The sequence below is a fragment of the Serinus canaria genome, chromosome 4 (assembly GCF_022539315.1).
Source record: "Serinus canaria isolate serCan28SL12 chromosome 4, serCan2020, whole genome shotgun sequence".
Lineage (NCBI taxonomy): Eukaryota > Metazoa > Chordata > Aves > Passeriformes > Fringillidae > Serinus > Serinus canaria.
In genome coordinates, this window is record NC_066317.1 from 69919190 (window position 1) to 70043214 (window position 124025).

The following is a 124025-nucleotide window of genomic DNA, read 5'->3' on the forward strand; positions in this document are numbered from 1 at the left end:
ATGGGGACAGTGTGGGGACATCGTGGGGACACCACACACAGCGTCCCTGCGCTGTGACAGGGCTGTGACAGGGGAGGGGACACCGCTGGGACACTACAGGGACACCACACCCAGTGCCCCTGCAGTGTCCCCAGCCAGGCCAGGGGACCCGGCGGGGTGACAATGTCCCTTGTCCCCACAGGTGGTGGTGTCCACCACGATGGCCACGTCCTGGCTGTGGCAATGTCCCTTGTCCCCGCAGGTGGTGGTGTCCACCACGATGGCCATGTCCTGGCTGTGACCGTGTCTCTTGTCCCCACAGGTGGTGGTGTCCACCACGATGGCCACGTCCTGGCTGTGGCAATGTCCCTTGTCCCCGCAGGTGGTGGTGTCCACCACGGTGCACGTGGACGGCCACGTCCTGGCCGTGTCCGACAACATGTTCGTCCACAACAACTCCAAGCACGGCCGGCGCGCCCGGCGCCTCGACCCCTCCGAAGGTCAGGGGACACCTGGGGACATCTTGGGGACATCTTGGGGACATGTGTTGGGACCCTGCCAGCCTGGCCTGGCACAGCCCTGGTTATTCTGTGTCCCCACCCTGCTGTCCCCAATGTTGGCGCTCGTTCTTGGTTGGGTGTCTGTGGGTGCCGCCCCATCTGTGTCACCGTGGTCACCTTGGGGACATCTTGGGGACATCGTGGGGACATGTTTTGGGATCCTGCCAGCATGGCCTGGCATGCCCCTAGTGATTCCTGTGTCCCCACCCTGCTGTCCCCAATGTCTGGTGGGCCCATCCATGGGTGTCTGTCCCCATCCATGTCACCGTGGCCACATGGGGACATCTTGGGGACATCTTGGGGACATGCCATGGGACCCTGCCAGCGTGGCCTGGCACCCCTGGGTGATCCCTGGTGTCCCCAATGGTTGTGCTCGTTCGTGGTTGGGTGTCCATGGGTTCCTCCCCATCTGTGTCACTGTGGCCACCTTGGGGACATCTTGGGGACATGTTTTGGGACCCTGCCAGTGTGGCCTGGCACCCCGTGGGTGATCTCTGTGTCCCCACCCTGCTGTCCCCAATGTCTGGTGGGCCCATCCATGAGTGTCTCTGTTTGTCCCCACCTGTGTCACCATGGCCACCTTGGGGACATCTTGGGGACATGTTTTGGGAGCCCCCAGCCTGGCCTGGCACCCCTGGGGTGATCCCTCTGTCCCCACCCTGCTGTCCCCAAGTGTCCTCACCCATCCATGTTGGGCGTCCTTGGGTGCCTCTGTTTGTCCCCACCCGTGTCACCGTGGTCACATGTGCGTGTCCCCCAGCCACATCCATGTGGCCACCTGTGATTGTCCCCATCTGTGTCCCTACGTCTGTCCCCAGTCATGTCCCTGTGGCCACCTCAGTCCCTCCCCAGCCATGTCCATGTCCCTGTGTCCCCATATCTGTCCCAGTCCATGTCCCTGTGGCCACCTGTGTCTGTCCCAATCCACATCCGTGTCTGTCCCAGTCCATGCCCTCGTGTCCCCATCAATGTCCATGTCCCCATGCCTGTCCCCATCCATGTCCCCATCCATGTCCATGTGCCCATGTCCCCATGCCTGTCCCCACATCTGTCCCACTCCATGTCCATGTCCCCATGCCTGTCCCAGTCCATGTCCCCATGCCTGTCCCCTCTTCCCTGTCCCCCCCTCACTGTCCCTGTCCCTGTGTCCCCATGCCTGTCCATGTCTGTCCCACTCCATGTCCATGTCCCTATGGCTGTCCCCACGTCCCCATGCCTGTCCCAGTCCATGTCCCCATGCCTGTCCCCTCTTCCCTGTCCCCATGTTCCCATGCTTGTCCCCATGTCTGTCCCACTCCATGTCTCTATGCCTGTCCCTGTGTCCCCATGCCTGTCCCAGTCCATGTCCCCATGCCTGTCCCCTCTTCCCTGTCCCCCTCCACCTCTCTGTCCCTGCCATCACTGTCCCTGTCCCCTTCACCAATCTGTCCCTGTCCCACCCCTCTGTCCCTGCCATCGTTGTCCTCGCCATTGCTGTCCCTGTTCTGCCACCTCTCTGTCCCCACCATCTCCGTCCCTGTCCTTTCCACCCCTCTGTCCCTGTCCCTCCCAGTCGCTGTTGCTGTCCCCTCCACCCCATGGCTGTCACTGTCCCCTCCACCCCTCTGTCCCCACTCCTCTGTCCCTGTCTCCCCCCCACCCTTCTGTCCCCATCCCTCTGTCCCTGTCCCATCCCTCTGTCCCTGTCCCCCTCGATCGCTGTCCCTGTCCCCTCCACCCCATTTCTGTCGCTGTCCCCGCCACCCCTCTGTCCCCACCCCTCTGTCCCTGTCCCCACCCCTCTGTCCCTGTCCCCCCCCACACTTCTGTCCCCACTCCTCTGTCCCTGTCCCCCCCCACCCTTCTGTCCCCACCCCTCTGTCTCTGTCCCCACCCCTCTGTCCCTGTCCCCCTGCCACGTCTGTCGCTGTCCCCTCCAGCAGCCACCCCCTGCATCAAGGCCATCAGCCCCAGCGAGGGCTGGACCACGGGCGGTGCCACCGTCATCGTCATCGGGGACAACTTCTTCGATGGCCTCCAGGTGCTCTTCGGCACCGTGCTGGTGTGGAGCGAGGTACGGCCGGGGGTGGCGCGGGGACACCTCGGGGACACCGTGGGGACGCCGCGGGCCGGGCTGAGGCCGTGTCCCCCCCGCAGCTCATCACCCCCCACGCCATCCGCGTGCAGACCCCCCCCCGCCACATCCCGGGGGTCGTGGAGGTGACATTGTCCTACAAGGCCAAGCACTTCTGCAAGGGCGCCCCGGGACGCTTCGTCTACACCGGTGAGCGACGGGGACAGCGGGGCTGCATGGGGACAGCGGGGCTGCATGGGGACAGCGGGGCTGGGGACAGCGGGGCTGGGGACAGCGGGGCTGGGTGGGGACAGCGGGGCTGGGTGGGGACAGCGGGGCTGGGACAGTGGGGCTGGGATGGGGACAGCGGGGCTGCGTGGGGACAGCGGGGCTGGGACGGGGACAGCAGGGCTGCATGGGGACAGCGGGGCTGGGACAGTGGGGCTGGGATGGGGACAGCGGGGCTGGGTGGGGACAGCGGGGCTGGCTACAGCGGGGCTGGGACGGGGACAGCGGGGCTGGGGACAGCGGGGCTGCATGGGGACAGCGGGGCTGGGGACAGCGGGGCTGGGTGGGGACAGCGGGGCTGCATGGGGACAGCGGGGCTGGGGACAGCGGGGGTGGGACGGGGACAGCGGGGCTGGGTGGGGACAGCGGGGCTGGGGACAGTGGGACTGGGACGGGGACAGCGGGGCTGAGGACAGTGGGACTGGGGACAGCAGGGTTGGGGACAGCGGGGCTGGGGACAGTGGGACTGGGATGGGGACAGCGGGGCTGGGTGAGGCCAGTGGCACTGGGGACAGTGGGACTGGACAGGGGATGTTGGGACTGGGGACAAGGGGGCTGGGTGGGGACACTGGGACTGGGATGGGGACATCGGGACTGTGGACATCAGGACTGGGTGGGGACACCGAGGCTGGACTGGGGATGTTGAGACTGGGTGGGGACATCATGGTTGGGATGGGCGCATTGGGACTGGGGACATCAGGGGTGGGGAGGGGACATCGGGACTGGGGTGGGGACATTGGGACTGGGGACATCGGGATTGAGGTGGGGACATTGGGACCGGGGTGCAGACATCAGGACTGGGGACATCGGGATTGGGATGAAAACATCGGGACTGGGGTGGGGACACCTGGGATTGAGATGGGGACACCCAGGAAAGGGATAGAGGCTGCTGGGATTGGGATAGAGATGACTGGGAATGGGGTGGGGACCCTGGGATTGGGGTGGGGACATTAGGATTGGGCTGGGGACACCTGGGAATGGGATGGGAACACCCAGGAATGGGATAGAGTGCACTGGGATTGGGATGGGAACACCCAGGATTGAGATGGGGACGCCTGGAAATGGGGTGGGAACACATGGGAATGGGGTGGGGACATTGGGATTGAAATGGTGACACCTGGGATTGGGATAGGGATATCCTGGAATTGGGATGCAGACATTGGGATTGGGATGGGGACATCGGGAATGGGATGGGGACACCCAGGACTGGGATGGCGACACCTGGGATTGAGATAGGGATACCCAGGAATGGGATAGAGATCACTGGGATTGGGGTGGGGACACCTGGAAAAAGGGATGGTGACACCAAGACTGGGATGGGGAGATGTGGGAATGGGATAGAGTGTCCTGGGATTGAGACCTGGGAAGGGGACACATAACCCCATAAAGGGGTGGAGACCCCCAGGATTGGGATTGGGCTGGAATATCCTGGATTGGGGACACCTGGGATTGGGATGGGGACACCTGGGACTGTGACATGCACCCGTGGGGTGGGGACACAGAGCCTGGGAAGGGGACAGAGCCCCTGTGACAGTGACACAGACAGCCAGGACAGTCCCCAGCCCCTTGGGACAGTGTCCTAGCCCGCGGGACATTGTGACAGTGACAGTGACAGCGGTGTCCCCTGTCCCCAGCCCTGAACGAGCCCACCATCGATTACGGGTTCCAGCGGCTGCAGAAGGTGATCCCGCGGCACCCCGGGGACCCCGAGCGCCTGCCCAAGGTAGGGGACAGCCACACCCCGGGGGACAGCCACACCCCGGGGGACAGGAGGGACACCCCGGGGACACGGGGATTCCCTGGCAGCCCCCCAGGGGCAAAGGGCAGGGAGGGGGTGGCAGTTCTTGTGTCCCCTGGGTATGGCAGGGCTTGGGGCAGGGGGGGATGGGGGGGGTTGGGGACACAGCGGGGACATGGGGGGGTCATTGGGGACACAGAATGGGGACAGGCGGGGGTCATTGGGGACACAGTGGGGGGGTCATTGGGGACACAGAATGGGGACATGGGGGGGTGTCATTGGGGACACAGAATGGGGACACAGGGCGGGGGTCATTGGGGACACAGAATGGGGACACAGGGGGGTCATTGGGGACACAGAATGGGGACACGGGAGGGGTCATTGGGGACACAGAGTGGGGACATGGGGGGGTCACTGGGGACACAGAATGGGGACACGGGAGGGGTCACTGGGGACACAGAATGGGGGGTCAGGAGAGGTGACCAGGGGGAACACAGTGGGGTCATTGGGGACACAGAATGGGGACACAGGGGGACCATGGTGGGGGACAAGGGGGTGGTGATTGGGGGTACAGAACGAGGGGACACAGAGGGAGTCACTGGGGACACAGAGTGGGGACATGGTGGGGGGTCATTGGGGACACAGAATGGGGACACAGGGGGACCATAGGGAGTGGGCTGGGGGTGCAGCACCCCCTGACCCCCCTATCCCCTCGCTGTCCCCTCGCTGTCCCCTCGCTGTCCCCAGGAGGTGCTGCTGAAGCGCGCGGCCGACCTGGTGGAGGCGCTTTATGGGGTCCCCCACAGCAACCAGGTGTGTGGGGACACACCTGGGACACCCCTGGGACACTCCTGGGACCTCCCTCCCTGGGACCCCCCGCCATGGGACAACCCCAGAGACCCCCCCAGTGTCCCCTGGGGACCCCCTAGGGGACACCCCTGGGACTCCCCACCCCAGGACACCCTGAATTCCCCCCCTGCCACACCTGGAGGGTCCCGGTCCCACCAGCTGGGACAGTCCCAGTCACTCCTGGCCCATCCCAGGGTGACCCTGTGGGTGATGGGGTGACACCAAGGGGTGGCTCTGTGGGGTGGCTCTGCTGGGTGACATCAAGGGGTGGCACTGCGCGGTGACACCGAGAGGTGACACTGCAGGGCACCATCGAGGGTGACACTTGAGGGTGATGCTGTGCTGGAGGGTGACACTGTGGGGTGGCACAGAGAGAGGTGATGCTGAAGGTGACACCAAGGGTGGTGTCACACGCCTCTGTGTGGTGACACTGTGGGGTGGCACTGCAGGGTGACATCGAGGGGTGACACTGCGGGCTGACACCTCTGTGAGGTGGCACTATGCTGGAGGGTGACACTGTGAGGTGACACTACGAGGTGGCACTGCAGGGTGCCACCCAGAGGTGCCACCAAGCAGTGCCACCCTCACTCGGTGGTGACACCACTGCCGTGTCCCCAGGACGTGCTGCTGAAGCGGGCGGCCGACGTGGCCGAGGCGCTCTACAGTGTCCCCAGGGCCCCCGCGCATGTCACTGTCCCCTCCTTCGGCGGGGGACAGCTCGGCCTCGCCATGGGCGACTCCCCGCAGGGCTCCGAGCAAGGTGCGAGGTGGCCTCGGGGTGGCGGGAGGGCTTTTGTCCCGTCCCTGGGCGGGTGCCACCTGTCGCTGTCCCCTCAGGGCTCTGACCAAGGTGTGCGGTGACCTCGGGTGGCCTCGGGGTGGCGGGAGGGTTTTTGTCACCTCCCCAGTTTTTTGTCACCTCCCCTGGTGGTACCACCTGTCGCTGTCCCCTCAGGGCTCTGACCAAGGTGCGAGGTGACCTCGAGGTGGCGGGAGAGATTTGTCCCCTCTCCAGGAGGTGCCACCACTCCCTGTCCCCTCAGTGCACTCTGTAACGTGCGCGGTGGCCTCAGGGGGGTTATGTCCCCTGGGGAGGCGGTGGCACCGTGTCGCTGTCCCCTCAGGGCTCTGACCAAGGTGCGAGGTGGCCTCGGGGTAACCTCGGGTGGCGGGAAGGCTTTTGTCCCCTCCCCGGCGAGTGCCACCGTGTCGCTGTCCCCTCAGGGCTCTGACCAAACTGCGCGGTGTCCCTGGAGTTAGGGGGGGTGTCCGGAGAGTCCTTGTCCCCTCGGCGGGCGGTGCCACCGTGTCGCTGTCCCCGCAGGGTTCTCGCGCAGCCCCGGGACGCCCCCGGCGCGGGGGTTCGGCCCCCCGGGCTCGGCCCCCCAGCAGGGCTTTGCCGGGGCCACCGGGGGCTTTGGCGGGGCCACCATGGCCGGGCTGGGGGTCCCCGGGTCCCCTCCGAGCTTCCTGAACGGCTCCACCGCCACCTCCCCGTACGCCAGTGAGTGACACAGCTGGGGACACCCCTGGAGGGCGGGGACGCGGGTTCGGGGGGTCCCCAAAGTCGTGTGACAGCCCTGGGGGGGTTCATGAAGTCATGGCCCCAAAGTCATTGTGGGGTCCCTGGGGGTCCCCAGAGTCATGGGCCAGCCCTGTGGGGTCCCTTAAAGTCGTGTGACAACTCTGGAGTGTCCCCAAAGCCATCACTGAGGGCGGGAGAGGGAGTGGGGACATGGCCAGCTGAGGTGGGACAGACCTGTCCCTGTCCCCATCCTGGCCCGTCGTTGTCATTGTCCCTGTCCCTGCCTCTATCCCTCTCCCTGTGCCTGTCCCTATCTTTGTCCCCTTCCCTGATGTGTCCCCATTCCTGGCCCTGTCCTTGTCCCTGTCTCTGCCTCTCTCCCTGTCCCCATCCCTGTCCCCATTCCTGTCCCTGTCCCCATCCCTGTCCCTGTCCCCATCCCTGTTCTGGCCCGTCCCTGTCCCCATCCCTGTCTCAGCTCTGTCCCTGGCCCCATCCCTGTCTCAGCTCCGTCCTTGTCCCCATTCCTGTCCCTGTCCCCATCCCTGTTCTGGCCCCATCCCTGTCTCAGCTCTGTCCCTGTCCCCATCCCTGTCCCTGTCTCTCTCCCTGTCCCTGTCCCCATCCCCATCCCTGTCCCTGTCCCGCCCTCTTCTGTCCCCTCGCGGTGTCCCCTGTCCCCATCCGAGCCGTGTGTGACTGTCCCCTCAGTCCTGCCCGCCAGTCCCCCGCTGGGCGCCTCGTCCGTCGCTGTCACCTCGGGCCCGGGCACGGCCACCTCTCCCGGTGGCTTCTCCTTCTCTCCGGTGACGATGATCTCGGCCGTGAAGCAGAAGAGCGCCTTCGCGCCCGTGCTGCGGCCACAGGGGTCCCCCCCGCCCGCCTGCGCCAGCGCCCTGCAAGGTCAGCTGTCCCCAAGGCCACCAAGGCCACCAAGGTCTCTGACACCCAGCCCCGGGTGGCCCCTGCCCCATGGAGGGTCCCCGGTGTCACCACACTGCTGATGTCCCGTGCCTGGGCGTGGTTGGGTCTGCTCTGTGCCACCAGTGTCCCTCTCTGTCCCCAGTGTCCCCACTGTCCCCAGGGTCCCTGACATCTGTCCTCATGGCTGGGTCTGCCCTGTGCCACCCTTGTCCCTCCCTGTTCCCCATGTCCCCAGGGTCCCTGACATATGTCCCCATGGTTGGGTCTGCCCTGTGCCACCCTTGTCCCTCTCTGTCCCCAGGGTCCCCAGTGTCCCCACTGTCCCCAGGGTCCCTGACATCTGTCCCCATGGCTGGGTCTGCTCTGTGCCACCCTTGTCCCTCCCTGTACCCCATGTCCCCAGTGTCCCCAGTGTCCCCAGGGTCCCTGACATCTGTCCCCAGGTGGCCTCTACCCCATGGAGGGTCCCCGGTGTCACCACACTGCTGATGTCCTGTGTCTGGGCATGGTTGGGGCTGCCCTGTGCCACCCTTGTCCCTCCCTGTTCCCCATGTCACCAGTGTCCCTGACATCTGTCCCCATGACTGGGTCTGCCCTGTGCCACCCTTGTCCCTCTCTGTTCCCCATGTCCCCAGTGTCCCCACTGTCCCCAGGGTCCCTGACATCTGTCCCCATGGCTGGGTCTGCTCTGTGCCACCTGTGTCCCTCTCTGTCCCCAGTGTCCCCACTGTCCCCAGGGACTCTGACATCTGTCCCCAGGGTCCCTGACATCTGTCCCCAGCCCCATGGAGGGTACCCGGTGTCACCACACTGCCGATGTCCTGTACCTGGGCATGGTTGGGCTGCCCTGTGCCACCCGTGTCCCTCTCTGTCCCCAGGGTCCCTGACATCTGTCCCCAGATGTCCCCAGCCCCATGGAGGGTCCCTGGTGTCACCATGCCCCTTGCACCTTTCTACCTCTCTGGCCAGGGCTCTGCCCTGTGCCACCCTTGTCCCTCTCTGTCCCCATTGTCCCCAAGGTCCATGACATCTGTCCCTGGTGGCCCTGTCCCGCAGAGGGACCTCGGTGTCACTGTAATCCTTGGACCTGCCCAATGTCCTGCCCATGGGTGTGGCTGGGGCTGCCCTGTGCCACCCTGGGGGCTGTCCCGCTGTGTCCCCAGTGTCCCCAAGGTCCCCAGTGTCCCCAACACCCACCCTGAGTGAGTCCCTCTGCCCCACGGAGGGTCCCCAGTGTCACCGCACTCCCTCCCTGATGTCCCTGCCCCTGTGACGCCCATACCTGAGGTTGTCTCATGCCACCCGCATCCCTGTCCTGCTGTGTCCCCAATATCCCCAAGGTCCCCAGTGTCCCCAACGCCCACCCTGAGTGAGTCCCCCTGCCCCACAGAGGGTCCCCAATGTCACCACACTCCCTCCCTGGTGTCCCTGACCTGTGACGCCCATACCTGGGGTTGTCCAATGCCATCCGCGTCCCTGTCCTGCTCTGTCCCCAGTGTCCCCAAGGTCCCCAGTGTCCCCAACACCCACTCTGAGTCCCCCTGCCCCACAGAGGGTCCCCAATGTCACCGCACTCCCTCCCTGGTGTCCCTGCCCTGTGACGCCCATACCTGGGGTTGTCCAATGCCACCTGCATCCCTGTCCTGCTGTGTCCCCAGTGTCCCCAAGGTCCCCAGTGTCCCCAACACCCACCCTGAGTCCCTCTGCCCCACAGAGGGTCCCCAGTGTCACCACACTCCCTCCCTGATGTCCCTGCCCCTGTGACACCCATACCTGGGGTTGTCCAATGCCACCCGCGTCCCTGTCCTGCTGTGTCCCCAGTGTCCCCAACGCCCACCCTGAGTGAGTCTCCTTGCCCCACGGAGGGTCCCTGATGTCACCGCACTCCTTTCCTGATGTCCCTGCCCTGTGCCACCCACATCCCTGTCCCGCTATGTCCCCAAGGTCCCCAGTGTCCCCAATGTCCCCAGTGTCCCCAGGCTGACGCTGTCCCTGCCCTGCCCAGACCCAGCTTTCGAGGACTCGGACAAATTCCACGCTCCGGCGCGGCCGCTCCAGGGATTGGCCTATTCCTAAGGACGGCATCTCCGGAGGGGCTCCGGACCCCCCATCCCACCGGGACAAGGACTGGGGACGTCCCTGTCCCCCGTGCCCTCCCCTCAGAGCTGGGCGGAGCCGCCACGCCGAGCGGGATGAGGGGACCCGGCCCCCCGATGTCCCCACCCCGGGTGGCCCCGGCCTGGCCCGGCTGAGGGGGGACTTGGGGAAGTCCTGGAATGAGCCAAAATTCCTGGGGTTGGCCTTGGGAAGAGGCGGAGAGAGCCGGGAATGGGGCGGAGGAGGGAGCGGGGTGGAGGCGCCGGGATGGGCGGGAGGGGTGGTCCAGGATGGGGTGGAAGCTCCAGAAAAGGATGGATGATCCAAGGTGGGATGGATGATCCAAGGTAGGATGGATGATCCCAGTTGGGATGGATGCTCTGGAAAAGGATGGATGATCCAAGGTGGGATGGATAATCCAAGGTGGGATGGATGCTCTGGAAAAGGATGGATGATCCCAAGTTGGGATGGATGCTCTGGGATGAGATGGATCATCCAAGGTGGGATAGATGCTTCAAGTGGGATGGATGATCCATGTGGGATGGAAGCTCCAAGGTGGGATGGGTGATCCAAGGTGGGATGGATGCTTCAGGTGGGATGGATGATCCAAGGTGGAATTGGAGCTCTGGAAAAGGATGGATGATCCAAGGTAGGATGGATGATCCAAGGTAGGATGGATGATCCAAGGTAGGATGGATGCTCCAGGTCAGGATGGATGTTCCAAGGTGGGATGAATGTTCCAAGGTGGAATGGAAGCTCTGGGATGAGATGGATGATTCAAGGTGGAATGGATGATCCAAGGTGGGATAGATGATCCATGTGGGATGGACGTTCCAAGGTGGGATGGAAGCTCTGGAAAAGGATGGATGATCCAGGTTGGGATGGGTGATCCTGGTTGGGATGGATGCTCTGGGATGAGATGGATCATCCACGGTGGGATGGATGCTTCAGGTGTGGGATGGATGTTCCAAGGTGGGATGGAAGCTCTGGAAAATGATGGATGATCCAGGTGGGATGGATGATCCATGTGGGATGGATGCTCCAGGTCAGGATGGATGATCCAAGGTGGGATGGATGATCCAGGTGGGATGGATGCTCCAAGGTGGGATGGAAGCTCTGGAAAAGGATGGATGATCCAAGGTGGGATGGATGATCCAGGTTGGGATGGATGCTCCAAGGTGGGATGGAAGTTCCAGGATGGGTTGGATGGTCCAGGTGGGATGGATGCTCTGGGATGAGATGGATAATCCCAGGTTGGGATGCATGATCCAGGATGGGCTGGATGCTCCAGGGTGGGATGGATGTTCCAAGGTGGGATGGAAGTTCTGGAAAAGGATGATCCAAGGTGGGATGGATGATCCAGGATGGGATGGATGATCCAAGGTGGGATGGAAACTCCAGGTGGGATGGATGATCCAAAATGGGATGGATCTTCCAAGGTGGGGTGGATGATTCAGGAGGGGTGAAAGCTCTGGAATGGGATGGATGATCCAAGATGGAAGGGATGATCCAAGATGGGATGGATGCTCTGGAAAACGAAGGATGATCCAAGGTGAGATGAATGATCCAAGGTGGGATGGGTACTCCGGGATGGAAGGGATGTTCTAGGTGGGATGGAAGCTCTGGAAAAGGATGGATGATCCAGATGGGAGGGATGATCCAATGGATCATGGATGCCCTGGAATAGGGTGGATATTGAGGATTAGAGGGATGCGCCAGGAGAAGATGGATGCTCCTGGGCAGGGGGGATGATCTGGAGTGGGATGGGTGGATGGATGGATGGATGGATGGATGGATGGATGGACGGATGGATGGATGGATGGATGGATGGATGGATGGATGGATGGATGGATGGATGAATGATGGATGGATGGATGAATGATGGAGGGATGCAGGGATGGATGGATGAGGGATGGATGATGGAGGGATGGATGAATGATGGATTGATGGATGGATGGATGGATGGATGGATGATGGATGGATGGATGGATGGATGGATGGATGGATGGATGGATGGATGGATGGATGGATGGATGGATGGATGGATGGATACTCCAAGGCAGGAGGGCTGATCTGGGACAGGATGGATGCTCCCAGGAGAGATGGATGCTCCAAGGTGGGACGGATGCTCCGGGTGGGAATATCCTGGATCCCCCAGGACGGGATGGATGCTCTGGTGGCACCCGGCTCCCCCCACCTTTCCCGGCTCTCTCCCTGCTCCAATCCAGAGCCTCACCCACAATTCCAGAACCCGATCCCAGAATCCCAGATCCCGGATCTCCGCCTGTCCGGGATCAGGATCCTGATGCCACCTGAGGCGTGGGGACACCGCGGTCCCTGTCCCCTGCCACTAATTATCGCCATTATTAATGATATTAATTATCAGAATTATTGTGACCACAGGGAGGGGGGAGGTCCCTGGGTGTCCCTGGGTGTCCCTGTCCCCTCCCCCAGCCGGGAATTTTGTACATAAAACGGGAAAATTTCCCAGCATTCCCCCTTTTCCCCCGCTCGGGGGGGGCTCGTGTCCCTCCCCTCCGTGTCTGTCCCCTCTCGGTGTCACAGCGTGTCCCCCCCACCCCGGGCTGGGGGGTGACCCTTGGGGACAATGTCCCCCCCCCGCCTCGCGGAGGTGGCGCAGGGCGTGGCCGGGGGCCCGAATGGGAATTAAAGACCTCGTGGAAAAGCTGCGACTCCCGGGATTTTTCCCCCCCGGGATGGTGGCACCGGTGTCACCCGGCTGTCCCCACCCCTTGGGGACACAGCGGGGATGTCCCCACGCCCAGCCCCGGCTCATTCCCCACGCTGGAGTGCCGGGAATTCTCCAGGCGCGGCTCCCGGGAGCTGCCCCAGCCCCGTGTCCCCTCCCCCGCCCCCCAGGCCACCCCCGGTCCCCTCCAGCTGCGGTGTCACCTCTTGTCACCTCCCCCCGCCCCCGCGCGCCGGGATGAGCGCAGGAGGAGCTGGAATTAATTGCGTTAATCAAGAAAGGTTAATGAGGAGGTGGCGGTGCCAGCGCGGGGGGGGTGGCACAGCTGGCAGCGGCACGGGGATGGCGACACGGGGCGGGGACACCGACACGGGGCGACACGGGGCTGGCAGCGCGGCTGGGGACACCGCGTGACCCCCGTGGGGACAGCTGGTGACCCCCCTGGGGGCGGGCCACGCGTGCTGGGGACGGGGGTGGCACCGTGAGCGAGCATGTGTGGCACGGGCGGTGGGGACAGTCACGGGTGTGGGGGACACACGCAGGTGTTGGGGACAGTCACAGGTGATGGGGACACACGCAGGTGGCGCCATGGGGACACTCCCAGGTGTTGGGGACATGCACAGGTGGTGGGGACATACAAGTGGCACATGTTGGGGACACTCCCAGGTGTTGGGGACATGCACAGGTGGTGGGGACATACACGTGGCACATGTTGGGGACACACACAGGTGTTGGGGACAGTCACAGATGATGGGGACATGCAGGTGGCATAGATGGCGGGGACATGCTCAGGTATTGGGGACATGCAGAGGTGTTGGTGACACACGTGTGGCACTTCCCATGGGGACAGTGACAGGCGGTGAGTTCATGCCCAGGTGTTGGGGACATGTGGAGGGGACAGGCAGGTGGCACCGGTGGTAGGGACACACGCAGGTGTAGGGGACATGCACGTGGCACGTGCCATGGGGACACTCAGAGGTGTTGGGGACACGCACAGGTGTTGGGGACATCTGATGGGGACACGCATGTGGCGCAGGCGGTGTGGAGATGTGGCACACCCTGTGGGGACAGTCACGGGTGTTGGGGACATGCACGTGGCACAGGTGTTGGGGACACACAGATGGCACACGGGGACACGCATGTGGCACGTGCTGTGAGGACACTCACAGGTGTTGTGGACAGGTGGTGGGGACACACGTGGCACGTGTCATGGGGACACTCAAAGAGTGGGAACTTGTCCGGGTGTTGGGGACACACATGTGACATGCGGTGGGGACACTCCCAGGTGTTGGGGACACGCAGAAGGGACACGCACGTGGCACAGGTGGTGGGGACAGGCTCAGGTGTTGGGGACACTCACGGGTGTTGGGGACACGCAGTGGGGACACGCACGTGGCACAGGCGGTGGGGACAGGCTCAGGTGTCGGGGACACTCGCAGGTGTTGGGGACACGCAGAGGGGACACGCACGTGGCACAGGCGGTGGGGACACGCTCAGGTGTTGGGGATGCTTGCGGGTGTTGGGGACACGCAGAGGGGACACCCACGTGGCACAGGTGGTGTGGACACGCTCAGGTGTTGGGGATGCTCACAGGTGTTGGGGACACACAGAAGGGACACGCACGTGGCACAGGCGGTGGGGACACTCACAGGTGTTGGGGACACTCCCAGGTGTTGGGGACACTCCCAGGTGTTGGGGACATGCGGTGGGGGCACGCACGTGGCACAAGTGGTGGGGACACGCTCAGGTGTTGGGGACGCTTGCGGGTGTTGGGGACATGTGGTGGGGACACACACGTGGCACAGGTCGTGGGGACACGCTCAGGTGTTGGGGACACTCCCAGGTGTTGGGGACACACACGTGGCACAGGTGGTGGGGACACGCTCAGGTGTTGGGGACACTCACAGGTGTTGGGGACACGCAGAAGGGACACACATGTGGCACAGGTGGGGACACGCTCAGGTGTTGGGGACACTCGCAGGTGTTGGGGACACGCAGTGGGGACACGCATGTGGCACAGGTGGGGACAGGCTCAGGTTTTGGGGACACTCGCAGGTGTTGGGGACACTCCCAGGTTTGGGGACATGCAGAGGGGACACGCACATGGCACAAGTGGTGGGGACAGGCTCAGGCCACTGGTTATGGGGACAATCCTGTGGTGGCACCGGTGGTGGGGACACTCACAGGGCTTGGGGACATGGACATGGCACAGGGGTTGGGGACATGCACTGGTGGCCCTTCCCATTCCCATGGGTGCCCTCTCCCAAATCCCAAATTTGGCTTTGACCTCTCCCAAATCCCGAATTTCCCCAAATCCCCAGGTCCCAATCCCGGCTCTGCCATGTTTGGGGTCATGGCTGATCCCAGGATTTGGGGCCAGGAAAAATGGGAAGGGATAAAGCCAAGAGGGAAAAATGGGAATGGGATAAACCCAAAGGGGGAAAAACGGGAATGAGGGGATGGGATCGGGAGGGATATCACGGAAAAGGGGGATCCCAAATTCTGGATCCCATCCCAGTTTGGGGCAGGATCGGATATCCCAGATCCCATCTCGGTTTGGGGTGAGATTGGAGATCCCAGATCCCATCCCGGTTTGGGGTGAGATTGGAGATCCCAGATCCCATCCTGGTTTGGGGTAGGATCAGGGATCCCAGATTCCGGATCCCATCCCAGTTTGGGGCGGGATCGGGGATCCCAGATCCCAGATCCTATCTGAGTTTGGGGTAGGATTGAGGATCTCATATCCTGGATCCCATCCCAATTTGGGGCAGGATCAGGGATCCCAGATCCCATCCCGGTTTGGGGCGGGATCTCCCGGAGCCACTTTCTGGGCAAGGCCGAGGCTGGAAAGAATTCCCAAAAATAGCCGGGGGCGGGGCCATTCCCAGCTGTTCCCGCCGGGAATGCAAATCCCATAATGGGGGTGGGGACCCCAAAATCCCCCTGGGGACACAAAAAGGGAGGTTGGGAACCCCAAATTCTCATCCAAGGGAAAACTGAGGGGATGGGGATCCCCAAATTCCCTCCTTAGGGATAAGGGGCGTTGAGGAACCCAAAATCACTCCCAGTGTCCCCAAAGCGGGGGTGGGGACCCCAAAATTCCCTCTTGGGGACAATTGGGGCAGTGGGGACCCCAAAATCCCCCCGATGTACCCAAAATTACCGCACTGGGGACAATGGGAAAGTGGGGACCCCAAAATTCCCTCCTGGGGACAGTGGGGAGGATTTAGGACCCCAAAATTCCCCTCGGGACACAAAAGGGGCAGAGGGGACCCCAAAATTCCCTCCTGGGGACAATTGGGGGGGATTTGGGATCCCAGAATTCCCCTCAGGACACAAAAGAAGGGTTGGAGACCCCAAAATTCCCTCTTGGGGACACTGGGGGAGTGGGGACCCCAAAATTCCTTTTTGGGGACAACTTGTGGCTGCAGTGTCCCCAAATTCCCCACGATGTCCCCAAGGAGGGGGTGGGGACCCCAAAATTCCCGTTCTGGGGACACTGAGGCAGTGGGGACACCAAAATTCCCTCTTGGGGACAATTGGGGCAGTAGGGACCCCAAAATCCCCCTCGGGACACAAAAAGGGCATTGGGGACCCCAAAATCCCCCCGATGTCCCCAAAGGAGGAGGGAGAACCCCAAAATTCCCCCGTTGGGGACAGTGGGAAAGTGGGGACACCAAAATTCCCTCTTGGCGACAACTGGGGCAGTGGGGACCCCAAAATTCCCGCCGATGTCCCCAAGGGGGGGGGTGGCGGTGCAGCCCCGCCCCTCCCCCACCCCCGGGGCCGGGTCCCTTTAAGGGAGGCGGAGCCTCGGAGGGGGGAGGGGGGGAAAATCCCGGGATTTTTTTTTTTTTTTTGGGGAAGGGGGGGGATGCAGAGGGGTGGGGGAGGGGACGATGCTCCGCGTCTTCGTCCTGCGGGCCGAAAATGTCTTCACAGGCGACAGCGACATCAGCGACACCTACTGCTCCTCCACATTCCAAGGTGGGAAGCTCCAGAGGGAAAAAAACCCTGGGGATTTGGGGTGGTTTTGGGGGATTTGGGGGGAATTTCGGGGAGGTTCGGCCACGCCCGGCTCGGTCCTAAAAGTTGGGATGGGGCTGGAAGAACCGCGGGTCCCCCCCCGTCCCCGTTGTCGCCGCCACCCCTTTGGTGTCCCCTCCCCATTCCAGCGTGGGAAGCTCCAGAGAGGGAAAAAAATCGGGATTTTGGGAGGATTTTGGGGGGATTTTGGCCGCCCTGAAGGTTGGGATGGGGTTGGAGGCGCCGCCGGTCCCCGCTGTCCCCGTTGTCGCCGCCACCCCTTTGGTGTCCCCTCCCCGTGAGAAGCTCCAGAGGAGAAAAAAAAAAAAATAAAATCGGGATTTAGGGGAATTTTGGGGTTTTTCTTGGGAAGCACTTGAGGGAATTTTGTCCCGAGAAGTTGGGATGGGGTTGGAAGAGCCGCGGGTCCCCGCTGTCCCCCCCGTGGTGTCGCCACCCCGCTGGTGGCACTTGGGGCCCCCCCTAAAGCCCCCCCCGGTCCCCGCGCGGTGCCGGCGCCGCGGTTATTTTGGGATTTTCAGGGGGGGGGAGGAGGCGACGATCCCAAATTTGGGAATTGTCCCTTCCCGGGGTCCCTTCCCGGGGTCCTTTCCCACCGGGGGCAAAAGTGACATTGAGGGGACAAAGGACAAAGTGACGTCACGGGTTGGTTGGGAATTTTTTTTTTTTTAAATGGGAAAAAGCGGCTTTTTGGGATTTCCCGGCTGTTCCTGGATGAGGGAGCGCCCCCGGTTTTCCATGGAATTCTCCCGGTGTGGGTGTGGCATTCCCGGTGTTCAGCTCATCCCGAATTCCCAGGATTTGGGGTTTTGGTGGTCCCGGGATTGCGGCATTCCCAAATCCCAGCATCCTCAGGCCTTGTAGGATCCCAAAATTCCCGGGAATCCATTCCCCATCCCTGGGTTTCCCAGCATTCCCAAATCCCGGTGCTGGGTCATGCTCAGGTCTTGTAGGATCCCAAAATTCCCAGGGATTTATTAACCCCTGTCCCTGGGGTTCCCAGCATTCCCAAATCCTGAGGTTTCCAGAATTTCTGGATCCTCATGTTTGTATTTCCCATCCCTGGGAATTGTGGAATCCCTAAATCCCAGGGATCCATTCCCCATCCCTGGAGTTCCCAGAATTCCCAGATCCCAGGGTTTGGGGGATTCTTGGGCTTTCCATAATTCTTGGGATCCAATGATTTCATTCCCCATCCCTGGGTATTACAGCATTCCCTGGATCCTGGTGCTGGGTCATCCTCAGGCCTTGGAGCATCCCAAATTCCCAGGGGTTCATTCCCCATTTTTGAGGTTCCTGGAATTCCCAAATCCCAGTGCCAGCTTATCCCTGGGGTTTCCAAAATTCCTGAATTTCCAGTGATTAAATTCCTAAATTTCCAATGATTAAACTCCCCATCCCTGGGAATTGCAGGATCTCCAAATCCCAGGATTTTATTCCCCATCCCTGGGAATTGCAGCATTCCCAAATCCCCGTGTCTGGGTATCCCTGGGATTCCCAGCATTCCCAGATCCCGAGGTTTTGCCATCCTGGATGTTCCCAGCATTCCTGGCTCCCAAGGATTTCATTTCCCACCTCTGTTTCCCTGGATCCCGGTGATTTGCAGATTCCCTGGATCCCGGTGCTGGGGTATCCTCGGAACTTGGAGCATCCCTGAATCCCAGGGATTTATTCCCCACCCCTGGTGTTCCCAGCATTCCCAAATCCCCGTGTTTGGCCATCCCTGGGAGCTGCAGCCTCCCCGAATCCCGGGATTTATTCCCAACTCCCGCCCTCCCCATCTCCCCCCAATCCCAGCTCTCTTCCCACGATCCCGGTTTTTTCCCAGCCCCTCCAGGGGCGTTCCCGTGCCGGGATGGGCCGGACCGGGAGAAGGGGGTGGGAATGGGATAAGGGAGAGCGGATCCCGATCCCGGCTTTCCCGATCCCGGCTTTCCCGATCCCGGCCATGCTCCGCTGCCTGCTCCAAAGGGCTTCCCAACTTCCCAACCTGGAAAAGCGGGATAAACAAAGCGATCCCGTGGCCAGCCTGACATTCCGAGGTGAGGGAATCCCGAGTTTTATTTTTTGGGAAGGAAGGAGGGTTTGGAATACTTTTCGCTGCTTTGGAAGCGGCTCCCAGGAAAATCTGGGATCTGGGAAGCTCCGAAATCCTTGGAATATCCTTTGCTTTGCACCTTTTATCCCCCCTGATCCCGGAGTTTTTAAATCCACGCTGGAATGTCCCTGGGAATTCCATCCCTTTAAATCCTTGAGTTCTGCACTGGGATGGATGTGAATATTCCCACATGGAGCAGGGCTTATCCCATTCCCGAGGGATGGATTTCCCGGGAAAACGGAGGGGTTTGCGCTCCCAAAATTCCTCCTGGAGGACGGCGCTGCCCTGGCATTTTCCTGGAGTTCGAAAAAATGGGAAAAATTCCAGTTTTTAACAAAAATTAGGGAGAAGGACGAGCGGCTCCCGGTCCAGGTTTCCCATCTGGAATGGGGGTGCTGCTGATCCCATTCCCACCGGGATCCCTCCGGAGAATCCCGGGAGCTCCATCTCCTACCAAACTCCCATCCAGGGCGATTCCAGGGCTCTGAATCCCGGGAAAAATCAGGAACGAGATGGGAATGAATCTCTGGATGGGGAAAAACAGCGGGATGAGTTTTCCATATTCCCAGGGCTGGGAAGTTCGGCTCTTCCCCAATCCCAAATAGGGAAGGAGTCGCTGAACGGTGCGAAAAGAGCGGAAAACCGGGAATATTTGGAATATCCCGGAGTCTCCCGGGATCTGAGTCACCTCCATTGTTTGGCCTTTTCCTTTTCCTCTTCCCGCGGGGGTCCCTCCCTAGGGACGCGGTGACATTCCAGGAGGGATGAGGGGGGCGTGGCTTTGGGAAGGGGGTGGGTGCATTCCTGGGATTAGGAATGTTGGATTTGGGGGAATCCCGGGATTCCCACCCGCGGCTTTTGGGGGATCCTGGGGAAACTGAGGCACGATCCTGGAGTTTGGGAATGGAGGGAATGGAATGTTTGGGATCACCTGTGGCTCTTCCCACCCTGAATTCCCAGTCCTCGGGAGCCTTTGGATGCTCCTGGGGAAACTGAGGCAGAGCAAGGAGGGGGTTCCATGGGATTTTCCAGCCTGGAAGGGTTGGGGATCCAAGTGGGATCCTGGATCCAATCCCTGCATTCCCAGCCCTTCTTGGGAAGAGGGAATGGGGCCGGATCCTGATCCCGGGGATTGTGGGAATTTCTGGAAGCTCAGCCCTAGCTGGGAGGGGAGAATAGGATCCAGTCCTGGTCCTGGGAATTTCTGGAAGCCCAGCTCCACCTGGGATCAGGGATTGGGATCCAGTCCTCATCCTGGGAATTTTTGGAAGCCCAGTTCCAGCTGGGAGGAGGGAAAGGGCCCTAATCCTGCTCCTGGGAATTCTGGGAATAATCACTGGAAGCTCAGCCCCAGCCTGGATCAGGGAATGGGATCTGATCCTGCTCCTGGGAATTCTGGGAATTTCTGGAGGTTCAGCTCCAGCTGGGATCTGGGAATGGAGCCTGATCCTGGTCCTGGGAATTCTGGGAATCCCTGGAAGCTCAGCCCCAGGGATCAGAGTTTTATTCCAGGATCCTGATCTTTGGGAAGCTCCCGAACCCCAGGAAGCTCCCAAACCCTGGGAAGATCCCAATCCCGGTTTTTCTCCTTCCAGGTGTCAAGAAGAGGACAAAGGTCATCAAGAACAATGTGAATCCTGTCTGGAATGAGGTGAGAATTCCCAGTCCCTGGATTTATCCCTGTTCCCAGAAAATGCCCGAGTCCAGGTGATTCCCTGGGGCTTCTGCCCCATAGAAAGTTTGGGATCGTTCCCTTTCTGTTCCAGAATTCCAGGCAGAATTCCAATCTCTTCCCCTTCCATCAGAGTCTTATCCAGACTTGGCATGAATGTTTCAAGGAATTTCCATGGAATGGGAATTTTTCCAGCACCTTTTCCCTTCCAGCACTGTCCGTGTGCTCCAGTGGGCCAAAATTCCAGAAAAAGAGGGAATTTGATGGGAAAACGGGCACAGATTTGGGACTGGAGCAGCTCCTGGGGTTTGCTTCTTCCCGGTAATCCATGGCCCAGGAAAACTTTTTCCCAAGACAATTTTCCTGGTGGATTTGCTGGGAAATTTGGCTTTGGGAATGCTGTGATTCCGAGGGGGTTTGCGATTTGGGTTCTCCACTTCCAGGCGCTGATCTTGGCCTCTTCCTCCTCTTTTTTTCCAGGGATTTGAGTGGGATCTGAAGGGAATCCCTCTGGATCCCGATGCTGAGCTCACCGTGGTGGTCAAGGACCATGAAACCGTGGGAAGAAACAGGTGGGAAAAATTCCGGAGCCGGACATGGCCCCTTCTCCCTTTTCCCATTCCCGGGATTCATCCGGCTCTTCCCAGGCTCCGCGGGTTCCCGCTGTGGGATGGCCGTGGGAGGCCGGAGCTGCATTTTTGGGCTGCTTCGCTCAGAATCCGGGGGAAATTCCGGCGTTGGAAGGTCGGGAATACACTGGGGGTGGTTGTTTGGGGACAGACACTTCGGACACTTGGCCGGGATTTGGGAAGGGCTGCCAAGATCATTCCCAAGGCACCGGCAGTGCCGGGAACGGCGGCGGGAGCGGAGCCTCCGGTTTCCTTCCTCCTGCTGATCCCGGTGCCCCCCCCCCCCCCCCCCCCATTCCAGGGGTTCCCCATGGACCGGGGGCTCCTGCTGGGTGAGGAATGAGGGGATTCCGGTGATTCCCGGACTTTCCCGGCTCTGTGGGGTGGCAGAGCTGCTTGGAAAAGGGAAAAAATAGAGGAAGGGATTTATTTTTAGGGGTAAGAGTTTGGGAATGCGGCCCGGGGCAGGAAGGATCCTGATTCTAGGGCTGGAGCCGAGGATGGAATTGCTGCTGGGCTGAAATCCAAGGGGGCTGGAATTTGGGGCCGCTCCAACTGCTGGGTGCCCATAAATAGCCACGGGAAAATGGGAGGAGGGTCCTGGATCCTGGAGCAGGAAGATTCCGGCTGGCACCTCCCAGGCTGCTCCAAACCCCATCCCAACCTGGCCTGGGGCATTCCCAGGGATCCAGGGCAGCCACAGCAAATCTGGGAATTCCAGCCCAGCCCCTGCCCACCCTCCCAGACAGCAATTCCTTGCCCAGATCCCAGCCCAATCTCCCCTTTCCCAGTGGCAGCCATTCCCTGGCTCCTGTCCCTCTGTCCCTTGTCCCCAGTCCCTCTCCAGCTCTCCTGGAGCCCCTTCAGGGACTCTGAGGATTCCCTGGATTTTTCCTTTTTCCAGGGGAACATTCCCAGCTCTCCCAGCCTGGCTCCATCTCTGTGGCCTCCTCCAGACTCCCATCCTTGTCTCTGGAGTGGTTTGGATGCCCTTGGAGCAGCCCTGATCCCTCTCCCTGTTTCCCGCAGGTTTTTGGGAGAATCCCGGGTGCCGCTCCGGGATGTTCTGGGCACTCCCAGCCTGGCGGCCTCGTTCAACCTCCCCCTGCTGGACTCGCGCAAGGAGAGCACCGGGGTGAGTGCCCGGCTCCAGTTTGGGACCAGCTGGGGCTCCCAGTTTGGGACCAGTATGAGCCATGGCATGGCCAGCTGGGGCTCCCAGTTTGGGACCAGTATGAGCAATGGCATGGCTGGGGGGGGTCCCAGTTGGAGATCAGTTTGGACTCCCGGTTTGGGACCAGTGCGAGCCATGGCATGGCCAGGGAGGTGACCAGTTTGGAACCAGTTGGGACTCCCAGTTTGGGACCAATATAAGCCATGGCATGGCCAGCTGGGGCTCCCAGTTTGGGACAAGTACAAGCCATGGCATGGCCAGGGAGGCTCCCAGTTTGGGACCAGTTGGGGCTCCCAGTTTGGGACCAGTACGAGCCATAGCATGGCCAGGGGAGCTCCCAGTTTGGGACCAGTACAAGCCATAGCATGGCCAGGCGGGCTCCCAGTTTGGGACCAGTTTGGACTCCCAATCTGGGACTAGTACAAGCCATGGCATGGCCAGTTGGGGCTCCCAGTTTGGGAATCAGTTTGGAACCAACTGGGGCTCACAGTTTGGGATCAGTACGAGCAATGGCATGGCCAGCTGGGGCTCCCAGTTTGGAACCAACTGGGGCTCCCAGTTTGGGACCAGTACGAGCCATAGCATGGCCAGGGGGGCTCCCAGTTTGGAACCAACTGGGGCTCCCAGTTTGGGACCAATATAAGCCATGGCATGGCCAGCTGGGGCTCCCAGTATGGGACAAGTACAAGCCATGGCATGGCCAGGGGGGCTCCCAGTTTGGGACCAGTTTGGGCTCCCCGTTTGGGACCAGTACAAGCCATGGCATGGCCAGGGGGGCTCCCAGTTGGGGACCAGTTTGGGCTCCCAGTTTGGAGACCAGTACAAGCCACAGAATGGCCAGTTGGGGCTCCCAGTTTGGGACTAGTTTGGAACCAGTTGGGGCTCCCAGTTTGGTACCAGTACAAGCCATAGAATGGCCAGTTGGGGCTTCCAGTTTGGGACCAGTATGAGCAATGTCATGGCCGGGGGGGGGTCCTAGTTGGAGATCAGTTTGGGCTCCCAGTTTGGGACCAGTACAAGCCATGGCATGGCCATGGGGGTTCCCAGTTTGGGACCAGTACAAGCCATAGCATGGCCAGGAATCCTCCCAGTTTGAGACGAGTACAAGCCATAGCACGGCCAGTTGGGGCTCCCAGTTTGACACCAGTCTGAGCAATGTCCCTCCCAGTCGCAGCTCCCAGTCTGGGACTAGTTTGAATCCTGTCCCTCCCAGTTTGATCCCAGTTGGAATCCTGTTCCTCCCAGTATGGGCCCAGTCTGAATCCCTTTCCTCAGTCTGGGACTAGTTTGAATCCTGTCCCTCCCAGTTTGAGGCCTGTACCTTCCAGTTTGAGTTCTGTCCCTCCCAGTTTGATCCCAGTTGGAGTCCTGTCCCTCCCAATCTGGGACCAGTCTGAATCCCTTCCCTCCCAGTCTGGGACCAGTTTGAGTCCCATCCCTCCCAGTTTGATCCCAGTTTAACTCCTCTCCCTCCCAGTTGAAGCTCCCAGTTTGAGACCAGTCTAAATCCCTTCCCTCCCAGTTTGATCCCAGTAGGAATCCTGTTCCTCCCAGTATGGGCCCAGTCTGAATCCCTTTCCTCTCAGTCTGGGACTAGTTTGAATCCTGTCCCTCCCAGTTTGCTCCCAGTTTGAATTCATTCCCTCCCAGTTTGATCCCAGTTTGAATCCTGTCCCTCCCAGTTTGCTCCCAGTTTGAATCCATTCACTCCCAGTTTGATCCCAGTTTGAATCCATTCCCTCCCAGTTTGATCCCAGTTTGAATCCTGTCCCTCCCAGTTTGATCCCAGTTTGAGGCCTGTCCCTCCCAGTTTGATCCCAGTTTGAGTCGTGTCCTTCCCAATCTGAGACCAGTCTGATCCTCTCCCTCCCAGTTTGACACCAGTCTGAATCCCTTCCCTCCCAGTTTGATCCCAGTTCTCCCATCCCAGCCTCTCTGACACTCATTCCCTGTTTTCCAGGCTTCCCTGTTCCTGCAGGTGTCCTACATCCCTCCTCCGGGTGCTATCCCGCTTTTCCCGCCTCCGGCCCCTCCGGAGCCGGCCCCGGCTGCAGCCGAGCTGGACACGGTCACCGGTAACCACAGCCCCTCCCCATCCCGGTTTTTGGAATCCAAACCCATTCCCAAATCCCACATTTCCCTTCTCCCGCCGGGCAGAGACGGCCGGAGAGGAGGACACGGAAGATCCGGAGGCCACGGGGGACACGGAGCCCTCGGCGTCCTCGGGAGCACCGGGCTCGGAGCCGCCCTCACTCCCAAGGAAACCGTCCGGGAATCACATCCAGGGGTGAAGAGGAGGAGGAGGAGCTCTCCCAAAAAACCTTTATCCAACAAACCGCAGGATTTCCAGGTGGGATGAGCTGTTCCCATAAAATCCTGCAGGTTGTCCCGGTGATTCCCTGTCCTCCATCCCATCCCAGATCCTGGTGATTCCCTGTCCTCCATCCCATCCCAGATCCTGGTGATTCCCTGTCCTCCACCCCCTGGGATCCCAGATCCTGGTGATTCCTTGTCCTCCACCCCATGGGATGATCCTGGTGATTCCCTGTCCTCCATCCCATGGGATGATCCTGGTGATTCTCATCCTGGTGATTCCTTGTCCTCCACCCCGTGGGATGATCCCGGTGATTCCCACCCCGCTGACTCCATATCCTCCATCCCAGATCCGGGTGCGGGTCATCGAGGCCCGGCAGCTTCCCGGGATCCAGATCCGGCCGGTGGTGAAGGTGACGGTGGCCGGACAAACCCGGAGAACGCGGATCCGGAAAGGGAACAGCCCCTTCTTCGATGAGGTCAGCGGGAATTCCCACTCCAACGATTCCTGGGAGAGGCTGGGATGTGGGAATGTGCTCCAGAGGGAAAATTGGGATAACGCCTCATCCTCATCCCGGTTTTCCACAGACTTTTTTCTTCAACGTCTTCGAGTCCCCATCGGAGCTGTTTGATGCTCCCATTTTCCTCACGGTGAGTGTTGGGAAATCCTGGAATTCTCCCCTTCCCAGGGAAACCCCCCCTGTTCCCCAGGATCCTCCATCCTGGCCGGATTTGGGTTGGATCACCCGTTTTTCCTCATTTTCAGGTGGTGGATTCTCGATCGTTCCGCACGGATTCGGTGATCGGGGAATTCCGGGTAAGATCCCATCCCCTTTTCCCGGCGTTTCCTGCTCTGGATGAACTCTGGAATCTCCTTTTCCTTTAATCCCGCAGATGGATGTGGAGACCGTTTACTCCGAGCCAAGTGAGCCTTGAGAAACTCCTTTGGGATTTTTTTTGGGAAATGCGCCCACACATCCCAGCTCTTCCATAAAGGAACCCCAAATCCATGGCCACGGAATCCCAGAACGGTTTGGGTGGGAAGGATCATCGGGTTCCATCCGGGGAAAAAATCCAGGTGGATCCAAGTCCATCCAACCTGGCCTTGGGCACACTTCCAGGGATGGAGCATCCACAGCTTCTCTGGGAATTCTGTTCCAAAGACCCCTCCCTCTTCCCTGGTCCCTTATCCCATTCCATGATTTTCATTTAAACCCCACCCAGGAGCATCCTTGACCTCCCTGCACATCCAAGGAGTAATTCCCAGTTTTCCACGTTTTCCCGCAGAACACGCTTTCCGCAGGAAGTGGCTGCTCCTCTCGGATCCGGAGGATTTTTCTGCGGGAGCCAAGGGCTACCTGAAGGTCAGCGCCTGCGTGCTGGGGCCTGGAGATGAAGCTCCTGTGAGTATTCCCGCTGGGAATGGGGGGGGGGCATTCCAGCCCTGGGGCATTCCAGCCCTGGGATATTCCAGCCAAGAGCCACCTACCGCCATGGCCATTCCCAGGGAAGCCACAGCTTGGATTTTCCTCTGTTTTGGGGGGAAAGTGCTGCATTTTCTCATGGAATCATGGAATGGTTTGGGTTGGGGGGGATCTTAAATCCCATCCAATTCCCACCCAGGGACGCCTCCCACTATCCCAGGTGGCTCCAATCCCAATGTCCAGCCCGGCCTTGGGCACTGCCAGGGATCCAGGGGCAGCCACAGCAAATCTGGGAATTCCAGCCCAGCCCCTGCCCACCCTCCCAGCCAGCAATTCCTTGCCCAGATCCCAGCCCAATCTCCCCTTTCCCAGTGGCAGCCATTCCCTGGCTCCTGTCCCTTTGTCCCTTGTCCCCAGTCCCTCTCCAGCTCTCCTGGAGCCCCTTCAGGGACTCTGAAGATTCCCTGGAATTTTCCCTTCTCCAGGGGAACATTCCCAGCTCTCCCAGCGCAGAGGGGCTCCAGAATCATGGAATGCTTTGGTTTGGTTAAATCCCACCCCATCCATGGGACACCTCCCACTATCCCAAGCTGCTCCAAACCCATCCAGCCTCACCTCGGACACTCCCAGGGATGGCAAATCCACCCATCCTCTCTCTTTTGGGATTTTCCTGCTCATTCCCGAATCCGGGGTGTCTTTTCCCGTTGTCCTTTTCCCACAGCTGGAGAAGAAGGAGGTGGCCGAGGACAAGGAGGACATCGAGGCCAATCTGCTGCGCCCCACCGGGGTCACCCTCCGGGGGGCCCAGTTCTGCCTCAAGATCTTCAAAGCCGAGGATTTGCCCCAGAGTAGGTTTTTCCCTAAAATCCCTTGGAATCGCGACATTCCGGGCTGGAATTAGGGCCCGGAGAAGGGAACGGTCCGTATGGTAATCCAAGGATGTCGGGCAGTTTTATGGGAGAGGAGTTTCTTACTGGTCCAAACTGGTTTTATCCCCCTGCTTTTCCCGCCTGGAGAGTGCCTCCTCCATGGGAATGCTCATCCCGCTGGTGGAGCAGCTGGGAGCCCCTGGATGCTGCGGAATTCCATGGATTGTGGCATCTCCCTCTTTTCCCAGTGGATGACGCCGTCATGGACAACGTCCGGCAGATCTTCGGCTTCGAGAGCAACAAGAAGAACCTGGTGGATCCCTTCGTGGAAGTCAGCTTTGCCGGGAAAACGGTCAGCGGAGCGGGATACTCTGGGATCCTGGGAATGGCAGTGGGATGATCCTGGGATTGGGATGGCAGCGGGATGATCCTGGGATTGGGAATGACAGCGGGATGATCCTGGGATTGGGATGGCAGCGGGATGATCCTGGGATTGGGAATGGCAGCGGGATGATCCTGAGATTGGGAATGGCAGTGGGATGATCCTGAGATTGGGAATGGCAGCGGGATGATCCTGGGATTGGGAATGGCAGCAGGATGATCCTGGGATTGGGATGGCAGCGGGATGATCCTGGGATTGGGAATGGCAGCAGGAGGATCCTGGGATTGGGAATGGCAGTAGGATGATCCTGGGACTGGGAATGGCAGCAGTATGATCCTGGGATTGGGAATGGCAGCAGGACATTCCCTCCCAGATCCCTGGGATTGGGATTTCAGTGGGGTGTCCTCAGGACTGGGATGGCAGTGGGGTGTTCCCGGGACTGGGATAACAGTGGGATAATCCTGGGATTGGGAATGGCAGTGGGATGACCTCTCATGGTCCTCAGGGTTGGGATGGCAGCGGTTCATTCCCACCCAGGTCTGTGGGATTGGGATGGCAGCAGGATGTCCTTGGTATTGGGATTTCAGTGGGATGGTCCCTCCTGGGTCTCTGGGATTGGAATTTCAGTGGGATGTCCCTGGAGTTGGAATGGCAGTGGCACAGTCCCTCCCAGATCTTTGGGATTGGGATGGCACTGGGATATCCTTGGGGTTGGGGTGGCAGTGGGACGTTCCCTCCCAGATTTTTGGGATTAGGATTTCAGCGGGATATCCTTAGGGTTGGGATGGCAGTAAAACATTCCCTCTGGATCCCTAGGATTGGGATTTTGGTGGGATGTCCTCAAGGCTGGAATGGCAGCAGGACAGACCCCAGGAATCTGGGGTTGGAATGGCAGTGGGACATTCCCTTTGGATCCCTGGGATTGGGATTTAAGTGGGATATCCATGGGGTTGGATTGGGATGGCACTGGGACTGTCCCTCCCAGATCTTTGGGATTGGGATGCACCAGGATGTCCTTGGGGTTGGAATGGCAGTGGAACATTCCCTGTGGATCCCTGGGATTGGGATTTTATTGGGACGTCCTTGGAGCTGGAATGGCAGTGGGACATTCCTTGTGGATCCCCAAGCCAGGTCCTGGAATGAGGAAATTTGGTCTTTGAATTTGGAGGAATTTGGTCCTGGATGAGGCAATTCGGTCCTGGAATGTGGGAATTTGGTCTTGTAATAGGGAAATTTGCTCCTGGAATGGGGCAGACGTGATCCTGCTGGTCCCAAGGTGGGAAGATTCCTGGGAAATCCGAAGCATCCTCTGCCTCCTGCACCAAGGGATTTAGGAACCCCATGGAATGGGGGATGGATTTTAGGGAACCTGAGGCTGAATTTGAGGGAATCTGAGCCTCAGCTTTAGGGAATCTGAGGCATAATTTTAAGTCTGGATTTTGAGGAGCCTGAGTGTGGATTGTAGGGAATTTTGGGGCCAGATTTTAGGGAATCTGAGGCTGGATTTTAAGGAGGCTGAGACTGGATTTTAGGGAATTTGGGGATGGATTTTAGGGAAACTGAGGCTGGATTTTGGGGAACCTGAGGCTGGATTTCAGGAGCTGGATTTGGGGGAATGTGAACCTCAACTTTTGGGAATCTAAGTCTGGGTTTTGGGGAACATGAGGCTGGATTTTAGGGAACCTGAAGTTGGATTTGGGAGAATCTGAGCCTCAACTTTCGGGAAGCTAAAACCAGTTTTTAGGGAATCTGTGGCCAGGTTTTAGGGAAGCTGAAGCCGGATTTTAGGGAATCTGAGGCTTCCCAGCTCCATTGGGAGCCAACAGCCGCTTTCCTGGGACGACACCAACTTTTCCCTCTTCCCATCCCTCCCTTCCAGCTCTGCTCCCGGATCCTGGAGAAGAACGCCAACCCCCAGTGGAACCAGTGCCTGACGCTGCCGGCCATGGTGAGCCCTGGTGTCCCCAAGGTCCCCTCCTGGTGTCCCCAGCACCACTCACCCTCTTCCCGTATCCCTTTTCCCAGTTCCCTTCCATGTGTGAGCGGATGAGGATCCGTGTGACCGACTGGTGAGCGGGAAGGGCATTCCCAGTGCCCGGAGTGGCGGGATGGGCATGGGGACATCCCCTCCCCCGCGGTCCCCAAAGTGACGATGTCACCTCACAGGGACCGTCTGACGCACAATGACGTCATCGGCACCGCTTTCCTCGGAATGTCCAAGATTTCGGCCCCCGGCGGGGAGCTGGAGGGTAAGGGCGGGAAGCAGGCCGGGATTTGGGATGCATGGCCTTGGAGGAGCTGCATGGCGTGGCTGGAGGTTGGTGGTGGCTTTGGGAATGTCACAGCTGTCACCGTCCCCGCCTGGGGACACAGGACGGGTCCTGTGGTCACTCCGAGCTGTTCCCCATTTCCAGATTGGGTCCAACCCCTCTGGATTTAGGATTTGGTGGATTCTTGGGAATGGGGGACAGAGGTTGCAGGTCCATGGTGTGGCTGGAGGTTGGTGGTGGCTTTTGGGAATGTCACAGCTGTCACCGTCCCCACCTGGGGATGTGCGATGGGGTCCTGGGGTCGCTCCGAGCTGTGCCTCATTTCCAGATTGGATCCAACCCCTTTGGATTTATTTGGTGGATTCTTGGGAATGGGGCTATGGAAGAGCTGCATGGCATGGCTGGAGGTTGGTGGTGGCTTTGGGAATGTCACAGCTGTCACCGCCCCTGCCTGGGGACACAGGACGGGTCCTGCCGTCACTCTGAGCTGTTCCCCATTTCCAGATTGGGTCCAACCCCTCTGGATTTAGGATTTGGTGGATTCTTGGGAATGGGGGACAGAGGTTGCAGGTCCATGGTGTGGCTGGAGGTTGGTGGTGGCTTTTGGGGATGTCACAGCTGTCACCGTCCCCACCTGGGGATGTGTGATGGGGTCCTGGGGTCGCTCCGAGCTGTGCCTCATTTCCAGATTGGATCCAACCCCTTTGGATTTGGGATTTGGTGGATTCTTGGGATTTGGTGGATTCTTGGGAATGGGGCTATGGAGGAGCTGCATGGCGTGGCCGGAGGTTGGTGGTGGCTTTGGGAATGTCACAGCTGTCACCGTCCCTGCATGGGGACACAGGTTGGGGTCCTGGGGTTGCTCCGAGCTGTGCCTCATTTCCAGATGGATCAAAGCCCTGTGGATTCTTGGGATTTGGTGGATTCTTGGGATTTGGTGGATTCTTGGGAATGGGGCTATGGAGGCTGCAGGTCCGTGGTGTGGCTGGAGGTTGGTGACACGTGGTGGCGGTGGTGGCACCGCTGCTGGCAGCCACGTCCTCCCTGAGGTGTTCGTCTCACTGAGGTGACATTTAGGGGCTGTCACAGGGTGGGAATTCCCATCCCATCCAGCTGTTCCAAATCCCGGGAATTTTCCGGGTAAGGACCCCCAGGCGTGGCAGGGCTCAGCCAGGTGTCACTGTCACCAGTGCCAGGTGGGAGGGCGGGAATTTGGGACACGGCTTTGGACCTGCCGAGGGCTTGGAGCTTCCACCTGCATGAGCTTTTCCTGCTGCCAGCGCTTCCATGGAATCCGCCATCCCAGCGGGAATTCCGCACTTGGCTTTGTGACCTCCCCATGAGCTGTAGGGACAGGGGATGGCCACGTTGGGAAAAGCTTGGAGCACGCTGGGATAGTGGGATGTGTCCCTGCCCATGGAATGGGATGAGCTTTAAGGTCCTTCCAAGCCATTCCATGATTCCATGGATCAGGACATGATCCGGAGGCTCCACCTGTGTCCTACCTCTGGCACTGTCCAGTCCCCTCTTCCCAATCCCAACACAAATCCTGGGATGGGCTGGGGAGAGAGAGAGAGAGAGAGGCTGGGATGGGAGATGGGAATGGTGGGATCCAGGATTGGCATCTCCCTTCCCACCACTGGGATCTGCTTGATCCCAAGGAAATGCCTGGGAATGCAACTCAGGGATGCTCCAATCCCACTCCACCCCAATCCCACAGCCACTGGAATTGTCCAAGGCCAGGTTGGACAAGGCTTGGAACGACCCAGAATAGTGGGAAGTGTCTCCGGATGCACCTGGATGGGCTTTAAGGTCCCTTCCCACCCCAACCATTCCACGATTCCATAATTCCTGAATTCCACGATTCCATAATTCCTTGACTCCACGATTCCATGAAAAACCTCTCCCTTTCTCTCTCTGTCTCCCCTCACTAAAACCCGTGGGAATCTCCCCCCTCATTCCCATCTCCATCCCTTTTCCATGCTCCTCTCCCAACCTCTCTCCCTCTCTTTGTGCCTCAGATGAGTTTCCTGCTCCTGTGAAGCCTCTGAAACCCTCGGACCGTACGTTCCCAGTAACATCCCAGTTTTCCGGCGCCTCCCGGGACTGGTTTTACTGGTTCTGCTCTCTGGACTGGGGGAGGATCCGCTGGGATGAGTTGGGCCCCTTGGGAAAAGGGAATGGCTCTGGTTTGGCCCTTTGGGGTTTCCCGGGATGCTGTCGTGTCGGGAATGTGGAGCCAGCTGGGCGCATGGAGCTCAGGGCAGGATTCCCACTCAGAATTCCATAAAAACCATGAGCCGTTCTCCTCACGGAATCACAGGATTGGAAAATCCCTCTGATCCATTGGCTCCCAAGGCCACATCCGCAGGGATGTTCCATCCCTCCAGGGATGGGGACAGCCCTTTCCAGGAAGGAATTTTCCTGAAAAAATCCAACCTAAACCTCCCTTGGCACATCCTGAGGCTCTTCCCTCTCTCCTGTTGCTCTTACTCTTGTCTGACCCCTCTCTGCCATCACCTTTTTCCATGGGAACTTTTCCTGGGATTGGGAATTCCCAGGATTCAGCCACGCCCTCTGAATCTTTCTCCTGCTCCAAGGTGAGGTCGTGGGATTCAAAGTGGGTGGAAATTCCAGGATTTTGGTGGCCTCCAGCTGTGTGATCCCTGTGATCCTACAGCGTGCGTGACACATTCCCGAGGTGCCTCCAGGAATCCCTAATCCCTCTTTTCCCTGCCATTCCCAGTGGATGACGGGCTGGGATTCCTGCCGACCTTCGGGCCCTGCTACATCAACCTGTACGGCAGCCCCCGGGAATTCACCGGATTTCCCGATCCCTACGAGACGCTCAATTTGGGAAAGGTGACATCGGCTGCTTCCCGGCGCATCCCAAAATAACCTTCCGGCTCCTCTTTTCCCAAAAAAAGCTGCTTCTAACCCAAACTGGCTTTGTCATCAGGAGCCTGCGCTGTGTTTCCCGCTCCTGGTTATTCCCGCTAACGCCTCCCGATCCCGCTCTGCTCCCAAAATTCCACCTCAGAAGCGCCAGCTGGAATTCCTTGCCTGATCCCGCTGCTCCGCGATGAAGCTCCTTGGAAGCAAAGGCAGAGCTCGGCCTTGGGAAGGGAATTCCGGGATCCTGACTCCTGTTCCTGGTCTATCCCAAGGGTGAGGGGGTCGCATATCGGGGCCGGATCCTGGTGGAGCTGGAGACCAAACTGGTGGAGCACATGGAGCAGAAGGTGGAGGAGATTCCTGCTGATGACATCCTGAGGGTGGAGGTATTGGAATTTCTGGAAAATCTCTGGGATTGGCACGTGGGACACTAGGGAAGGGATGTTGGCCATGGGTGGGGGGGTTGTCCCATGGTCCGTGTGCTCCAGGAGGGGTCTCCTGCAGGATTTTCATCCAAAGTGTCCAGGCTGGTCCATCTGAGCTGGTGATGGTGAGCATGGAATTGTGGGATCACGGAATGGTTTGGGTGGGAATGGACGTTGAAGTTGATCCTGTTCCATGGTCAGGGTCACTTCCCACTATCCCAGATGGATCCAAGCCTCAATGTCCAACCTGGCCTTGGTCATTCCCAGGGATCCAGGGGCAGCCACAGCTGCTCTGGGAATTCCAGCCCAGCCCCTGCCCACCCTCCCAGCCAGCAATTCCTTGCCAAGATCCCAGCCCAATCTCCCCTTTCCCAGTGGCAGCCATTCCCTGGCTCCTGTCCCTCTGTCCCTTGTCCCCAGTCCCTCTCCAGCTCTCCTGGAGCCCCTCCAGGCCCTGCCAGGGTCTCCAAGGTCTCCCATGACATTGTGGGAGATTTCCCTTCATTCCGGCTCACTCAGATTTCCTCCTTCAGCTCCTTTTCCATGAGGAGCTGCAGCCTCCTCTTCCACCTGGTTTTCCTAAAATTCCCCCAAGATTCCCATGCTGCAAAGTTTGTTATTCCCCCTGCAAGGAAATTCCCATCCCGGGATCACTGAGGTTGGAAAAGCCCTGTGAGGTCATCAAGTCCAAGCTGTGCCCAATGCCCACCTTGGCACATCCAGGAATTCCTTGGACACCTCCAGGGATGGGCACTCCAAACCTCCCGGGGCACTTCAAGGCCTGACCACCCTTTCCATGAGGAAATTCCTGCTGATGTCCAACCTGAGCTTCCCCTGGCACAGCCTGAGGCCATTCCCTCTTTTCCTGTTTTTCCCTGGGATCAGATCCCATCTCCCACCTGCTTCCAACCTTTCAGGGAGTTGTGAAAAGCCAGAAGGTCCCTCTGGATCCTCCTTTTCTCTGGAATGAGCCCCTTTCCCAGCTCCTTCAACTTTTCCTGGATCTCCAACCCCTTCCCAGCTCCCTCAACTTTTCCTGGTTCTCTAACCCCTTCCCAACTTCCTCAGCTTTTTCTGGATCTCCAACCCCTTCCCAACTCCCTCAACTTTTCCTGGATCTCCAACCCCTTCCCAGCTCCCTCAGCTTTTCCTGGTTCTCCAACCCCTTCCCAACTCCCTCAACTTTTCCTGGATCTTCAACTCCTTCCCAGCTCCCTCAGCTTTTCCTGGTTCTCCAACCCCTTCCCAACTCCCTCAACTTTTCCTGGATCTTCAACTCCTTCCCAGCTCCTTCAACTTTTCCTGGATCTCCAACCCCTTCCCAACTCCCTCAACTTTTCCTGGATCTCCAACCCCTTTCCAGCTCCCTCACCTTTTTCTGGATCTCCAACCCCTTCCCAACTCCCTCAGCTTTTCCTGGTTCTCCAGCCTCTTCCAAACTCCCCCAGCCCCTCCTCAGGATTTACCCTCCAGCCTCTTCCAGCTCCACCTCCCGGAGATCATTGTCAGCACCTCCTCCACGCCCAATTCCCGTTCGCATTCCAGAAATACCTGCGCCGGCGGAAATATTCCCTCTTCGCCGCCTTCTACTCGGCCACGATGCTCCAGGGCGTGGACGGCGCCATCCAGTTCGAGGTCAGCATCGGGAATTACGGCAACAAGTTCGACACCACCTGCCTGCCCCTGGCCTCCACCACCCAGTACAGCGGGGCTGTCTTCGATGGTGAGCCCGGATTCCATCCTTCGGGATGATCCAAACACGGCTGGCGGAAGAGAACCCTGGAATTATGGAATGGTTTGGGATGGAAGGGATCTTAAATCCCATCCCGTTCCAGTTTAGGGACACCTTCCGCTATACCAGGTGGATCCAAGCCCCAGTGTCCAACCTGGCCTTGGGCATTCCCAGGGATCCAGGGGCAGCCACAGCTGCTCTGGGAATTCCAGCCCAGCCCCTGCCCACCCTCCCAGCCAGCAATTCCTTGCCCAGATCCCAGCCCAATCTCCCCTTTCCCAGTGGCAGCCATTCCCTGGCTCCTGTCCCTCTGTCCCTTGTCCCCAGTCCCTCTCCAGCTCTCCTGGAGCCCCTTTAGGGACTCTGAGCTTTCCCTAGAATTTTTCCTTCTCCAGGGGAACATTCCCAGCTCTCCCAGAGCAGAGGGTCTCCAGAATCATGGAATGGTTTGGGTTGGAAGTGACCTCAAATCCCATCCCATTCCCACCCCATCCATGTTTAGGGACACCTCCCACTATCCCAAGTGTCTCCAAACTCCAATGTCCAACCTGGCCTTGGAACCTTCCAAGGATCCAGGGAAGCCCGAGGTTGTGTCCAGGTGATCCTGCTGAAGGTGTCCCTGCTTGGACCAGACAACTCCAGAGGGTTTTCCTACCTCAGCCATGGGGAATTTGTGTCTGGGAAGGAGCAGGGAAGCCGGGAATTCTCTTGGCTCCATGAGGTGGTTTTTGGGAGCACCTTTTCCTGGCCTTTTCCTGGCTCCCATCTCATCCCACCAGGAATGCTGAACTGGTTTCACTGCTGGAGCCATGGAGTCAGATCCCGTTGGATCTGGGTGGGATCTCAAGGATTTGGGGAGCACCATTCCCATCTTTCTCCCAAACACCTTCCGAGGCGAACTCCCATCCCGATCACGCTCTTCCCCCTTCACCCCTGCTCCCGAGGGGTGGATCCCGTTATCCCAACATCCCGAGGTGACCCCGTGCTGTCCCCCAGGCTGTCACTACTATTACCTGCCCTGGGGGAACGTGAAGCCCGTGGTGGTGCTCTCCTCCTACTGGGAGGACATCGGCCACCGCATGGACGCCCAGAACCTGCTGCTCTACGGAGCCGAGCGGCTGGTGAGTGACGGGGACATCCCTGGGGACATCCTGGGGACACTGGGAGGGGACAGAGGCCACCTCCAGGCTGGGGAGTGACTGGGGACATCCCTGGGGACATCCTGGGGACACTGGGAGGGGACAGAGGCCACCTCCAGGCTGGGGAGTGACTGGGGACATCCCTGGGGACATCCTGGGGACACTGGGAGGGGACAGAGGCCACCTCCAGGTTGGGGAGTGTCCAGTGATATCCCTGGGGACACTGGGAGGGGACAGAGGACACCTCCAGGCTGGGGAGTGTCCAGTGGCATCCCTGGGGACATCCTGGGGATACCAGGAGGGGACAGAGGCCACCTCCAGACTGGGGAGTGTCCAGTGACATCCCTGGGGACACCGGGAGGGTACAGAGGCCACCTCAAGGCTGGGGAGTATCCAGTGACGTCAGCGCTGTATCCGCTGGATGAGGAACTTCATGGAATCATGGGATGGTTTGGGTGGGAAGGGAACTTAAATCCCATTCCCAACTCATCCATATGCAGGGACACCTCCCACTGTCCCAGGTGGATCCAAGATCCAGTGTCCAACCTGGCCTTGGGCATTCCCAGGGATCCAGGGGCAGCCACAGCAAATCTGGGAATTCCAGCCCAGCCCCTGCCCACCCTCCCAGCCAGCAATTCCTTGCCAAGATCCCAGCCCAATCTCCCCTTTCCCAGTGGCAGCCATTCCCTGGCTCCTGTCCCTCTGTCCCTTGTCCCCAGTCCCTCTCCAGCTCTCCTGGAGCTCAATCAAGGACTCTGAGGATTCCCTGGAATTTTCCCTTTTCCAGGTGAACATTCCCAGCTCTCCCAAAGCATCCATTCCATCCTGGAATGGTTTGGGTTTGGAGAAACCTTTAATCCCATCTCATCCATGTTCAGGGACACCTCCCCCTATCCCAGGTGGATCCAAGCCCTGTCCAACCTGGAGACAATTCCAGCGATCCAGGGGCCGTCCTTCAGCTCCTGAGCCATTTCTGAGATTTCCCGTTGGATTTCCCTGTCGGTTCCCCTCGAGCTCCAAACATTTGGATGCAGATCCCTGGTGGAACCCAGAGTGGAATCTCTGCTCCCTGGGAGTTTGCTCTTGCTGGGAATATCCTGGAAGCAGGATGGGATTCCTGCTTCTCCAGCTCCTGATCCCCGCTTTTCCTGCAGGAAGCAAACCTGGAGAAGGTCCATGTGGCTCTGAAATCCAACCGCTCTCCGGTCGAGCTGGAGGCCCTGGGATCCCAACTGCTCGATGACGTCATCGCTGACTGCAGGTACTTTGGGAATTTGGGATGGAAACCTTTCCTGATGGTCTCTAGAGCTGGAAGAGAGCATGGCCCGCCCTCCTCTCCGTCGTCACCCCTCGTGGGCGGGGGGACGCGGGGCCCGCATGCGGGCAAGGGCCGCAGGGGGCCACAGGGGGCCAGAAGGGACCAACAGGGGACAGGACGGGCCCGCGGGTGTGGGGGGTGCGGTGCGGGGGGTGGAGGGGCCACAAACACAAAGGGGGGAAAGGGGAGAGGTGAGAGAACGCGAGGCGAAGGGGAACGGAGCAAGGGGACAACGGGGACGGAAGGGGCACCAGAAGGGAAGAAAGGGGAACGAAAGGGGAGAAAGAGCGGGAAGAAAGGGGAAGAAAGGGGAAAGAAGGAAAGGAAAGGCAAAGAAGGGAAAAACGGGGCAGAAGGGATTGGGGAAGCCAGGGAAGCAAGAGGCAGGCTGGAAACATTAGCAAAAGGGGACTAAAGGGGACGACAAGGGTCAGCAAGGGGAAGAAAGGCAGAATGGACAGAACCGAAAGGAAATAACAGGTATGCAGGGACAATAAAGTGAAACTAACAATTTTAACTCCATTTTCCCTCCCTTTTCTCATCTTTCCTTCATTCACCTTTTCCCTTTATTTCAGTTTTTCCTCTTTTCATCTTTTCCCTCTTTTCCCACCTCTCCCTTTACCCTTTTTGCTTCCTTTTGTCACTTCCCACCTCTCCCATTTTTCTGTTTCTTTCTTTTCACTCTTTTTTCCCTTTTCCTCCTCTTTCTTCCTTAATATTTTCCTTTCTCCCCTTTTCCGTACTCCCCTTTACATTCTTTTGTCTTTTCCCCTTTTATCTGTGTTTTTCCTTTTCATCTTCCCCCCTTTTTGCCACATTTCCCCTTTTTTTCCATTTCCGCCTTTTCTCCCTTGTTTCTCTTTTTCCTGTTTTTTTCCCTTTTTTTATCTTTCCCCCTTTTATTCCCTTCCCCCTTTTTTCCTCTTTTTTCCTTTTCTGCCCTTTTTCCTTTTTCCCTTTTTCCCTTTTCTCCCTTTTTTTATCCTTATTTCCTTTTTTTCCTTCTCCCCCTCCTTTTTCCCCTTTTTTCCCATTTTCCCCTCTTTCCCCACCTTTTCCCTTCTTGTTTTCCCTCACTCCAAATCCTCATCCCTGGCAGTGTCCAAGGCCAGGCTGGATGGGGCTTGGAGCAACCTGAGATAGTGGAAGATCCCAAACCACTCCATAATTCCATGTTTTCCCTATTTACCTGCGATAAAAAATGGGCTTTACAGATCCCAATCCCAATTCCCAAGGTGGGAATGTCGCATCCTTAAAAATCTCCTTCCAAACCTCTCCGCAGCCTAAAAATGAATTTATCTTTCTCTCCATCTATTTTTTCCGGACGAAATCCTGATTTGTGGCTCGGGAGCTGGGAGCAGGAAGTTAATTTATAGCAGCGGATCCATAAATCCTTGGATTTTACAGGAAAACCTCCCAGTTTGGCTCCTGATCCATTTTTCCAGGGGCTTGGATGATGGATAATAAAGTGTGGGTGTGGCTCATTCCCATCCTGATTCCAGCGGGAATTCCGGCTGTGGCTTGAAGCTCTTTTGCTCCCCCTGTTCCCAAATATCTTCGGTGGCTTCTCAATTCCTTGGAAATTCGCTGAAAATATGGAAAACCAATAAAAAAGGCCGGGAAAATCCCACAAGAAGCTGGATGAGCAATTGGGGTGGGATTTGGGATGGATTAATGATGATTAGCGATCATTAATGACTTGTAATGATCATTAACAACCATTAATGGCCATTAATGATGACTGGTGACCATTAGTGACCATTAATCACCAATAATGATGACTGGTGACCTCTAATGACCTTTAATGACAATTAATGATGATTGGTGACAATTAATGACCATTAATGACAATTAGTGACCCTTAATGACCTTTAATGATCATTAATGACCATTAATGATGATTGATGACCATTAATGATCTTTAATGATCAGTAACAACCATTAACAACCTTTGGTGATGATTGGTGGCCAATAATGACGGCTGCTGACCATTAATGACCTTTAATGATCATTAATGACCATTGATGGTGACTGCTGACCATTAATGACCTTTAATGATCATTAATGACCATGGATGATGACTGCTGACCATTAATGACCTTTAATGATCATTAATGACCGTTGATGATGACTGCTGACCATTAATGACCTTTAATGATCATTAATGACCATGGATGATGACCGATGACCATTAATGACCTTTAATGATCATTAATGACCATTGATGGTGACTGCTGACCATTAATGACCTTTAATGATCATTAATGACCATTGATGGTGACTGCTGACCATTAATGACCTTTAATGATTATTAATGACCGTTGATGATGACTGGTGGCCATTAGTGACCACTAATCACCATTAATCACCATTAATGACCATTAATCACCATTAGTGATCATCAGTGACAATTACAGCCATAATGACCTTCAAGGTCCATCCCCATCCAACCCAATCCCTGATTCCCACCTATCCCTGCAGCCTGAAGCTTCCGGATGTCCTGGGAAGAGCATCCAGCACCCACCTGGATCAGAACCTGTTCCGCTTCCGGAGCACCCACCTGGAGCAGATCCTCAAGGTGGCCCTGAGGCTCAAGCACGAGAATTCCAGCCTTTCCCAAATCCTGGATCAGGCGGAGGATTGGCTGTGCCGGCTCCGGGCCATGGCGGAGGAGGTGACTCTTCCTGGTTTTCCCATCGTGGTTTTGGTGGGAAGTGGGGGTGATGTTCTATCCCGGCTCTGAAATCCATGGATTCTCCCATGGTGCCAGGTTTGGCTCCGATGGCTGAGGTTGGTTTTGCTCACGGATGGGTTGAGGTCAACTCATGGATAGGGAGCAGCCCTGGGAGAAGGACTTGGAATGTTGGTGGGTGGGAAACTCTGCGTGCTCCGGCTGATTCCACAGCAGGAAAAGGGGGAATTCTTCCCCTCTGCCGTGGAGCCAGGCTGGGAGAGCTGGGAAAGTTCCCCTGGAGAAGGGAAAAATCCAAGGAAACCTCACAGCACATTCCAGAGCCTGGAGGGGCTCCAGGAGAGCTGGAGAGGGACTGGGGACAAGGGACAGAGGGACAGGAGCCAGGGAATGGCTGCCACTGGGAAAGGGGAGATTGGGCTGGGATCTGGGCAAGGAATTGCTGGCTGGGAGGGTGGTCAGGGGCTGGGCTGGAATTCCCAGATTTGCTGGGGCTGCCCCTGGATCCCTGGCAGTCTCCAAGGCCAGGCTGGATGGAGCTTGGATCCACCTGGGATAGGATCCCTCCCAACCCATTCCATGATTTCACGATCCCATTCTGGGGTGTGCTGGTGGATCCCTCCTAAGGGGATCCTATGGATTTGTGTTTTCCAGCCCCAGAACAGCCTCCCGGACATCGTCATCTGGATGCTCCAGGGGTACAAACGCGTGGCCTTCGCCCGCATCCCGGCCCACCAGGTCCTGTATTCCCGGAACATCTCCAACTGCTGCGGCCGGAACTGTGGGAAGCTCCAGACCATCTTCCTCAAGGTACCTTCGGGAGCCTGTTGAGCTGGAATCTTGATCTTCCAAACAGTTTTCCCACCAAAAACAATTAAAAATATGGAAAATCCAGCAGGGAAAGCTCAAATCCCAACACAACGTTCAGCTGCGGTTTCATGGAATCATGGAAAGTTTTGGGTTGGGAGAGACCTTAAATACTTGACCTTGTCTGTGTTCCTGTCCCTCTCCCTGTCCTTGTCCCTGTCCCTGAGTTTGTCCCTGTCCCTGTCCTTGTCCCTGGCCCTCTCCTTTTCCTTTTCCCTGCCCTTGTCCCTGACCCTGTTCTTGTCCCTCTCCACGTCCCTGAACTTGTCCCTGTCCTTGACCTTTTCTGTGTTCCTGTCCCTCTCCCTGTCCTTGTCCCTGTCCCTGAGTTTGTCCCTGTCCCTGTCCTTGTCCCTGGCCCTATCCTTGTCTCTCTCCATGTCCCTGAACTCGTCCCTGTCCGTGTCCCTGTCCCTCTCCCTGGCCCTGACCTTCTCCCTGTCCCTGTCCTCATCCTTTTCCTTGACCTTCTCCCTGACCCTGTCCTTGACCTTGTCCCTGTCCCTCTCCCTGTCCTTGTCCCTGACTTTTCCCTCTCCTTGATCTTGTCCTTTTCCCTGTTCCCAACCTTGTCCTCGCCCCTGACCTTATCCATGTCCTTTTCCCTATCCTATCCCTGTCCCTGTCCTTGCCCCTGACCTTATCCGTGTTCTTTTCCCTATCCCTGTCCTTGTCCTTGCCCCTGACCTTATCCATGTCCTTTTCCTTATCCCTGTCCATGTCCTTGCCCCTGACCTTTCTGTGACCCAGTCCTTGTCCCTGATCCTCTCCCTGATCCTCTCCCTGATCCCGTCCAGGACTGCTGGAATTTGGAATCTCCTCAAGGTCAGCTGGGGTCACATTTTAGGGATATCGATGGTGGCGTTGGGATGATCCTGAAGGTCTTTTCCTACCTCAATTCCATAATCCCAAAGCTCTCCACCCACTCCTGACATTATCCCATGACCGCTCCATGTCCCACCTGCCCCATCGAGGGATCTTCATTCCCACCCTTCCAGCCTCCCAGAATTCCCGTTAATCCCTTCCCGGGGGCCTTTTCCTTGGCAGTACCCGCAGGAGGAGGTGATGGGGCCGCGGATCCCGGCGCAGATCCGGGTGCGGCTCTGGTTCGGATTGGCCGTGGATGAGAAGGAATTCAACCAATTCGCTGAAGGAAAACTCTCCGTCTTCGCTGAAACCGTGAGCATTCCCAAGGGATCCCAATCCCGGCGGGAAAAGAGGGTGGACTGGACCTAAAACCTCATCCCATTCCCAAAAGATCCCAATCCCGGCGGGAAGAGGGGGTGGACTGGACCTAAAATCCCATAATTCCTTAAAAACTGTGGGAAGGAGGAGCTGTTCCCACCAGCTCAGCCTGGAATGCTGAGGGGAAAGTCGGGAATGAGTCATGGAGCTGTTTTGTCCCTTACAATGGGAAAATTGGGATGCTGTGGAATGGGTTGGGCTTTTCCCAGGAGGTCTGTCCCTCTGCAGGGATTATCCATGGGATTCTATGGGATTATTCATGGAATTCTGTAATTCCGACCCCAAATCCATCTTTTTCTTGGCTCTCCCAGTATGAGAACCAGACCAAGCTGGCGCTGGTGGGGAACTGGGGCACCACCGGCCTCACTTATCCCAAATATTCCGACGTCACCGGCCGGATCAAGCTTCCCAAGGACAGCTTCCGGCCTTCCGCAGGATGGACCTGGGCTGGGGATTGGTTCATCTGCCCGGAAAAGACGTGAGTGGGGCTTTTCCACCGAGAATTCCCGGGAATCCCAAAGGCAAAATCTGGGATGCCCCTGTGGTTCCTCATCTGTGTCCACGGATGTGATTCCCCCTCATCCAAATCTTGGGATGCTCCAAAACTGAGGAGCTTTGGGGTGGGATTTTCATCCTGGTTTGGGTTTTTCCTGAGGAGGGACTTGGCTCGGAGGGGCAGGAGAAGTTTGGGAGCGCCGAGGTTGGCACAGGAGGAAGGTGGGATGGAGAATCCCTGATTTTGGGTATTCCCGGGATTCAGGTTGTTGCACGACGTGGACGCTGGGCACCTGAGCTTCGTGGAGGAGGTGTTTGAGAACCAGGTCCGGCTTCCCGGAGGGCAGTGGATCCACATGACCGATTCCTACACGGACGTGGTGAGGGAAAATTGGGAATTCTGCGAGCCAGGCTGGAATCCCAGGGGCAATTTAGGGATTGGTTTGGGTGAGAATTCCCTGTGTCCCACAGAATGGGGAGAAGGTCCTGCCCAAGGATGAGATTGAGTGTCCTCCAGGCTGGAAGTGGGAAGATGTGGAATGGGACACGGATCTCAACAGGGCTGTGGATGAGAAAGGTACCAAAGACGGAATTTTGGGATTTGGGAACTTTGGGATCCTGGAATTTTGGGCCCTGGGATTTGGGAACTTTGGGATCCAGAAATTTTGGGACCTGGGATTTCGGAACTTTGGGGTTTCTTTCCATGGTCTATGGATAAAAAACATTCCCATGGCTGTGGGATCAGGCTCTAGGAGATCCTTTTCCCTTGTCTCTGCTTGGAGCGGTGGGATGGGAATTCCCAAAGGCAGTGCTGGGATAATCTGGGAAGGTCCTGGTGGAAAAGAAAAGGAAAACACCGGGCTGGAGAGTGCTGGGACGGTCCTGGGTGTTGGAATGGCTGGAGGGCGGGAGGGAGGAGTCTCCAGGGTGGGATTTGGAGCCAAGGACACCACGGATCCATCCCTGGCCATTCCAGAGGGATGGATTATGCTGTAAGGAGGGAAATCCAGCTGGGAAGTTGTGCTGGATTCAGCCACGCCTTCACTGTTGGAAATTCCTGGTGGGAGCCAAGGTCGGGGGGGAGGCGCTCCTCCCACCTCCATCAGGTGTTCCCTTCTTCCCAAGGCTGGGAATACGGGATCACGATCCCGCCGGAGCGCAAGCCCAAGGCCTGGGTGCCGGCGGAGAAGATGTTCCACACCCACCGGCGCCGGCGCTGGGTGCGGCTCCGCCGGCGTGACCTGGAGCACATGGAAGCCATGAGAAAGGTGGGATTGGCCGGGAAAAGGTGCCACCGGATCGGGATGTGGCGCTGTCCCTCCGGGTGGGTGCCTGGCTTTGGCAGGATCCGCTTTTCCTTGGAGATTGGAGAGGCTTGTCCCGGTTTCCAGTGGAAAACGCCACATTCCCGGGGTGGAGAACATTCCGGAGGGATTGACTGGGATGTGGGGTGGGATGGGGACATCCAGGAAAGTCCGGGAGTGTGGGAAATGGGGGAGGGCCGGTGTCCCCAGACTGTCCCGATCACGCTTCCCTCTAGATGGTGCCATTGGACCGGGAATGCCGCTTCCACTCCTTGGTTCCCCCCCCTCCCCCGCCACTGCTTCCCAGGACCACTTGTCTCCCTTCCCAGAAAATTTTTGGGATAATTGTAGCCACTGTCATCCCATTTGCTTTGGGTGTCACTGGAAGAAAAACCTTCCCGGGCTTGGGGTGGATGATCCAGGGAGAAATTCCAGAGGCGGCCGAGTTAAGGGAGGAGTCGGGATGGTGGCAAAGGGAAAAGCGGGATGGGACGCGGAGCTGCTGGAGCTCCACAGGTCTGGGCAGGATCTGGCCCCAGCCCAGCGATCCCGCTCCAAGTGGGATTCATCCCAGAGATTGGTGGAGGGCTGCATTCCCAGGGTGGATCCAGCAGTGGTAGTGGTTGGATTGGGAAAATCCAGCTCCATCCTGGGAATGTCCAAGGCCAGGTTGGACATTGGGGTTTGGAGCCACCTGGGACAGTGGGAGGTGTCCCTGAACATGGAATGGGGTGGAATGGGATGGGATTTAAGATCCCTTCCCACCCAAGCCATTCTGGGATTCTGGAGCCCCTCTGCTCTGCAGCCAGGCTGGGAGAGCTGGGAATGTTCCCCTCGAGAAGGGAAAACTCCAGGGAATCCTCAGAGCCTCTAAAGGGGCTCCAGGAGAGCTGGAGAGGGACTGGGGACAAGGGACAGAGGGACAGGAGCCAGGGAATGGCTGCCACTGGGAAAGGGGAGATTGGGCTGGGATCTGGGCAAGGAATTGCTGTCTGGGAGGGTGGGCAGGGGCTGGGCTGGAATTCCCAGATTTGCTGTGGCTGCCCCTGGATCCCTGGCAGTGCCCAAGGCCAGGTTGGACACTGGGGTTTGGAGCAGCCTGGGATAGTGGAAAGTGTCCCTGGAAGTAGCTGAGCTTTCAAATCCTTTCCATCCCAAACCATTCCACAATTCCATGATGACCTCCAGGGCCTTTTCCAACCAAAACCAAATGACCTCAGAGATCTTTCCCAACCTGAACATTCCTACGATTCTCCAAATTATTCCATGACTCCATTCTGTGACTCCAACCTGGGGGAGACACAGGGAAAACCTGGGGTGGATCAACCATATCCAACAACATCCCGAAAAACCTAAATCCAACTTTTGGGTCAATCCTGGAAAACCTGATCCCTGTGATCCCTGTCTGGCAGCACAAGCAGGAGGAGCTGGACGGGGATGGCTGGGAATACGCTTCCCTCTTCGGCTGGCGCTTCCACCTCCAGCAGCGCCGCTCCGACTCCTTCCGCCGGCGCCGCTGGAGACGCCGGATGGAGCCTCTGGAGCGCACCGGCCCTGCTGCCGTCTTCGCCTTGGAAGGGGCTCTGGTAGGGAACAGCTTCTCCCATTCCCAAATTTCTGCCTGGGAATGTCGTTGGCCACTTGGTATCGGCCGCTCGTTGTCTGTTTCCTGTTATCCCGTTATCCGCCCTGTCTGTTCCCTGCTTTCCCTCTTTATTCCCAACTTTCTCCACACTCTGGATTTCCCAATTCACTCCTTTTCCAATGATTCCATGAGAGCCAAAGCAGCAGAAACTCCCATTCTGTGTTTTTATGGAATTTTTTCCTCTCTTGTTTGGCTTTTTTTCCCCCTTTTTCCTTGCTCTGTCTTTCCCTCCAATCCAGAGTTGATCCCTTTGGGATCAAAGCGGCTCCGTGGTGTTTTCCATGAGCTGTTCCCATCTCGGGGGGCTGCCTCTCACCCCCGGTGCTCCCGGCGGGATAGTTCCTATTCCCCCTTTTCCCATGGGATGCGCAAATGGGAATTCTCAACCTTGGAAATCGCGCCTTTCCCCGAAAATATTCAGAGGCTAGTGGGGAATTAGGACAGCTCAGGAATCTCCAAGAGCTTTTCCAACCTAAATTTTAGGATTCTGGGGAACGCTGGAAGGCCAGGCTCTTCTTGGACACCCCAGAGAATTCCATCCCGTGGGGAATCCTGGGAGGTGATCCCAGCATTCCTGACCTTCCCGTGTTTTCCTGGCAGGGAGGAGTGACGGACGACAAGAGCGATGATGGAAAATCCGACGGAAAATCTGCGTCCACCCTGAGTTTCGGAGTCAACAGGCCCACGATCTCCTGCATTTTTGACTGTAAGGACCCAGGGGAGCGGGAGAGGCCTTTCCCATCCTTTTCCCAGAAAAAGATGGAAAAATAAAGATGGAAAATGGGTGGAGGGGAGGACGGTGCTTATGGGAACATCCCCAGGCTCCAGGATTGGAGCTCGGGATATCCCGGGGGGATTAAGCCGGGATTCTCTCAGATGGGAGATGAGGAATGATGGAATCTCCCTGGGATCTTTTCCATGTGTCCCGCTCTTCCGGCAGCTGGGAACAGATTCCACCTGCGCTGTTACCTGTACCAGGCGCGGGATCTCATTGCCATGGACAAGGACAGCTTCTCCGGTGAGTCCGGATCTACACCGGCATGGAATTCTGGGAAGAGGGGGAACATCCACGGGCCAGGACACCTCCTGCTATCCCAGGTGGATCCAAGTCCATCCAGCCTGGCCTTGGGCACTCCCAGGGATCCAGGGGCAGCCCCAGCTGCTCTGGGAATTCCAGCCCAGCCCCTGCCCACCCTCCCAGCCAGCAATTCCTTGCCCAGATCCCAGCCCAATCTCCCCTTTCCCAGTGGCAGCCATTCCCTGGCTCCTGTCCCTCTGTCCCTTGTCCCCAGTCCCTCTCCAGCTCTCCTGGAGCCCCTTCAGGCTCTGGAATGGGCTCCAGGGAATCTCTGGAGTTTTCCCTTCTCCCGGCTGGATATGATGGAGCACAGGGAGAAACTTCCATGGGATGTGCCCAGAGAAAATTCCAGAGGGAATTAATCAGGATTTAATCAGGAACTTGTCACAGTCCAGCCCCTTCTTCTCCAGCATCCTCAGGAAATTCCTTGTTGGATTCGATCCAGTGGAAGGTTCCCAGCCCATGGGGTTGGATCTGGGTGATCCCTAAGGTCCCTTCTGTCCCAAAACAGTCTGGGATTCCATGATTCCATAATTCCTTAGCTTCCCCCTTCTCCCAGCTGTACAGTGGGGCAGGAGTCCCTCGGATTTGGGGTTTAGGAAGGAAATTTCCATGGAAAAAAGGGAATCCAGGTGGAAAACAGGGGCTGGCCTTTGTGGAGGAGCTTTCCACGTCCTGCTGCTCCACCCTTTCCTAGCATAACTCCAGGGATTTCTGAAATTCCCAGGATTGTGCTGGTGGGGTTGGGACTTCCCACACTGGGTTTTTTTGGGATAAGAAAGAAGTCTGAATGGGAAAAATCCTTCTATCCATGGGATTTCTGTGGTGGAGGCGCTTGGATGGTTGGATGCAGGTGGAACATCCCTCTGGAATGTGGTTGAGAGGGGGATGGAATGCCTGGAATTATCCCAGCAGCTGGAAAATCCCACAATCTCTTCCCTGGAGGCTGGGCCATCCCAGCCAGGTATTCCCGTTAATGCTTTGGAGCTGGAAAAGTGGGAAAAGGGAATGTCACCTCCTCTGGATGAGAGCTTGCATAATGTGGAATGTCCCAAATCCCGGGAAAAGAGCCCACTGGTGGGAGAGATCCAACATCCCTCCAGGGCTCTCCCTACTCGATTCCCATGAGAATTTACAGAGGGATTTGGGTGGGATTTCCCTCCAAATTCTGGGATTTCAACCCCACCTGGAACAACACATCCCAGGAATGATGGGGAACAGGGTCAATCCCAAAACTGGGGAAGCGGCTGGACCGCGATCCTGAGGGAATCCTGCTTTTCCCTGTGGCTGGAATAATGTGATTTGTGGGAATAAACACCCCAGAGCATCCAAAGAAATCCCCCAGTGCCTGCTCCCACCTGGAATTCCCACAAAAGGCTCCTTGTTGGGATGAGGAGGTGGGAGCGAGGTGAGCTCATGGCCCGGGAGGGGAGTCCGGAATCGTTTCCCTTTGGAAAAATCCCGGCCAAGGACAACACGAGCAGCAACGTTCCACAATGTGGGATTGTGATTCCCGCTGCCGGGAATAAAGGAGTTCATTAAAGGGGCTCGGCAGTTGGAAAAATAAACATTCCCTGCTCCCAACAAAGGGGCTTTAGAGAGGCTTCCATGAAAAAAAAAAAAAGGAGGAGAAGGGAGGGAAAAATGGGAGAAAAAAAAAAAGGGAAAAGCAACTCCAAATCCAGGGTTTTTTTTTGTTTATTGTAAAGGATTTGGCCGAGGAAAAGTGGGAAAGGCTCTTCCCAGAGTGGGTTGTTGGGAATGTCCGAGTGCTCCTGGATTGTTAAGCGTGGATAGAGGGGGAAATCCAGCCCCTGGTGTCCCAATTCCTTGGAAAAGAGGGGGAAAAGGGGGAATGCTGCTGGATCAGCTGGCCCTGCTTCCGGGGGTGTGGGATAATCCTGGGATATCAATCCAGTGGTTTGTGGCATCATCCTGGGATCTGAATCCAGGAATGTGCGATTATCCTGGCATCTGAATCCAGGGATATGTGTGGGCTGTTCCTTGGATCTGAATCCATGGGTGGGGGATAATCCTGGGATCTGCACCCAGGGATTTGTGGAATTATCCTGGGATCTGAATCCAGGGGGGGGGGGGGTTGGATAATTCTGGGAGCTGCATCCTTTGGCTCCCATCCTCCCCAGGGATGTGTGGGATGTTCCTGGAATCTGCATCCAGGGATGTGTGGGATGCTCCTCTACCTCCCAGCCAGGAATTCCTTCCCAAGATCCCAGCCCAATCTCCCCTTTTCCAGTGGGAAGACATTCCCTGGCTCCTGTCCCTCTGTCCCTTATCCCAAATCCCTCTCCAGCTCTCCTGGAGTCACCTTAGGCCCTGGAAGTGGCTCCCAGATTTCCCTGGATCTTTAGAACAATCTCAACTCTTAGGCTGAACCTTTCCAGCTGGAAAACCACCTGGAAAACCGGGCGGTTTGGGCTTGGAATGCCGAATTCCAGGTGGGATAGACTGGGCAGCTCCTTTCTCCTCAAGCAAGACCTGAGGGACCTCAGGGCGAGGTGGAGCGAGCTGGGAATTCCCAAATTCTTTGGGAGCCGGTTCTGGATGGAGCTTGGAATTCCGGGAAGAGCCGGAGCTGGGATCCATCCCTGAGTCCCCGTCCTCGAATCCCATTCCCGCAGATCCCTACGCCATCGTGTCCTTCCTGCACCAGAGCCAGAAGACGGTGGTGGAGAAGAACACCCTGAATCCCACCTGGGATCAGACCCTGATCTTCTACGAGATCGAGATTTTTGGGAATTCTCAGGATGTGGCCGAGTCCCCTCCCAACATCCTGGTGGAAATCTACGACCACGACACCTATGTGAGTGTGGTGGTTCCTGACGGGAATTCCCAGCCTCTGGAATGTGATGCCCGGCATCTCTGGGTGGTTCGGGCTTTGAGGTGGACATTCCAGAGGGGGAAAATTCCAGGGAAAACCCTGTGGTGTCCTTGAGGTCCCATTCTTGTAATTTAAATGGGAAAATTGATGGAGTTTCCTCAGGGAAAAAACCTTGGGAAAAAGTTGGCTGCAGTCATGGAAGTAGGGAAGCACTCTCTGCCGTTTGTGCTGTCCAAAGGGCTCGGGAATGATGGAATTTTGGGGGGTCAGTGACAGGAGCTCGAGGTTTTTCCCAGAAAAACCAGGCTGGGAGGAAAAACCAAGTGCGGGAGGGAATTCTGTGGAAAAACACTTGGAATACGTCTCAGGAAAAGCTTGGGAATATCTCGGGAATCTTTTTCCCTCTCTCCTGCTCCTTCCCAGCAGGAATTAGGAAAGATTCCAAAGATCCCAGTGCGGAGCAGGAAATGGGATTTTTAGGAGCTGATGAAGGCTCTGAGTTCCTGCTCTGGAAAACCTGGGATAGGAATTCCTAAAAAGGTGTTCTTCTCCTAAAAAGGCGTTTTTCCAGCCTTAGGAATTCCAGGGAGGAGTTGGAAAACTGGAGGCTCTCTGGGCACCAATCCCATTCGTTTTCCTGCCCCGATCCCATAACGGGATCATCCCTCGCTCCCAGTTTTTGGCTGAGGCGGGGGGGGGATGGATTTCTCTGGGAAAAGGGATGGGAAGGACGATCCCAATTCCCATGGTTCCCATTTCCCTGGAATTCCCTTTCCAGGGGGCGGATGAATTCATGGGGCGCTGCATCTGCCGGCCCAGCCTGGAGCGCTCGCCCCGGCTTTCCTGGTATCCCGTTGTCAAATCCGGCCGGAATGTCGGGGAGCTCCTGGCTGCCTTCGAGCTGATCCAGAGGGAAAAGGTGAGATCCATCCCTGAGCCTGGAATGCTCTGGAATTCCGGTTCTTCCCCAGGATCCAACTTTTCCAGGCGGTGGGTTTTCCATTGGTGCCTTTGGAGCCTGTGAAGAACCGGAGGGATTTGGGATTTGTCCCTGTTTGAGGGATAATTCCATAAGGATGAGGTTTTCCAGCTGGGAAAAGAGGTGGTTTAGGGTTGGCTTGATGGAAAACTGCAGAATTCCAGGTGGGATGGGCTGGATGGATCCTTCTCTCCTCAGACAAGTCCTGGGGAGGTCTCAGGTATACTGAGGGAGCTGGGAATTGCCAAATCCTTAAGGAATGCTGCCCTTTCCTTGGAATTATTTCTGGAGGGGGTTTAGGAGAGCTGAAGCCACTCCAGCTTTTCCAACGGCTGCATCCCAGATGTGCCAGGGAAAAGGGATGGATTGGGAAGCTCAGTGCCGGTATCCCACTCTTCCTTCCCAGCCCTGAGGTTTATCTGGGAATGGGAATCCCACAATTCCCTCTTCCCTGGAAATCCCAGCCCAAACACCAGGACAAGGCCCCAGATATCCGCACGTGGCCTCTTCCTCCTCCTCATTCCCAAAGAACTTGGTGGGAAAGGCCTTGGAAAAGCCTTGGAATGAGGTGTGCTCCCAGGGGAGCTGTTTGATCCCAGCGGGAATCATCTGGGTGGATTTGGTGCTTCCCAGCTGGGTGGGAATCCAGGATTTTTAGAGCTGGGAATGGAAGGGGCTGAGGTTTCCCTCCTGGAAAAAGAGGAATTAACAGCGGGAATGTTAATGGGAATTGTGTTCTCTCCCTGCAGCCGGCTGTTCATCACATCCCTGGATTTGAGGTAATTCCCAACTCCTCCTTGCAAATCCAGCACCATTCCCAACTTTCCCAGGGATTTGGAGCCCGTTTCCAGCCCTGCAGCAATCCCTCCATTGTGTCCAAGGGAATTCTTTTAGGATGAAGGAATCCTAAAGCACAGAGATTCCGATTTTCCTCAGCTGACAAGGAAAACTGGGAGTGGGGCAGCTCCTTCCCAACAGGGCAAATCTATCCCATTCCAGAGGGTCCCATGGAGATGCTCCAAAGGCTCTGGAGCCAGGCTGGGAGAGCTGGGAATGTTCCCCTCGAGAAGGGAAAAATCCAGGGAATCCTCAGAGTCCCTGAGGGGGCTCCAGGAGAGCTGGAGAGGGACTGGGGACAAGGGACAGAGGGACAGGAGCCAGGGAATGGCTGCCACTGGGAAAGGGGAGATTGGGCTGGGATCTTGGCAAGGAATTGCTGTCTGGGAGGGTGGGCAGGGGCTGGGCTGGAATTCTGGGATTTGCTGTGGCTGCCCCTGGATCCCTGGCAGTGCCCAAGGCCAGGTTGGACACTGGGGCTTGGATCCACCTGGGATAGTGGGAAGGATTTCCTGGATGGGATTTAAGGATTTTTCCATCCCAAACCATTCCACGATTCCCTTTGGATGTCAGCTCCAATTATAAACCTTGGGATGGGTTTAGGGATGACAATTCCTCTAATTCCGTCTTTTCCTCCTCTTTCCCAGAGCGAGCTCTCCTCCAGCCTGGATGAGGTGAGTCTTTGGGAATTCCTTGTTTTTCCTCTTGGAATTGTTCAAATTTGCTTCCTTGGGAAATCCTCTTTTTCCCAGATGGGTCAAATTGGGAGCATCAGGATTTTGGGAATATGAGTGACCTCTGGCCGGATGGGCTTGTCCTCATGGCTGGGAATGCTGGGATCCATTTACCCTCTGGAATGAGGTGTCCCGGGCGTGCCAGAGCTGGAATGCTGGGCTACCCTTGGGAAATCCCAATTCCAGACTTTCCATAGGGAATTTGCCCTGAATTGAGGATGTGCTGGACTGTTCCAGTTGTTCCGAAGGAAATTTTTGTCCCTCGTCCTGGGAAAAAGTTCAGGGATATGTTGGGTGGGGCTTGGAGCAACCTGGGATAGTTGAAGGCTCCCTGCCCATGGAATGGGATGAGTTTTCCAACAGAAACTGTTCCGTGATTCCATCATTCCCATGATTCTGATTCCACACCCAGGATCCCAAGACTTTATCCCTGTGCATCCCAGGGAGCCAATCCCAGGCTGAACCAAAAGGTGGAGTTGGCATCTTGGAAAACTCCAGGCTTGGAATGTTGTAGTGGCCCTCAGAGCCGTTAATCCCAAAATCCGGGAGATGAGCTAGGAAAGACCTGAGCCACATTCCCAGGAAAGGTTGGATTGGGTGGGATAAACACTTTTTCCCACCCAAACCACCTTGCCTTGGGAGCTCATCCCGCTGTTCCAGATTGTCCGTAATCATCTCTCTCCTCTTTTTTCCTCCATTTCTTCCCACCGCCGGAATTCCGGGATGGGGCATTCCACAGCTCTGCATCCCTGCCTTGTTCTCGGAGGGGCTCCTCCAATGGGTATCACTCTCTTCCCTCTCCTTCCCTTTTCCCAGAATCCAAGAAAATCCCAGCAGAGCCTTTCAGGGAGAGGAGGATTGCAGGAACCTCATCCCAACAAAATTCCTGAGGCTGCATCCCAAGGATTGGTGCCAGCCGGAGCCTCCGGTGCCCCGTGGATGCTCCTGAAGGACCAGGCTGGCTCCATCCTTATCCATTTTTTTTTGGGAATGGCCTTTTGGGGCTGAATTCCTACTGAACTCTGGGATTTATCTTTGGATCGCATCCCAGCTTCCATAGGAACTGGGAATCTTTTCCAGCCTTTTTTTTTTTTCCTTGGCCTCATCCATGTTGATTTTCACTCATCCTGGATCCAAATCCGGGTTGGAATCCATGATCTCCAGAGCTCCCTGACACCTGGATTCCCTCGGATTTATCCTTGTTCAACCCATCCCGGCTCCCAGCAGGATTTTCATGGATTTTCCTCCCTCCAGCCAGCTCTGTCTGGAGGGAGGAATTTCACTTTTCCCCACTCCCATCCCGATCCTTCCGTGCTCCCGCCTCACCCCTGGCATTCCCTGTTCATTCCCATTCATCCCAACATTCCGTCCTGTGGAATTCAGCTGGAATCCAGGAGAACGCCTGGAAAACCACTGGGAGAGCAGCACGAAGGATTAAAAAAGCCTGGAATGACACAGGGTTAAAATCCAAGTTGATCCTGGAGAGGATGGATGGGGCAGGTGCTCTTTCCCAAGGGTTTCCCACTGGATTTGCCAAAGGATTGATCTCTAAAATCCCTTCCAACCCAAACCATTCCATGATTTTGGGCCTGAGCAGCCTGAAATGAGATTTTTTTTTGGGAATTAGAGTTCCAGAGGTAACCCAGGGAATGTGGGAATTCTCTGCAGCTCTCCCTTCTCCTTTGGGTCATCCTGGATAAAATTCCCATTCCCTGCCAGCACTAACCCGTGCTGGGAGCACGTGGATCGTGGGATGGAGGAATGGCTGCTCCATGTGGGAATTCCAGGTGCCTCCCTCCACATGGAATTCCCAAAACACTCCTTCGAACAAGCAGCAGGACTCAGGAACCAGCAATTGCCAAGGAAAATTAAAGCTTGGAATTTTATAGGAAGGGGGGTTGGAATTGGATGATCCTTAGGGCGCTTTCCAACCCCAACCATTCCATGATTCCATGTGGAAAATCCCTTTGGAGAGCCAATCCCTCGCCGAGTCCCGTAATTAAAACACACCCACACGTCATTGAATCCAATAAAATTCCAGCTGGGGGAGAATTCCATGCTCCTGGGATGGATTTCCAGAGGTTTTGCTTTCATTCCGGCCTTTCTGGGTGCTCTGGGAGATGCAGGAAAAGAGGAGGAATTCTGGCTCCCACTCTCCTTTTCCAGAAAGGCAAATTGGGAATTCCTTGGCTGCCTCCTGGATTTGGGATGATCCCAATGGAATTCCCAGGTAGTTTCACCCGAGCCCAATCCCATGGATTTCTGGATTATCCATGAAATGTGGGATGAACCACAGCCCTTTCCCAGATCCAGAGGCGATGCCAATCCCCCATCCCACAACGCTGCTCCCGCTAAATTTTTTGGGAATCACACAACTACGAACCCCCCCTGCTGCTGCTTTATCCCTGCCGTGATTCCAGGATGGGATAGAGGCCGTTCCATCCCGTCATTCCCTAAAAATGGTTTAACCTTGGAGGGTAGATCCTGTGTATTTTTTGATCCCTGGGAAAAGCTCAGGAATGTTGGATCTTCTCCAGGATGGATTAAAGAGATAAAACCACTTTTCCGGCACCTCCATCCCGCCATTCCTCACCTCTCTCCTCTGGCTGTCCTGGATTTCCTGGGAGAGATCATTTTGGCACGGATGGAGATTCCGGGCGGATCCAACATGGAGAGGGGTTTGATGTCCCATCCTGGCGCTTCCTGATGTTTTCCTTTCCCTCTCCGCTCCCGCAGTCCGCGGATTCCGACCTTCCCTACCCGCCGCCGCAGCGGGAGCCCAACGTTTACATGGTCCCGCAGGGAATCAAACCCGTCCTGCAGCGCACGGCCATCGAGGTGAGCCGCGGATCCGGGAACGAGGGCCGGGAATGGGATCCAAGATGGATTCTGGGGTGCGATTCAAAAAAAAAAGGAGGCTCCAGGGGGATCTTCTGGCTCTTCACAATTCCCTGACAGGAAGGTGGAGCTGGGGGTGTTGGGATCTGCTCCAAGGGAATGAGGCATGGGAGAAGGATGAAGTGGAAACAAGGAATGGGATAAGGATGAAGTTCAGGGAATGAAGGATGGGATAAGGATGAAGTTCAGAGAACAATGAAGGGATAAAGATGAAGTTCAGGGAATGAGGGATGGGATAGGATGAAGTTCAGGGAATGAGGAATGGGATAGGATGAAGTTCAGGGAATGAGGGATGGGATAAGGATGAAGTTCAGGGAATGAGGGATGGGATAAGGATGAAGTTCAGGGAACAAGGAATGGGATAAGGATGAAGTTCAGGGAATGAGGGATGGGATAAGGATAAGGATGAAGTTCAGGGAATGAGGGATGGGATAGGATGAAGTTCAGGGAATGAGGGATGGGATAAGGATGAAGTTCAGGGAATGAGGGATGGGATAAGGATGAAGTTCAGGGAATGAGGGATGGGATAAGGATAAGGATGAAGTTCAGGGAACGAGGGATGGGATAAGGATGAAGTTCAGGTTGGATATCAGGAGGAATTTCCTCATGGAAAGGGTGGTCAGGCATTGGAAGTGCCCAGGAAGCTTTGGAATCCCCATCCCTGGAAGTGTCCAAGGAATTCCTGGTGCCAAGGTGGGGATCAGTCACAGGTTGAGCTCGATGACCTCGGAGACCTTTTCCAACCTCAAGGATCCCGTAATTCCCACCACTGCTTGTCCTACGTGGTTGGACCTCCAGGTTTTCCTCCACTGCCGAGGAGCTCCATGGAAGCCTGGAAGCAGAGCTTTGGCTCAGGATTTGGTGTTCCCTGATCCCACAGATCCTGGCCTGGGGGCTGAGGAACCTCAAGAGCTTCCAGCTGGCCAGCGTGACCTCGCCCAGCCTGCTGGTGGAGTGCGGGGGGCAGCGCGTCCAGTCCGGCGTCATCAAGAACGTCAAGAAGAACCCCAACTTCGACGTCTGCGTGCTCTTCATGGAAGTGGTGAGGTCCCAGCGGGATTGGGGCGGTGCAGGGGGGAGGGAAGGCCCTCAAAAATGGGGTGGAGCGCCCTAAAATCCTCTAAAAATGGATCTGGTGGAGGACCTCAAAGTCCCCTAAAGGTGGATCTTGTGAAGGGCCTGGAGGTCCCGTAAAAATGGATCTCGGGGTGAAGGACCTCAAAGTCCCCTGAAAATTGGTCTTGTAGTGGAGGACCTCAAAGTCCCCTAAAAATATAAATTTTGTGAGGAACCTCAAAGTCCCATAAATGATGTATTTTGTGAAGAACCTCAAAGTCCCATAAATTACGTATTTTGTGAAGAACCTCAAAGCCCCCTGAAAATGGATCTTGTAGTGGAGGACCTCAAAGTCCTATAAAAATATAAATTTTGTGAAGAACCTCAAAGTCCGATAAATTATGTATTTTGTGAAGAACCTCAAAGTCCCATAAAAACGAATCTTTTGAAGGGTTTGGCGGTCCCATAAAAATGGCTCTTGTGCTGAAGGACCTGGAGGTCCCATAAAATTGGATCTTGTGCTGGAGGACCTCAAAGTCCCATAAAAATATAAATTTTGTGAAGAAACTTTAAGTCCCATAAATTACGTATTTTGTGAAGAACCTCAAAGTCCCATGAAAATGGATCTTGTAGTGGAGGACCTCAAAGTCCCATAAAAATATAAATTTTGTGAAGAACCTCAAAGTCCGATAAAAATATAAATTTTGTGAAGAACCTCAAAGTCCCATAAATTATGTATTTTGTGAAGAACCTCAAAGTCCCAAAAAAACTAATCTTTTGAAGGGTTTGGCGGTCCCATAAAAATGGCTCTTGTGCTGAAGGACCTGGAGGTCCCATAAAATTGGATCTTGTGGTGAGGGACCTCCAAATCCCATAAAAGCAGATCTCGTGCTGAAGGACCTCGAAGTCCCATAAAAGCGGATCTTGTGGAGGACAGTCCTGTAAAAATGGATTTTATGGTGAAGGACCTCAAAATCCCACAAAAATGGGTCTGGTGAAGGACCTTAAAACCCCATAAAAACGGACCATGCGGCGAAGGACCCGGAGGTGCCGTAAAATTAGTTCTTCTGGTGAAAGACCTCAAAATTCCACAAAAATGGTCCTTCTGGGGAAGTTCCTTCTGCCCTTGGATTTTTGGGGGATGGTGCAGAACCTCTGCCCTCCCTTTCCGGCCTCATTCCATCTTCCCTTCCCTCTTCCCGCAGCGTCTGCCCAAGGAGAGCCTCTACAGCCCCCCCATCACCCTGAAGATCATCGACAACCGCCCCTTCGGCCGGAGACCCGTGGTGGGACAGTGCACGATCCGCTCCCTCCAGGAATTCTACTGGGATCCCTCCCAGCAGGACACGGGGGCACCCCAGGAGCAGCCAGGTAGGTGGGAATGTCGGGATTTGTGTCCTTCACGGAGTCATGGAATGGTTGGGTTGGGAGGGAACTTAAAGGTGATCCCGTTCCACCCCGTCCATGGGCAGGAACACCTCCCGCTATCCCAGGTGGATCCAACCTGGCCTTGGGCACTGCCAGGGATCCAGGGGCACCCCCAGGAAATCTGGGAATTCCAGCCCAGACCCTCCCCACCCTCCCAGCCAGGAATTTTTTCCCAATATTCCATTGAAATCTCCCCTCCTTCAGTTCAATCCATTCCCCCTTGTCTCAAGTCCCTCTCCCATCTCCTTGGAGCCCTAGATGGGATGGGGATCATGGGATTGGGATCTTGGAGATGAGCTTTGGATGGTGGGAATTGTCTGGATGAGTCTGGGATCTTGGAGATTAACTTTGTGTGGTGGGAATTGTCTGGGATGAGTTTGGGATCATGGAGATGAACTTCATGTGGTGGGAATTGTCTGGGATGAGTTTGGGATCATGGAGATGAACTTTGGATGGTGGGAATTGTCTGGGATGAATTTGGGATCCTGGAGATGAACTTTGGTGGGAATTGTCTGGGATGAGTTTGGGATCCTGGAGAAGAACTTTGGATGGTGGGAATTGTCTGGGATGAGTTTGGGATCCTGGAGATGAACTTTGGATGATCTGAGTGGTCTGATGAGATTGGGATCATGGAGGTGGGGTCTGGGAGAAGCTGGGATCACTCCTGGAGGTCAATCCCACGGTTCCTGGGCTCTGGGATTCCCAAATCCCGGGGTCACGGTGCCGCCCTGCTCCGGTTGCAGATGACGTCAGCCTCACGCCCAGGGACGACGTCCTCATCGACATCGATGACAAAGAGCCCCTGATCCCCATCCAGGTATGGAAAATACGCTGGGAAGATCCCAGATTCTTTCCGTGCTCCGGTGGATCTGGTGAGGGTGGATCCAAGGTGCCAGGGTGAGGCCGGATCCTCTTGGATCCATCCTTTTCCAACTTTCCTGTGTTTTCCCTCCCTCTCCTCACCTGCACAGCCCCAAGCTCCTCCTCATTCCCTCAGTTGGGAATGAGGGGCTGGATTTGCTTTCCCGATGGAGAGAAATCCATGCCAGGTTCTTCCCAAGGAAAGCAAAAATTCCCTGAGGCTCCGACGTCCTTGCTCCATGGCCGGGTCTTCTTCTCCCAGTTTGGCTCCTGGCTTGCAGGAATTTTACTGGACTGGGGTTGGGGAATCCCCAATCCCAAATCCATGGTGGTGGGAGTGGGGAACTGGTGCAGTTCCAATGAGTTTGAGGGATCTCAGCATTCCCTTGGGAATGGATCAGGATGGACACACCCCTGGAATGTCCGTTCTTCCAGAAACTTCCTGTATCCACAGTCCTCGGATTCCTCCTCCAGCAGAAGGAATCTTTAGGACAGACCTGTGCCGAGCTGTGAGTGGGATGCACGGATCCCGAGGTGATCCCGGTGCCTCTGGAGCAGCTGGGAATGGTGTCAGGAATGTTTGGTGGAGCTTTTCCCAGTCTCCCATCCCTTGGTGGGATATCAAGGGCTGGAATTTCCCTAATCCCTATTCCTGGATGCCACAGGGCTGGAAAAGCTGGAGTTTCCAGAAGGAATCTGCATTCCAGGTGTTTTCTGCCTCAGTTTCCCTGGCCTTGAGCAATTCCTGGGATGGAGGAGCTGCTGAATCCAAGATGTCCAACTTGGGCATGGATCCTGCACTTTATCCATATCCTTGGTGGCTCCTGGGGATTTCTATTCCCAAGGATTTTCTGGTGCTTTGGGACATTTGTGGTGTATCCCAAGCCAAGCTCAGGCTGGTCCCACATCAAGCTGGGAACCAGGAATTTGGCTGATTCCCAGAAAAACTGTGGATGTGGCCCTGCTCATTCCCACTCATTCCAAATGCTCATCCCTGGAAGTGTCCAAAGCCTGGCTGGATGGAGCTTGGAGAAACCTGGGATAGTGGGAGGTGTCCCTGCCCATGGAAAAGGTGGAATGGGATGAGATTTAGGATCCTTCCCACCCAAATCATTCCATGTTTCCAGGATCCTATTCACAGCTCCGCTGGGTTCTTGTCCTGAAATCCTTCAGTCTCCGTTGGGATTGGGACAGGAGAATTGGGAAAAGTTGGCTCCGGTGCAAAGCGTGGAAAGGGAAAAGCAGCACCCGAAAATGCTCCTGATTGGAGCACTGGGAATTTGGGAAAACAGCCTCGTTCCCTCCGTTTTGCTTCCCATTTAAGGATTTATCCTTAAAATTCACAGCTGGGCTTCATCTTTTCTCAGGGAAGTAACTGGAACGTGTCCGTGGAAAACTCCAAACTTGGGAACGGGACTTTTTGTTATAAAATCCCTCTTTTTTAATTCCAGGACGGAGAAACTTGGGAGAAAACTGAGGGAATAATGTGGGAATCTGTGGGATCCCAACTTGAGATGTGGAGCTTGATCCCAGTTTCCCATGACCCGGATCTGGGGTTTCCCATGATCTGGAATTGGGATTTCCCCCGATCCAGTGCTGGAAGTGCTTGGACATTCCCACTGGCGGGATTCCCAGTTTGTCCCATTTTTCTGAGTGGTCAGGATGGGGGGAACACCCTGGGATGCCCAGAGTGGGATCGGCCATGCTCACGAATCCCTGGAATCCTCTGCTCAGATTTCCATGATTTATTCATGGAAAACCACCTTGGTGGCAAACACGCTCCCATTTTTTCCTTTGGGAATAAAACCTCTGGATAGGGACTCGCCTCCCTTTATACCCCCTGGAGCTCTGGGAGCTGCTCCCAGGAATGCGGGATCCCATCCCAAAGATTCCAGAGGAAGGAATGAGACGGAGCTTTGGAATCCTGGAGCTTCCTTCCCTGGGATAATTTTATTGGAAACATCTCCAAATCCGGATCAAATTTAGGGGAGAGTTTAAACAGCCGGAAAAGGGGGAGAGGGATGTGACAAAACCGTTCCAAAGTGGAAAATTCTGGCATTCTTTTCCTGGAGAAAACATTCCCCAAATAATCCCCCTGCCACCAATGGAGTTCTTCAGTTTGACCCTGGATTTGTCCTTCTCCGTTTGTTTCTTTCCTTGTTTTCCCTGTTATTTCGGGAAAGCAGGGAGCTTCTTCCTGGAAAGCCAACCCAAAATTCCCACCTGGGTATTTTGGCCCTGGAAGCTGCTCCTCTCCTGGAGGTGGACACGGATTGAGGCGTGGATGGACCGTTGGGATCATTCCGCCCATCCCGGGCCAGATTTGGCAGGTCAAGGAGCAATCCCGGCCCGCAGGGACCATCCTGCTCCGCTTTCCCGGGAAAAGGGATGGATCCCAAGCCAGCAGCTCGTGCTCAGGGCTCTTTGGAAGCAGGAGCCAGGATTTTTCATGGATGCGTTTCTGTGTGTGGCTCCGGAGTTTTTCTCCCTCCTTGCCAAGCCCTGGCTTTGGTCCCTGCTCCGAAGGATGGTTGGAACAAAGGATCCCTTTGTTGCTTTCCCTGGAAAATCGGGAAAACAACCAGAGGTGAAATCCCTCTGCTCCAAGGTTTGGGAGTGCGTTATCCATCTCATCTGAGCGGGATCAGGAGTTCAGCCGGAGTTTAAAACCAGTTTAAGTCCACGGGAATCGCATCCCGGTCACCCAAAGTGAGGAAAATCCTAAAACTCACGGCTTTGGTTCTTTGGGAAAAGGACACGGAATGGGGGTTTGGAAAGGTGGAATTTGGGGAAGAGGCTGCTGGATCAGGCCTTGTCCTGCCTGCTCTGTTCCTGATGTTTTCCCAGGGTTCATTCCCATGGGAAGAGGGTCGGGAAGGACTTCCACAGCTCCATGGGATTTGGTCTGTTTGATTATGGATAATCCAGCTGGAAAGGAGCTGTTCCCAGTTCCCAGAGCCACGAGGGAATCCTGGCCGAAAATGATCTTCAGGGAATGTTTTCCCTATGGAATATTTCCCCTATGGGAATCCTGATGGAAAATGATCCTCAGGGAATGTTTTCCCTGGAAATTGTGGAGTTTGGCCCAAGGATGCTGGTCTGGATCTGGTGGGATCAGAGCAGGATTTTGGGAACAAGCCTGAGCTGGATAACCGGGAATGCTGTCAGGATTGGTCTGATCCTCAAACCTGGCTGTTTTCTGGGAAGAACCTCTCATTCCTCCCCCTTTTCCACCTCCAAGGGATCCTTGGAATTCTGGAGCAGCGCTGCCGCTTCCTGCCCACGGATGTGATCCCGGGTTTTGGTTTGCCCAGGATGAGCTGGGCTTGGACCTGGGCTTTGATCCTGAGCATTCCCAATCCCATTCCAAATCCCCCTGGCTCAGATCCTTCCCTGGATTCTGGGATAACTCCCTGAGTTTGCAGCCCTCAATATCCAGGAAAAGGCCTCTCATCCACTGGGAATTACTAACAGCTTTTCCATATTTTTCCCCCTTAATATCCCATTTTTCCTCTACCTCATTCCAGCTGTTTGCCGAACATCCCTAAAAACAAACCCTGCGCTCATCCCAAATTCTCCTTATCCTGGGAAACCCCAGGGTTGGGAATATTAGTTTGGATTAATCCCATTAATTGTCGCTTTTGATGCTGCGTGTTCATCCCGGTTCCCGGAATTCCTTGGATAACGGATCATTTTAATTTGTAGCTTCCCGAGGGTTTGACGAGCTCAGCACTAATTAACATCCCGGATTCCCGGGCCCCGCCTCATGTAGGTACCGCTTCCTTTCTAATTGCCAATTAATTGCTTAATTAATTAATCGCTTAATTAATGACCGGAGTCCATGAGGATACGCGGATAAAGATGGAAGGAGGCGTTTTCCTTCTGGGAATGATCCTGCTTGCTCCTTAGAAAAATGGCAGTTCCAGCTGGCTGCCTCCGTGTCCTTGGGTTTTCCATTAATTCCAAAGGGAATGGGGGGGTTTAGAAGAATTCTGTCCCCGGCTTGGGAATCCCAGCACAGGAAGGATATGGAAGTCTGGGAGTGATCCAGAGGTTGGGACCAGGATGATCAGAGGGATGGAGCAGCTCTGCTGGGAAGAAAAGAAGGGAGATCTGGGAATGTTCCCCTGGAGAAGGGAAAATTCCAGGGAATCCTCAGAGTCCCTGGAGGGGCTCCAGGAGAGCTGGAGAGGGACTGGGGACAAGGGACAGAGGGACAGGAGCCAGGGAATGGCTGCCACTGGGAAAGGGGAGATTGGGCTGGGATCTGGGCAAGGAATTGCTGTCTGGGAGGGTGGGCAGGGGCTGGGCTGGAATTCCCAGATTTGCTGTGGCTGCCCCTGGATCCCTGGCAGTGCCCAAGGCCAGGTTGGATCCACCTGGGACAGTGGGAGGTGTCCCTGCCCATGGAAGGGGTGGAAAAGGATGGGATTTGAGGATCCCTTCCCTTTTCCTGCTCCCTTCGTGTTTTTTCCACGAGAAAAGCGGATGTTGGGATTTTTCTGGGCTTTATAGGGAGGGCAGTGGAACTGCTTTGCCTTCTCAGGGATAACGCTCCAGAGGAGCAATTCCCTTCATCCCAAATTCATCCTGGTTGGGTTCTCCATGAAATCATGGAATGGTTTGGGTTGGAAGGACCTTAAATCCCATCCCATTCCACAATTTCCATGGGCAGGGACACTTCCCACTATCCCAGGTGGCTCCAAGCCCATTCCACCCTGGCCTTCGACACTTCCAGGGATCCAAATATTGTCCAATGGATGGATTTCTCCAGCCCAGAGAGGTGGCAGTGCTGGAATCCCGACTATGGAAACAAAAATTCCTGAAATAACCCCCCCCATCTCATTGTCCATCGACATTTTTAATTTCCGTGGATGTGTTTTTGGTTTAGGACAAAGAAAATCCAGGAGGAAAAAAGGAAAAAGAGGGAAAAGCTACAAAGCATTAATTTAAAATGAAACAATGGGAATATTAGGTGGGAATAAACCATCCTGTTGTCCTGGTTCTTCCAGGATTCCCCAGGAATGGGAGCCAATGGGATAAACCCCAGTTTGCAGAAAGATAGGAATGTTTCCTCGGGAAAACCATCCTGGTCTGGAAAACTGGGTTCCCATCTTCCTTCCAGGCTCCTTCTCCTTTGTGGCTCAGGAGCTCCGCACAAAAGCGGGAGCTGGGAATGAGGCCCAGGGGCTGCAGTTGGGGAAATCTTGGAAAAAAGCTTTTCCAGCCAAAAAAATCCAGCTCCGTGCGGAGCGTGTGAGGAAGGTCCTGGATTTCACCGGGATCTGCCTCAGGCTGGGGCGTTAATGAGGAGGGGGAAGAGTTTAAAGTGCCAGAGGGCAGGGATGGGTGGGATCTTGGGATGGAATTCTGCCCTGTGAGGGTGGGCAGGGGCTGGGCTGGAATTCCCAGATTTGCTGTGGCTGCCCCTGGATCCCTGGCAGTGTCCAAGGCCAGGGTGGACATTGGGACTTGGATTCAGCTGGGACAGTGGGAGGTGTCCCTGTCATGGATGGGGTGGGAATGGGATGGGATTTGAGGTCCCTTCCAACCCAAACCATTCCAGGTTTCTGGAGCGCCTCTACTCTAGGAGGGCTGGGAATGTTCCCCTGGAGAAGGGAAGGCTCCAGGCAGAGCTCAGAGACCCTGGCAGGGCCTGGAGGGGCTCCAGGAGAGCTGGAGAGGGACTGGGGACAAGGGACAGAGGGACAGGAGCCAGGGAATGGCTGCCACTGGGAAAGGGGAGATTGGGCTGGGATCTGGGCAAGGAATTGCTGTCTGGGAGGGTGGGCAGGGGCTGGGCTGGAATTCCCAGATTTGCTGTGGCTGCCCCTGGATCCCTGGCAACGTCCAAGGCCAGGTTGGATCCACCTGGGACAGTGGTATGTGTCCATGCCCATGGAATGGGATGAGCTTTCAGGTCCCTTCCCATTCCATAATTCCACGATTCCTGGGCACCTCCCGGAGGAGAGGAGCTCAGGAGGAACTCTCGGACACCTCTGCCCCTCCATTCCCTGCTGAAGAGCCCTACAACACGGTTACTCTGCCGTTACTCCACCATTACTCCGGCTCGTGTTGCCTTCCAAATCCCCCATCCCAGGACACGTTAGCGGAGCCGAGTGGAGGCGATTCCAGCCAATCCATGTCTGTAAACTATTTGGGATAATTGGTTGTTTGCTGTGTTTGCTCCTTCCAAATCCAAGCCCACATTTCACGGCTTCTCCGGTTACTGCTCCTTGGAAGAGCTCTGAGTGTTGGATGGCTCCTCCTGGGAATGGTTCCCATCCCAGCGCTGCCCCCCCGCCCCGGAATGTTCCTGATGGTTTTAATATTCCCAGCTGGGAGCCAGCCCATGGCACTGCCACTGGGGAGGGGGGGAAGGATTCCCAGAGAAAACTCTGGGATTTCCACAGCCAGGGTTTGTAGGATCATGGAAGGGTTTGGGTGGGAAGGGACCTGAAATCTCATCCCATTCCATGGCAGGGACACCTCCCACTATCCCACGTGGATCCAACCTGGCCTGGGACACTCCCAGGGATCCAGGGGCAGCCACAGCAAATCTGGGAATTCCAGCCCAGCCCCTGCCCACCCTCCCAGACAGCAATTCCTTGCCAAGATCCCAGCCCAATCTCCCCTTTCCCAGTGGCAGCCATTCCCTGGCTCCTGTCCCTCTGTCCCTTGTCCCCAGTCCCTCTCCAGCTCTCCTGGAGCCCCTTCAGGGACTCTGAGGATTCCCTGGATTTTCCCCTTCTCCAGGGGAACATTCCCAGCTCTCCTTGAACAAAAGAGCTCCAGAATCCTGGAATGGTTATGGTAGGAAGTGACCGTAAATCCCATCCAGTTCCACCCCATCCATGGGCAGAGACACCTCCCACTGTCCCAGGTGGATCCAACCCCAATGTCCAACCTGGCCTTGGGCACTGCCAGGGATCCAGGGGCAGCCACAGCAAATCTGGGAATTCCAGCCCAGCCCCTCCCCACCCTCCCAGCTAGGAATTTTTCCATAGAGCAGAAATTCTCCTTCCTCCAGCTGTGTTTTGTTTCTGGAGCTGCTGCAGTTCCTGGGATGATGGGATTGGGTGACATGATCCGGTTATTCCCAGGATATCCAAATGATGGGTCCCTCTTGGGAAAAAGTTGGAGTTCCAGGGCGGTGAGAGGGAAAATAGGGAAGGAACAGGGATGGGGAGACAGGAAACCTCTGGATAATCATGGCAGCAGCTTTCCAGGTGGGAGTAAGCTCCTTTTCCTGGAAATTTTCAGGATTTGGTCACTTGAGGTTAAATTTATCCACAAGGGATTCTCTCCTGGGGTTTGTGCCCTATGGGATCCATGAAAAAACTGGAAAGGGAGCAGAGATCCCGATCCCAGAGATTCTCTGTGCCATGGACAAACCCCTGGAGGTGGTTTGGGATACCCGGAGGGAATTTTATCCTTCCCCTGGATAAACGAAATTCCTCAATCCATCCTTTGCCGATCCACTGCTTTCCATGGCATTCCCATTCCCCAATGGAACCATATCCATCACCATTAACATTCCAACTGCTCCCCTTCCCTCCTTTTTATGTTTTCCCTGTTTTCCATTGGAATATCCTTAAAAATCCACCAAAATCTCTAATCCAGCTCTTTCCCTTGGGGCTGCAGAGGATTCCGTGGGTAAGTCCTGGGATGAATCCAAGTGTTTTCCTCGTATCCCAATACCTGTGGAATGTCGTGAAATCCGAATGGTGCCCTCGAAACAATAAAATGGGAAACGATGAAAGGAAAATTGGGATTTCCCCCCCTCCCAAAAAAAGGAGGTGGCAAAAGCCTTGGAGTGAATTTCCAGAATATTCCAATTAAATTTCCAGAATATTCCAATTAAATCCAATGTCTATCCATTAAATCCCGTGCTGTTGGCTTCAGATATAAATCCAATAAAACTCCGTTTGGAATCCTCTGTGAGGTCACTGAGCTGGAATTCTGCGGCCTCCTAAAAGGAGACACCGGGATTTTCCAGGAATTTTTTATGGATTGACAGCAAAATGATCTCCGAAATGGGATTCCTGTAAAATCCATGGAATATTGAGCTGGCATGGCCCGTTTTTCCTCCAGGAATTGTTTGCAATGGGAGTTGGTGAGAGCTGAGGTTTTGTGGGATTTGCCCAGTTTCTTTTCATCCAAGGGTTGTGTCATTCCGGAGACCTGGGCACCGTTGGGTTTTAATGGAAAGATGGGAATTGTGTGGATTTATTCATTTATCCGCAGGTTCTGTTGGGATGGGGAGGTTGGGAGGTGCTGGGATACAACCAGGAAGTCAATCCCTGTCCCCCAAATCCCAAAAAATTTCCAGGGAAAGCCTAAAATTGGGGTATTTTAAGCTATTAACAGTGGAGTTAAATTGATTTATTCCCTGCATAGAAATCCTGGGAAAACCATCCTCCAAGTGGCCAGAAATTCCCTAAAAATGCTCCAAATTCTTGGAATATTCTTCTTGGAGCTCTACATCATCTTCCCATGCAGAATAATCCTCTTGGGAATATCCACAGGGGCTGTAACGCCTGGATTTGGGCTGGGAGCTTCCCAAAAAAACCCTGGAAATCAGGGATGGGTTTGATGCAGGGTTCACTTCCCAAATCCGGGAGTTGCTGCTTTTTCCAGGGATTTTTTTTTTTTTTTTTTTTTTGTGGAAAACGAGTAACTTTGGGATCTCTGGCTGCAGGAGGAGGAATTCATCGACTGGTGGAGCAAATTCTACGCTTCCACGGGAGAGAGGGAAAAATGTGGATATTACTTGGAAAAGGGATTTGACACCTTGAAGGTGAGTGACTTCTGTCGGGTGTGGATCCTTGGAATTCCACTCTCCACGATTTCTTTGGGATTTTCAGCTTTTTTTTCCCATCCAGGTTCATAAAAACCCCAAACCTCATTTTCCCCAGGTGTGGAAAATTCCGTTTCCTTTGGAAAAGCTTTTTGGGAAACTTCGGGAAATTTTCCCTTGGGAAGTAGTGGAGGGGGTGGGGAATTGCCGCCCTGGGAAGGGTTTGGGAATGAGGAAAATCAGGGATTTCTCAGGGAAGAGGGAGATTAAGGCACAAGAAATGCTAAATTTAATGCATTTAAATTTAACCAATTTTTCCTTGGTTTTAAGGAAAATATTCCCAGCTGTAAGATCTCTATCCAGGAAAAACCCACCAGGAGACATTGGCTTTGTCTGGATTGTTGGGATAGCCTGGAATTTATTGTGGGATTCCCAAATTCTCCTCTTCTCACTGCCCCGGAGAGAAATAAGGGCGAAAATTCCCAGAAATTCCTCCCCGTGGGACGAATGTTCCCAGGATTGAGGAATTTGTTTGGAATTTTTTTCCATGATCCGTCTTTTCCTCCTCAGGTCTATGAGACGGAGCTGGAAAACGTCGAGGAATTTGAGCATCTCTCTGACTTCTGCCACACCTTCAAACTCTTCCGGGGGAGATCCCAGGATTCCAGCGACGACCCCTCGGTGGTGGGGGAATTCAAGGTGGGATGGGCCCTCTCCCCATGGATTGTGTCCATAGGGGTGGGAATTCTGGGATCTTTAAAGTCCTTTCCAGCCCAAATAGTTCCGTGAGTCCAGGAATTATGGGGGTTGTGGAATCCTCATCCGTGGAAGTGGCCAAGGAAGCTTGGAAGGGGCTTGGAGCAAGCTGGGACAGTGGGAGGTGTCTCTGCCTATGGAAAGGGTGGGAATGGGATGGGATTTAAGGTCCTTCCAACCCAAACCATTCCAGGATTCGGGAGCACCTCTGCTCTGGAGCCAGGCTGGGAGAGCTGGGAATGTTCTCCTGGAGAAGGGAAAATTCCAGGAAAAGCTCAGAGTCCCTGGAGGGGCTCCAGGAGAGCTGGAGAGGGACTGGGGACAAGGGACAGAGGGACAGGAGCCAGGGAATGGCTGCCACTGGGAAAGGGGAGATTGGGCTGGGATCTTGGCAAGGAATTGCTGTCTGGGAGGGTGGGCAGGGGCTGGGCTGGAATTCCCAGATTTGCTGTGGCTGCCCCTGGATCCCTGGCAGTGCCCAAGGCCAGGTTGGGATGGATTTGGATTCATCTGGGAACAGGGAATGTGTCCCTGCCCATGGGATGGGATGAGCTTTCAGCTCCCTTCCCACCCAACCCATTCCATAATTCCACAATTCATTCCTGCCATTCCAAGTCTGCTCCCATCTCCTCGTGTTCTTCCCTGAATTCCCGTGTCCTTCCCAGGGTTCCTTCAGGATTTACCCTCTTCCCGACGATCCGCGCGTTCCGGCACCTCCCCGGCAATTCCAGCAGCTCCCGGCCAGGGGGCTCCAGGAATGCCTGGTCCGGGTTTACATCATCCGCGCCTTCGACCTCCAGCCCAAGGATTCCAATGGGAAGGTGGGAAAGCTCGGTGTTGGCTCCTGTAGTGGATTCTTCGAACAGCTCAGCCCTTATTGGTCAAAATTTGGTTAAAATTTGGTCAAAATTGGTCAAAATTTACAAATTTGCCATAAAATTTAGGAATCTGTTCCTGTTTTCTCCCGCCCTTGGAATATCTGGGAAGTCTGGGAGGCAACTCTTCCTTTGTCCGTTGGGATTTTTCGGGATTAGTTCCATGAGTTTTGGGTTTGGTTTTATTTTGGGTTTTTTTTTGGTGTTTCGGTGCTGAAGGGAATAAAATCCCATTTTTCCCGAAATTCCGTCTTGCAAGGGTTTGCTGGTCTGGAAGGGAAATTCTGGGAAAATGGGAATTGTGTAGGTCCAAAACTCCCCGAAACTCAGGGAAGGGAAAAATCTTTTTTAATTATCTTGGTTCCACTGGAAAAGAAGGGAAATTTAAGGAATGCTGTGGGAAATAGATGAGGAAATGTCTAAGGAAGATAGATGGGAAAATAGAAAATACACATGGAAAATTTATGGAAAAATAATTAATAGATACGAAAATATATAGAAAATATATGGAAAAACATGTGGAAAAAAGTATATGGAATGTGGGAAATATATATGGAATATATTGAAAAATAGATGCAGAAATTCCAACCGCTTTTGAATTTTCCCATTTTTTTGAAATGGATTTGGGATGGAAGTGGTAATTCCTAAGAAATCCCCCATGAGTAATTCCTGAGGATTAAGAAGAAGGAAAAAAAATGGGAGTTTTTCCATTTAAAACCCCAAATTTGATCCCAGATTTCCCCTGGGATGGGAATTTTACGGAGGCTTATCCCAGCCCAAGGAATACCTGGGAGCTCATTCCGTTCCCTGAGCGCTGTTTCCCATCCAATCCTTAAAAAACCAATCAGCAGGAAAAGGAAAATCCGGGAGAAGTGATGAGAGAACTTGGCCTGGGCGTTTTTTTCCCAGGGAATTCTTGGATGTGGCTGGGATGGTGTATCCCTGTAGATCCAGGTAAAATCTTTTAGGTGGAATTGGATCTTTCCCTTGAATTTTTTTCCTTCTCCTGGAAAAAAACCCAACTTGAATTAAATTCCCCACTTTCCAAGTTGATGCCGAATCCCCAAAATAATTTTATTTAGGAGAGGGATGGGATTTGGAACAATTTACGGAAAAGGGTGGGACTGGAATCCCACGGGATTTTTGTGTTTCTTTCCGTGCCCACCTCCAGTGTGATCCCTACGTGAAGATTTCCGTGGGAAAGAAATCCATAAACGACCAGGAAAATTACCTTCCCTGCACTCTGGAGCCTGTCTTTGGGAAGTAAGTATGGATTCCGTTCGGGATCCATGGAATTTCTTGGGTGTCCTACTGAGGGGATTGTGCTGGGCCAACCAGAACTTCCCAATCCAACCCCCAGTTCCAGGTTGGAGCAGCCCGGGATAGTGGGAAGTGTTCCCTGCCCACATCAGGGATTGGGAATGGGATGAATTTTAATGTTTTTCCCATCCCAATCTATTCCATGATTCCCTTGGCTCTCAGTCGTCAATCCCTGGGATTTCTGAGCTCTGTGGACTGAGGAGCTGGAATTCCATAGTGAAAGAATCTGGATCATCCCATTGTGTGGAAAGAGTTTGGGGAATTTCTCCTCATGCAGGAATTTTGATCCAATGTCTGAGGGAAAAACGTGAGGAATGGGCAGGAATGGGACACCTCCACATGTTCTGGAAAAGGATTATCCATGGATAATTGAGTTGTTTCTCTCAGAAACGGGATAAAATTCCAAGGATAGGGGTTTATTCCGAGAAAAGCTGTTTGGCAAGGCTGGAAAAGGAGCAGGGAAACTGAGGGAAGCCCAACTCCATGGGGCTTTGTTCTCCCAGAAAATCAGAGAATCATGGAATAGCCGGGGTTGGACAAGACCCGTAAGGATCATTTATCCGACTCTTTCCCAGGACAATCCCAGAATCCCACCCTGTCCCTGGGAACATTGTCCAAATGTTCCTGGAGCTCTGGCAGCCTTGGGAATGTGGCCATTCCCTGGGGAGCTGTTCCAGTGCCCCAGCACCCTCTGGATGAGGAATCTTTTCCTGATTTCCAACCTAACCCTCCCTGGAGCAGCTCCAGCCATTCCATGGGCCCTGTCCCAGAGACCGGAGCTGCCCCTTGGGATGAGCTCCAGGCTGCAAAAATCTGGGACTTGGGGAACAAAAGGGGATCAAATCCTGCTTCCCACAAAATCCATCTGATTTTCCAAGGCTGCTCCCACCAGCTCAGGACACCTTCCCAACAAAGCAAGATGGAGAGATGAATTTAAATGGGATCTTGGCAAGGAATTGCTGGCTGGGAGGGTGGGCAGGGGCTGGGCTGGAATTCCCAGATTTGCTGTGGCTGCCCCTGGATCCCTGGCAGTGCCCAAGGCCAGGTTGGACATTGGGGCTTGGATCCACCTGGGACAGTGGGAGGTGTCCCTGCCCATGGGATAGGATGGGATTTAAGCTCACTTCCAATCCAAGCCATTCTGGAGTCAGACTGGGAATGTTCCCCTGAAGAGGGGAAAATTCCAGAGAAACCCCAGAGCCCCTGGCAGGGCCTGGAGGGGCTCCAGGAAAGCTGGGGAGGGACTGGGGAGAAGGGACAGAGGGACAGGAGCCAGGGAATGGCTGCCACTGGGAAAGGGGAGATTGGGCTGGGATCTGGGCAAGGAATTGCTGGCTGGGAGGGTGGGCAGGGGCTGGGCTGGAATTCCCAGATTTGCTGTGGCTGCCCCTGGATCCCTGGGAATGCCCAAGGCCAGGTTGGACATTGGGACTTGGATTCACCTGGGATCAGGGAAGGTGTGGAATGAAGTCATTAAGGTGTCTCCCGATCCAAACCATTCCATGATTCCACGATAAACGAAGCCAGCACAACACCGCCATGGCCTTGCTGGATCAAGGTGACATGGAAGCTCAGGGACCCTGATCCATCCCATCACCGGTGGGGTTGGGATGGGGCGTGGATCCATTCCCATGGAATTCCAGCAGCACCATCCTCTTTTCCCAAGCAATTCCCTGTTCCCTTTTCCAGGATGTTTGAGCTGAGCTGCACCCTGCCCCTGGAGAAGGACCTCAAGATCACCCTCTACGACTACGACCTCCTGTCCAAGGACGAGAAGATCGGCGAGACCGTCATCGACCTGGAGAATCGCTTTCTGTCCAAATACGGCGCTCGCTGTGGCCTCCCCCAGACCTACTGCGTGTGGGTTCCTCCCTGGGCTTGGGATGTCCAGGAATCCCGGGATTGGGATGCTGAGGTGGCCACGGGGTCACAGCAGGGGTGTCCTGGGGGACCTGGCTGAAGCTGCGCTTCCCAGAGTCCTGGTTCTCCTCCAGGGAGTTCCTGTTCCGTCCCTGGTGGCTCCTGGTGACCTCGTGCTGAGGACACCCCCAGAGAGGCCGTGGCTGTCCCATCCCAGGAATGGGAGATTGGGCTGGGATCTTGGGAAGGAATTGTTCCCTGGGAGGGTGGGCAGGGGCTGGGCTGAAATTCCCGGATTTGCTGTGGCTGCCCCTGGATCCCTGGCAGTGTCCAAGGCCAGGTTGGACATTGGGGCTTGGATCCACCTGGGACAGTGGGAGGTGTCCCTGCCCATGGATGGGGTGAGAATGGGATGGGATTTTAGGTCCCTTCTAACCCAGCCCATTCCATGATTCTGCAGCCCCTCTGCTCTGGAGCCGGGCTGGGAGAGCTGGGAATGTTCCCCTGGAAAAGGGAAAATTCCAGGAAATCCTCAGAGTCCCTGAAGGGGCTCCAGGAGAGCTGGAGAGGGACTGGGGACAAGGGACAGAGGGACAGGAGCCAGGGAATGGCTGCCACTGGGAAAGGGGAGATTGGGCTGGGATCTTGGCAAGGAATTGCTGTCTGGGAGGGTGGGCAGGGGCTGGGCTGGAATTCCCAGATTTGCTGTGGCTGCCCCTGGATCCCTGGCAGTGCCCAAGGCCAGGTTGGACATGGGGGCTTGGAGCACCCTGGAATAGTGGGAGATATCCCAGCCCACGGCACTGGATGAACTTAAATGTCTTTCCCACCCAACCCATTCCATGATTCCATGATTGTGTTTGGTTTCAGCTCCGGCCCCAACCAGTGGCGAGACCAACTCCGCCCCTCCCAGCTGCTCCACCTCTTCTCCCTGCAGCACAACTACAAGGCTCCCACCTACAAATCCGACCGGATCATCTTCCGGGATCAGGAATACGTCCTCTCCGAGCTGGGTAAGATGTCAGGGATGCTTTGGAATAGCAGAATTTCCTCACTCCAGAGGAAGGGATGGAGCTGGAGGTCATGGAGACATCGCCAGGTTTGAGTGGTGCATTCCCCCATCCTCATCCTCTCTGGCCACATTTGCTCCGAACCATTCCCGAGTTTGGCTGTGCCCCAAATCCTGGGATTGAACCCAGACCTTCAATCCAGGAATGTTGACCTTGGGTTGGACCAAGTCCGACACCCCTGGACTGGGGGTGGGAAGCTCCAGCCTGATATTCCAAGTGCTGCCAGAGCCAGGAGAGCAGCTCTTCCATTGGAATCTCATTTTGGGAATGGTCACTAGAGGGAGACAATATCCCACACACAGACCTGGGAATTCTTTCGGGATGTGGGGGAGTCAGGGAACAAACCCGAGTTCTACAGAGAGGAGAAAAGCCCCAGACTTTTGAGGAGGAGTTTTTTGTTTGCCCGTGGCACCTCCCCCTGACTCAACATTCCTGGGGCAGGAGGGTTTTTTGGGAAAGCACTGCTTTAAGGCACAAAAAGAGGGTTTTAGTCCAAGGAGGAGGTGAAATCCCACTGGGCCTGGCCCAGGAGCTGCAGTTTGGAATCATGGAATGGTTTAGCTTGAGACCACAAAGATTATCTCGTTCCACCCTCTCCGTGGGCAGGGACACTTCCCACTATCCCAGGTGGATCCCACCTGTCCTTGGATACTTTCAGGGATCCAGGTGCAGCCACAGCTTCTCTGGGAATTCTCTTTCAGGGCCTCCCCACCCTCAGAGCCAAGAATTCCCAACATCCCACCTAAATTTTGACTGGGTTTTTTTTAAGGCCTCCACACCAAGGATGTCACCAGAGACCCCAAACAAGGCGCGACCCAGGGCTGATCCCTTTCCGTGCTCTTGGGAAACAAAGCACAAATCCCTTCGGGAATTCAGGTTTTCCCCTGAGGAGAAGGGAAACAAGGAATCCTCATGGAAAAGTTTTCCCGGGAGAGCCGGGGAGGTGTTAAAATGTGTCCCCCCCGTGGCAGCGCCTGCTGTCACCTTCTCCGAGTTCAAACAGCAGAACAAAGCCCGAGGCTTGACCCGGAGCAGATCTGGAATCCAGCTGCGAGCTCCGGAGCCGGACTGGGAATAAACTGGAGCCGTTAAACACGAGAGCCGGGATTTTACAAGCCCCTCCCCCCGGCCCGTTATTCCATAACTCCCAGGTTTTGTTGTTCTCCAGGAGGGGCTCGTTCTTTTCTCGGCGCGTAAAGCCGCACGTGTGCGCACACGCCGGAATTCCAGGGTTTGGGAAATGGCTGGGAATTAGCCCAGGTGGCTGGAGTTAAGCACGTCCTTTCCATGGAAGGAGCTGGGATATCTCACCAGGATCTGGTGGAGTTGGAGTGATATTTATGGAATATTTATGGAATAATATTTATGGAATATTTATGAAGCACTTTGTGTTTCAATTGTCCTGGAAGGTGCACGACCGGAGTGGGGTGAAGTCCACCCACCCCAGCCTGGGATTTTGGGATCGTTTGGGCTGGACTCAGAGAATCAGGGAATTTTTAAAGTTGGAAAAGATCTTTAAGATCCTGAAATCCCAGAGTTAAGTTTGGAAAAGACCTCCCAGATCAAGTCCAGCCTTGTCCAAGTGTCCTGTCCGGTTTGGACACCTCCAGGGGTGGGAATTTCACCACATCCCTGATATCCAAGGACAGGGCACTGTGTCCCATCCCAGGAATGGGATGGGGAGACAGGAGCTGGCTGTTGGCTGTACTGGGATGGATGGATGGATGGATGGATGGATGGATGGATGGATGGATGGATGGATGGATGGATGGATGGATGGATGGATGGACGGACGGATGGATGGATGGATGGATCCTGACCAGGAAGAGAAGGCAGGAATGTCCATTACTGAGGAATCTTGGCCCATCTGTGGCAGGATCAGGGGCTGGTGTGGAGTAGGTCAGGCGGAGGAGATAATTCCAGATCTTCCTTGGATGGAGGACCATAAATATCCTGGTGGGACTGGAGCAGGGACTTGGACCGGAGCAGGAACTTGGAACAACCCCCAGGCGGTGCTGGTGGTGTTTCCATGTTCCTCCTCCTCCTCCCATTCCCGTCTTTCACCCCAAATCCCGCAGAGAAGAAATGGGATCCCACTGGGATCTCATTCCTGCCTGCCCAGCTGAATATCCTGGATTTCTTTAAACTCTGGGATAAACTGTTGGGAGTGGGAACAATGGCAGAGGATTGATGGGAATCCTGATTTCTGGGACTTTGGGACAGCTGGATTCACTGGATTCTCCTTTCCATAGGATCCAACTGGATCCTTGCCATATTTCCCTGGCTGTGATTTGTGGGATGGTTGCACGAGGGTCTCCCTGGATTTTCCCACTGGGAATGGCATCCCTGTGCCCAGCAGGGTTTGTGGTGATGGATTTGGGAATGCAGGCTGTGCTGCTCCAGCTCTTCCTGGCCAAAATCCATCCCTGTGGGATTCACTCTGCTCTCTTCCCCGTGGCAGAAGATGGAAAACCCCCGAATCCGCACCTGGGGCCGGTGGAGGAGCGGCTCGCCCTGGCCGCCCTCCGGAAGCAGGGATTGGTTCCGGAGCACGTGGAGACCCGGCGCCTCTACAGCCCCCTCCAGCCGGACATTGAGCAGGTGGGTCCTGGAATGTGGCCGGGATGAGCCCGGGATGAGCCTGGGATGCGCCCAAGAGCGGCGCCTCCTGATCCAGCTGTATCCAGGGGAGAATCCTGCTGGGAATGTCTGCCCTGGGATAGGCGATGTTCCCTGGGAAGGGAGGTGGTCATTCCCCCTGAGCATATGCTCCCGTTTTTTAAAAATTAAATTTAACTTAATTTAGTTTAATTTAATTCAATTTTACTTTTTTGGTCTAAAAGTCCTACTCAGAATTCTTCTCCCAAAATCCTGGGATCACTGAGGTTGGAAAATCCCTCCAAGGTCATCGAGTCCAAGCTGTGCCCGATGCCCACCTTAGCACTGAGTGCCACATCCAGGAATTCCTTGGATGCCTCCAGGGATGGGGATTCCAAACCTCCCTGGGCGCTTCCAAGGCCTCACCACCTTTTCCATGAGGAAATTCCTGCTTATGTCCAACCTGAGGCCGTTCCCTCTTTTCCTGTTATTCCCTGGGATCAGATCCCAACTCCCACCTGCTTCCAACCTTTCAGGCAGTTGTGGAGAGCCAGAAGGTGACCCTTGATCCCGGTTTTTTCCAGGCTGAGCCCCTTTCCCAGCTCTCTCAGCTGCTCCTCAGGATTTATATCCATCAACACATTCCCAACTATCCCTCAAATAATTTAAAAATGACCTTTTATGCCACTTTTCCATGGAATAATCCTCCCTTCCCACTCAAGGGTCCCAGATCTCCCTGGCGAGGTTCTGGTTTTCCAGTCTGGAATCTCCCAAGGTTTCAGGGCTCTGTTTTTCCATGCAGGGAAAGCTCCAGATGTGGGTGGATCTCTTTCCCAAATCCCTGGGACATCCCGGCCCCCCTTTCAATGTCACTCCACGCAAAGCCAAGAGGTAACTTCCCATTTCTTCCTCATCTTTTCCTTGGGAAAGGAGTTGGGAATGCTTGGAAGCCTCGGGTGGCGATGGATTCACCCACCTGGATGAGGGACAGGTGTGTGGGATCATCTCCAGGGAAATGGCTCCCACAGGGAAATCTGTCAGTGGGACAACCGGGCTTCCAGGTGGATGAGTTTTCCACCTTCTCATGGTTTCATTCCTGGGATTTTCCAGGTTCTACCTGCGCTGCATCATCTGGAACACCAAGGACGTGATCCTGGACGACCTCAGCATCACCGGGGAGAAGATGAGCGACATCTACGTCAAAGGGTGAGCGTCCCGCTCCGGAGCCTCCCGGATTCCGGAGGCTGGAGGTGCAGGAGCAGCAGGGAAGGGGTTAAGGTGGTCCTTGGAATGGTATTACAGGGATAGACTTGGATTCTGCTGGGATGGAGGAGCCATCATGGCTCTCCAGTTAGGGATCCACAACTTTCCAGCTGTGGATTCTCGTCTTCAAGCATGGATCCACACCTCTCCACTTGTGGATCCACCCGTTTCCCACTATGGATCCCCGCCTCTCCAAGCATGGATCCACCTCTCCAGTCATGGATCCACACATCTCCAGCTGTGGATCCACCCTTTTCCAGCTATGGATCCACACCTCTCCAGCTGTGGATCCACCCGTTTCCAGCTATGGATCCACGCCTCTCCAAGCATGGATCCACCTCTCCAGTCATGGATCCACACATCACCAGCTGTGGATCCACCCCTCTCCAGTCATGGATCCACGCCTCTCCAAGCATGGATCCACCTCTCCAGTCATAGATCCACACCTCTCCAGCTGTGGATCCACACCTTTCAAACCATGGATCCACACCTGTTCATCTCTGGATCCAGGGATGGAGATGTGTTTTTTTGGGAAGACACATCTCTGCTGAGCTCACAACCTTTTTCTTCAGATCTCTGGGATGATCCGATGGCAGTATTTTTCTTTGGACTATTGGATGTTCCCACAGTGGGATAAGATGTGGGAGCAGCCTGGCCATGGGGAGAGGAGCTCCTTGTCTGCTCATTCCCAGCTCCTCTCCCAGACTTTTTGTGCCTGAGGATCTGCCTATGGATCGGGAATGTGGTGGGGAATATTCCTTCCATCCACTGCTGCCTCTGGAAGATGGGATGGAACATGCCCATCCTAGATTGGATATTAGGGAAAAATTCTTCATGGAAAAGCTGTCAAGCTGTGGAAAGGGATTCCCAAGGAATGTTCAGGCTGGTAGAGATGGGAATGTTCCCCTGGAAAAAGCAGAACTCCAGAGAGAGCTCAGAGTCCCTGGAGGGGCTCCAGGAGAGCTGGAGAGGGACTGGGGACAAGGGACAGAGGGACAGGAGCCAGGGAATGGCTGCCACTGGGAAAGGGGAGATTGGGCTGGGATCTGGGCAAGGAATTGCTGGCTGGGAGGGTGGGCAGGGGCTGGGCTGGAATTCCCAGATTTGCTGTGGCTGCCCCTGGATCCCTGGCAGTGCCCAAGGCCAGACTGGACACTGGGGTTTGGGGACACCTGGGACAGTGGGAGGAGTCCTTGAACATGGAAGGGCTGGGATGGGATGATCTTTAAAACCCATCCCAAACCATTCCATGATTCCATAATTCTGGAGATGCTAACACCAGCACTGATTCATCTCCCATCTCTGGGACTGCTGCTTTCCCTCTCCCATTTCCCCACCCCCAGCAGCCACTGGGATTGGGAATATTCCATTTCCCCTCACGGACATTGTGACATTGGGGGAGATCCCAAATCCTTGCCATGATCCCGATTTTCCATGGGCTCCGTTTGTCCCTGGCAGGTGGCTGGTGGGACACGAGGAGAACAAGCAGAAGACGGATGTCCACTACAGATCCATGGGAGGAGAAGGGAATTTCAACTGGAGATTTGTCTTTCCCTTCGATTATCTCCCGGCGGAGCAGATGTGCCACGTGGCCAAGAAGGTGAGTGGTCCTGCATGGAATTCCTGCATCCTTGTGGGAGTTCTGGGACACCAGCAGGAATTTCCTCATGGAAAGGGTGGTCAGGCCTTGGAAGTGCCCAGAGAGCTTTGGAGTCCCCATCCCTGGAGGTGTCCAAGGAATTCCTGGATGTGGCACTCAGTGCCAAGGTGGGCATTGGGCACAGCTTGGACTGGATGATCCTGGAGGGATTTTCCAACCTCAGTGATCCCATGATCCCTGCTCCCTGTTTTTGTTCACCCTCAGTATTCAGGGAATATGAGGTGCCCAAAGATTCCCGCTTGCGATGGGACCATCCCTGAAACCCCCTGGGACCCCCCAAAACCCCCTGGGATCCCCAAATCCCACCGAGATCCCCGTCCCACCTTATTTTCCATGGAACCATCTCTTCGGCCGGGAAGATGCTGAGCAAATCCCCCATCCCAGACAATTCCCAGCTTCCAAAGCCCTTCCCGGGCAGTTCCAATGATTGACAGAATCCCAGCCGGGCCCATTTCACGCTTCATATCCCACAAATCCCAAGTACAGGGTGTACTACATCCAATTATCCCGCTTGGAAAAAGCCAAGACCCCCTCCATAAACCCCTTTAAGCAAATCCATCCCGCTGTGCCGATCTGGAATCTTTTCCCACCACATGGCTTCCAGCACTGGATCTGAAAATAAACACCTTGTAAAAGCTCTCTGTAAAGGCCGGAATAATGAAGGAAAAGCCGGGTGGAGCATTCCGGCTCCGGGAATTTTTTGATCTCGCCATGTGCTGTTTGAACTCCGGCTTGGTTCCTGCGGCCGTAAAAATCCCGGCTGGAAAGGCAGGCGCTGGAAGGTGGAATTTCAATCAAAGGTTGGGAGCGACTGTGGGGAATTGGGAGCTGCTCAAAACCACCTGTGCCCAGCTGGGCCGGGAGGGAAGGAGTTTTCCAATGGTTTTCCTTTGTTTGTTCCATCCTGGAGCTCCCAGGAGTGGGGCCAGGTGGATTAGGATCCATGGAATTGTGGAATGGTTTGGGAGGGAAGGAAGCTGAAAGCTCACCCAGTTCCATCCAGGGACACCTCCCACTGTTCCAGGTGGATCCAACCTAGCCTTGGACATTCCCAGGGATCCAGGGGCAGCCACAGCAAATCTGGGAATTCCAGCCCAGCCCCTGCCCACCCTCCCAGACAGCAATTCCTTGCCAAGATCCCAGCCCAATCTCCCCTTTCCCAGTGGCAGCCATTCCCTGGCTCCTGTCCCTCTGTCCCTTGTCCCCAGTCCCTCTCCAGCTCTCCTGGAGCCCCTCCAGGCCCTGCCAGGGGCTCTGAGCTTTCCCTGGAATTTTCCCTTCCAATTCCAGCAATCCCAAATCTCCCAGCCTTTCCCGTGGCAGAGCTGCTCCATCACTCTGATCATCCTGGTGCCTCCTCTGGATTTGCTCCAAGAGCTCCAGGTCCTTCCCATGCTAGGAATTCCAGAGCTGGAATTCCCGTGGGTGGGGGCTCCATGGGTCATCCCAACTCAGGTTGCAAATGCTCTCTCCAAGAAAACCAAGGATGCCCCAGGATAAGAGGGTGTCCATGTGTTTTTGTTCAGATGGGAACGCCTGGGGTGTTTTGGAGACTGGAAATCCAGGGAAAACCAGTGAAAAGCCAGGCAAACCCAGGTGCCACTCTTTTTCCTGCTTTTCTGAACCTTCCAGCCACTTCAGGAGGGTTTTCCGTAACTTTCCTGGCTGGATTGATGTTATAAAGATTTTCCTTCTCTTTCTGAGAGAGGAATTTCCCCCAGTCCGAGTTTCTAAAATATTTCCATGGAAGAGAAATATTCCCATCTTTAGGACAGCATTTCAGAAAACATGGAAATACTTTTTTAATTCTTTTCTCAGCATTCCTTTGGAATTCCCATCTTTGTTCCCTCTATTTTTTTGGTGCCATCTTTCTCCTCCAGCCCTGGAAAATTCAAACCATGTTGGCTGCATGGGAAGAGCACATTCCCAGGTTTTTGAGTCCTGCAGGAAAACAGTTTCTGGGGTGGAAAATGAGAAAATCACGGAATGATTTAGGATGGAAAAGCCTTCAAAGACCAGCAGCTCTGCCAGGGCCACCACTGACCACGTCCCCAGGTGCCACATCCAGAGGGACTTTAAATCATTCCAGGGATGGACATTCCATTGTTTCCCTGGGCAGCTTCTGCATGGCCGGAAAACCCTTTCCATGAATTTTCCCTAAATTTTCCCTAACCCTTTCCCTAAATTTTCCCTAAAACCCAGCCTAAACTGGAAGTTTAAACTTTGGATTCCCAGTTAAGCCTGTTGTGGGATGGGTCATGGGACAACCAGGACAATCCGAGGTCCCCTGGGCGTGGATCCCATTTTCCCAGGCATCCACTCAGGGAAGAGCTCGGCTCCCACATCCCGCAGGTGCCGCGGGGTGGGAAATGCGTGGGATTGGTTTTGGAACGTTCAGCTTCCCGTGCCGATTCCAGCAGCAGCTGGATGTGGTCGCCAGATCTGGATCTGGGAAGTTCTTTAGGGCAGGAAAGGGTTTGCATGGAATGTCGGAGCAAACGGCATCCCCATGGATGTGCTGGATCTGGTTCTGGGATTCCTATGGACATGGAGGGGCTGGAGCGTGGCCAGGCCAGGGAACAAAGCTGGGAAGGGGCTGGAGAATTCCTGAGGGAGCTGGAAAGGGGCTCATCCTGGAGAAAAGGAAGATCCAGGAGGACCTTCTGGCTCTCCACAACTTCCTGGAATGTTTGAACCAGGTGGGAGTTGGGATCTGATGCCAGGGAATAACAGGAAAAGAGGCAATGCCTCAGGCTGGGCCAGTGGAGGCTCAGGGTGGACACCAGCAGGAATTTCCTCATGGAAAGTGGGGTCAGGAATTGGAAGCACCCAGGGAGATTTGGGATCCCCATCCCTGGAGGTGTCCAAGGAATTCCCGGATGTGGCACTCAATGCCAAGGTGGGAATCAGGCACAGCTTGGACTGGATGATCCTGGAGGGATTTTCCAACCTCAAGGATTCTGTGACATCCAAGGGGAGTCTCCTGCCTGTCCAGGAGTCCTGAATTCCTGCAGGATGCACCTGAAATGGGACTTTTTGGGAGCAAACTTCCCCTCTTTCCCCAAAATCAGGTTTCCTCCTTTGTATTCTGGAGCGCATCCACAGTCCGGGAGAAATGCAGCCCTGTCAACACTTTCCCGGGAATCGGAGCCGATTTTTCCCTGCTGCTTTATCCACAAAAATCCATAAAATATCCCCGAGCCTCCCCTCGCTTGGAAAACAAACCCCCGAACAATAATTCCGGCCTTTTTTTCCCCGTGGCTTGGACAAGGCCGGGATATAAATTTCGCGCTCCGGGTTGTTTTTATAGGGAATGTTCGGAGCTCGATTTAATCACGGAAGCGAATTTCACGCTGCCTTGAAAGGGACCCATAAACTTCTCTCGGCATCAAATTCCCCCTTCCCAATTCCCTGTTCCTTTTCCTGCCTTTCCAGCGGAGCTCTGGGTGTCCCCAGCTGGACAGAGCTCGGAGCGGGGAGGTTTTGTCTCCAGCCAAGTGATATTTTATGGAGTTTTCCATAAAAAAAAAAAAAAAAAGGGTGGGGAATTTGGAGCCATGGAGCATTGAATTCCCGCCTGGAAAGGGTCGAGCCCCACCTGAGTTATCCCTGGAATGCCGGGGTGTCGTTCTGAGGGATTGGGATGCAGAGGGGGCAGGGCCAAGGTTTTGTTCCCTTTTTCCTTGGACGTTGCAGTGGGGAGGAGGGAAGGTGGAATCCCAAAGTCTGCCGGGTTTGCCAGAAGTTCCATGGAATCGTGGAATGGTTTGGAATGGGAAGGATCCTAAAGCCCATCCAGGGACACCTCCCACTATCCCAGGTGGATCCAAGCCCTGTCCAACCTGGCCTTGGACACTGCCAGGGATGGGACAACCACAGCTCCTCTGGGAATTCCATCCCAGTTCCTCTCCACCCTCACATCCTGGAATTTCTTCTCAAGATCCCATCCAACCTTTCCTTCAGCTTCGTTATCCCAAGGACATGGATCCAGTTGGGACAGGGGGGAGATCATCCCAAGTGCGAGGTTTTCCTCAAGTTTGGCTCCCTGTGGATGGGATGGGGAAATGAGAAATTCCAACAAATCCTTGGGAAGTTCCATCAGCCCAGAAGGGAGCGTGGGATGCGCCTGGAGCATGGACACATCCATGGACTGTGGGAGTGATGGGATGAACCTCTGAGCCAGGAATTCACTGGGAAAAGAGGCACCTGGAGGACATGGAGCTCATGGAAATTTACTTTCCAGGGAATATTCCAGCCAGGAAATGAGATAGTCTTGAGGGTCCCTTCCAACCCAATCCAGTCTGGAATTCCATATATTTCCCCCTTTTCTGAGCCAAGCCAAGTGGGCACCTGCATTTCTCCCGGAAGGAACAATCCAAAGGAGCTGGTGGTGTTCACCTTGGATCTACCACCACCTTGGAATTTTCCAGCCTCTCCTGAGGTCATCCCAGCTTTGTTATCCATGGATCCATGGCTCCTGGATCCCTATGGATCCCTTCCTTCCCCATTTTCTGGGAAAAGGCAGAATCAACATCAACTCTTCCCCTTTTTTTGGCAATTTTAATTTAAAAGATGGGAAAAATCCCCCTGGATAAACATCCATCCCAACCCACTGCAACCAGCAGAGGGGAGAGAGGGAATTTTCCATGGACTTCCTTTGGGATTTCTGGATTATCCAATATCTCAAATGCATCCATAAAATGCTCCAGTGCAAAATTCCTGGCACGTTTTACCCAAAACCGGGCAGGGAACGGAGGGAAATTGAAACAGAACCATCCAGGGGGATCTCTTAAAATGAATCCAATGGGATTGGAGTTCCCACGGACTCCCAGCTGGAATATTTGTGTTCCTATGGAATGTGACACGTTTTTCCTCCTTTTTTATAATTTAATATTGGATGAAATAATGAATCCGAGCCTTGGGGTGAATTTATGGAGCGATGGATGAATAACACTGGAGTTTCCTGGTTTTAATTAAATCCCCTCATTTCTGACACTTCCAGGAGGAATTGCCACCGGAACACCCTTGGAGGGGTGTCAGGAATCCTGCTGGGATTTTCCTGCTCTTTGCTGGAGCCAGGAATAACAATCCCAGCAATCCCTCGGCTTAGGGTGGGATTTTGGCTTTCTCCTTTATCCCAACATTTCGTTTTGGACATCAAGAGGAATTTTTTTAATGGAAAGGATGGTCAGGCTTAGGAAGCGTCCAGGGAGATTTGGAGTCCCCATCCCTGGAGGTGTCCAAGGAATTCCTGGATGCTGAGGTGGGGATTTGGCACAGCTTGGACTCACTGATCCCAAAAGGTTTTTCCAACCTCAGGGATTCCGGGATTCTTAATCCTAACTCCCAGGCATCCCAACAGTGGTGTAGTTCCCTTTTGGAAAAAATTCCTGGTTTCACAAGTGGAAATAGTGACGCAGATGGCGCTTCCCAGGCAGTGGATATTCTTTACTCTGGGGTGCAGAACTTATGGATAACTTGGGAATGTTCCCCTGGAGAAGGGAAGGCTCCAGGCAGAGCTCAGAGCCCCTGGCAGGGCCTGGAGGGGCTCCAGGAGAGCTGGAGAGGGACTGGGGACAAGGGACAGAGGGACAGGAGCCAGGGAATGGCTGCCACTGGGAAAGGGGAGATTGGGCTGGGATCTGGGCAAGGAATTGCTGGCTGGGAGGGTGGGCAGGGGCTGGGCTGGAATTCCCAGATTTGTTGTGGCTGCCCCTGGATCCCTGGGAATGTCCAAGGCCAGGTTGGGCACTGGGACTTGGATCCACCAATGTGATATCAGCAGGTTCCTGGGATACCATGGAATCTTCCTTTCCCCATCCATGTTCCATTAATAAATTCAGGAGCCGTGGGTGGCCTGAAGGTGGGACTGGCATTTCCTGGCCTCCGGTTGTCCCACTGCCTGTGACAGATTGGGAGCAGATCAAAGCTGTGGTAGGTCCAGAAGGGAAGGAATCCTTGAGAATTCCCTGCCGGAAGCGCTGATTTAGGTGTCAATCCCTCCTTTTTCCACGAATTAAGAGGAAGGCGAAGTTTGGCAGCACCAGCACTCAATGCTCATTGCTCTCTTCACCTTGGAGACTCATCCTCATTGGAATTGTGGGAATTTCTGTCTCTCCTGAGAATTCTGTTTGGGATCCCATGGAGCCGTTCCCTAAATTGCATTAAATTAAACTAAATTATTGAAATAAATTAATTACAATAATTTAAATAATTAAATTAAGACATAAATTGTTGCCTACACCTCCCAGAAGCATCTTGGGTTTTCCTCTGATTATCCAAGAGTTTTCCAGAGCCTGTGCTCCTGCAGACCCACAGCAGGACGCCCCAGGAATTCCAGGATTTCCAGAGCCAGGCTCTGTCCAATTCTCCTGATGAATTTTTAATTTTCCCATGGTTTCTTTCCCGGTGGGATTTCAGGAACACTTCTGGAGCTTGGACAAGACGGAAAACAAGATCCCACCCCAGCTGATCATCCAAATCTGGGACAACGACAAGTTCTCCTTCGACGACTATTTGGGTAAGTTGGGAATTTGGGGATCCATCCCAAAGGGATGACATCACCGGCACAGGTTGTCTGGACAAGCTGTGGCTGCTCCTGGATCCCTGGAAGTGTCCAAGGCCAGGCTGGATGGGGCTTGGAGCCACCTGGGATAGTGGGAGTTTGGATTGGGATGGTTGGGGTGGCCCAAACTCCATGGGATCAGGGAACATTCCACGTTTTGAGGGTTATCCCGCTGAAATGTCTCACCTGGGATGTTCTTCCCTACAGGATCCATCCAGATGGATCTCAACAGGATGCCCAAGCCTGCCAAGACGGCGGAAAAGTGTTCCTTGGATCTGGTGGATGATTCCCTGTCCTCCGGCCGCTCCGTGTCCCTCTTCGAGCAGAAAGCCGTCAAGGGCTGGTGGCCCTGTGTGGCCGAGCAGAACCAGCAGAAGATCCTGGCGGTAAAGTGACCTCTCCATGTTTTCCCTTGGATCCTTCGCTCCAATTCCCATCCCTGGAAGTGTCCGAGGCTTTAAATTCCTTCCCAATCCAAACCGTTCCAGAATTCCCTGAAATCTTTGTTCGTTTCAAGCCAGGATGAGAAATTCCATTTCCAGCTGGAGATTTTGTGGATCCAGCCAGATCCGCTGTGGTTGGCTGGAAGTTTTCCGGCATTGTGCAGAGGAATGATTGGTTGTGTGGGATTCTTATCCTGGTTTTTGGAATGTGCCACCAAATTTAAGTCCATCTCATGACTGTTCCCAACAATCTTGTGTCCTAAAGACCTGGAAAAAATTCCAGCTGTCCCAGGGATAATTTTAAAGGTGTCTGGGCTCCTGTCCCAGGTTTTGGTGACTGTTCCATGCAGGTGAGGGAATCCAGGCAAGGAATTGGGTGATTCAACCAAAAAACCCTGTGCTGGTTCCAGGGAAATCAGGAAATCAGGGAATTCGGTGATTCAGCCAAAAACCCCTGACTGGTTCCAGGGAAATCAGGAAATCGGGGAATTCGGTGATTCAACCAAAAAACCCTGAGCTGATTCCAGGGAAATCAGGAAATCGGGGAATTCGGTGATTCAACCAAAAAACCCTGAGCTGGTTCCAGGGAAATCAGGAAATCAGGGAATTGAAGGAGACTGGATGTGGCACTCAGTGATGATTGGTCACAGCTTGGACTCGATCCCAGAGGTTTTTCCAGCCTCAGCCATCCTGGGATTCTGTGGTTGCCCAAATTTGGGGGTCAGTGGGATCTGGGATTTCCTGGAATATCTCCAGCGACAGGTGAAGGATCTCTGGAATCCTGGGATCCCCGTGGTCATTGCTGGGAGTGGTTGGATTCTGCTCAAGCCATATTTTCTTCCCCGAATCCCTATTTTCCATCCCATGCTCATTCCTCACCTTTCCCCCTGTTTTTTGGGGATAATAAATAGGTTTTTGTTTAACCCATCCAGGGCAAACTGGAGATGACTTTGGAAATCGTGGCGGAACAGGAGCACGAGGAGCGTCCGGCCGGGATGGGACGGGATGAGCCAAACATGAATCCCAGGCTGGAGGATCCCAAGTAAGAACATCCCAAATGGAAAAGCAACCACCAGGGCATGGAATTCTCAAGGACCAAATGGGAATTCTGTGTTTCCAGCTGTGGGGAACTGGGCTGAACTGGGTTTGCACCTGGGTAGGATCCGCTCTGAACTGGTGGGGACTGGGAGGGAGGTCTGGAGAGCAAGTTCTGTGGAATTGGGAAGCTGGTCTGGATCACCAGTCCAGTGGGATTGGGAGGCTGGTCTGAACCATGAATCCATTGGGATTTGGAAGCTGGTCTGGATCACCAGTCCAGTGGGATTGGGAGGCTGGTCTGGACCATGAATCCATTGGGATTTGGAAGCTGGTCCTGGATCACCAGTCCAGTGGGATTGGGAGGCTGGTCTGGACCATGGATCCATTGGGATTTGGAAGCTGGTCTGGATCACCAGTCCAGTGGGATTGGGAGGCTGGTCTGGACCATGGATCCATTGGGATTTGGAAGCTGATCTGGATCACCAGTCCAGTGGGATTGGGAGGTCAGTCTGGACCACCAGGGAGGACACTGGTGGGATGTATCCAAGAAGATGGCAGAGCTGAGACAGTCCAGGGGGATTTGGAGATTAGTCTGGAGCATGAATCCAGTGGGACTGGGAGTGTGGTCTGGATCACCAAGGAGGATGTTGGTGGGACATACCCAGAGGGATGGAAAGCTAACAAATTCCGGTGGGATTGGGAAGCTGGCCTGGATCACCAGTTCAGTGGGATTGGGAGGCTGGTCTGGACCACCAAGGAGAACATTAATGGGATGTATCCAGAAAGATGGAAGACCTGAGAGCAGTGGGATTGGGAAGCTGCTCTAGACCATGAATCCATTGGGATTGGGAATCTGGTCTGGATCACCAGTCCAGCAGGATTTGGGAGACTGGTCTGGACCACCAAGGTGGACATTGATGGGACATCCCCAGAGGGATGAGGAGCTGACACATTCCAGTGGGATTGGGAAACTGGATCACCAGTCCAGTGGGATTTTGAAGCTGGCCTGGGACCACCAAGGGGATGGGACTGGGGATCCAGGAGGATGAAATTCCGAGGTGACCCATCCTTCCCTTGGCTCCAGGCGTCCCGAGACCTCCTTCCTGTGGTTCACGTCCCCGTACAAGACCCTGAAGTTCATCCTGTGGCGCCGCTACAAGTGGGTGCTGATCCTGGCCATCCTCCTCTTCATCCTGCTGCTTTTCCTGGGAATCTTCGTCTACGCCTTCCCGGTACGGAGTGGCTGGGAGAGGACAGGGATTGGCCGAGGTCTGAGGGGTGGTGGATTCAGCGGGATGGAGAATTCCGTGCTGAGGAACACAATGGGTTAAAAAGGAACTTTTTTGGGTTTGGGATCCTCGTGGGAAAAATATGGAGGGGTTGGAGCATGGCCAGGGATGGGAATGGAGTTGGGAAGGGGCTGGAGCACCAGGAAAAGCTGAGGGAAAGGGGCTCATCCCAGAGGAAAGCGTGATCGGGGGGGACCTTCTGGCTCTCCAGAATTCCCTGAAAGTTTGGAGCCAGGTGGGATTTGGGATCTGCTCCCAGGGAACAGCAAGACAAGAGGGAATGGCCTCAAGTTGTTCCAAGGGAATTTTAGTTTGGATATTAAGGAAAATCCCTCATGGAAAGCAGTGCCAGCCCTGGAGCAGTGGTGGAGTCCCCATCCATGGAATTATTCCAAAAACATCTGGATGTGGCATTTGAGGACATGGATAATGAATGGTGAACAAGGGTTGGGGCTCTTTTCCAACCGCAAAAAATTCCATGACACCAGGAATGGTGGAGATCCCAGAAAAACTTGGGAAGGCCATTCCTGGCATGTCCTCAGCAGCACCAAGTGCTGGCACTGCTGTGCCAAGATCCCAAGGTTTTCTGGGATGCAGAGGGAAAAAATCTGGGATAGCTTTGCCTGCCTTGGTTGCCTTTGGCAAAATTCCATGGAGCTGCCGGCTGGATTTCTCCTTGGAATAAATGAGGATGGGGCAGGGCTGGAGGAGCCTCTCCCTGCTGGAAAACTCTGCATTCCAGAAAATTCCTGGCACAGCTTTGGGAATGCTCCAGGACCCCTTTCCCAAGGGGCAGAACAGGTGATGTCCCAAATTTTGTGGGATCATGGAAAAAGGAGCTGTAGGGAGACAGGGCCAGGGATTGGGTGGTGAATCCATGAGATTTGTGGGAATTCCAGAGGATGGGAAGGAGCAGCGGGATCCAGAGGAGAGGAGGAGGCTCCAGCGAATCAAGGAAAACTGGGAATTCTTCCCACCAGTCAGACACTGGGAGGTTGCTGGAGGGAGGGAACAAATTTATTCCAAGGGCTTGAAGAGGTGGGAATTTCTCTTAGAAATTTTGGGAAGGGCAACCAAAATCCAGGATTGACTCCTGGAGCTTTTTAAATTCTTCCAATGATTCCCTTATTTTTCCGATCATTCCCTCATTTTTTCCAATGGTTCCCTCATTCTTCCAATCACTCCCTTATTCTTCCAGCGATTCCCTCATTTTTCCAGCGATTCCCTCATTTTCCCAATCATTCCCTTTTTCTTCCAACAAATCTTGTATTTTTCCAGCAATTCCCTCATTTTTCCAGCGATTCCCTCATTTTTCCAATGATTCCCTTATTCTTCCAACTAATCTTGTATTTTTCTAATGATTCCCTCATTTTTCCAATGATTCCCTTATTTTTCCAGTGATTCCCTCATTTTTCCAATTATTCTCTTATTTTTCCAGTGATTCCCTAATTTTCCCAGTGATTCCCATGTTTTTCCATCCTTCCAGAACTACGCTGCTATGAAACTGGTGAAACCTTTCAACTGAAGCTTCTCCCGTGCCTGCCTGGGAATTTTGGGAAGGAATTCTGGAAGTGGAGAAGGAACAACCTCATCCAGGCCTCCAGCCGCTGCCAAAGACTCCGCTTCCCTTTGGAATTCCACCCTGGAAACGTCACCTAACCAAAATATTCCTGGTTTTCCAGCCTGCTGTGTTTTGTTTGAGTTTTCCTGCTGCTCTGGTTGGTAAATCCCAAATTCCAGCGGAAATCCAAGGAGGGAGCAGGGAGAGGATCTTTTCATCCAGAAGTTGGGAACGTGCAGAGGATCCTCAGGGCAGGATTTGGGATTTGCCGGCCTGAGCAAATCCCATGGATTCCGAGCACTTTTCACTCTCTGATCCAGCCTCAGTTTCCTTTTTCCCTGTGTTATCCCATTTATGGATTGTAAACCTGTGGAAAACGTGTTGGAAAACCGGAATCCCTGGGATGACACGTTGCATTCCCAAAGCTGAAATCGTGGGAGTGGGAAAGGCTGTGGTTCAAAACCTGGGATTTGGAGTTGGTGCTCCACAAAATCCCAGTTTCTCTTGGATTTTGAGGCCTTTGCATTCCTTCATGGAATTCTGGAGCTGGTTTTCCCTTGGAGATGTTCCACAATCCTACAGGTCTCCCATTCCAACTGGGCTTTGATTTCCTCCTCTCCCACTGTCTCCAGGCCACTTTTTTGGGAATTCTTGGTCTTTTCAGTGTCAGTATTTGCAGAATCCCCGAATCCCTGAGGTTGGAAAAGACCTTTGGGATCATTGAGTCCCCACTGAGTGCCACATCCGGGAATTCCTTGGACACCTCCAGGGATGGGGATTCCAAACCTCCCTGGGCACTTCCAAGGCCTGACCACCCTTTCCATGAGGAAATTCCTGCTGGTGTCCAACCTGAGCCTCTCCTGGGACAACCTGAGGCTGTTCCCTCTTTTCCTGTTATTCCCTGGGTTCAGATCCCAACTCCCACCTGGCTCCAAATCTTCAGGGAGCTGTGCCGAGCCGGAAGGCCCCTCCTGATCCTCCTTTTCTCCAGGCTGCGCCTCACTGATATTCCTTTGAAATCAGCCATTTTCCCTCGTATTCCCAAAGATTCTTATGGAAAACATCCCAACCCATACTCGCCGCTCCCGGGCATTAATGGAGCGAAAAACCTGTCCCGGGGTGGGAGTTGTTTTCCAAACAAATCCATGATCCACAGCCTGCTCAGCCTCCCCCGGATCTGATGGGAATGCTGGGACATTCCTGCTTTTGCTGTTCCCTCCTCTTGTCCCTGGAGCGGGATGATCCCGTGGGATGTGGCACTTGGGGATTTGTGACCTTGGCAGCGTCAGACTTGAGCTCAGAGGTCTTTCCCACCCTGGTGGTTCCATGATTCCCGGAGTTTTCCAGTGCTGGGAGGGTGTTATTCCTCAAATTCTCATCCTGGGAGAAGGAATCTTCTCCCATTTTCCCACCAGAAAAATCCCATTATTATCCAGGTTGCTCCGGCATCTTTGCTGATTCGGGATCTTCCCATCCTCCCTCCAGCAGGATGAGATTTATCCTTGATTCCATGTTTTTCTTGGAGCTGTGGCTGCTCCAAACGAGCGAGGAGCTGGGAAAAGTGATCCCGAGGGATCAGCTTCCCAGGAAAAACCGCTGATGGCAGCTCCTGCCCAGCTCTGGCCGGGATTTTAAACCTGCGCTTAAAAAATAGGGAAAAATATTTTAGTTTTGCTCTGTGGGATGAGGATGTAATCCATGGGGGATCAAATCCCGGGATTCCCATTGGGACATCTCCCAGATTGCACGGGGCACCTCCTTCTCCGTGTTTTCTGCACGGCTTAGGGATTTATAGGGATTTATAGGGATTTATAACCTCATCCCTGCTGCTGAGCTTTGGCTGATCCACGGCCCCTTCCCAAAAGCTGGAGCAGAGGAATTGGCTCCGGATTTGCACATCCCAGGGCGGAGGTTTCATTTTCCGTCGTTAAATGCTTCGTTTTCCTTCGTTTTTTTCCCTAAAAGCCTCCCAACCCCGTTCCAACCCCCATCCCTGTTTATAGCCACCATCAAACCACCAGGATTCACTCCAGTTTTCCAGAGGTTTTATTATCCCAAAGGATCTGAGGAGCCGAGGACAAAAGCTGCTTCTGTTTGGCTCTTCTGGGATTGGGAATTTGGGTTTTATGGGAACGTTGGTCCCTGCTCCTTTCCCACCAGGATCCAGCTGTGCCAGAGGGAATCTGGAATTCCCTGAGTGCTCTCCTGGAATCCACTGTGGGAATTCAGGTCCAATATCTCTTGGATTTGTGGGGATTCTAGGATTTTCCATCCTGGTGTAATTCCCTGTGATCCCAACCCAAAAATCTTAGAGCCAAGCGCCCCAAATGGATGCACGATCCGTGTTGGAATGCCAAATGTGGGATGCTCATCCCCCATCCCATCGGGAACACCGCTGTCTATCCCAGAAAGACAAGGAATCAAAATCCGTCCAAGGGTTACCTTTGGAACGTCCAAGGCCAGCTTGGATGAGGGACTGTGGAATGCCAGGAATGGGATGGGCTTGAATGTTTGGGATTCACTCCAGAGACACTTCCAGGGGGAAATCCTGTTTTATTCCCAGCATTCCCCTGGCAAACCTGGGTCAGCAGCCATGGGAGAGAAGGATCCAGGGCATCCAGTTCCATAAAAACAGCGATTTCCAGAAGGAAATCCTTGCTCCCGGTCCAGCTTTCATGCCAAGAGGATCCCATGGGATTCCGGTGGGTAAATTCAGGTCGGAGCATCCAGAAAAACCAACTCCATCCCAGTTTTTTCCCCTGAACAGCCACATCCAGCTCCGGGCCTGGTTGTGTCTTCTCCGAATCCAGGTGGGAGCTGTAGAAAGAATTCCCTGTGGCTTCCGGTTATCCAGGGAATTGGCTGGAATTTGTTCTGGATCACCTGTGCCTGCCTTATCTGCAATAATGCCCAAAGCACTGTGATTCCCAAAGAAACGCTCTGAAACATTCCCGTTCCCAGTGTTGTGATTGTGGGGATGGAATCGTAGCTCCTCTTGGGAGTGGGAACGGGAAAATTGGGACTGTGGAGAAGGGAAAAATTCCAGGGAATCCTCAGAGTCCCTGAGGGGCTCCAGGAGAGCTGGAGAGGGACTGGGGACAAGGGACAGAGGGACAGGAGCCAGGGAATGGCTGCCACTGGGAAAGGGGAGATTGGGCTGGGATCTTGGGAATAAGGAATTGCTGTCTGGGAGGGTGGGCAGGGGCTGGGCTGGAATTCCCAGATTTGCCGTGGCTGCCCCTGGATCCCTGGCAGTGCCCAAGGCCAGGCTGGATCCACCTGGGACAGTGGGAGGTGTCCCTGCTGATGGATGGGGTGGGAATGGGATGATCCTAAAATCCTTTCCATCCCAACCCATTCCATGATTCCAGGATTCCCTAGAAGTGAATTGCCAAACATTCCACTGCTTGAGCGCTTCCTCGATCCCAGATTTCCTCGGCCTGATGCCAGGAGTAATTCCAGCCTGGAATTTCAAAGTGTGGGGACACCTTTGGGACCATTCAGACACAACACCCCCATTGTGTTCCCATTCCCACTGGGAACTTCCATCCTACAGAGGGGCTGAATTCCTTAAACCTCCAGCATCCATCCATCAATCCCAAAAAACCCTGGGAATAAGCTGGATTGATTTTGCTCCACAATAACAATTTTCCCGGCAGTGCCCGGTTTTATCTGCTCCGAAGGGAGCGTTTTCCACCCACAAACACGGATTTTGCCGGAGCGGTTGGAAAAGAGGGAGGCGGTGCAGGGAGAGCGGGATGAGAATTGGGATCCAAGTCAAGGCGCTTCCATAAATTTTTTTTTGGAGCCGTTGGCAGCCGGGTTTGTTGGTTTAACCCCTGTGGACGGGGCCTGCCGTGGGTTCTGCTCATTCCCGGGAACGTGGATCCAACGGGAGCACTGATCCAATGGGACGCTCCCTAAAAAACACTGTTTTGACCTCCTGGCTCCCAAATCCGTGAGTTTTCCTATGGGAAGGTGGAGATTTCCCTGGATTTGAGCGATGCGACTCATTTCAGCCTTGCCTTGAGGCCAGACCCCTTCAGGCTTTCCCGGGATGGTGATTCCCAGGGCTGGAATTTCCCTCCTGGAAAACGCAGTCGTGCAAAAAAGTGGTGGTGAATTTAAAGGCGGATTGATAACCTGAAATTCCTGAAATCGGCTTTTTCCATGGATAACCCTGTGTTGTGGGACAGCCGCAGTCGGGATTCATCCCAGAAAAGCCCAAACCCTGGGACTGAGGGATGATTTGTGGGGATCTGCAGGAGACTCCCGAGAAATGAGCCGTGAAACTGCTCCGGGTTCGGCTCCATCCAGAATCCGCTTCCAGAGGAAAATGAGTTGGATTTGTCCCCTCTGCTTTTTCCATTCCCATCCCAGCCTTTCCAGAGAACCAATCCCTGAAATGTGCCGGGTGTCTTTATCCCTTATAAAAAAAAGAGAGGAAAAGGCTCGGGATGCATCCAGGGTTTTATTCCAGCAGCTGAGCTTGGATTGGACCTGGATTTCCCCTCAAGGCTGGCACTTTTTCCATGATCCTTCATCATCCCAAGCTTTCCCAGAATCATGGAATGGTTCTGGGAAGGGACCTTGAAGCTCCTCCAGTTTCATGGGATCCATCTCCAAGCCACTTCAGGCCATGGAATTCTGACTTTTGGGAAAGGTTTGGTGGGTATTTGGGATATTGGGATGAATCGTGGAAATCGTGGAATGGTTTGGGGTGGAATGGACCTTAAAGCCCATCCAGAACCTTCCCCTTTCCCAGGTTGTTCCAAGCCTTGTCCTTGGACAATTCCAAGGGTGGGGAATCCAAACCTCCCTGGAAAACAGGATTTTGCAGGTTGGATTTGGAGATCTTTCCCAACTTTTAGGATTCCCTGAGTGCCCCTCTTTGGCGTTTGGGATGATTCCAGGGAGACTCCCTGGCCCTTGGCTGCTCCATCCCTGTCAGCATTCCTTGTCCCATGGGTTGAACATCAGGAATTTCCAAGCTGGGCAACTTTTTCCAGGAAGGAATTCTTCCCGATATCCAATCCAAACCTCTCCTGGTGCTGTTCCCCTTTGCTTTCCCTTCTTTTTTGGTCATTTCCTGCATTTCCCTCCATCCTCTCCACCTCTTCCACTTGTGGATTGTATCCAGGCCCCATCCAAGTCCAGCATTCCAGGAAGGGATGGGAATTACAGCCGCACGAATTCAGGGAGTGGCAGCTCTCCCAAATCCAGCCTATTTTTCCCTCTTTTTCCTTCTTCCCAGAACTCATGGGAATGAAATTCATCCATTCTCCCACCTCAGTGCTGGGATCTCCCGGAGGTTTTCCCTGGAATCATCCTAATCCCATGTTTATGAAAATCATGGAGCCAGGGCACTTTAACTGGATGGAATTCCTGGGGCCAGTGGAGGAGGGAGGAACCTCTTCATCCCTGTTTTTTTCACCTTTTGGAGCAGATTCCAAAGGTTCTTCTTCTGTCCCAAGCCAAAAAAAAAAAAAACCCAAATAGGATTTGGTGGGTATGGAAAGGTGGGAAAAAGAAACCCCGGGATACACCAGAGGTTTACAATTCCTCCTTGCCAATGAAAACAGCGGGAAGAATCATCCGTTGGCAAATCCGTGGCTGGAAAACAAAGCCTGGATTCATTGTCTCCTTCCATGGAAAACAGGGAACAATTGGGATGAGTCATTTCCAAAGGGTGGGAATGGCCTTGGAGCTTCCCAGCGACTCCAAAGAGGGACCGGGAGGTCATTGGGGAGGTTTGGAGTTCTCCGTGCTGGAATGCCGGGAAGAGCTCGTCCCTCTTTTCACCCCAGGGACTGGGAGAAATCAGAGTCAGGCGCCTCCAAACCATTCCTGGCTTTTTTTTTTTTAAGGAATTATGCAATCCGAGGGAAAACAAACAGAACAATAACACCGATGCAAGTTGGATTTTATTTCTGTTTTCCATTGTCCCAGTAATCAGGGATTGGGAATTCCATTATTTCCTTTGCAAGGAAAAAGTCCTAAAAATACTCTCTTCCCATAGGATAATGGAAATTTCCTTCAATTCCAGCACCAGTTTTTAAGGAATACCAGAAATCCCAAATTTTGTGGGCGATGGAGATATCTGGGATCATCTCCATCGTGGTCTGAGCTCCAGGAATCCCAGGATCCCAGATTGGGCTGGGATCCGGGCAAGGTGATGTTGAAGACTTTAATTAATTATTCAATTAATTAATTATTAATAATTAATTTATTACAAATTATTAGATTTTAAGAAATTAACTTGGTAATAATTAATTTTTAAATTATCAACTTGATCCTAAAAAATTAACTTGGAGAGGATCATTCCCCCTTTCCTGCCTCTCCCACCTCCATCCCAGCCAGGAATTAGCACAAAACAGGGATTTAATTTTGGGAAATTCCAGCCTTACCACGGAACTGGATGGGAGGGAATTAGACAAGGAAAAAAGCTGGAAAAAAGACAGGGAAGAGAGCTGGGATATCTGAGAGAAGGGAGACTCCGTGTGGGATGAGACTGGAATTCCGAGGCTTGTTTAACCCATCTGGAACCAGAAAACAGCCGGGAATAAATCCTGCCCAAGCAGGAAAACCAAAAATTGGGATAAAATAGAGAGGGAAAGGCTGTGGATTCATCCCAGATTTTATTCCAGCGGGAGCAGCAGCTGAGGTCGGGTTGGGCCTTGACCTTCCCTCGAGGTTGGCATTTTTCCATGATCCTTCATCTTCCCAAGATCATGGAATTATGGAATGGTTCAGGGAAGGGACCTTAAAGCTCATCCCATTCCATGGGCAGGGACACCTCCCACTCTCCCAGGATGCTCCAAGCCCATTCCAACCTGGCCTTGGACACTCCCAGGGATGGGGAGCCGCAAGTCCATGGAGAACCAAATCCCAAATTCCGATGGTTCAGAGCTCCGCTGGTGAGGACAATTTTCCACCCTCTCCTCAGCACTGGGAAAATTCCCCTTGGACAACTTCTGGTCCCCATGGAAAAATTCCAAACCTTCGTGTCCAAGTCCTCCCTGTGCCAAGGAGAAGCTGAGGCTGGAGAGGGTCTGGAGCAGGAATTCCACTCCTGGTGTGCCAGTGGGTGGACGAGACATTCCAGGCTGGTTAATTCCAAGAGTTCTGCTTCCTATTAAAGTGCCGGCGAGCAGCTGGAGCTCTGGAGTCCATTAAATGCCACTTTTTGGGAATGGGCTTGGATTCCAGCTGTTTATTTTTATATCCAGGGAGCTGAGCAATGGATGCTGAAAAAGGAAAAAAAATGGATAATGGGATCAGGGATGGAAAAAAACCATCGGAATATCAAACATGGATTCCCTGCTCCGACATCCCAGGCATGGAAAAACCCTTTTAGAAATATCGGCATCTCCAGCACCTGGAGGTGATGGAGAATCCAGAATTCCGAGATTGGAATAGCCAGAATCTGTACAGGGGGGGTGTGGTTCTGAATTTCCTTGGAATGGAATCCCTGGGAATAGGGATGGGGCTACTTTTTCCAAAGGTGCTGCTGGGGAGACGTCAAAACGGGGAGAAATGGGATGGAATGAACAAAAACGGTTCAAAGTTCATTGGTTAGGAAGGAATTCCTGGCTGTGAGGCGAGTGAGGGGCTGGGAAGGAATTCCCAGATAAGTTGTGGAAGTTTCTTCCCTGGCAGTGCCCAAGGCCAGGTTGGACACTGGGGCTCGGATCACCTGGGATAGTGAGAGGTGTCCCTGAACATGGATGGGGTGGGAATGGGATGGGATTTAAGGTCCCTTTCCACCCCAACCATTCCAGGATTCTGGAGCCCCTCTGCTCTGGAGCCAGGCTGGGAGAGCTGGGAATGTTCCCCTGGAGAAGGGAAGGCTCCAGGCAGAGCTCAGAGCCCCTGGCAGGGCCTGGAGGGGCTCCAGGAGAGCTGGAGAGGGACTGGGGACAAGGGACAGAGGGACAGGAGCCAGGGAATGGCTGCCACTGGGAAAGGGGAGATTGGGCTGGGATCTTGGCAAGGAATTGCTGTCTGGGAGGGTGGGCAGGGGCTGGGCTGGAATTCCCAGATTTGCTGGGGCTGCCCCTGGATCCCTGGCAGTGCCCAAGGCCAGGTTGGATGGGATTTGGAGCTGCCTCATTCACCGAGTGGCTCCCAACACATTCCCAAGCCAATCCCTTGGATCAGGTGGTTCTCCAGTGGACCCAATCCAGCATCTCTCTGCTCCAAGGATCCCACCAGCAGCCGGGAACTGGGACAGCTCCGCTTTTCCGCACCCCACAGAGCCGGAGCGAATGCCGGCAGCCGCTTTTCCAATAACGGTTTATGGGAAATCCATGGATTAACATCAAAGGATCTCTCCCGGCCAGGTGGGAAGGTTGAGCTCGTAACCTTTTATTGCTCCTGCTCCAGGGAATTGTTCTCCCACTGCCTGGCCTTGGACATCGGGAATGTGTTAAATCCAGCCCCCCCTGCAACACCTTCCTCTCCCTGCTCCACCATCCCATTTGTACAGGGAATGTCTTCCCACTGGGAAAGGGCAGATTAGGGTGGGATCTTGGCAAGGAATTGCTGGCTGGGAGGGTGGGCAGGGGCTGGGCTGGAATTCCCAGATTTGCTGGGGCTGCCCCTGGATCCCTGGGAATGCCCAAGGCCAGGTTGGACACTGGGGCTTGGATCCACCTGGGACAGTGGGAGGTGTCCCTGCCCATGGATCTCTGGGATTAAGTTCCCTTCCCATCAAAACCATTCCAGAATTCCAAGTCAGAGCTCTCCCAAGGGCAGAATTCCACAGCTGGAAGGGGCTTCAGGCCCTCCCAGAGGGAACAGGGGGATGTGATCCAAGGTGGCTTCCCAGGGATCATTCCGCACCATCCACAGGGAAATTTGGGAAAACCAAAGAATCCTAAAATCCCAGACTGGCTTGGGTGGGAATGAACCTTAAATCCCATCCCCTTCCATGGGACACCTTCCACTATCCCAGATTGCTCCAAGCTTTTTCCAACCTGGCCTCCTGAACTCCTGGAAGCCTGGATCCATCAGCTGACGGTGACATCACAACCCCGAGCCGTCAGGACATTCCCGACTCCCAAAAATATCACTTCTCCAGAGGCCTGGAAGCAGCAGCAACCCATCCATCCTGTCAGCACGGCTATTCCCAGTTTTTTTCTGGCTCTGGGAACGCAGGGAGGGTGGGAAGTGTGAGGGGAGGGGGGGTGGTGGCACATCTGGATGCACTCGGAGCCAGCGTGGTGGCAGCTGTTCCCTCATCCCGGTCGCTCCGGGTCTGGAATCAATTTCCAAGGGGTTTTTCCTGCCTAAATTGGAGCCCAAAGTCTGCTTGGCTCCCTCTCTCCCGGTTTTCCAGCTGGGATTTTATTCCTTAGCCTCGGGAGGATTAAAAATAGAAGTGGTGGAAAAGGAGACTGAGCCGCACTTCCAGAGGGAGGGAAAGGAGGGAATTCTGTGCTCCTCGGAGCAGGGAAGGGGAGAAATTCCAGCAGGAGATAACCCTGAGATGGGTCATTCCCAAAGGGATTGAAAATCTGCCTCTCCCATTCCTGGTTTTTTGCTGGAAGCCACTTAAAGTGAGGTTGAATTCTGGGAGTGGGATGAAATCCAGGATTTTTCCTTGGAGAAATGGCATTGCAGGGCCGGCTGATGGAGCCCCGTGCTCTGGGGGAAAATCCGGGATGGGATTTATGGAAATTTGTCCAGGTCAATCCCCTGGAATTCCAGGGGGCTTCCTTGGTGTAAAAACTGGGAAAGAGGCACCCAAAAGCAGATTTTTGGGAAGGTGGGATGCGATCCAGAGTGGGAAAGGATCTTTGTGTCTGGATTCAGGTGGAATGTGCAGCTTTATGGGAAAAGAGCTGATTTATGGGATTGTAACCAGTGAGGGGCAGGAAAACTGGGAAGGGCTTCCCACTGCTGGAAGGCAGAGTTGGGTGGGATTTGGGAAGGATTTTTGGGAAGTTTGTCCCAAAAAAAGCACCAAAACCCAGGTGGGTTCACAGGTTTTCCATATCAGCAGGTCAGATTCCCACTGGGAATTCATTCCATGGGTCCTTCTCCAGCCCCTGGAAAGGGATTCACCCCAATAGGGTTGGGAAGAGTCACTGGGAGCTCATCAGATCCGGAGCATCCGGATTTTGGGAGCAGGAGCAGCTCCCTGGTGACTTTTGCGCCTCTGGAGAGGTTCTTTCATCCCAGGAGAAAAAAAAAAATGGGATCATGGAATGGTTTGGGATGGGAAGGACTTAAAAGCTCAGCCAGGAATAGCTCCCAGTATCCCAGGTGGATCCAGCCTGGCCTTGGGCACTGCCAGGGATCCAGGGGCAGCCCCAGCAAATCTGGGAATTCCAGCCCAGCCCCTGCCCACCCTCCCAGCCAGCAATTCCTTGCCCAGATCCCAGCCCAATCTCCCCTTTCCCAGTGGCAGCCATTCCCTGGCTCCTGTCCCTCTGTCCCTTGTCCCCAGTCCCTCTCCAGCTCTCCTGGAATCCCCTCAGGGACTCTCAGGATTCCCTGGATTTTTCCCTTCTCCAGGAGAACATTCCCAGCTCTCCCAGCCTGGCTCCCTCTGATCATCCTGCTCCTAAAAAATCCCTGGAGCAGTCCCTGGACAGCCCCTCTAAATCCTGATCTCTGCTCCTAAAATATCCATGAGGAGCCTTGGGAAAAGCTGGGCTCTAGAAGAGGCTTCTTGGGAGCACTGATGGAGCTGGGAATGGCTTTGGGATCTTCACATTCCTGCATGAAAGAAAAAAATCCCAAACAAGGAGCCCCTCCAAAAATCCTAAATCCTCCCCCCCAAAAAATTAGGTGGAAATGCTGGAAATCAAAGGATTTTCCACTTTTCCCAGCTTTCCCTCCAGGAGTTAGGGATCCCCATCCCATTTCAGGGCCTGAGAAGGGGATTGCCAACAGCACCCAGTCCTCATTCCTGGACTTCCAGGTGTGGGAATTCCACTGGAAAATCGAGATCTCATCCCAAAATCACTTGGAAGGACAGACAGGAGTCCTGCAATCCTTAGGAAAACTCAGAATCTGCGGGACAAAATCCATGTGGAACAAAAATTTATTTTTAGCCATGGTCAGGCTCCATCTGTTCCTGCCAGATCTGGGATTTAAAAATCCGGGATCTCTTTCTATCCCTGCTCCTCTCCAGAATTCCAGGGTTTTTTCTTCAGCTTTCCCAACAATCTTTTCCTGGTTTTTTACCCCTAATCCAGCTCCACTTCTTCCTCAGGAAGAGTTTTCCCGTCTCTGCTCTGCTTTATGGGATTTCCATGCCCTGACGCGACCCCCATTAATTCCCAAATAAAAAATTCCGGCTGAAGACAAGAACTCCTCTGGTTTTTCCACCTTTTTTTCCCCTCCAATCCTTCTGTTTCTGGGCTCATAATTTTTTACGAGCTCGGTGATCCCGAGCCATTTCATTTCCCAGCTCCCTTCATTATTTCCATGTTGGGAATTTTATTGGCGGGGAAGGTAAACAAATAACATTTGTTTTCCCTAAAATCCACATTCCTCCCCTGTTTTCCTGGTTATTCCCAGTCTGGCTTCTGTTTGTCTCATATCCCGTGGCCACGTGGAAGGGATGGAGATGTCGGAATATTTTGGATCCCTGTTTTTTTGGGTAAGGTTTGGGTTTGGAATGGGGGGCGGGTGGGGGAAGGGGTTTTGGGGAAAAAATGTTTTTGGGGGATCCATGGTGGATCATTCCAGGAGAAGTTGTGGATGTCTCGTCCCTGGAAGTGTCCCAGGCCAGGTTGGAAGGGGTTTGGAGCCACCTGGGATAACTGGAGGTGTCCCTGCCCATGGACTGGGTGGAATGGGATGGGATTTAAATCCCCTTCCCAGCCCAAAGCATTCCATGATTTTATGAAAAGGGAAAAAAAGGAAAATTCCCCCCAGCAGCTGAATTCCCAAAAGGAAGCAGCACATCCAGGGAATCCCAGAATTCGCACACTGAGCTGGAGCTGTGTGCACACCCTGGAGCAGGATCTGTCCATCCCATCCCATCCCATCCCATCCCATCCCATCCCATCCCATCCCATCCCATCCCATCCCATCCCATCCCATCCCATCCCATCCCATCCCATCCCATCCCATCCCATGGATCCCATCCCATCCCATCCCATCCCAGGATGGGCAGGGAACAGCTCCCCATGGGGTGGCATTCCCAGCATCATCCTCTCCCAAAAATCCAGCTCCATCCCTGGGAAGCGGGGAGGGAAAACTTGGGAGCGAGAAACACTCGGGGCGGATTTCAACGAGCCGCCCTCGTTCCGTTGGCTAGGAATAAATCCATGGAGCACAAAAAAGCTCTCAGGGACTCACAGGTGCTCGGAGCCTGTTGAAATTTTCCGGGACTTGCTTTTTTTTTCCCATGAAAATGGGATGCAAATCCATCCAGGGCATGGAAGGGCCCTTGAAAAACACCCACGGAGCGGAGACATCCTGCCCCGAGCTTGGATGAAAAGTCCTTGATTGGAGGTTTCTTCCCATTTTCCCTCTTGATCCGCAGGAAAAGCGGCTCCTCTGACGTGTTTGTCAATGCCTCGGGAAGAGGGGATGAGCGCAATTAGCTCGGGAATTGTTGCGGAATAAAGGTCAGCTCGTTAGCGCAGGGAATTAATTCCTAAGTGGTTTTTCCAGGAGGCTCTCCAGGCCCTTGGGAGGCTCAGCCAGGTGAGGCAGGGGAAGGAGGGAATTGTGGCTGCTCCGCCGCCTCCGGCACGAAATGGATCCGGAATTTTCCTCTCGGAGCAGCTGCACAAGGCAGAACCAGGGGCAGGGGTGGGGGTGCAAACGTATCCCTGTTTTCACAGAATCCCGGGAAGGTTTGGGATGGGATGGATTTAAAGCTCAGCCAGTTCCACCCCGGGACAACTTCCACTATCCCAGGTGGATCCAAGTCCATCCCAACCTGGCCTTGGGCACTGCCAGGGATCCAGGGGCAGCCCCAGCAAATCTGGGAATTCCAGCCCAGCCCCTGCCCACCCTCCCAGCCAGCAATTCCTTGCCAAGATCCCAGCCCAATCTCCCCTTTCCCAGTGGCAGCCATTCCCTGGCTCCTGTCCCTCCATGCCCTGTCCAGTTGTTTCCAGTTGGATTCCGCATGGGATCCGATCCCAGTCCCTCCTGTCCTCATGGTCAACTGCACCTACCCCTGGAAAAATGAAAGGAGCTTTATTCCCTCCTGGAATTCTGAGTGGAGCGCATTCCTTTTTTATTCCCACCTTTCCCACCCATTCCGGCTGGGCTGGGGTGGGATCTAAACCCGGCCTAAAGCCAGGCCTAGTCTGGCACTGGCCTGCACGGAAATTCCATGAGCTGCTCCCTCACACCTGTGAAATTCCTCCTTGGAATGGCCCATCCCGGTGCCAAAGTCAGCTCCAAAGATGTGGAATTCGAATTCCCACAACACGCCGGGATTTTCCAGCCACAAAGAGAAAAGTTTAACCTTTCCCTCTCCTGGGGAAGTGGGATTGGGAGCAGGGAACAGAGCCGTCATTCCTCACTTTTGCTCCCTGGATTTCCTTTCTGGCTTTGAGGAAGCCCTGGAATCGCTGTTTTCTGAGAGACCACAGGGACAGACGGGCAGAATTCCCCCCAAATTCCAGGAAATGCTTTTCTGGGATGGAGCTAGGAGTAAGTAAACAAAACCCTAACCTCAGAGTTACCTGGGAATGTTGTCCTGAACTCCACCAGCTCTGGAGTGGCTCCTCTGGGATTGGCCAGCAGCAGGTTGGTGTGGATTTGGGGAATTTGGGATTTTTCCTGCCAGGAGCAGGGATGGTCCCTGCCAGGTGTGGATGCAGGATTTTGGGGAGCTCACACCCATCTCAGAGCTGGGATTTCCATGGCACTGCAGTGTCCATGATTTCCTTGGATTGTCACTGGGGGAACAACAACCCAAGGTTGGATAAGGCTTGGGAAAACCTGGGATAGTGGGAAATGTCTGTGCCCATGGATGGGGTGGGAATGGGATGGGATTTAAGGTCCCTTTCAATACAAACCATTCTGAGATTCTGCAGCCCCTCTGCTCTGGAGCCAGGCTGGGAGAGCTGGGAATGTTCCCATGGAGAAAGGAAAAATCCAGGGAATCCTCAGAGTCCCTGATGGAGCTCCAGGAGAGCTGGAGAGGGACTGGGGAGAAGGGACAGAGGGACAGGAGCCAGGGAATGGCTGCCACTGGGAAAGGGGAGATTGGGCTGGGATCTGGGCAAGGAATTGCTGTCTGGGAGGGTGGGCAGGGGCTGGGCTGGAATTCCCAGATTTGCTGTGGCTGCCCCTGGATCCCTGGGAATGCCCAAGGCCAGGTTGGATCCACCTGGGACAGTGGGATCTGTCCCTGCACATCCCATTGGAATTTAAGGTCTTTAAGGTCCCTTCCCACCCAAACCATTCCATGATTCCACGCATCCCAAGCTCTGCCTTTGCTGTTCCATCCATCCAAAACCCCGGGTTATTCCCTCCTATTCCCAGAAAGGCTCCAGGGTGGTGCTGGACGAAACATTCCCTCCTAAAATAGCCGGGACAGGGGCTTGGGAAGCCACAGGGATCAGAGGTGCTCCAACAGAGGAGCTGTAGGGATGGATGCATCCCAGATGTGGAAGGGAACGGCTCCATCCCAAAAAATTCCTTTTTCCCTCCCAAAACCAAACGGGCAAAGGAGCATTTGAGAATTCCCACCGGATTTTTTTGTTTGTTTGTTTCAACTTTTATTCCTTTTTTTTTTAATTATTATTTGTGAGTTAGGTTTCTCCTGATTACAAAAGCAAATGGAAAAACATGGAATTCTGGATGGGTTCAGGGAAGGGAGTGCTTGGAGAGGTCTTGGAAAAATCCTGATTCCTGTTTAACCTGGGCAGGGAGAAATGTGTTGGAAGAGAAAAAAATTCCATGATTATGGCTACAGATGGGACCAGGATTTAAAGAGACAGGAATGGGATAATTCCCAAGGATGTTGTTCTGAGGGGGGAACTGCAGGAGGCAAAAATCTTTCATGGAATCATGGAATTCCAGACTGGTTTGGGTGGGAAGGGAACTTAAATCCCATCCAATCCCATCCAGGGACACCTCCCACTGCCCCAGGTGGATCCAAGCTCCATCCAGCCTGGCCTTGGGCACTGCCAGGGATCCAGGGGCAGCCCCAGCAAATCTGGGAATTCCAGCCCAGCCCCTGCCCACCCTCCCAGCCAGCAATTCCTTGCCAAGATCCCAGCCCAATCTCCCCTTTCCCAGTGGCAGCCATTCCCTGGCTCCTGTCCCTCTGTCCCTTGTCCCCAGTCCCTCTCCAGCTCTCCTGGAGCCCCTTCAGGCCCTGGAAAAGGCTCCAGGTTTTCTCTGGAATTTTCCGAGAACACTTTTTTTTTGATGACCTTTTGCTGGACACTTCTCTTGTCCCTGCATCCCAAAATAACTTTGGATACCTCCTCATTCATAGGACAGGAAACTCCTCAATCCACAGGTTGCTGTTGGAGATGATCCCGTGGCCATGGAAGCTGCTCTGGAACTATTGAATCCCAAAAATCCTCTCTGGAGCTTTTCCCTCCTTTTCCAGGAGGAAAAACTTCAGCTCCTGTTGGGAAAGGACTGGGATGAAGAAAAAGCGGGATCCCGGGGTTGGTACTGGGATATTTCCCAACTTGGGCTCCTGTCCTGCTGGACATGGATAAAATTCCTGGATGGATTCCAGGCACAGAATTCCATAAAACTCACTGAGGTGGGGATCACTGCCCCGCTTTCCCAGGGAATATTTCCCTGGGATTTTGGGATTTGGGATTTTGGGATTCAGGATTTCAGCCTCCCTTGGGGCACCCAGGGATGTTTGGGATATTCTAAGGAAGAACTGGATTTTCCTGACTCTGGAAAAGAATCGGGATGAGCTTTGCCCTTCCCTCTGGATTGGCAAAGGTGGTTCTCCTGGAAAAGAGCCGGGGAAAAAGGAGGAAAACCGGGAAAACGAGAATTCCTAATGGCACCAGAGGGAGCTCTTCCATTGCAGATGAGACCGGAATCAGTCAAATCCCTTATCTCCCATTCCGAGTTTTTCCAGGATCAGATCCCACCTGGAACAGCCAGAGCCCCTTCCCGGTCCCTGTCACCCGAGACTCCCCAAAAAACTTTATCCCGATATTCCTGGAAAATGCCTCCACCTCCACCCCTTCAAGGATCCCTCCCCACATTCCCTCTAAAACTTCCACTCCAACGACATTCCCAGTTTTTTTTTCTGGGCTGGGAACAGTCTCTGAGGCTGATGGGAGAGAAGGATCCTGGAAAATCCTGGAAAATTTTCTCCCTGTGAGACAACTCGGAGCCAAGAGGATTCCAAGGAGAAATTCCCGTTCTCTGTTGAGTTTGGGATGTGGGATCATGGATCCAATATCGGGGAATTGCCAGGGACAGGTCCCCATGGAATGACGAGTGCTCGGATCCCTCAGAGCTTTTCCAGGGATTCCCTTTCCATTGTGGAGACATCCCATAATTTCCACTTGGCTCTTTCCAAGGAATTAAAGGGAAGAAGGATTAAAAAAAAAAAAAAAAAGAAAAGAAAGGAGAGGAGATCCCTCTTTTCCTTTGGGATTTGAAAAAAGTGGGATCTGGTCAATTTTCTCAGTGGCTCAAATATTCGGGACCATTCCATGGATTTTTTGGAAGCGTTTTCCAAAGAATTTCCCTGGGAAGGGATGATGGGGATCCCTGAGCTTTTCCTGTCCCCTTTGGAATCCCTGCTGCGTAGAAAAGATTTTCTGAGCCCTCCCAAACGTTTATCCAGGTGTGGATCCATCCGAGGAATATTTTTCCAGGGATTTATCCAATTCCCTTCATCCCAAGATCCTCCTGAGTTCCTCTCTCCAGCCCTTGGCTCCCAAAAGCCCCAATTCCTCGTTTCCATGCCCTTTTCCCAATCCCTGTCCCAGAGTCCTTTCCCAGGCTTTCCGAGTATCCCACAATTCCTCTTCCCAACCCACAGATTGGATTTGGGCCTTTTCCAACCTCAGTAATTCCATGATTTTATTCCTCACCTGCTTCATCCCTCCTCAGATCCAGCTGCTCTCCCTGGATCTTCTCTTCCTTAGCAGGGAATGTTCGGAACAATGAGCCCTTCACAAATCTGGGAATTCCAGTGGATTTGGAGCATCCTGGAAATTGGGAACACTGGCCAAAAACGTGGAGAAGTGACCTGGAGGAGCAGGAAACGCAACCTGGATTCCACAGGCTCATTCCAAAGGGAAGCTCCCAAAGAATTGGATCAGGTGGGAGCAGATCCAGGTGGGATGTGGGACAGGGAATCCATAGGGAATCACTCTGTGGTTGGATTGGGATCATTCCCAGCTCGTTGCTGTTACAGCTCCTGGGCTGGGAATTCTCCAGGGAATGTGGGAAGGTGCTGTGTGAGGTTTGGGATGATTGGAAGTGGGGTCACATCATCCCTGAAAAATTGAGGATGAGGGAGGGGTTGGTCTCCAGATTCCAGAGGGAGCAGAGCCAGGATGTTCCCATTCCCATGGGAAGATGTGGCAGCCAAAGGGCACAGCAAATTCCAGGGGCTCCAGGAGAGCTGGAGAGGGACTGGGGACAAGGGACAGAGGGACAGGAGGCAGGGAATGGCTGCCACTGGGAAAGGGGAGATTGGGCTGGGATCTTGGCAAGGAATTGCTGGCTGGGAGGGTGGGCAGGGGCTGGGCTGGAATTCCCAGATTTGCTGTGGCTGCCGCTGGATCCCTGGCAGTGCCCAAGGCCAGGCTGGATCCACCTGGGACAGTGGGAGGTGTCCCTAAACATGGGTGGGGTGGGAATTGGATGGGATTTAAGGTCCTTTCCACCCAAACCATTCCATGATTCTGGAGCCCCTCTGCTCTGGAGCCAGGCTGGGAGAGCTGGGAATGTTCCCCTGGAGAAGGGAAGGCTCCAGGCAGAGCTCAGAGCCCCTGGCAGGGCCTGGAGGGGCTCCAGGAGAGCTGGAGAGGGACTGGGGACAAGGGAGATCCAAAGATCCTGCATGGAGCATTCCCACAGAAATCCAGGAGCAGCATTTCCCTGCTCCAAAGGCTTCTGAAAACCCTGAACCGCTGCTCCTCCTGGGAATTTCCACTCGGTTGGAATCCCAAGTTGAATTTATGGGAAAACTCCAGCCCTGGAAGCATCCAGCTCCTGCAGGACTGGGAGCATGTCCCAAGGAGGGGTTGGGAAAAATGGGATCTCAGGATTTGGGATAGTTTCCAAGCAAGTCTGGAAGTTTGGATACAAAGGGAGGCTCCAGGAGAGGTGCCCGGCTCCTTCGGGATATTCCAGGATCCATCTCCCACAGCCGCCCCCGATCCCAGAAATCGGAGCTGCCCCTCTGGAGAAGCTCCAGATCCCGATGAGTCTTCCCTCCAGCCAAACATTCCAAGGAATCTCAGTCCCTCATCCTCCACACCCTAAAATTCCTTCAATTTTTTCCCAAAAATCTCATGGGAATTGTGCTCCAAAGTCAGGCAGGGATATTTGCACACCTCTTCCTGACCAGGTCAGAGAATTCCAAGCAGGGAGATGCTAAATCCAAGGTTTTTCCTCGGAGCAAATCCTTTCCAGTAGGATACTGTGGGATCCCGATGGGATTTTCCAAGGAAAAGCCCGGAACAGAAACGCTGGAGCAGCAGCAGCAGATCCCCAGGGACTCCGTCCATCCTCCTTCGCTATCTCCACACATTTCCCAGTTTTCCAAAGGTTCCGATTCCCTGCCAGCCACTGGAAATTCCACCTGGAGCACAGGGATGGACTCCAGGCCTCATTAGGATTTGATATTCCTGCTGATTGCTTTTCCAGGATCCCTGATCTGGATCTGAGGGAGCTGAGGGTTCAATGATCCCATAAATTTATCAGCTCCTAAAATTCCTATATTTTCTCCCATCCCCCTCATTCCCACTGGGATCCAAATTAAAGGACACCAAAAAAATGCAACATCTCATCCCTGATTTTGTCACATTCCCGATTTTTTCTTGGGATGCTGTTCCAGATCCCGTCTGTGCAGCAGGAAGCAACAGCAGTCTGGAAAATCCCAGGAATAATGCTGGTAGATGGAACCGCAGGGAAAAAAGAAAAAAAAAAGGGATAAAAAAGGAATTTACACTCCCTCATCCCACTGTTTTTCCAGGAATTTTCCTCCGGTTTTACACCTTGGATTTGGAGTTGCCAGATGCCTGCAGGCAGTTCGGATTCCAGGGAATCATTTATTCCAAGAAAAACTTTTCCCGCTGTTCCAGCTTCAAGCCCCATATTGGCATGCAGCTGAATGGGGAAATTTGGGAATACATCCCTAAATCCATCCCCAAAATCTGAGGATGTGGATGGGGAAATTTGGGAATACATCCCTAAATCCATCCCCAAAATCTGAGGATGTGGATGGGGAAATTTGGGAATACATCCCTAAATCCATCCCCAAAATCTGAGGATGTGAGGGCTTGGGGTGTTCCCAAAATTTCAACCATCCTGGAGGTAAAGGAGAGGAACAAGAAATTTCCTTTGTTCCCAAATTTCAGGGATGAAACGGAATCCAGGACTGACAAAAAACCTCCTCAGCTTCTCCCTCTGCCCTGGGATGTCTCGGGAATGTGCAGGAATTCCCTTTCCTCACCGGGAAAACCGAGCTGCAAACTCGTCCTTTTTGCCTATGGAAGTTGCACTTCCAAGAGAAAATTCCTGGAAAAATCCTAATTTCCAGAGCCAACAGCACCTGGAACATCCCCCAGGCTCTCCAAGGACCCAATTCCATGCAGAGAAAACTTTGGCTTGGGAAAAATCCTTGGAAAAGTGGAGTCTCTGTTAAAATTTGGGCTGAATTTTAGGAGGGAAGTTTCTCCCACAACTTCCAAAAAATCCCTCGGGTTCGATCCCACCCTTGGGATACTCCAGGAGCAACATCTCCTTTCCCAAGTTTTCCCTATTCCTCTCCTCATTTTTGGACTCCCAAACTAAGGAATTTCAACCTCCCAAAATTCCCCCGTCTCTTCCTGCTGCTTTTCCAGGGATACAGGATAGAGGGGGATGGAGACGGGCCCTTCCCACTGCCATCCCAGCTCCCAAAACCTCCCATCTTCCCAGAAACCGGGATAAAATTCCCTAAAAACGGATATTTTCCCCATCAGCCACTTGAAAGAGCCCAGATCACCTCCAAGTATTTTTATGGAAGGAGTTTCCCACTTATTCCCGACTGTAAATCCCTGATGTTTTCCAGCTGTTGGCTCCTCATCCCGGGGTGGAAGGTGTCGGAGCAGCTGCACCGGGCAGGTGGCAGGCACAGGGAAGCTCCACAGCTGCTGGAACGGGAAGAACTGGAAGCAATTCCCGATCCTAATGGAGACGGTTCCTCATTAAACGGGAAGTTCCGCGGGCCTGGAGCGGATTTGCTTCCAGAGGCAATTCCTGACCAAATTTTTGGAAGCTGAAAGGGAGACAGGAGTTTTTGGGAGTCGGGAAGGGATGGGAGGCAGCGCCGGAGGGAGGTTATGGGATGGGTTTTTGACATGAATCCATGGATGAGGGAACACTGGGAAGTCTTTTCCAGGCCCATGGAAGATTCTGGAAGACACGAGTCAAGGAATGAGGGTGGGATTGGGAATGAGGAAGGGGGAAGGCTGGACCCACCTGGAGTTTTGGGAGTTTAGAGGAGGGGAAATGTTCCCTCAGGTCGAGAGAATCCAGGTGCTAAATTCCCTAAATCCCACCATGGCAGGGAATGATCCCAGCCCACACCAATGGCTGATTCCACTTCTCCTGCGCTTCCTGATCCTGAGATTCAGGACCCAGCAGAATCCTGGAATGGTTTGGAAGGGACTTAAATCCCATCCAATTCAATCCAGGGACACCTCCCACTATCCCAGGTGGATCCAAGCCCCAGTGTCCAACCTGGCCTTGGACATTCCCAGGGATCCAGGGGCAGCCACAGCAAATCCGGGAATTCCAGCCCAACCCCTCCCCACCCTCCCAGCCAGCAATTCCTTGCCCAGATCCCAGCCCAATCTCCCCTTTCCCAGTGGCAGCCATTCCCTGGCTCCTGTCCCTCTGTCCCTTGTCCCCGGTCCCTCTCCAGCTCTCCTGGAGCCCCTCCAGGGACTCTGAGATTTCCCTGGATTTTTCCCTTCTCCAGGGGAACATTCCCAGCTCTCCCAGCCTGGCTCCAGAGCAGCTCCAGGGCCTTCTCTGGATTTGCCCCAGCAGCTCCACGTCCTTCTGAATTTGGATCTGGGAGCTGGGGCAGCTCTGCAGGTGGGCTCTCACCTGAGGGGGCACAGGGACAGAATTCCCACTTTCCTTTGGGATCTGCCCAGGGCATGGAGGGGTCTGGGCTGGGCCGTTCCAGCCTCATCCACAACATCCCAAATCTTTCTCCCAGGGCTGCTTCCCATCCCGTGTCATGGTGGAAAGACCTCACTGAGCTGCTGGTGGTGTTTCCATCGGGATGAGATTCCATGCAGGGAAAAGAGCTCTCCTGGAAAAATTGGCTTCCCGTCATCCTTGTGATTCCATAAAAAAAATTCCTCGTCATTCTCTAATAACCAATACTGGGATTATCCCTAATTCATGGGATATATTCCCATAGTTTTTCCACGGCATATGATCCCAAAATCTTTTAAATATTAGGATTTATCCTGTGTTCCCCCCTGCTCTTCCCAAGGAGCCAGGGGATACCAGGAGATTGGGAAAACCTCTTTTTTTGGGGAATTGCTGCCTAGGGTGTCCTTGAGGGAATTATAAATTATAATAATTTCATATTTAAGTGCTTCCAAGATTTCCTGAAGGTTTGGATGGAGAGAGCTGGGAAATAATTCCAGGGATTGTTAAATCCAACCAGGAAAAAAGAATTCCTGGTTTGGGATTCAGTGGGATTATTTCGGGTGGAGAAGAGAGATAGGAAGGAAAAGGAAAATTCCAAGTCTAAAAAATGACCCTCTGGCAGTGGGAAGCCATTCCCACTTTTCCTGTCACTCCAGAGCCTTATCCAGAGTCCCTCTCCTGCTCTCCAATCTCTGTCCCACATAAATCCCACCCACCACCTCATCTCTTCATTCCAGGAGATGGGATCTTCCCACAAAACCATGGAAGCTGCAACTTCCACAAGGAAACAACGGGAATTCCCACTTTTGGATCTGCTGTCCCACATCAGCTGCTTGGAATGACCTTGGAATTCCCGACTCAGCTCATTCCCTCCATTCATCCAAGCTCCGTGAGGGAATCCAGGGAGTTTTTTGTGAAAACCAAACATTCCATGTGGTCCTCAGCATTCCGGGAAGGATTTGGCTCCTATGGGAAAGGTTTGGCACCTTGGCAGCCTAAACCAGTGGGAATTCCGTGGGAAATTTGACTTTCTGGGTTTCTGGGATTTTGGTTGGATGGGAGATCCCAGATAAAGCTTGGACACGATAATGGTGTAAAAACAGGGAATGTGGAGGGGAAAGTCATTCCAAGCATGGAATAATGAGTTTGGAATGATGGGGAATTTAGGCTATCCATGAAATCTGTTGGGCTTGGAATGGTTTCCAGGGGGTTGGAGTGGGAATGGTTTCCAATGGGGCCGGAATCCACAGAGACACGGAAGGGATGATCCAGTTTGGATGTGCTTGATCCCTAATTTTTTATTGATTTTCCAAACCAGGGAGTCACTGCTGGGAATTGGTGATTATCCCGAGGCTTATCCCAAGACTTCCCAAACCACTGGGAATTCTTTATTTTTTTTGCCTTTTACTCCTTTTCCAGCCAGAAAAGTTGGGGATCACTGGGACACGAAGCATTCCAGTTTTTGGGAAACCAGGAAACTAAACTTGGATTTCATCATCACCCACTGGAAGAGGGGGGGATAAAAATCCCACAACTCTTCCCAATTCCCTCCACATTCCAGAGGGAAGCATCTCTTTCCTCACGGTGGGGGAATAATCAGGCCAGGAATGGGGAAACGCATTCCCGAGAAACCAGGGATGCCAAGGACAGAGATTTTTGCGATGGGGGAATTTGATCCCATAAAAGGTGACATCCCCTGCATTTGCATCCCTTGGGGTTTGTTTTTTTGGGAATGCCTTTGTGGAATCTGACAGGTGCATTGGATTTGGAACAGATTTTTCCCATTATCTTCTGGGGGAGCTTCAAGTTATCCCGGAGATCCGTCGGAGCTGGCGGAGGTTTCCAGGGAGTTTCTGGATGGAATTAGCTGCAGACTGGGGTCAGTGCCAGTGGCCTCCCCATGAACTTGGAATCCCGGCCTTGGAGCAACAACTGGGAAAAATCCATGAGGAGCTCCCCCAGTTTTCTTCCTGCTTCTTGGGAGATCCATCTTCTTCTCCCTTTTCCTCATTTTTGTGTTTTCTTTGTGGCCAGGGAAGAAATGAAGGTCGGGAATTAGGTGGGAAAGAATCCTCGGAAAGAGACGGAGCTGGAATTCCTCTTTGGAGGATTTTTTATCTCACGTGGAGCTGAAGAGGACTCAAAACGAATCCTGCTGAGGGATGTTGAGAATCAGAGGGAATTTTTCCATGGAAAAAGTGAATAGATATTGGAACGGGCTGCCCAGGGAGGTTTGGGTCCCCATCCCTGGAGGTGTCCAAGGAATTCCTGGATGTGGCACTCATTGCCAAGGTGGGGACTGGGAACAACTGGGACTGGATGACCTTGGAGGAATTGTCCAACTGAAATCTTTCTGGGATTCTGGGATATTATTCCCTGTGAGGGTGGGCAGGGGCTGGGCTGGAATTCCCAGATTTGCTGTGGCTGCCCCTGGATCCCTGGCAGTGCCCAAGGCCAGGCTGGACACTGGGGCCTGGATCCACCTGGGACAGTGGGAGGTGTCCCTGGACTGAAGTGGTTGGGATTCAAGGTTCATTCCAACCCAAACCATTCCATGACTCCATGATCCACAGGCTGACTTTGTTCAGCACCCAGAGATTTTTTTCCAAGCTCAAATTGGGAATATTCCACCTGATTGAGATGGGAAAATCATGGAATTGCTTGGAATTCTGGCACCTGTGAGAAAACCAGGATTTGGGCTTGCTCAGGTCCAAGGCAGCCCTTGATGCATCCTGGTTTCCCAGAATTCCAGGTGGGACTTCTTTAGGACCTCTCTTCTGGTTCTCCCTGAGCTCAGGTTGGCTCCAGTAGCGTTTTCCATCTTTTCCTCGGGATGAAACCCCAGAGCCTGAGCCGAACCCTTTGTTCTGAGGCACCTCCACATTCCATGAGGATCCATCGCAGGATCCAGACTTCAGGGACAAGCTGAACATGGGACAACAGGAAAAGAGGTGAAAAATCATTCATCCTGGTTTATCCATGGAAAAAGCGCATTTTAAATAATCCTGGTCTGTTTTGTTTAGAAGGAATTCTCTGGGAATGGCAGGAGCAGCTCGGGAAACCATGGATGAAGAGACTCCAGGGTGGGGCTTTGATCCTTGAGGTTCCTCCAACCCCAAATTCAGGAACGGTTTCCTTCATCATCCCATGACTTCATCATCCCTCCCCTCCTTTGCCAGATTCCAAGGGAAGCCATGGATGTTTTCCAGCCCTTCGGGGTGATGGAAGAACTGGCACATCCATGATGGATCCATAAAATGAGCTCATCCCGGGAATGTCTGCTGTGGTTCAGTGGAGTTCAATTCCCTTTTCCCGCTCCCTTCCTCCCTCCTCCTTCCCATTTTGTGGCTTCTTTGGTGTTTCCCGGCTCCAGCTGGGATCAAAAGCAGGAAGGGGGTGTTGGAAGGATGGATGTTTCAGCAGGACAAGGAAAAATGGGGTTCTTTTGGGAAATCTCAGTCAATCCTTTCCCCACAAAATCAAAACCAGGGATGTCTTGGAGCAAGGGATGCTTCCCCTGAGCTGTTGTTTGGGAAAGGTCCAGGAATTCAACGTTTTGTTCATTGATGAGCTGAAGGTTGGAATAATCTGTTCCAGACTGGCTTAAAAAGGCCGGGATTAGATCCAGCCCCCTTCCTTTGGGAGATCTGGGGGGTCCTGATGGATTAAAAAAAAAAAAAATCTTACAGGAACAGATTTCCAAGGAGGAATTGACCGTAATTCTTTAATGGCACCTCAATTTCCCAGATTCGCTGTGGCCGCCCTTGGATCCCTGGGAGTGTCCAAGGCCAGGTTGGATGTTGGGGCTTGGATCCACCTGGGATAGTGGGAGGTGTCCCTGGATGCAACCAGCTGATCTTGAAGGCCCCTTCCAACCCAAATCATTCCATGATTCCATGGATGTCGTTCCATGGACGATCCAACAGCCAGGATAACCTTTTTTAGCTCCCAGGGTGGATCCTCTGCTCCTCCACATCCTCCCCACGATCGTCATCAGGAACAAAACCTCACCTCACCCCAATCCTTTGGGAGACAGAGCTCTGCCAGGAATGCTGGATCAGGGATCGACTCTCTGTAGGTTTTGTTTTCAGGAAGAAAAGTTGGAAAAATTCCCACATTTTACTGTAGAGCGATTCCCAAAGCAGAATTAAAAATTCCAAACTCAAAAAATTTGTGAATTTATTTCTCAATGTTCTGGCTGGGGAATTCACCCAGGGGACACCTCCAGGACGATTAATCCCTGGATTTGCTGAGGGCTCTGTGCATCATGGAAAAGGCTCCACGGAGAGATTTATTGGGAGCGAATCCATTTGTTTTCCTGGATGCCAAATTCTCACCTTCCCTGGAGCAGCCACTGAAGTGGCTTTGCTCCTTTTAACAGCCGGGAGTGTTTGGAGAGTGAGAAACTGGGAATTCAGGCCCGGAATTCAGCTCCTGGCAGCCGAGGGATCACCGGGAAGCGCTGAACATTTCTAGGAAAAAAAAAAAAATCCGTGGTGTTTGCAGCTCTGTTTTGGGTAAAAGGGTTTTGATCCAAACAGAGGCCGATCCCAAAGAAAATAGAATTTATGGATTTTCCCAGACAGAGGTGGCACCTTGTATCCTCTGAGGGACATTGGGAGGTTCATCCCTTTTTTCTCCTTGGGAATGGGTGTGGAATCATGGAAGGGGTTGGGTGGGAAAGAACATTAAATCCAATCCCATTCCATGGGCAGGAACACCTCCCACTGTCCCAAGTGGATCCAAGCCCCAATGTCCAACCTGGCTTTGGGCACTGCCAGGGATCCAGGGGCAGCCACAGCAAATCTGGGAATTCCAGCCCAGCCCCTGCCCACCCTCCCAGCCAGCAATTCCTTGCCCAGATCCCAGCCCAATCTCCCCTTTCCCAGTGGCAGCCATTCCCTGGCTCCTGTCCCTCTGTCCCTTGTCCCCAGTCCCTCTCCAGCTCTCCTGGAGCCCCTCCAGGCCCTGCCAGGGGCTCTGAGCTCTGCCTGGAGCCTTCCCTTCTCCAGGGGAACATTCCCAGCTCTCCCAGCCTGGCTCCAGAGCAGAGGGGCTCCAGCCCTGCGGCAGCTCCGAGGCCTCCTCTCTGTCCTTCCTCTCTCTGATCCATGACAGAGAATCACAGGAATTCCAGGAGTGTGGAAATCCTTGGAGAGCTGCAGCCTGGCTGAGGAACCAGATTTGGGGTGGGTCTTCAGCACCCACGGAGCTCCGGAGTTGCCGCTGGGAACCCAAAATTCCAATGGTGAGTTGAGGGGAAGTTTGGTTTCCGATTGCAGAGCAACATTTCCCGAGTGTTCAGAAACTGGAAAATGCCTCGACTTGGAGAGGGACTGGGGACAAGGGACAGAGGGACAGGAGCCAGGGAATGGCTGCCACTGGGAAAGGGGAGATTGGGCTGGGATCTGGGCAAGGAATTGCTGTCTGGGAGGGTGGGCAGGGGCTGGGCTGGAATTCCCAGATTTGCTGTGGCTGCCCCTGGATCCCTGGCAGTGCCCAAGGCCAGGTTGGATCCACCTGGGATGGTGGGAATGTGTTCCTTCCCATGGCAGAGTGTGGAAAGCGATTTCCAACCCGAATCACTCTGGAATTCCATGACTTGGAGCTCAGGTAAGATCAGGATTGTTCAGACCGGGTACATTCCATGAAGACTCCATGGACAAGAACGCTCTGAAAAACATGGAAAAGCATCAAAACCACCCTTTCCCAGCAGGAATGCGTTCAGGACAGAGGTGCAGGAACCGGCTGACACCTTTTCCTTGGAAAAAAAACACCAAAGGAGAACTCCGGGTACCGTGTGGAGCCTCCTGGGCTGGGACAATGCCTTTTTCTGTCTCCACCATTTCTCCCTCCGGTTATTCCAGCGGCACATGGAATTCTGCCACCCATTGAGTCACTGACGCCACCTCCCTGCTCCCTTCCCAACGTGCCCGGCTCCTTAATTATCCAATAAATCCACAAGCACTTTCCTGTCATCCCGGGGCCGCGCTGGGAACGGCTCAATTCCGTGTCTGAGTGCGCCTGTGGCTCCTGCCAAATTCCAGGGGCAGCCAAAACCACAGGAAGGCTGCAGTGAGAGGGAATAGGCTCGGAGCACGAGCAAATCCATGGATTTTATTGGAGGTGATGTTCGCTGCTCTCTGCACAGTGGCTTTTCGGCCCTGGAAAAAGAGGGAATTTTGGGTGCAAAGGCTGGGAATTTCATCTCTGGTTTTCCGTAGATGTTTAGGTTTGGGATTTGTCCCTTGAACAGGGAAGGTTCTACCTCTTGTCCTCTCTGATTTGCTGCTGGATGATTAAAGGTCAGGAGAATTCCTGGATTCAGGAATTTTGCTGTGCCAGGAGCACATTTGGGGCCTGAAGAATGTTGGAGGGTCCTGTCGGGGTGACAGCTTTGATTGACAGCTCTTCATCCCACTGATCCCAAAGTCTGGAAGTGTCCAAGGCCAGGTTGGATACTGGGGCTTGGAGCCACCTGGAATACTGGAAGATATCCTTGAACGTGGATGGGGTGGGAATGGGATGGGATTTAAGGTAACTTCCTAACCAAAAATCTGGAATTCTGGAGCTCCTCAGCTCTGGGAGAGCTGGGAATGTTCCCCTGGAGAAGGGGCCCCAGGAGAGCTGGAGAGGGACTGGGGACAAGGGACAGAGGGACAGGAGCCAGGGAATGGCTCCCACTGGGAAAGGGGAGATTGGGCTGGGATCTTGGGAATAAGGAATTGCTGTCTGGGAGGGTGGGCAGGGTCTGGGCTGGAATTCCCAGATTTGCTGTGGCTGCCCCTGGATCCCTGGGAATGCTCCAGGCCAGGATGGATCCACCTGGAACAGTGGGAATGGGATGAACATTAAGGTCCCTTTCCCACCCAAACCACTCTAGAATTCCAGGATCCATCCTGTTTTGTGGACATTGCCGAAGAGCCCCTGGATGCAGCAGCTCCAAGAGAAACTTCCAGGGTGTTTTGTGGACCTTTCTTATCCTCCATGATGGAATGGAGGCTAAAAACCCCTGGAAGCGCTGGATGAAGGCAGGATCATGATCCAAACCCCTCCTTCCAACCCTTTTGTGCACCAGGATCCTGGACACGCCTCCGAAAGGAGAACGGGGCCTTCCCATTCCTTGTCCTTTTCCAACTCTTTTTCATCCCGAAGCGTTTATAGCAGGAACATTTCTTTTTATAGCCTCTTCCATCACCGGATGCGGGAGATGTTGACACATCCAATTATCCCGTGGTTTGGGTGGCCCGGGGACACGGAGACGGGAGTGGGAACGTTGGAGCAGGGAAAGAAACCGCTTCCATCAAAGCGTTCCCGGGATCCTGCCGGTGGCACGTCCCGGCTGCTCCGTGGGGAATGGGAAGGGCGGGAGCTGGGAGTGTTCCGAGGTGGCCCCGTGCTTCATCCCACGTCTCCTCCTGACCTTCCCGGGGGTGCTCCGGGACTTTTCGTGGTTTCCCTGCTCTTCCTCGGTTGTTTTCCGTGTCTCTGCTCTTCCCTGTTCTGGCTGGAAACTCCGGAATTCGTGCCAAGGAATTCTTTTTTTCGTGGCATCCTGGTGCAGCCCTGTGAGATTCCTGCTTTTATCCAAGAGTTTGTCCTGCTTTCAGTCTGGGATTGGGAATAATTTAAGGAATGGAAGATTTTGCCTCTCTCCTCCTGCCTGGGGGATTCCCTGCAGATCCCACCTCTCTGTTTGGAGCATTCCCAGTGATTCCCTTTTCCTGGTGCTTCCCAGCTGCTGGAGGTGTCCTTGGCCAGGGTTTGTGGAGTCGGTGGTGGGCATGGAATTATGGAATGGTTTGGGTTAAAAAAACTTCAAGGATCATCCCATTCCATCCCTGCCATGAGAAGGGACAAATTCCACTGTTCCAGGTGGATCCAATCCCAACGTCCAGCCTGGCCTTGGGCACTTCCAGGGATCCAGGGGCAGACACAGCTTCCCTAGGCCAAGATCCATCTGGATCTGTGGTGGACATGATGCTTCCGACCTGGAATGAAGGAAGGTGACTTAAAGTGTCCAAGGCCAGGTTGGACCCTTTGGATATTGGAGCTTGGAACATCCTGTGGTAGTGGCAGGTGTCCCAGCCCATGGATGGGGTGGAATGGGAAAGGGTTTAAGGTCCCTTGGGAATGTTCCCCTGGAGAAGGGAAGGCTCCAGGCAGAGCTCAGAGCCCCTGGCAGGGCCTGGAGGGGCTCCAGGAGAGCTGGAGAGGGACTGGGGACAAGGGACAGAGGGACAGGAGCCAGGGAATGGCTGCCACTGGGAAAGGGGAGATTGGGCTGGGATCTTGGCAAGGAATTGCTGTCTGGGAGGGTGGGCAGGGGCTGGGCTGGAATTCCCAGATTTGCTGTGGCTGCCCCTGGATCCCTGGCAGTGCCCAAGGCCAGGTTGGATCCACCTGGGATAGTGGGAGGTGTCCCTGGATGGAACTGGGAGGTGTTGAAGGTCCCTTTCCTACTGAAAGCATTCCATGATTCCATGATCCTCTGGTGGTTTTGGCAGCAGGGAAAGACAACAAATTACCTTAAAAAAAAGGGAATGAGGATAATCAATCCAGACAAAATCCCATTTCATGGGATCCAGACCATCCCAGCGTTCCAGATGCTGTTCCTGGAGAAAAGTCTCATCCTTGGGATTTTGTTATCCAGGGAAGTTGGGCAGGGATTGGCATTGTGGTTTCCCCAGAGGTGTGGGATTTGGGAACAGCTCTAAGGCCAGCTCCAGAGGGAGGGATGAGAGCAGCCACATCCAGGAAAAACCTGGAAAAGAGTGGGCCAACATGGCCCCAGATCGGAATGCAAATCCCGGAATTCCCTCTCCACTTCCTCTCCCTGCTCCTGCTCCCAGGCTGACCTGGAACAGAAGTTTCCCCTCCCAGAAAAATCGTGGAATTACTGACAGACCCAGCCTGGAGCGTGGATTGAACCCCATCCCGGAGGATTTGTGGTGGCTCTGGGCAGAATTCCAAGCAAACACAAACACATTCCCCAGTGCCAACGTTGTGGATCCATCCCTGAGGAATGGGAACAAGGGGAGATTTCTCTTCCCAAACCCGGAGAAATGTCGGGAAACAAAAGAGAGGGAATTGTGGCTTCCCTTCAAGTTGTTGGGGACACGGAGCTTTGGGTTAAAATGGATTTGTGGCAAAATTTGGGATTTATGACAAATTTACCTTGGAATGAGTTTATCCCGAGGCGGATCTGGTGGTGGCCAGACCTTTTCCAAAGGCCATCTTGGATTTTGGATTTCCATATCCCGGGAACGAGGAACAGCCCCAAATTCATGGATAAATATCATTTAAAGCATTAAAAAATCAGGTTTGCAGGCCTGATGATATCCAGACATGGCTGCAGCTTCCCAGTAATTCCAAGCTGGAAAAATTCGGGAAAAAAAGGAATGAAGATCCCATGGATGAGATTTCTCTGGAATTGGTGGTTGTGCCCAGGAGAAATCCACAGGTTTCCTGTGGCAGATCCCATCTTGGAAGAGGAACCAAAGCGCTTCCATGTCCGTGGATGCTCCGGAGGTCTCCCAGAAAAAGGGAGCTGGGAATAATTAGAGCTTCCAAGAGGGGAATGGAACAGGGCTGTTTCAAGGAAAAGCAGGAGGGAAAAAGGAGCTGGAAGTGGAATTTTCCAAGGGGGACAGGTGCTGAAGTTCCATGGTGGAACTCCATTCCAATTGTCCACGTGTTTCCTGGTGATAATTCCCTCGGGAAAGGCTGAGGAGAGGCACAACCAAAACATGGAGTGGAGTGGGAAAGGTTTTTCCTTTAATTATCCCGGGATTTGTCAAATGTCGCCTCCCACAGGGATTTCCTGCTCTCTCCGGAGTTTTAAACCCTTGGAATTTGTCCTTCTCCTGTTTTCCCACTGACAACCGCTGCATCCATGAATCCCAATTATTTTACGGATGCATCTCCATTTCCATGAAATTCTGCACAAGAGTGGTCCAAACCCCTCTCCCCACCTTGAATTCCAACTTTTCCTTTATTTTTAGGATTGTTCACGGGCTTATTCCCACTTTTTTTTTTAGTTTTGTAAGAATTTTTTTTTTGGGAATTCCTTAAATATTTCATTTTCTGGGATGGAAAAAAATTCCTATATTTTTAAACTCAAATCTCCAAGATTGTCCAAATCCAATCTTATCAAATCCAAATATTCCCACCATGCTATCCACGAGGAATATTCCGCGATTCCCTAATGGAGTTTTTTTGGAAATTCCATTTCCCACAAAGCTTCAGCTTTTCCCTTCCGGCTTCCAGCTGGGAATTAAAACAGAAGGAAAAATGCTGGGATTTTCCCCAGGAAAGAAAAGTGATTTTCCAAGAATTTTTGGGAATATTTTGGGTCGGAATTATTAAAAATGAGTGTTCAGCCATAAAAGTGGTGGGAGAGGAATGGATCTCAATATGGATTTCCAGGGATTTTATTTTTCCCCGCTCTGGATCTTTTAATGGATCTACTTCACCTTCCCAACGTTCCTTCTTTGTTCCAAGGGCTGGAATTTTTGATGGGGATGCTCTGACGGATCTGATCCTGATTATTCTTCAACTAACCGGGAAAAAGCTGCTCTGATCCCAAAACTGGGAAAGGATTTGGGTGGAAAACCAGCCTGGAATTTGATTTCTTGGCAAAACGCAGCAGCAAATTCCATAACCGCATTATTTTTTGGGATCATGGAATAGCCCGAGTTGGAATGGATCCACAAGGATCATTGATCCAGTTCCCAAAAATTCCAGGCAAAGTTTGGATTCGTTGGCAGGTAAAAAAAGAAAAAAGGAAAAGAGGGACTAATCCACTGGGAATATCCTAAAAAATGCATGGCTGGGAGCTCTGGACCTGCATTTCCAACCCTCTGGAATTGCATTTCCAGCCCTTGGAATGATCTATCCCAGAGGATGCCAGAGGGCCTGTTAATATCCCTTTAATTCCCCCCCCCCAAAAAAAAGCTCTCCCAAAAAATTCCGGTGTTTATTTGACAAGACCAACGTTGGGAAATGTCAGCGCTCAGAGCCGGGAAATCCATGGATGGAAACAAACAATGGATTTAATTTGGGATTTCAACGCCCGGGTCGGATCTCACTGGTTTTCTCTGGGAATTAAACATTTGGGGATTTTTGGGATTAGTTGGACTGGAGCTGAACTAGGCTGGATCCAGCTCCAAGAGGGATGGAATTCTGTCCATCTTTGGAGTTCTTAGGGATTTAAAGTTCTCTTATCCAATGGGAATGGCTTCCGGAGCGAGTTCTCATCCAATGGGAAATGGGGATAACAGATTCCTTGTTTTCCTCAGGAATATCCAGTCCAGGTGCAGGAGGACACAGATTACTGGAATTCTGGGAAATATTCCCATCTGCCTATGGATATTATGGAAGATTATGGAAAAAGGTTTGGGGTTTTTTTCCTTCTGTTTTTTTTGGATGGCAGCAGTTTTCCAAAGGGAAAAATTCCATGTTTTCCATGGATAAAACAAAATAAAACAAAACAAAATAAAATAAAATTTAAAAATGAAATATACAATAAAAATAAAATAAAGCCAAAGTTAAATAGAATTATATTTTAAAAGTAAATTAAGAAATAAAATAAAATACAGAGAATTACATTGTAAAATGAAAATTAAAAATAAAATAAAAAGATGAAAAATTAAAAGAAATAAAATAGAATAAAATATAAAATCAGATAAAACAAAGTAAAATATAAAGTCAAACCAAAATAAAATAAGATTTAAAAATTGAATTCAATTTAATTAAAACTTAAATATATTTTAAAAAATTAAAAAATAAATTAAAATCAACAAAATAAAATATTAAAAAAATTCACAGTTTATAAATCAGCTTCCATCAAATTCCAGACCCTGGAAAAATCGTTTAATCCGTTGTTTTTCCAAACAATTCTGCCACTTTTAATGGATCTTTTTCCTTTTTTTTGCCAGGAAAAAGAAGCGGAGATGACAGCTCCTGAGCTCCAAGGCCATGTAAACATTCCCTAAAATCTGGAAATCAGGGAAATTCCGTCAGCAAGCAGGAAAATTGGGATATGGGAAGGGAAGATGTGGCACAATCCCAAGAACCCAAAGGATTTTGGAGCAGGGATGAAACAGGACAAGGAATTCTCAACCTGCTGCCAATGGAGAGGAGCTGGAAGCAAAGGACAAATCCCGGGAGTTGCCAGTTCCTCCTGGATTTTCCATGCTGGAGACATCCAAACAAAATCCCAGTCCTGAGCTAATGGGGCTCTTTCCCGTAATTCCAGAGGGAACGGAGAAAGGAAAATCTCGGCTCTCCTCTGGATGTCAGAGCGGGGCTGGAGAAGCCAAAATGGATGGATTGGGAAAACAGTGGGATCTTTGTTCCCGTGATCCCACTGTTTTCCCATGGATGGTTTGGAGGGGGAGGTGCTGTTAATGACATCATCACTTAAAGGGATTTGGGATGTCACCTCCTGCATCACCTCCCCATCCCATGTCATGGAAAAATCTTGGATTGCCAGGAAAATGTCCCGAGATGGAGAAGAATGAGGCAAAATTCCTGTTTTGTTTGAAAAGGGGGAGAACCAGAGCTGGAGTTGCTGGAGTGTTCCTTGTCCCAAAATCTCCTGGAATTTCCTCAAGAAATACAATCCCAGTTTGGATTTTTGGAGGTAAAAACTCCTGTCTGGAATTAAATGAATTTTTCCCCATTTTGGTCCAACTAGAACCAAAATTCCTTCTCCATCTGTGGGTCCCCAAGTCCGTAAAGGCAACAAGGAGTGAATTATTTCCAGCGCTTTTGCTGGAATCTGGGATGAAGAAAAGTCCCTTTGGAAGCAGAATTGACTCAGAAGACTCTTCCAGGAAAAAGGCATTCCCAGTGGGATTGATGAATGTCCGGAATGTCCATCAGGGGTGTGATGTCAGTGACAAAATCCTGATAAGTGGGAATTTTGGAGAGGCGACTTAAAAGAGTGGGAAAGGGGCCCAAAACCACAGAGCACCAGGGTCGGCCCGGGAATGGCTCCGGAATGGGATGTCCTGGGCAGGATCCAAGGGAAACGTGGACAATTCCCATAAAACGGGGAGATTAGAAAAGGGGATTTCACATCAAAGGCCTGGATGGGGCAGAGGCGGAAAACACCGGAATGTCCTGAGATCGCTGCCGGGATGGAGCCTTTCCGAGCAGAAAGGCTGCAAATCCCAAAAAACAAATGGAAATTTGGGATGGGAAATACAGATGGAGTGGCCAGGAGAGGCTCAGTGGGAGAGAGAAAAGTCGTGGAGAAAAGTCACGGAGATTCCCAGAGAAGCTGCGGCTGTCCCTGGATCCCTGGCAGTGTCCAAGGCCAGGTTGGATCCACCAGGGATAGTGGGAGGTGTCCCTGCCCTTGGAATGGGGTTGGAATGGGACAGGATTTAGGGTCCTTCCCACTAAAACCATTCCATGATTCCTTGGAATATCCTGGGATAAGCATGGCCCAGTGTGACCCTGTTTGTTCCTAAAAGTCCAATCCCACTCTCCAAAGTCTGATCCCACTCTCCAAAATCCCAATCCTGCTCTCCAAAATCCAATCC

The 124025-nt window shown here is 53.8% G+C and overlaps 2 protein-coding genes across 19 annotated transcripts in view; both read left to right on the top strand.

Moving 5' to 3' along the window:
* The window catches only part of LOC103825267 (transcription factor COE4-like), a 23984-nt gene extending 11295 nt beyond the window's left edge, over nt 1-12689 (top strand). The window contains exons 7-17 of one of the 18 annotated variants that reach the window (XM_050973387.1): nt 362-479; nt 2459-2592; nt 2676-2802; nt 4515-4603; nt 5366-5431; nt 6086-6227; nt 6792-6971; nt 7704-7895; nt 9922-11078; nt 11116-11191; nt 11325-12689. In XM_050973387.1, the coding sequence (XP_050829344.1) occupies nt 362-479; nt 2459-2592; nt 2676-2802; nt 4515-4603; nt 5366-5431; nt 6086-6227; nt 6792-6971; nt 7704-7895; nt 9922-9992 (1119 nt within the window). In that variant the 3' untranslated portion in view covers nt 9993-11078; nt 11116-11191; nt 11325-12689. The other 17 variants (XM_050973389.1, XM_050973391.1, XM_050973393.1 and 14 more) reach the window with 17 other exon arrangements.
* A 3918-nt stretch (nt 12690-16607) lies between these two features.
* DYSF (dysferlin) lies at nt 16608-92116 on the top strand. Its single transcript, XM_050973376.1, is given in 57 exon segments — nt 16608-16710; nt 20464-20519; nt 21021-21112; nt 22199-22304; nt 24304-24418; nt 24501-24619; nt 24622-24693; nt 25007-25135; nt 25245-25307; nt 25423-25473; nt 25551-25581; nt 25944-26059; nt 26802-26928; nt 27198-27301; nt 29211-29279; nt 29357-29400; nt 29498-29580; nt 31623-31664; nt 32348-32463; nt 32769-32882; nt 34467-34644; nt 35650-35774; nt 36947-37053; nt 39592-39784; nt 40457-40612; nt 41717-41848; nt 42226-42392; nt 42675-42789; nt 42881-42986; nt 43535-43677; nt 45126-45299; nt 45959-46064; nt 46299-46376; nt 49076-49257; nt 50054-50194; nt 51004-51033; nt 51739-51765; nt 54562-54663; nt 55604-55765; nt 56985-57150; nt 57951-58024; nt 61774-61836; nt 66770-66868; nt 67439-67567; nt 68290-68445; nt 69671-69762; nt 71509-71679; nt 72550-72692; nt 75211-75350; nt 76150-76238; nt 76458-76553; nt 78069-78210; nt 84691-84790; nt 85043-85221; nt 86211-86320; nt 87401-87548; nt 89092-92116. Coding segments are annotated over 57 exon segments (6297 nt in total). The 5' UTR covers nt 16608-16622; the 3' UTR covers nt 89131-92116.
* The last annotated feature ends 31909 nt before the right edge of the window (nt 92117-124025 follow it).